This window comes from Salmo salar, chromosome 05 (genome assembly GCF_965601325.2).
Source record: "Salmo salar chromosome 05, fSalSal1, whole genome shotgun sequence".
Classification (NCBI taxonomy): Eukaryota; Metazoa; Chordata; class Actinopteri; order Salmoniformes; family Salmonidae; genus Salmo; species Salmo salar.
In genome coordinates this window covers 32871518-32989491 of record NC_138295.1, presented here as the reverse complement: position 1 = coordinate 32989491, position 117974 = coordinate 32871518, and the positions used below count along the sequence as shown (strand labels likewise).

The 117974-nt window shown below is 43.2% G+C and overlaps 7 protein-coding genes and 1 pseudogene across 12 annotated transcripts in view; 2 read left to right on the top strand and 6 right to left on the bottom strand.

Moving 5' to 3' along the window:
• The first annotated feature begins 27569 nt into the window (after nt 1–27569).
• Nucleotides 27570–61306, top strand: slc43a1a (solute carrier family 43 member 1a). Of its 2 annotated transcripts, none has more exons than XM_014199546.3 (15): nt 27570–27908; nt 32625–32780; nt 39410–39608; nt 41867–41922; nt 43318–43394; nt 49598–49690; nt 49868–50001; nt 51818–51933; nt 52034–52180; nt 55524–55556; nt 57688–57823; nt 57915–58044; nt 58153–58226; nt 58300–58423; nt 58532–61306. In XM_014199546.3, exons 2-15 carry the CDS (start codon nt 32627–32629, stop codon nt 58721–58723), a joined length of 1665 nt encoding a protein of 554 aa, XP_014055021.2. In that variant the 5' UTR covers nt 27570–27908; nt 32625–32626; the 3' UTR covers nt 58724–61306. The 2 variants fall into 2 exon arrangements, with proteins under 2 accessions (XP_014055021.2, XP_014055020.2); XM_014199545.3 differs by having other exon boundaries at nt 27571–27908; nt 32620–32780.
• Nucleotides 61307–61571: 265 nt separating this feature from the next.
• Nucleotides 61572–68388, bottom strand: med19a (mediator complex subunit 19a). The gene is made up of 6 exons (XM_014199544.3): nt 68026–68388; nt 67222–67344; nt 66699–66832; nt 65988–66084; nt 65825–65919; nt 61572–65672 (listed from the first exon to the last, which is right to left on the bottom strand). Exons 1-6 carry the CDS (start codon nt 68243–68245, stop codon nt 65607–65609), a joined length of 735 nt encoding a protein of 244 aa, XP_014055019.1. The 5' UTR covers nt 68246–68388; the 3' UTR covers nt 61572–65606.
• Nucleotides 68389–68533: 145 nt separating this feature from the next.
• pmf1 (polyamine modulated factor 1) lies at nt 68534–70043 on the bottom strand. The gene is given in 5 exon segments (NM_001146599.2): nt 68534–68765; nt 68913–69108; nt 69307–69407; nt 69544–69649; nt 69756–70043. Coding segments are annotated over 5 exon segments (714 nt in total). The 5' UTR covers nt 69989–70043; the 3' UTR covers nt 68534–68687.
• A 74-nt stretch (nt 70044–70117) lies between these two features.
• On the top strand, nt 70118–76879 carry LOC106604663 (thioredoxin-related transmembrane protein 2-B). Its single transcript, XM_014199542.3, has 8 exons — nt 70118–70414; nt 70531–70591; nt 70947–71060; nt 72014–72090; nt 72396–72502; nt 72665–72730; nt 72935–73064; nt 73192–76879. The coding sequence occupies exons 1-8, from the start codon at nt 70226–70228 to the stop codon at nt 73360–73362; spliced, it is 915 nt and encodes a 304-aa protein (XP_014055017.3). The 5' UTR covers nt 70118–70225; the 3' UTR covers nt 73363–76879.
• A 44-nt stretch (nt 76880–76923) lies between these two features.
• On the bottom strand, nt 76924–94379 carry LOC106604662 (palmitoyltransferase ZDHHC5-B). Of its 3 annotated transcripts, none has more exons than XM_014199538.3 (12): nt 94018–94379; nt 85065–86533; nt 84858–84979; nt 84625–84782; nt 84079–84251; nt 83888–83990; nt 83698–83789; nt 83354–83486; nt 83155–83263; nt 82953–83059; nt 79755–80713; nt 76924–79268 (listed from the first exon to the last, which is right to left on the bottom strand). In XM_014199538.3, exons 2-12 carry the CDS (start codon nt 85211–85213, stop codon nt 79163–79165), a joined length of 2211 nt encoding a protein of 736 aa, XP_014055013.1. In that variant the 5' UTR covers nt 85214–86533; nt 94018–94379; the 3' UTR covers nt 76924–79162. The 3 variants fall into 3 exon arrangements, with proteins under 3 accessions (XP_014055013.1, XP_014055015.1, XP_014055014.1); XM_014199540.3 differs by having other exon boundaries at nt 94023–94379; XM_014199539.3 differs by lacking the exon at nt 94018–94379 and adding an exon at nt 86712–87272.
• A 3845-nt stretch (nt 94380–98224) lies between these two features.
• On the bottom strand, nt 98225–104042 carry LOC106604661 (polyribonucleotide 5'-hydroxyl-kinase Clp1). 2 transcript variants are annotated; one of them, XM_014199537.3, is made up of 6 exons: nt 103959–104042; nt 102056–102321; nt 101813–101920; nt 101556–101675; nt 101183–101320; nt 98225–99343 (listed from the first exon to the last, which is right to left on the bottom strand). In XM_014199537.3, exons 2-6 carry the CDS (start codon nt 102317–102319, stop codon nt 98648–98650), a joined length of 1326 nt encoding a protein of 441 aa, XP_014055012.1. In that variant the 5' UTR covers nt 102320–102321; nt 103959–104042; the 3' UTR covers nt 98225–98647. The 2 variants fall into 2 exon arrangements, with proteins under 2 accessions (XP_014055012.1, XP_014055011.1); XM_014199536.3 differs by having other exon boundaries at nt 103664–104008.
• Nucleotides 104043–104074: 32 nt separating this feature from the next.
• Nucleotides 104075–105932, bottom strand: LOC145879504 (selenoprotein H-like; annotated as a pseudogene). The gene is made up of 5 exons (XR_014392302.1): nt 105828–105932; nt 105567–105705; nt 105160–105302; nt 104850–104969; nt 104075–104637 (listed from the first exon to the last, which is right to left on the bottom strand). The product of XR_014392302.1 is annotated as a selenoprotein H-like (transcript).
• An 8746-nt stretch (nt 105933–114678) lies between these two features.
• Nucleotides 114679–117974, bottom strand: part of LOC106604660 (reticulon-4 receptor-like 2) — a 5710-nt gene continuing 2414 nt past the window's right edge. The window contains exons 3-4 of the mRNA XM_014199534.3: nt 117771–117974; nt 114679–117622 (exon numbers count right to left, since the gene is read on the bottom strand). The exon at nt 117771–117974 is cut by the window's right edge and continues 30 nt beyond it. Of these exons, the coding sequence (XP_014055009.1) occupies nt 116744–117622; nt 117771–117974 (1083 nt within the window). The 3' untranslated portion in view covers nt 114679–116743. The remainder of the gene's footprint in view (nt 117623–117770) is intronic.

The window sequence follows — 117974 nt, the reverse complement described above, 5'->3', positions numbered from 1 at the left end:
GCTGCCACATGCCCATAAGTTTGACACCTGTAACAATGTAATGTATTCAGCATAAGAGCTTGTGCAGGATAACATACAGTATAGCCTAACATCACTTGGCCAAGGAGACACAGCAAAACAGTGACTTACATGTCGCCACTCACACCACTCTGCGTCGCACCAAACAACGAGCGTCACAAACACCGGGACTTTTCCCCTTCAGTTGGTCAACATGCACATTTACCACAAGCCCCAGTAATCTTGAGCAAAACCACTCACAGCTCTTGTCCCCATTCATTTAACACAGAGCACCTGCTCCCTCTGACCAGAAAAACCACAAACCATTATCACCAGCCCACTACTTCTTCTTCTTCTTCTTCTTCTTCTTCTTCTTCTTACCCTCACCGATTCCACAGCCCCCAACTCTGTTTTCACCCACAAATTGCTCAGACAAGAGTCCGTACAAATACATGTAGAAGGATGCCAATTAAATACAATGATGGTGGTTGATGAAGCAATTTAATTCAGCTGAGTAAGGCGGGCTTGTGGCTAATGAAGATTGGATGCAGGTGGCTGTATAAGCATGTATGGAGTTCCTGCTCCGACCACGTTCCAATATATAGGTCTGTGCCCCTATATGGAGATCCTGCACTAAGGCTGTGTTCCAATACTGAAACAAGCCCATATATGGAAGTTCCTGTTGTGGGTTCAGTGTGTCGTCTAAAGATGAAGCTCTCCTGCTGAAACTGCTTTATTAACTACATGACCTAGAGAGAGAGACACATACACATACTTGTCAAGAGCAATATCACAGACATATTATTTCTCGCTTACACAAAACTATTTCAAGGAACCGTGAAAACAAAGCAAATATTTTCCCAGTGTAACAGTGGAAATACATACAGGGCATATCTTTTAATGGTCCATTCAAAACCCAAAGATGATACGATGCTGTTTCTTCATTTCGTGGCGCTGTCTGAGTTTCTTTTCCGAGTTTCTCTTTCTTTATTCCCTTTTGGGTTTTGCAACATAAACACATTTAGATAGGACTAGACCAAAACAAACTCAATCCCAAATATGTGTCTGTCTGCCCAGTGAGAAATGGACAGGCCTGGACTTTGGTATTGTAATGAGAAGTTATTCTGGTTAAAAACAGTGTGTAATAATGGCTAGTTGGTGTTCAAAGGAAGTGATGATCTGTGACAGTGTTGATTCCTCAACAAAGGTTTTAGGAGGTTGAAATAATGAGTGATTTGCGCAGTGACCAAACATGATTGGCACTGGTTTCTTTTCACGTTTGTGGACCGAACGTGCAGTTTGAAGAATAGGACACAACAAAAATGTAATTGACGTCAATAACGTTAATTAGAGGCACAAACACAATCACTTGATTTTTCCTCCACTGTTGGTTTACAGTAAGATCCTATTGGCTGAAGCACTTACAGTAACTAAGACTTATAACACATTCATAAATAATTTCTCTTTTGACTATGTTTCTCTATCAATGACAGAATCAGGGTGACAGAGAGCTATAGATCATTCTCAGTGAGTGTCCACTTGTCACTGGTCTTTACATTAAGAATCTCCTCTCTCTCCCTGACTCATACGTGGTAACCCCTTAGAAGTCAAAGGCCAAGGTTCAACCAATCACAGCCTTCTGAACCACAGACATGAGGTCATACAGGCGAGTTGAGGAGAGACAGAGAGAGAAGCACTAGAACATTGTAGGAAGGAGATGTTTGGAAGGGATGGAAAGGAGAATGTTGACCGTGAAACAGAGAAGGATGAGAAAATGACAAATAAAAAAAGCGGACGGGACTTAAGAGGGAAGACAGAGGCTGAGTTTGGAGAGGACACAGGAAAGAGAGAGAACCGAGCAAGCACATTTGGTTCCTCGGAAGTTGTGGGAACATACGTTTTGGGTTTCCCATTGGTTCTGGGAACAGAGCCATCATTTTCCTGACTGGTAAAACGGAACTAATATTAACCACTTCAGTTAAGACAGGCATACTGTAAGACAGGTGAAAATAATTATCTCAGAAAAAAACTACCAGCCTACCTGTCAAGAGATGAGTCCCAACTAAACCGTGCATATACGACCTGTTGACATGTTGAGGGTTGACGTTTGTCTGAGTCTTGCCGTTAGATAATTCCAGTGACACCGTGTCGGATTCCAGGCAGCATTAATATTTCGACATGCTCACAGACCTTATCAAACAGCTAAATTATTTGTTCTCTCTGTTATCATTTCAGCAAACTAGCTAGCTATGTGAATTGCAGCCGCAAATCCGCCATATAAATAGAAAGAATATAATCTTGGCTAAAATGGAAAGCCTAACTATTAAAAACATTTCCAATATCAAACCAGTCGGAGAACATTCCTAGAACATCACCAGAATTAAAATGAAATGTAAATATGTTAAAACGTTTAGGAAACATTCTGTTAAAGTAATGAAATACCACAAAAATAATGTTTTTTTGTCAAGTTCCTTAAATATGCTGAGAATGTTCTAAAGCCGAGTAATTGTCCTGCACCATTCCCAGAAAGTTGTGGGATGGTTGCATGCAAATTAACCATAGGACAACCACGCTCTCACCAAGCTCTAAGAAACAAATGGTTCTAAGAATGTTATGTGCTAGCTGGGAAAGTCCTATCCATGTTTAGCTAGGGGCACTATTTTCTCTCACAAACTGCTTTTTCCTAAAATTAACCTGGCATTGAAGTTTTATGAAAGCATGCTTTAAAACTCACTGCATTATCTTATCACGCAGCTCTACCCTGCTAAGCAGCCTGGTTTCATAAACTAGATATAACATAGTAAATGTAAATCCGGGATGCTCAAATTAGTATGACATGTTACAGTGTGGTATGGTTACATAAGACAGATGGTTACTTAAGGCAAGAACGAAAGTAGGGAGGGTGGGCGTATAAGGGGAAAGTCTAGCAACACAACGTTTGCGAGTTCAAATTTAATCACGGACAACTTTAGCATTTTAGCTAATTAACAACTTTTCAACTATGTACTACTTTTTAGCTCCTTTGCGACTACTTAGCATGTTAGCTAACCCTTCCCCTAACCTTAACCTTAAACCTTTTAGATAAACCTTCTCTTAACTCTAACCATAACCCTTTTAGCTAACCCTTCCCCTAACCCTTTAACCAAATTCGTAACATATAATACGAAATGGGTGATGGACATCCACAAATTAACACATACCATATAACGTAACATATCATACTGAATGGAGTGTCACAGATTACGTACAGAATGATACGAAATGCTCTGAGACCAGGTTGCGCTAAGCACTGCCTAAGCCTCTTCACCCTCACCCACCTCCATTTGTTATCAACTCTAATTTCCCTCTTCCTCTCTCTTCCTTCATCTCTGCCCCACATTTCCTTCACCCTTTTTCACTTTCCTCGCTGGCTTTCCCTCTCCCTTCCCCGCTCCCCCTTCTCTCTTCCCCATCCCACTTTAATTGACTTGTTTGCTGTCCCTCCTCTCTATCTCTCCCCTCCTACCTCTCTCATTCCTTACCCTCTTCATGCTCCCTTTCTCTAACGCATTTCGCTCTCACCCCGTTTCCCTCCCCCTCTCTCCCCATCTCCCCCTCCTCCCTTCTTCCCCTGTATGATTTACTCAGTCTGCTTGGAGCCACTCATTACCCACCTCACATGGGTTCATCTTAGCCATAAAAGGCAGAAACCGAACAAGAGCAGTTTAGAGGACAACACTTAAGGCCAGAGACAACACCCTCTCCACCCTTCTTTTACTTTTCCATCCCTCCACCAACTCCCCCTTTTGTTTTGTCTTTCACTCTCATCCCTCTGTCCACAGTTAATGTTACGTTAAGCCTTCCTATATTCTCTTACTATATGCTCTCTCCCTCACTCTCTCTCTCTCTCTCTCTCTCTCTTTTCTGCTGTCTTTCTTTTTATCCCAGGCTCATCCATCATCTGCTGTTGCTGGGGTTAACCGGCTGTCAGGTAATTATCTCATATTTATGCAAATATTCGTGTCCCATATTTCTTCCCTAAACCCATCTAAAGCCTGTTCTCAGGGGTTGATGTCATAATTCAACCCAGAGTAAGAGTTATGGATGGCCCACAGGCACAGCGGCAGTACTTCATGTTCTCATCTTTGAGAGTAGTAATGATTCAGGAAGAGTCATGAAGGGAGTGTGTTGAATGTAGTAATTGAGGATCTTTGGCTACTGAGCAGTTGCTAACTTAAGACAGAGGTCATGGTTAGACCTATATATTCAGCTGTTTCCCCAAATGGTGAGTTGGAACATACAGGTTGTGACAAAAAAAAAAACTTGTCTGACAAAGTTCTAAGAACCACTATTCTGTATGATCCTCTGCTTCCTCCCAGTGGCCACAGTGGTCACAGCAGGCACATATCGCTCCTCTGTGTACTGTGCAGTATACTAGATGCTGTAGGGTCGACTCATTTCTCCACCTGCGTGTAGTTTACAGTTAGTTAATAGGAAATTTGACATGTTTTTTTTCTTCCATGATGGAATCAAGGATGAGGTGAGTTTAGCGAGGTATCCTGCTCCTCTCTGACAACTCAGAGCCTCTCCACATGATGGAAATTAAGACCACATTTTGTGTGTGTGTGTGTGTGTGGATTGCTGTCTGGACCTTATTAAGTAGAAAACAGATTTAACAATGATAATGATGTCTAATAGGAAGGAATTTCCCTAACTTTGTCAAACTGCAGCTGCATCACAGAACTGGTTTAAGCAGGGTTGGGGTCAACTAGAAACACACACACAAACTATGATTTTTTGTGAACATAGGAAAGAGACTTGCTGATGGAGCAGCCAAAGATGGTGGATAAATTAAGATAGTTCACTCAGGCTGTTTACCATTGACAAAAAAAAGTAAGTTCCGGTCTACTTAAGTGGGTGTGTCCCATAGACACCAATTCAATAGCAGCTGGGTCTGATCTACTTAGTTCATTGACTTTTATTGAACCAGAAAAAAAATGCAAGTGGGGTGTCTCACTACCTCTTCCGTCTCTTAAGCAGCTAAGGTTGCGTTTAGACAGGCAGCCCAATTCTGATATTTTTTCACTAATTGGTCTTTTGCCCAATCAGATCAGCTCTGAACAATATCTGATGTGATTGGTCAAAAGACCAATTAGTGAAAAAAATATCAGAATTGGCTTCCTGTGTAAACCACTGAGGTATAATAAGAACTGGAGCCAGATGTCCGCCCGTTGTTTGCAAGGTAATCTACTCACGTTCCCATACGCCGATTCATGGACTGTCTATATCCAGGTTGCATCCGGTTTATACAGACCAACATCACCTGTGCACTAGAACATCACATTTTTATATCTTTGGCTGTAAGTGATCTGCCTCAGCGACAATTATTTGAATAATCTAATGGGTGTTTTGTGCACAAAGGTGATGATTAAAGTGTCTTCATGACCTGCCTGACCGAATACAGAACAAGACCTCTGACTTCTCACCTGTGGAGCTAAGACAGCTTGAGCTATGGTTGCCTTTAACCACAGATCTAGGATCAGATTACCCTAATGATTATTGTAACCCCCCCTCTGTAATTCACATTAAGACCACAAGATTTCTCCAAATTATTTTCCCAACACTTTCCCTTGCTGCCAATGCTCTTGCTCAACAAAAAAATGGTCTCTGTGTCGTCACAACATTCAGAGATATTTAAACAAAATGATTTGTAGTAAAAGTTGTAGATGTATTCCAATGAAGTTAGATCTATAATTGTTTTTAAAATATACAAGTAGGAAAGCCTTACGATAAATAATCCATTTGTTTAAATTAAAATATTTAGATATTTTTTGAGTAAAGTAGTAATATGCTGGATGAGTGTGTTTGGGGAAACCCCCTATTAGGCCCATGGGGGATAGTTACCCCTTTATGGTTATGAATGTGTTTCTACCTGTCATTTAGACAATGACTAGCCCAGTTAGCGCTAGTTTATGCTAACCTGCTTGCTAGCAACTTCACTAGCAGTAAATGCTAGCCAGCTAGCTAGTTAGCATAAGCTGCTAGGAGTGCTAGCTTGCAACATTACTACCAGATCGTCTGAGTTAAAAAATGTTACCCCGGTACATAAAAAAACCTGCCTCTTTTCTAAAAACAACATTTCATGAAATAACTACAAAAGTGTGGACTGTAGACATTTATTTCCTTTTATAGTGTATTTGACTAAGCATTACCTTCATCCACATACTAATATTTTCCCAAACGTTGCTTTTTTGTGTCAGCAATTAGACATTGTTCTTAGGGGGGCCTAGTTTCCCCCCTAGTACCCTAACACTTCAAGCCTCCAGTTAAAATGCTTTATAACTTGTTATAAGCATGTGTCACAGGTATTTGTATTTACTCTACAGGTGTGACTAATGCCTCTTGATTACTGTGCACGCTTCAGCCCACATTGTCCTAATTTAGTGCTTTTTAATTGATTGAGTAAAATAATTGTCTCCCTGTTTTTCCCTGCCCCTTTATAACCGTAGTTAAATTTGTTTTGCGGCCACGCAGGAGCTCTTTTGGAAGCTTTATGAGAAGTATTATTTGATGGAATGATGATGAAAGTTGTGTAACGCTTTCCCTCCACTGAAACCTGCTTTGGTTTTATTTAACTGCTTCCTGTTTTGTTTTGTCCTCCATTTTTGTTTGCAAAGCTAAAGCCAGCTTTCTTTATGGAAGATGACATTTGGAGAGAAATAAATGAACATCTGAACCCTTACCTGCCTCTGACTTTCATGTATTACCACTTAAATATCCTGTGTGACCTATCTTATTAGTTATTCAGACCTCTCTTTGGTTTGGTGCTAACCTAGGGTGGTGTAGTCGGATCTATGGTACTGAACTGAGTTTAGTCACAGCCCCTCTCCACCAGGGTGTGACATACACTATATATACAAAAGGATGTGGATACCCCTTCAAATTAGTGGATTCGGCTATTTCAGCCACACCTGTTGCTGACAGGTGTGGAAGAACTTGACTGACTTGCACTGACCTCAACCCCATCGAACACCGTTGGGATGAATTGGAATGCCGTCTGCGAGCCAGGTCTGATCACCGAACATCAGCGCCCGCCCTCACTAATGCTCTTGTGGCTAAATGGAAGCAAGTTCAACAGCAATGTTCCAGCATCTAAAGCCTTCCCAGAAGAGTGGAAGCTGTTATAGCAGCGAAGGGGGGGACCAACTCCATATTAATGCCCATGATTTTGGAATGAGATATTCGACGATCAGGTGTCCACATACTTTTGGTCATGTAGTGTATGTGTAAGGTAGGGGATTTGACAATAGATATATTTATTTGGGTCCTCAGGACTAAACTAAATTCCACATAACTGAATTGCAGAGCAGCTTATACACTGCAAGACAATAAGAACACCAAAATGATTAAAAGGAGAAACGCATTGAAAAAAACATGTGAATGTGGGCATCTACCCTATCTAGTGTCCATTTTAAAAGCCTAACTAATGATGGAAGTGAGCTCTGCTAACCTGTTTGATTTGCTTGTCACCATGAAATTTGACTTTGAAAAAAAATAAACTGTCTGAGCAGAAAATCAAAACAAATTGTATTGTTCACATGCGCTGAATACAACAGTTGTAGACCTTACCATGAAATGCTTACTTACAAGCCCTTAACCAACAATGCAGTTCAAGAAATAGAGTTAAAGAGCCTTTTGAACCTAGACTTGGCACTCCATTACCGCCTGCCGTGCGGTAGCAGAGAGAACAGTCTATGATTTGGGCAGGGTTGGGTAGGTTACTTTCAAAATGTAATCCGTTACAGTTACTAGTTACCTGTCCAAAATTGTAATCGTTAACGTAAGTTTTGGATTACCCAAACTCAGTAACGTAATCTGATTACATTCCATTACTTTTAGATTACTTTCCCTTTAAGAGGCATTAGAAGAAGACAAATGTATGTTACCAATTGAACAACATCTATTGCAGGATAAATCAATGTTAAAGTTTACATATCTGGCCATATATGGATGTTACATTTTACTTTATGGGTTGGTTATGTAGGCTTCATAGAACCCATCACTTTCTACTACACATAATAATATGATTAAATTATACAGTTGAAGTCGGAAGTTTACATACACCTTAGCCAAATACATTTCAACTCCGTTTTTCACAATTCCTGACATTTAATCCTAGTAAAAATTCCCTGTCTTAGGTCAGTTAGGATCACCACTATATTTTAAGAATGTGAAATGTCAGAATAATAGTAGAGAGAATGATTTATTTCAGCTTTTATTTCTTTCATCACATTCTCAGTGGGTCATAAGTTTACATACACTCAATTAGTATTTCGTTGCATTGCCTGTAAATTGTTTAACTTCGGTCAAACGTTTCGGGTAGCCTTCCACAAGCTTCCCACAATATGTTGGGTGAATTTTGGCTCATACCTCCTGACAGAGCTGGTGTAACTGAGTCAGGTTTGTAGACAACCTTGCTCGCACACGCTTTTTCAGTTCTGCCCACAAATGTTCTATATGATTGAGGTCAATATTTCCACATAATCTTCCTACCTCATGATGCCATCTATTCTGTGAAGTGCACCAGTCCCTCCTGCAACAAAGCACCCCCACAACATGATGCTGCCACCTACATGCTTCACGGTTGGGATGGTATTCTTCAGTTTGCAAACCTCCCCCTTTTTCCTCCAAACATAACGATGGTCATTACGGCCAAACAGTTCTATTTTTGTTTCTTCAGACCAGAGGACATTTCTCCAAAAAGTACGATCTTTGTCCCCATGTGCAGCTGCAAACCTTAGTCTGGCTTTTTTATGGCGGTTTTGGAGCAGTGTCTTCTTCCTTGCTGAGGGGCCATTCAGGTTATGTCAATATAGGACTCGTTTTACTGTGGATATAGATACTTTTGTACCTGTTTCCTCCAGCATCTTCACTTGGTCCTTTGCTGTTGTTCTGGGATTGATTTGCACTTCTCGCACCAAAGTACGTTCATCTCTAGGAGACAGAACGTGTCTCCTTCCTGAGCGGTATGACGGCTACGTGGTCCCATGGTGCTTATACCTGCATACTATTGTTTGTACAGATGAACGTGATACCTTCAGGCATTTGGAAATTGCTCCCAAGGATGAACCAGACTTGTGGAGGTCTACAATTTTTTTTCTGAGGTCTTGGCTGATTTATTTTGATTTTCCCATGATGTCAAGCAAAGAGGCATTGAGTTTGAAGATAGGCCTTGAAATACATCCACAGGTACACCTCCAATTGACTCAAATTATGTCAATTAGCGTATCAGAAGCTTCTAAAGCCATGACATCATTTTATGGAATTTTCCAAGCTGTTTAAAGGCACAGTCAATTTACTGTATGTAAACTTCTGACCCACTGGATTGTGTTACAGTGAATTATATGTGAAATAATCTGTCTGTAAACAATTCTTGGAAAAATGACTTGTGTCATGCACAAAGTAGATGTCCTAACCGACATGCCAAAACTATAGATTGTTCACAAGAAATTTGTGGAGTGGTTGAAAAATGAGTTTTAATGACTCCAACCTAAGTGTATGTGAACTTCCAACTTCAACTGTATCTTTACATTAAAAACCAAAGTCTATCAGAATTCCAGGCATTCCAATAAATGTTATACTCCTTGATTTTCAAGAATAGGATTTATGGAAGTATAGATTAGCCAAATTGTTTTACCTGAGCATGACCCCAAAACTAAGGACATATTAGCCAGTCCTACTCTGTTGTTTACGGTTTTGTTGTCATGGAGGACTGATTGGGCTCATTGATTCGAGTTGAAGGGCAAATCCACAGATGAAACAATAACAAAATGGCCGCCCCTCTGTTTTGGGTAAAAAACTGAAGGATAGGTCTGGAGAAATGTAACCACTCTCAGATGAATAGACAGAGCTATGGATGCAAGGACTGACCATCCATGATATCAAAAGTATTGTTTTAATCATGTTATGAGGGTAAACCGTGTTTGTTTACAAACATTGGAGAAAAACAAGATTATATTTTGGGTTCTCATGGAGTGTGACTGTTGAACTAAACTCATGAGGAATTTATAAATTATATTCTTCAAGAAATGGATGTAGCAACTACAGACTGCGCCTTTAAGTCTGTCATAAGTGTACAAGTTTGAGCATGTGTCCATTAGGCCTATGGATTTGTATTTATCAGGATGAATTAGATTGAGCAATAAAAGCCCCACTGTTATTCCATAGGCTTGGATCCGCACTATGCAGCTGTTGCAAGAGCGCATTTTTCACCTGCTGTCCACTGGTTTCAAAAACAATGATTGATAGGCAGCTTAAACTTCTTGAAATCAACCGTTATTGGGTTCAAATACACATTTAAATTTGTTAACTGGGATCCACAACAACCACAACCCGTAAGGCGCAAATAGCTAAATGAGAGAGCAGCAGTGTGATTCGCATCAATGCGCTATGCAGATACAAATAATAAAAAACAGCAGTCGCACCATTGGAAGACATAGCTTGGACTGTAGCCTTCAAAATCCCATTCCTGCTCTTTTCCCGCGATTCATCAAACACATTTAGTGTGTCTGACTTGTGGTCAGACTCGCTCAAGTGGAACAAATTTAAATGTGTGCCTTTGTGTCAAAGATTACATGTAATCCGTTACTCCCCAACCCCGGATTCCTGACAACGCCTAGTATATTGAGATTGCGTCACCTGTGGATCTGTTGGGGCGGGATGCGAACTGGAGTGGGTGTAGGGTTTCGGGAATGATGGTGTTGATGTGAGCCATGACCAGCCTTTCAACGCACTTCATGGCTACCGACGTGAGTGCTACTGGGAGTAGTCGTTTAATCAAATCAAATGTTATTTGTTACATGCACCGAATACAACCTTAGCGTGAAATGCTTACTGACAAGCCATTAACCAACAATGCAGTTCAAGAAATAGAATTAAGAAAATATTTGCTAAGGTAAAAAAATGAAAGAAAAAAATGAAGTTACATAACAATAACGGGGCTATATACAGGGAGCAGTACCGAGTCAATGTGCGGGGGCACAGGTTAGTCGAGGTAATTTGTAAATTTACTATGCATAGGTAATAAACAGCGAGTAGCAGCAGTGTAAAAACAAAGGGGCGTCAATGTAAATAGTCCGGGTGGCCACTTGATTAATTGTTCAGCAGTCTTATATTTTTATTTTATTTCACCTTTATTTAACCAGGTAGGCCAGTTGAGAAGATAAAGCAAAGCAGTGCGACAAAAACAACAACACAGAGTTACACATAAACAAACGTACTGTCAATGACAATAGAAAAATATGATTACAGTGTGTGCAAATGTAGACAAGTAGGGAGGTAAGGCAACAAATAGGCCATGGAGGCGAAATAATTACAATTTAGCATTAACACTGGAGTGATAGATGCTTATGGCTTGGAGGTAGAAGCTGTTAAGGACCCTTTTGGACCTAGACTTGGTACTCCGGTACCGCTTGCCGTGCAGTAGCAAAGAGAACAGCCTATGACTTTGGTGACTGGAGTCTTCGACAAGTTTTTGGGCCTTCCTCTGACACCGCCTAGTATATAGGTCCTGGATGTCAGGAAGCTTGGCCCCAGTGATGTACTGGGAGGTACGCATTACCCTCTGTAGCGCCTTACGGTCAGATGCCGAGCAGTTGCCATACCAGGCGGTGATGCAACCAGTCTGGACGCTCTCGATGGTGCAGCTGTAGACCTTTTTGAGGATCTGGGGACCCATGACAAATCTTTTCAGTCTCTTAACCTCTCTGGGCTAGGTGGCACCAAATCGTCCCACCTACGTAACAGCCAGTGCAATCCCGTGGCGCGTTATTCAAAAACCTTAGAAATGCAAAACCTTTAATTTTTCAAACATATGACTATTTTACACCATTTTAAAGATAAGACTCTCGTTAATCTAACCACACTGTCCGATTTCAAAAAGGCTTTACAACGAAAGCAAAACATTAGATTATGTCAGCAGAGTACCCAGCCAGAAATAATCAGACACCCATTTTTCAAGATAGCATATAATGTCACATAAACCCAAACCACAGCTAAATGTAGCACTAACCTTTGATGATCTTCATCAGATGACAACCCTAGGACATTATGTTATACAATACATGCATGTTTTGTTCAATCAAGTTCATATTTATATCAAAAACCAGCTTTTTACATTAGCATGTGACTAGCATGTGACTAGCATTCCCACCGAACACTGCCGGTGAATTTACTAAATTACTCACGATAAACGTTCACAAAAAGCATAACAATTATTTTAAGAATTATAGATACAGAACTCCTCTATGCACTCGATATGTCCGATTTTAAAATAGCTTTTCGGTGAAAGCACATTTTGCAATATTCTCAGTAGATAGCCCGGAATCACAGGGCTAGCTATTTAGACACCCAGCAAGTTTAGCACTCATCAAAGTCAGATTTACTATAAGAAAAATGTTATTACCTTTGCTGTCTTCGTCAGAATGCACTCCCAGGACTTCTACTTCAATAACAAATGTTGGTTTGGTCCAAAATAATCCATCGTTATATCCAAACAGCGGCATTTGTTCGTGCGTTCAAGACACTGTCCGAAAGGGTAAATAAGGGTTACGAGCATGGAGCAAATCGTGACCAAAAAATTCTTAATATTCCATTACCGTACTTCGAAGCATGTCAACCGCTGTTTAAAATCCATTTTTATGCCATTTTTCTCGTAAAAAAGCGATAATATTCCGACCGGGAATCTGCATTTATGTAAACAGACGAAAAAAAATAAAGCATTCGGTCGACTCGGGCACGCGCCTAAGCCCACAGTACTCTGAGCGGCCACTTGCCAAACGCAATAAAGTGTTTCAGCCAGAGCCTGCCTCGATATCCTTCAGCTTTTTCCCGGTCTCTGAGAGCCTATGGGAGCCGTAGGAAGTGTCACGTTAGAGCAAAGATCCTAAATCTTCAATAAAAACAGCATACTCACAGACACCATTCAAACAGTTTTAGAAACTTTAGGGTGTTTTCTATCCAAAGCCAATAATTATATGCATATTCTAGTTACTGGGCAGGAGTAGTAACCAGATTAAATCGGGTACGTTTTTTATCCGGCTGTGTCAATACTGCCCCCTAGCCCTAAAAGGCTAAGGGGGAAAGGTTGTGTCGTGCCCTCTTCCCATCTGTCTTGGTGTTTTTGGACCACGATAGTTCATCGGTGATGTGGACACCAAGGAACTTGAAACTCTCAACCCACTCCACTTCAGCCCCGTCAAAGGCCTGTTTGGCCCTCCTTTCCTATAGTCCACGGTCAGATCCTTTGTCTTGCTTACATTGAGGGAGAAGTTGTTGTCCAGGCACCACACTGCCAGGTTTCTGACTTCCTCATAGTTGTCTGTGATTAGGCCAATCACTGTTGTGTCGTCAGTTAACTTAATGATGGTGATGGAGTTGTGCTTGGCCATGCAGTCGTGGGTAAACAGGGAGTACAGGAGGGGACTAAGCACGCACCCCTGAGGGGGCCCATTGTTGACGATCAGCATGGCAGATGTGTTGTTGCCTACCCTTACCACTTGAGGGCGGCCCGTCAGGAAGTCCAGGATCCAGTTGCAGATGGAGGTTTTTAGTTCCAGGGTCCTTAGCTTAGTGATGAGCTTTGTGGGTACTGTGGTGTTGAACGCTGAGCTGTAGTCAATTAATAGCATTCTCACATAGGTGTACCTTTTGTCCAGATGGGAAAGGGCAGTGTGGAGTGCGATTGAGATTGCATTATCTGTGGATCTGTTGGGGCGGTATGCAAATTGGAGTGGGTCTAGGGTTTCTGACATGATGGTGTTGATGTGAGCCATGACCAGCCTTTCAAAGCACTTCATGGCTACCGACGTGAATGCTACAGTGCGGTAAACATTTCGGCAGATTACCTTTGCTTTCTTGGGCACAGGGACTATGGTGGTCTGTATTACAGGTTGAAAATATCAGTGGACACTTGCCAGTTGGTCCACACATGCTTTGAGTATACGTCCTGGAAAATCTGTCTGGCCCCGCAGCTTTGTGAATGCTGACCTGTTTAAAGGTCTTGCTCACATCGGCTACGGAGAGCGTAATCACACAGTCGTCCGGAACAGCTGGTGCTCTCATGCATGCTTCAGTGTTGCTTGCCTCGAAGCGAGTATAAAAGGCATTTAGCTCATCTGGTATGCTGGCGTCACTGGGCAGCTCGCGGCTGGGTTTCCCTTTGCAGTCCATAATAGTTTTCAAGCCCTGGCACATCCGACGAGCATCAGAGCCGGTGTTGACTGAGACAATGACTTATGGCAGGTGACTTTTGCTTTCTTGGGCACAGGGACAATGGTGGTCTCCTTGAAACATGTAGGTATTACAGACTCGGTCAGGGAGAGGTTGAACATGTCAGTGAAGACACTTGGCAGTTGGTCCACGTATGCTCTGAGTACACGTCCTGGTAATCTTTCTGGCCCTGGCTGGGTTTGCCTTTGTAGTCCATAATAGTTAGCAAGCCCTGCCACATCTGGCGAGTGTCAGAGCCGGTGTAGTACGATTCAATCTCAGTCCTGAATTGATGCTTTGCTTGTTTGATGGTTCATCCGAGGGCATAGGGAGATTTCTTAAAAGCATCCAGATTAGTGTCCCACTTCATGAAATCATCAGCTCTAGCCTTTAGCTCAGTGCGGATGTTGCCTGTAATCCATGGCTTCTGGTTGGGATATGTACGTACGGTCACCGTGGGGACAACCTCATTGATGCACTTATTGAGGAAGCCGGTGACTGAGGTGGTATACTGGATGAATTGGATGAATCCCAGAACATATTCCAGTCTGTGCTAGCAAAACAGTCCTGTAGCGAGTCACTGGTACTTCCTGCTTTAGTTTTTGCCTGTAAGCAGGAATCAGGAGAATAGAATTATGGTCAGATTTGCCAAATGGAGGGCGAGGGAGAGCTTTGTATGTGTCTCTGTTGTGTTGAGTAAAGGTGGTCTGGAGGTTTTTTTCCTCTCATTGCACATGTGACTGATTAGGCCTACATGAATTGTTTTTTACTGACAAATTGACCATTTTTGTTGCCTGAAAAGTCGGAACACCTGAAATGGGCAAAAACTGTCCGTCGGAAAACAGGATGGTCACCCTAACACAAACATGTGTATTACCATTAACTTCAAATAAGCCTATCGGTAGCCAGTGATATACAGGTAAAAAAAAAAGATGTAGGTAAACTCTGATTGATGGTCCCAGTGAAAAAAAGTATGCTTCCAATACTTTCAATGCATTTTTCTGAAAACGTTGGGTAAACAGCGTTTACTTGCGTTTACCCTCCGCTAGTCCTGCACCACTGCCGGTAGCTACCCTCGGCCAAGGCAATTTTAAACACATGAAGACCCGCAGAATAGGTAGCTGGTCCCATGTCACAAGTCGTGCAAACCGAAGGCAGCGGCACGCTGCTAAGCGGATGGAAGGGACTGGGAAAGGTTCGGAGCAGATTGACATAAGGAATAGCTTCGATGCACTGATGCCTGATCTACCTGCGCCTTCATTGCTGGAACTGCCTGTGTCTGCGACGGTGGTGCTAACTCCAACTACGCTGACTCCAGCAGTAGCTTTGTCGTAGAGTTCAGCTCCTTTACCTCTCTTTGGATCTGATGGGGCTCTGCCTGCTGTGGGAGGTCTGGACCCTTCTCCGGCCATTGTATTGGGCAGTTCAATGGTGAGAAATGTCTTGTTGTGCTATCCAGGAGCATGAGTACAGGACATCAATATGCTGCTCCCAAACATTTTAAACCAGCATCAGGAAATTGAGTCTATCATAGTTCATGTGGGATTTAATGACATTATGAAGGGCAGCTCAGAAAAGCTGAAGATGGATTTTAAAGAACTGATTGGGTCACTACTATTGACACCAACAAATGCCCCATAATATATGGCCCTGTGCCCTCCCGAAATCATGACATTGAATGGTTCAGCAGACTTTTAGCCCTCCATAACTGGCTACGAGACTATGGCAGCTCTATGGGTGTAACATTTATTGACAATTTTGATACCTTCTGGAAACAAAGCTCATATTATAAGGAGGATGGGATCCACCCAAATCTTTTGGGTTCCTGGATCCTTTCACAGCATTATAAGACTGCGTTAAGACAATGACTTATCAATGACCCAAGCCCAGCTCATTTAATCCCTACCATTGTGTCGCTGAGTTGTTATGATGCTTCTGCAAAAGTACATTATCCCAGGGGTGCTGGAAGACACAATGTAAGTAATCTAATTTATACCCCTCTTACTGCCCTGAATGCCTCTGCTGATCCTACAGCTGTTGTATTCAATAAAAATGTGCCTATGAACCAGATTTATACTGTTAGCATTGAGGCGGTGTGCCCTAGCAGGAAGTCCACTGTGTGCAGCTCACCCTGCACTAACATAAATAACAACCTGAGCATGTGTACCTCTGCTAAGCTTCCCAGTAAAGCAATAAAAACAATCAAGCATTAGAGAAAGTGCTATAAATGGCCTACATTAAGATATGTAGCTTAAGAAACAAGGTTCATGAAATAAATAATTTGCTAGTAACAGATGGCATTCATATTCTGACTATCTCTGAAAATCACTTAGATTATACCTTTGATGATACAGTGGTTTCAATACATGGTTAAAAGATCTACAGAAAATACAGAAATGCCAAAGGTGGAGGTGTGGCCGTCTATATTCAGAACCACATTCCTGTAAAGTTTAGAGATTATCTCATGTTAAGTACTGTTGAAAGAATATGGCTTAAGGGTTTATCTGCCTTACCTAAAGTCCATTCTGGTGGGAAGCTGCTATAGACCACCAAATGCTAACAGTCAGTATCTGGGTAACATGTGAAATGCTTGATAATGTATGTGATACCAACAGAGAGGTATATTTTCTGGGTGATTTAAGTATTGACTGGCTTTCATCAGATTGCCCACTCAAGATAAATCTTTAAACTGTAACTAGTGCCTGCAAATGGGTTCAGGTTATCAGCCAACCTACCAGGGTAATTACAAACACTACATGAATGAAATCATCAACATGTACTGATCACATCTTTACAAATGCTGTAGAAATTAGCTTGGAAGCAGTATCCAAATCCATCGGATGTATTGATCACAATATAGTAACCATCTCCAAAGGCTGGGCCTAATGTAGTGTTTAAGAGGTCATACAAGACATTTTGTAGTGATTCATATGTTGTTGATGTAAAGAACATGTGTTGGTCCATGGTGTGTAATCAACCAGACGCTGCACTTGACACATTTATGAAATTGCTTATCCCAGTTACTTATAAGCATGCACCCATTAAGAAAATGACTGTAAAAACTGTTAAATCCCCACGGATTGATGAGGAATTGAAAAATTATATGGTTGAGAGGAAGGACGCAAAATAAATGGCAAATAAGCATGCTTATGCTTTATAATGCACATTGCTGTCTAGCTGTAGGCATAGCTGCAGGAAGTATCTGAATAAAAAAGGTAAACTCTGAAAAAAATCTGAATAAAAAAATCATATATAATACTATTATTTAATTTTGGGGAAAAGCGTTACTAGTCCATTATTAGTGGAGCTCAGATGAAGCCGCCACATATAAATCAATTGTTTAAACTATGAAAGAGAGGTGGAGGTGTTCGTTTTATTGGAAGCTTTTATTTTCCTATTTACCACTGTAAAACATATTTACCACTGCATTTAAAAAAAATAGGATAATTGTTAATTTACCGTTAGACATAGGTAATGGTTGTCAAAGTTTGACTTTTGTTGCATTTTAAGGGGAGCTAACTTCTCATTCAGGGGAGCTGAGCTCCCCCAGGCTCACCCATAATTCGCACCATGTTTGCAGATATAGTATATACACTGACAGAGATAATATATAAATAAAACATCATAAATCAAAAGAAAGGAACCACTGGGTTAGACAACCGAATACCCATAAGAGAACATTTGGGGTAAACCATTTTCTTTGCAGTTGTAAGAACAGCAAGGAGGAACCTACAGTGAGTAAAAAGTCTGATTTTATTAATAAATTACTATTTTGTCACTTTCATGTATTCATTAAAATTAGAACAAGTATAAGAAACAATACAATGAACCTTTTCACAGAAGTTCCAATTATCATGACCATGGCCTGTGTATTCATTTGGCCTGTTTAGCATGGCTTTGCTCTGCTCTGCCCCCTTGTGGAACTCTTTTAGTGTTTCTTATCAGTCATAATTGTGATTTATTTTTTCAATGCAACACCATTTTTATTGCAGTATTAGCTATTATGCTATTTCATTGTAATATGGTTTTGTTGCTATATCCTGATATTGTATGCTAATTACTAATCATTTAAACCACACACACAAACACTACTGAACATGATTTAACATCATCACTGGAACTGGACAGCTGTTGTATGCTAGCAACATACTGTTGGAACATGCAGTCCTTTAGGGCTTTACTGGAGGAAGAAACAGCAAGAAATAACATTGGCCTGTATGTAATGGTTGTCTATTTTATTAAAGTATCGATAGGGGTTGAACAACAGAAACTAACATTTGTTTTACTACACCCCTAAAGGCAGCTCTCTCCCCACCCCTGAAAGGCGTAGTATCATTGCAGGTCACCTGTCAAGTCAGTCAGTCAGTCAGTCAGTCAGTAATTGCTGCAATAGAGCTTGAGCGTATGGTACTCCCCAAAGCATGGCGCAACACACAGGGGTGTGTCACAAGTACTTTGTCAACCTCCTCTGCTTCCTTCTCCTGGTGCTGGACAGGCAGACTTTGCAGTGCCTCCATGTGCGACTGCCTTGAGCCGCAGATTGAGGGACTTCGGAGGGGAAACGCTGAGCAGTGAGGCGTAGGGAATTGTCTACAGTAGGACGACCCCCAGTGGATGGACGCCGAGGGGTGAGGTGCTCCTCCGGCAGCTCTCTCATAAGGTTCTCTCTGTACGTTTGGTGGGTCATCACCTCACCTACGGTTGAGAGGGAGTGGAGAGGGTGATGAGGGAGTTGGTAGGTGGGTGAGATATTTTCAATATAATTGCATACTGGAACTGTATGTCAATAATTTGATTTTTTTATGTGTTCCGTAATCATCTCACTTGTTAGCTGGCGGTGAACTATGTGGCCATTGAGGACAGCAATGTGGATCAGATGGAAAAATATCTTCTTGGACCACTTGGTAGTTTTCCGAGAACATTTCACAAAGTTGTTTATCATGTCCGCCTTATCCACTGCCCCCATTTTGAGGTTATGGTCAAGCACGCAGTCTGGTTTGATCGTTCTCTCTCTCTCGTTAGGTGGTCCACCTTCCCTGTGGCCGACAAGGACATCTTGTTTGTCATGCCACTGTTGACTGTTCTGAATGCACCAATGTGTAAGTCGCTCTGGATAAGAGCGTCTGCTAAATGACTTAAATGTAAATGTAACTCCACTTCCCCCCTCTTCATATTCCTGTTTCCTGTTTTACTGGACTCTGCCACAGGCCCCTATGCTGTTGGAGAACAGATGCTGGAAGAGTGTGGGACTGCTGCACCAATCCTCAAAGACCCGGACACTCCAAGCCCCTCATAATGCTGGATGTCAGTGGTGGACCCTGTGTAGAGTATAATGTCCTGGACAAATCCTGTCTTCGTGTCACACATAACAAAGCACTTGACCCCTAACCTGTGCCTTTTGGAGGGAATATATTGATGGAAAGCCATCCTACCCTTCCATAACATCAGGGACTGACGAACTAACACAGCAGGTTAAGTGAATTAAAGTAGCAGGTTAGGAGAATAAGTTTAAGGTTAGGAAAAGGGTTAGGCTTAGCTATACTACTACAATTGGCAACAACAGTCCTGATGCGACCACTAGATAAAGCAGATTTTTGTGTGTAATATTTTATTATATTTTTCAAAATATTAACAAACACAGACAAAAGACAACAGACAGAGACACACACAAACATCAACGACATCACCCCTGCCCAGACCCACATGCTTCCACCGCCTTTTTCTCCAGCGCCTGCAAGACTATTCCACATGACCTCAAACTGCGCCACTCTGCACTTCTCTGTCGCCCACACACTTTCAATATTTGATTCTTCCTCCGGCCCCTTGATTTTCAGTTTTTAAGCAAAAGGTTTTTTTTGTTTTTTTTTATAATTGACGAGAATAGTACGGTCCAACCGATTGGAAATCTCACCATACCCGCGGTGTCTTGAAATATACAGATAGACGGATTAAAAGTATATTTATATTGTAAAACTTCTGACAGCCAACTTTCTAACTTTTGGACTATAGCACTCTCAGGAGGCATGAATAATTGAGTCACCACTGTTAGTTTTACACTTAAGACATATGTCTCTGCAATTGTGCTGCAGAATTTGTAAATTTGGACTGTATAATAAATATATACATTAGTTTATATTGGATAAAGTGTACGTTTTCGTTAACTGTAATTTTGTTAGTTATGTTCCAATAGTCCCTCCATCTTGTGCCAATATCAGTTATTGTTAGGTCTTGGTTCCAATAGTTTATATTTTTTGGATAGGCTTTCTTCAAGGTTTTGTATACCTTACCAATCATGTGAGCATAATTTTCTGACACAAATAAAATTCCCTCAACATTGCTCTGATGTCCAAAAGATTTCAGATTTAAATTTCGTGATATAAAACTTTTAAATTGCATGTTTTTGAAAATGTACAACATTGCTTTTAATTCTGTCAAGGAAATAATTGTATTTCCTATTACCAAGTCATTTACGGTTTCGATGCCTTTAGTTTTCCTTTTGGGACAATTTAGCAGTGAATTCTGAAAGCTATCCAGTAAATAGGGGGGATATTTAGAGAGTGATATTGGTTCTAGTAGAATCCGTTCTTCCATATTGGTATAGTGTTAACTATGACTTTGTTAATGTTCTTAGCTCCATTCTTTGAAAATAGACACGCGAAGAGATTCTGGGGATGAGCATGCGCATCTTCAATATGTATCCATGGTTCCTCTTTAGTGCATTTAACAATACGTCACAAGTAAAAGCCTTGGGAGTTGATACAATTCCAAGTCAGGAAGGTTCAAACTTCCCTGTAAAAGGGCCTATTTATTTTATTTGCCCATATAAAATCAGTTATGGTCGAGCATACTTTTTTAAATCATGTATTTGGTGGGGCAATTGGTATTATATATTTTTTGTGGTCCACTTAAAAGATTTGTGTAGACCATGAGTTCTTAATTGTTTTTATTTTATTGCCATTATTTCATTTTTTTCTACATTCATTTTATATCATGAGGCGCTATGCCTTTTTAGTGCTTCTCATCTCCAATCCTCTCCTAATGTACCAAAGGTCTGTGGATTGTGGATTATGTCATTGTAAATACATTGGAGAAAGACTGACACTTAACTACTGTGGTCAATTTGTAAAGTGTAGTGGCTGGTGGGGCTCTACTTGGGGAGAGTGGGTCCACAGAGAGACCGAAGTGAGAGAGAGGATGCACCACACCTACTTCAGGGAAGTGTCTGATGCCCTCCCAGCCACACGTCCCAATCCCTCGGATAGAATCCATCTCCACTCTCACCAATAACCACCATAGGATCTTAGCTATAATGACACACAGGGAATAATAATAACTTGACATCCTCTCCTAATTTCGCCAGAACTTTAATTCATTTTACAGCAGGTTTGCAAGTCACAAAAATAAATAAAATGACATTGTAGTATAGATAAATCCTTCCTTCACTCTTTCCCAAGCCAAGTTTGTCCCAACCTCCCATTCGATATTTTTATGAAAAAACATGAATAATTAAATTGAGGTCTTCGGTGGCCAAATATCTACACATTAATTATCAATATTATTTTCAGAAAAAAAATCACATGAATAATAAAAATCTCGAACCCGTTTATGCATCCCGGACCCACATATGTTGTATATGAACGAAGGAGAATGGATGAGTTAGTCGATGTATGGCTGGGTGTAAATGTGTCTGAGAAGAAGTTAGGGTGGCAAAAGATGGGAGGTTGGGACAAGCTTGGCATGCTGTAGTCTTCAAATCTGGCGCGCCTACAATATTGTTTGGCCCCCCAAAGACCCCCAAATGAATTGTGAATATTTTTTTCATAATAAAAATATCGGACCCGAGATGAAAAAACTCCCAAATCCAATGTCCCAAGAAGGAAGTTATCCTACCTAAATAATGCAAAAGTTACATTTTAATTTCATTCATGCGGAAAGAGAATGCAGGAGACAGTCAACTAATAAAGCAGGCAGCGGACCATTTTGTGGTGCTGAAACGTAAAGCTGCAACCACATCGCAATCAATAGGAGGTGAACAGCGCCTGGTGCTGAAAATATAGCTAAATAGTTATGCAAGTGTTGCACACCAACAGATGGAGAACACCTACACCAGTCGAGTAAATCATTTCAACAATACTTTTCATTTTTTTATTTGACTTTACAAACAACAGGAGGACTTAATTGGAGTCTATTTCTTCCTAGCCTAGGTCTACTGTATATAAAATATCAACTGGCTGAGCTAGGCTATAAGGCTTAACAGCATCTTTCATAATAAAAAAATATGTCCTGAGTCTATATTGCGTTCATAGAGGAAAATTATGACTCCCAGGTGTAAGTCGATCCAAACAATGTTAGCACATAAAATGCACGATTCTTTATTGTGCTTTATTCCTCTGAGCATGCCACCCAAAACTTACACAAGGACTCTGCACTCCTGAGCGCATCCTTGATTTGTCTCGATGTCTGGATTTCAATCAGCTCAGTTTGAACTGCGGCCTCATCCAGCGAGGGTATTGTTTTCTCAGCAAGGAGGGAGAACTCTCCACCTGGGCAACTGTGAGAGGATCACGTACAAACGCAATGATATCATTGGGCATGCTGTAGTCTTCAAATCTGGTGGAAAAATTGTCCCTCAGCTGCTTGATGAAATCTTCCATGCTGCGGCCTGGTCCCTCTGCCTGTCGTTTCTTCAGTGTGCTGAAGTGCAGTAGCCTTCCAGATGACACGTCCAAATCGAACAACTCAAGCTCCCCAGTAAAGGCCTTTAGTTTTTCCACCATTTCCACCACTGTTTTCCCTCTTTCTTGTAACTGGAGATTTAACCCGAATATGTCAGTAAAAAAAGCCGTGTGTGTAGATTGCAGCTAACGCTTTAGTATTTATGCGTCGGGCCTCTGGGGATGGAAGTACACTTTGAATGACGTCGGAGACTGAATTCTTTGCAAACAGCGACATTTGCATTGCAAATAAGCCACACTGGCTTGGCATTGGGAAAATATGGTAAGATGAACCCATATCTCTCTGTACATTCTTCCCTGAAACTTCGATTTTCATCATCCACCTTTCTTTTGATACTTTTTGAGAGCGACACTTGAATTGTTCTGAACGAATGTTGTCGTTAAAAAAGTACTGTAGCCTACAGGCTTACGTAGACATTTCCCCCCACCAATCAACGCACAGAAAGAAATAGACAAAAAAGTATAATTGGGAAACAATATTAGCACAATTTACGACAAGCGGGTCTTAGGTATCACTGTATGATAACTCTTTGTATTCGGGACATAAAGTTAGTTCATTTCTTTGCAACATTTTTTGCAGTTTTACTTTAGTGCCTTATTGCAAATAGGATGCATGTTTTGGAATATTTTAGTTCTGTACAGGCTTTCTTCTTTTCATTCAATTAGTTTAGTATTGTGGAGTAACTACAATGTTGTTGATCCTTCCTCAGTTTTCTTCTATCACAGCAATTTAACTCTGTAACTCGTTTAACCCTCCTGTTGTGTTCGTTTAAAAAATGACCACCCCATTATAGCTGATTATAAATCCATAATAATACATATATTATCACCACACAACCTTGTGTTCTGTTTCGTTGTGTTATTGAACATAGCCCTGTTTCTTTGTGTTCTTGAACATAGCCCTGTCTTTCATTTTTGTTCATTGATTTCACCTGCGTTAGTTACTCACCTGGTCTCATCAGCTCCTTTTTTATCTATCATACACAAAACCAGTGTCTTCCCTCAGGTAAGAACACCATAATAAAACCAGTGTCTTCCCTCAGGTAAGAACACCATAATAAAACCAGTGTCTTCCCTCAGGTAAGAACACCATAATAAAACCAGTGTCTTCCCTCAGGTAAGAACACCATAATAAAACCAGTGTCTTCCCTCAGGTAAGAACACCATAATAAAACCAGTGTCTTCCCTCAGGTAAGAACACCATAATAAAACCAGTGTCTTCCCTCAGGTAAGAACACCATAATAAAACCAGTGTCTTCCCTCAGGTAAGAACACCATAATAAAACCAGTGTCTTCCCTCAGGTAAGAACACCATAATAAAACCAGTGTCTTCCCTCAGGTAAGAACACCATAATAAAACCAGTGTCTTCCCTCAGGTAAGAACACCATAATAAAACCAGTGTCTTCCCTCAGGTAAGAACACCATAATAAAACCAGTGTCTTCCCTCAGGTAAGAACACCATAATAAAACCAGTGTCTTCCCTCAGGTAAGAACACCATAATAAAACCAGTGTCTTCCCTCAGGTAAGAACACCATAATAAAACCAGTGTCTTCCCTCAGGTAAGAACACCATAATAAAACCAGTGTCTTCCCTCAGGTAAGAACACCATAATAAAACCAGTGTCTTCCCTCAGGTAAGAACACCATAATAAAACCAGTGTCTTCCCTCAGGTAAGAACACCATAATAAAACCAGTGTCTTCCCTCAGGTAAGAACACCATAATAAAACCAGTGTCTTCCCTCAGGTAAGAACACCATAATAAAACCAGTGTCTTCCCTCAGGTAAGAACACCATACACATCATGGGGTGATGTAAGTTTCCTTCAACAATCAGTCTTCCAGATAGATGACATAGACACAGGAACCTTGGTGTAAAACTCTTTAGTAATAAAATGCAACTGCAGACAGAGTTTCACATACAGAATACCTCAGTAGTCTATAGTAAAGATCTGTGTGGCGAAACAGGAGACAATACTTGTGGGTGTAGACAACCTACCGTCAATCATACCGTTACATTGTTGCATTGGATTAGATACAAAGTATCAAAGATGAGAAAAACATGTCTAGAGTGTGGTTTCTCACTCTGCTATCTTGGCCTTGAGGCTGCGTGACTATCAGCAGGTGCAGACAATTCTCAGCCTGAGAACTAAAGCAGTACATCTCCATTTACCCAGTGCCTTCCCATCATTGCACATGCAAGTGTACAAAGGTCATCACATATATACAGTAATCATGGCATTGGTGTTGCCCCACACCCAACACCCAACACCCAGGGTAACCCCCAACACAGGCAGTGATGCAACCGGTCAGGATGCTCTCGATGGTGCAGCTGTAGAACTTTTTAAGGATCTGGGGACCCATGCCAAATCTTTTCAGTCTCCTGAGGGGGAAAAGCTGTTGTCGTGCCCTCTTCACGACTGTATTGGTGTGGTTGGACCATGATAGTTAGTTGGTGATGTGGACACCAAAGAACTCGAAACTCTCGACCCTCTCCACTACAGCCCTGTCGATGTTTCCACTGCTGTTGTGGTTAAAGCACAATAGCGATACCATGTTCCTCAAAAACAGATAGGCTTTAGCTCAGCTGTAGATCACAGCTGTAGAACAATCAGTTACTATAGTGCATGTAGGTGAGGACTTCCATGCTGTTGAAGAGACTTATAGAGCTCGTCAGCTTGTAGTCCTAAAAACCCGACATGAGTTACCGCTGGTTCATTCGGCCATTCCTATGGAGGAAATGAATGGGGAAAGAATTGGGGTTTGGGATAAACACAAAAAATAAAGTCTGAGGTTAAAACAGGCTAAGGATATCTTATACGTTTTGTTATATGAGATATCAGTCAGTTAACATGACCTTTATGAATTATGATTCCTTTATGCACTTTATGTTCCTATTTTGATTACATAAATGCTTCAAATTCACAAAAAGTGACATTAGCTGGTGTAGACTATTTCATGGAACCCGTTCATTTTCCCATAAGCTTTGGCCAGCAATGAGCCATGGCGGAGTGCCTACAAAAAGACACCATTACCGAAGATTTTTATAGCTAATCCAAGATAGACCACAACCTGTCGTTTCCAATGGGAGCAAATTAATCATAATGGGCTGATCAAGCACGAGTTAGCGAGGTCCTATTGGTGTGTTCTAGCATGTATTTGCATATTTCCACTAGGGAACGCCTACACTACAGATTCTAGTTTTGGGAACAGAAGAAAGCATTGAGATAAAATGTTTAATCGATGACAAAATTAGCCAAAATACATCTCTCTCCATTATCTCCCACTTCGGGTCACTGGGCTTCCTCTCATCAGCATATTTGCTGGTTAGTGGAAACACCAACCGGATGCTTCAATTTATATGTCCGGTTTAACTTCTGTCTCATTGTTCTAACTAGCTCATTACTATTGCTCTCTTTAAGTTTAGACATGCAATTGTTGCAATACCATTTCTGGCGTGGCAGGTGTCACCCAGGTCTCACGGACCGGTCCCGCACAAATCTACGCCATTTAATTGGAAGGGTACACAAAGAAATGTTGTTAGTGATGTTAGGATATATAAGTTATCCTGTATGAGCTTTTGTGCCGTATACGTTACGTTGTTACAGGTGTCAAGCTTATGGGCATGTGGCAGCAGTGTGTAGGAGGGAGGTTCCTAGGTGTGAGAAGTGTGCAGAAGGGCATGAGACAAAGGAATGTGGAGCATTGGGGAAAGTAGTGATATGTGTTAATTGTAGGGGTGTCCATGGGGCTGGGGATCAGAAATGTCCAGTGCGAGAGAGGCAGGTTGAGGTTTCCAGGATGAGAGTAGTGCAGAAGTCATATGCTGAGGCATTGAAGAAAGTAAGGAAGATGGGTCAAGGGGGAGGGATCCTAAGAGGAGTGGTGTGAGTAGTAGATCTGTACCAGTACAGAGGGATAGGCCAACAAGTGATATATTTGTTTCAGTAAGATTGGATCTTTAGCATTTATAGCAATGGTTATCAACTGTACTGCAGGGATGGAACATAAGTCGCAGAAAATTGAGGTTGTGGTGGCAGCTGCAGAGAGGTATTTGGGTGTGCAACATTTAGTTACAGGGTGTGTTGGTGGTGTCCCATCCTTTCAGGCTGTTGGCCTGAGGTAGGACTAAATAGATTTAAGTACTGGGATAGTGTGGTGTTTATCGTTTTTGTGAGTGTAGTGTTAGATGGTAGGGTATTTGTCGATGTATACATTTTTTTTCAAGCAACGTATAAGGGATTTATACTCCAGTCTACTAGGAGGCGGTAATGCAATATTTATTGGATGCCAACCGCCGTTAAACCTAATCGAAGTAGAACGAAGACTGTCGTGGCACATCAGTGGCAGTTGTTCAACATTGTAACATGACTCACAGATAGAGGTGAAAATATGTGAAACATAATGTCATAATGAAACGTATTGAACCCATGTCACCCATTCTAATATATGTATAGTTTTCTTATTTTAATTTTAGGGGGTTCATGTCAAGAGCTGAACATCGTCTTCCTCACTCACTTTTTCATCATTGCCACTTTCTAGTAGGCTAACCTACAGGTAGCGGGCACCCAACATTAGCCCTCGCTGGTAGAGAAAGCCATGCCCCCAAAAGGAAAAATGTGACCAAGTGACAAAGGGGGCGGATGGCTACGATTCTAGGAAGAAAAAAATACAGAGGGAGCGAATTACGAAGTCAAATTTGGAGGGGGGGAGAAAATGGAGAGAGAGGGAGTAGACGAAAAAAAGTGTACATTATGCGGTGCAAGTAACTACACGCGAAGATCACGGGGTAGGCTTGATATGAATTAGAGTCGTATTTTGCTTTAGGAGGGGAAGAGAAGACATCGAAATAGTAGAGAAGTGTTTCTACAGCTACAAGAAACGTTCTGTCAACGTTGTGTTATTTATTTTTCAAAAGAAAAACAGCTGAAGTAAGTCATATTTTGTTATTAGAAACTTCAACATATTTTCGTTGACTTTGTATCTAAAAACGACACTAAAAGCTAGCAAGTGCCAAATATACCCACAAAGGTAAGCACCAGATGACGAATGGATGGAGTTTTAGTTACTTTCAGAGATATATGTGCTTGTTAATGCGTTATTGCAATGATAATAATCGATTTGTTATGTTATATTTGCTTGTTGATCTATGTTTTGATGACAATAAATATGGCGGTTAATTAGGGCAGGACTACCTTTTAGTAGTGATGCTCAGTTTGCGATTGATTCGTTATTTTTGAATGACTCTTTTTACTGACACGAGTCATTATTTATTTTTCCGAGTGACTCGTTCATTTTCGTCGTTCGTTTGACCTGCTGGCGCTTTGGAATGTAAAACAATTCAAAATTCAACTGTAGAATTCACACGTATAAGGACAACGTGGTGCAAATCACACATCGTATAATGAAAATTCGAAGTCTGAGTTCACAGTAACGAGCGTAACGACTACGGAACGTTCACACGCGCCAACGACAGGCAGGTTTGAAAGAACAATAATATATTAATACATATATTATTACAGTCCCTGGTTCGAATCCAGGCTGTATCACATCCGGACGTGTTTAGGAGTCCCATAGGGCGGCGCGCAATTGGCCCAGCGTCGTTCAGGTTTGCCAGGGGTAGGCCGTCATTGCAAATAAGAATTTGGTCTTAAATGACTTGCCTAGTTAAATAAAGGTTAGATAATAAATAAAGGTCAGCAAGAGTGAACTTCCTTCCTAACAGTGGTGGAAAAAGTACACCATTTTCATACTTGAGTAAAAGTAGAGACACCTTCATTGAAAATGACTAAAGTAAAAGTGAAAGTCACCCAGTGAAATACTTCTTGAGTAAAAGTCTAAACGTATTTGGTTTTAAATATACTTAAGTAGCAAAAGCAAAAGTACACATCATTTCACATTCCTTATATTAAGCAAACCAGACTGCATGTTTTTCTTGTTTTTTAAATGTACTGATAGCCAGGGGCACACTCCAAAACTCAGACATCATTTACAAACTAAGCATTTGTGTTTAGTGAGTCTGCCAGATAAGAGGCAGAAGGGATGACCAGGGATGTTCTCTTGATAAGTGTGTGAATTGGAACATTTTCCTGTCCTCCTAAGCACTCAACATGTAACGAGTACTTTTGGGTGTCAGGGAAAATGTATGGAGTAAAAAGTACATTATTTTCTGTAGGAATGTATTGAAGTAAAAATTGTCAAAAATATAAATAGTAAAGTAAAGTACAGATACCCCCCAAAACGACTTAAGTAGTACTTTAAAGTATTTTTACTTTACGCCACTACTTCGTTTTTTTGAATGAAAACTGAAAGTAAAGTGTTTTCGCTGACATGTTGTCCAGCTTGTGGAGGTTGGTAAACCGAACTGGTCAAGGTCAGATTCAGAATCATCCCTTGGGTCAGAAGAGAGAGAGGAGGGAGAGAGCCAAATTGATTCACGTGATGAGTCACAATAATCAAATACATGGCCTCACTTGTTATAACTAAAGAGAATTCGTTTTAAAAATGCTCTGTAATAATATCCATTTCATAACGCTTTGTAATAGGCTACCTGTCACGTCCTGACCAGTATAAGAGGTTATTTGTTATTGTAGTTTGGTCAGGACGTGGCAGGGGTGTGTTTGTTTAGGGTGTTTCGGGGTTTACTACCACACATTTTCAAACCTCTTACCTACACAGCCTTGTCCAGAGCTGAGTAAATATCAAGTAGAAGTTAGTTACAGCATTGCATCATTCAGCTGTATCCTAGCTAGGATAGGGTTGTGCAGTAGTCTGCAATATAGGTACTGCAGGAAATAAAATTGGTTTGTGTTTCTCCCTTTCTCACTCTTTCTTCCACACACACAAACAGTACACACTGTAATTTGATAGGGGACGCCAGTTGTTTGTTAACCTAAAATGAGCTGTTTCTTTGTGTTCCTACTTGTTTGCAAGCCTCAGCTCCCAGGACTGTGCTAGTCGATTAATCATTCAGTTGAGTGTTAACCGGTCTTTCAGTCAAGTGTTGAATTAATTTGTTGAATGGTGAAGTTAAATCAAAGGCAAGAGGATAGAATTTAGACGTTTTATTTTTGAGTAGTGCACCATCAAGAAAATGTCTGCATTTCCTACACCACGACAGTCACCCTTCTCCTCTTTCTAACGACTAACGACCCACTCAAGACCAGGGGGAAGGAAGGAGTGATAACAGCATGTGGGGGGGGGGGGGGGGGGAGAGGTGGGAAATCTTGTGAGGTGAGAGATAGGCAGAGGATGGAAAGTAAGAGACAGACTTGTATAACTCAGTTTGCACACCACGTGACATGTTTCTATCATTTCTCATGCACATGCTACCACTAGCGCACAGAGGTTACTTCAGGCACACACGGAGATACATCTCGTTCTTATCTTATATAGCACAGAGATCAGCTTTTCCAGGCCTTTTGTCTGTAGTCCTACCTGTATGTGTGGAGGGGATTCTCTGGAAGTCCAATTCATGTGACAGTGCTGTAGATACTAGGACTAGGTCCTATACTTAGCTGATACATACCATCAATCAATCACATTTATTTATAAAGCCCTTTTTACATCAGCCGATGTCACAAAGTGCTGTACAGAAACCCAGCCTAAAACCCCAAACAGCAAGCAATGCAGATGTAGATGCACGGTGGGCTAGGAAAAACTCCCTAGAAAGGTCAGAACCTAGGAAGAAACCTAGAGAGGAACCAGGCTCTGAGGGGTGGCCAGTCCTCTTCTGGCTGTGCCGGGTGGAGATTATAACAGAACATGGCCAAGATGTTTAAACGTTCATAGATTACCTTCAGGGTCAGATAATAACAATCACAGTGGTTGTAGAGGGTGCAACAGGTCAGCACCTCAGGAGTAAATGTCATATGGCTTTTCATAGCCGATCATTCAGAGTTAGAGACAGCAGGTCCAGGACAAGGTAGCACATCCAGTGAACAGGTCAGGGTTCCATAGCCGCAGGCAAAACAGTTGAAACTGGAGCAGCAGCAGCACGGCCAGGTGAACTGGGGACAGCAAGGAGTCATCAGGCCAGGTAGTCCTGAGGCATGGTCCTAGGGCTCAGGTCCTCCGAGAGAGAGAGAGAGCGAGCGAGAAAGAGAGAGAGAGAGAGAATTAGAAGGAGCATACTTAAATTCACAAAGGACACCGGATGAGACAGGAGAAATACTCCAGATATAACAGACTGACTCTAGCCCCCCGACACATAAATTAATACTGGAGGTTGAGACAGGAGGGGTCGGGAGACACTGTGGCCCTGTCCGACGATACCCCCGGACAGGGCCAAACAGGCAGGATATAACCCCAGCCACTTTGCCAAAGCACAGCCCCCACACCACTAGAGGGATATCAACAGACCACCAACCTGCTACCCAATTTAAAGGCAATGCTACCAAATACTAATTGAGTGTATGTAAACTTCTGAACCACTGGGAATGTGATGAAAGAAATAAAAGGTGAAATAAATATTTCTCTCTACTATTATTCTGACATTTCACATTCTTACAATAAAGTGGTGATCCTAACTGACAGGGAATTTTTACTAGGATTAAATGTCAGGAATTGTGAAAAACTAAGTTCAAATGTATTTGGCTAAGGTGTATGTAAACTTCTGACTTCAACTGTATGTACGGCAGGACCATTGTTGTTTGTGGAGTGTTATTGTCGCTGCCAGTCAATGTCTAATATTCCCTCGGAATCACAGATAGAACACATTTACAGACATAAGTTGCTAAGTGCCTGTAAAGATGTTACTCATTGTTGAGAGGGTTAAGGGAGCCGTGTGTGTGATTGTGTGTCCAGCATGGGGTGTCAGTTACAAGAGAAATCCCCCTCTTCAGATACTTTCTTGGCACAAAGGAGTGCGCTGGACTATGCCTAATCCCATTACACACAGTCACATACACTCCCTCTCTTTCTCCCCCCGACACACACCCTTTTCTCTCTCTCAGCCATCTCTCAATAAAACACTCTCTGTCCTTCAGACACACATGCCCAGACTACACAGTCACAGACAGGACCCCGTCATAAAGTTTGTTGAATGGATTTCCTGTTCATGCCTGTCTACCCCCCCACCCCCACTTAGGCTAACTCAAGTCCACTGACACAGACACCACCCCTCACTCTTTTTTTCCCCACTTCCCCCTCTTTCACTGCACTGTCGTTTTCTCTCTCAGCTGCTCGCTTAGTCCTTTTTTTTACAAGTTTGTTAAGGCGATCATGACCGGGCAGAAGGCTATTTGATATTGGCTGTTGGTCATGTCAGAGACTGAGGTCACCTGTCTTCTGTTGTGTGTGTGTGGTAGAGGCAGACTGGTATCTCCTCCTGGTTTGAACTAAAACTGCTATTTATTCAGAAAAAGGACCAGGGGGTTTGGTGGGTGATGTTCCATGACCTAGTTTGGTCAGAGCTGTTCTGTTTTTTGAACTCTTTCTGATTCCAGAGAGGTGATTCACTGGATCCTAGCCAGTGTCCCCTTGTCAAAGTGACATGCTGGCCTATAGCTGGAAATGTGTAGTCTAATACTGTACTGTTGGCTGTAACATCTACATGTATTGATTAAACTCTCTCTCTCCCTCTCTCCACTTTTCTATTTTCTCACACACTCTCTCTCTCTCTCTGCATTCTTTCTCTGTCAGAGCAGCAATGGTGCCCTCTCTCCTCCAGGCCTATAGTAGGCGCTGGTGGATAGCTGTGACGGCGGTGTTGGAGAACCTGCTGTGTTCTGCCGTGCTGCTGGGATGGGGCTCCCTCCTCCTCATGCTGAAGGGCGAGGGCTTCTACTCACACCTCTGCTCAGGTAGGATACACACCAGGGTTTCCATTAGCCGGTAATAGCCGGCTTTTGGCCGATTAAAAAAATTAATTGCAGCCAGCCAATTGTCTGGGGAAAAAATCCCATTGAGAAATAATGCATTTTAGCCTATTAATTGATTCAGATACCAGTGGGTGTAGCGCAAGAGCTGCTGATACAGCTTAAACAAGATGTTTGTTGCTGCTGGAGGGAAACATGCGCTTTAATAAGCCCAATCATTGCGCAACGATTCTAAAGGCAATCACATGTATAAAAAAAATATTAAAAAACGATGGCCACGATTAAAAAGAACTACCATTTCTTAACTTGTTATGGATAGGGGGCAGTATTTTCACAGCCGGATAAAAAAACGTACCCGATTTAATCTGATTATTACTCCTGCCCAGAAACTAGAATATGCATATAATTATTAGCTTTGGATAGAAAACACTCCAAAGTTTCTAAAACTGTTTGAATGGTGTCTGTGAGTATAACAGAACTCATTTGGCAGACCAAAACCTGAGAAGATTTCATGCAGGAAGTGGCCTGTCTGACAAGGTGTCGTTCTTCTTGCCTCTGTTTATTGAAGACAGAGGATCTCTGCTATAACGTGACACTTCCTACGGCTCCCATAGGCTCTCAGAAGGCGGCAAAAAGCTGAATCGTGGCTTTGCAGGCTCTGGTTGAAACAAAGTAGCGCGTTTGGGTAGTGGCTGGTTACAGTACTGTGAGACTCAGGCGCGTGCCCGCGTCGACCGAATGCTTTGTTTTCTTTCCTCTGTTTACCTAAACGCAGATTCCCGGTCGGAATATTATCGCTTTTTTACGAGAAAAATGGCATAAAAATGGATTTTAAACAGCGGTTGACATGCTTCGAAGTACGGTAATGGAATATTTAGAAATCTTTTGTCACGAATTGCGCCATGCTCGTGACCCTTATTTACACTTCGGATAGTTCTTGAACGCACGAACAAAACGCCGCTATTTGGATATAACAATGGATTATTTTGGACCAAACCAACATTTGTTATTGAAGTAGCAGTCCTGGGAGTTCATTCTGACGAAGACAACAAAGGTAATCAAACTTTTGTAATAGTAAATCGGAGTTAGGTCAGGGCTAAACTTGGTCGGTGTCTAAATGGCTAGCCGTGATGGCTGGGCTATCTACTGAGAATATTGCAAAATGTGCTTTCACCGAAAAGCTATTTTAAAATCGGACATATCGAGTGCATAGAGGAGTTCTGTATCTATAATTCTTAAAATAATTGTTATGTTTTTTGTGAACGTTTATCGTGAGTAATTTAGTAAATTCACCGGATGTTTGCGGGGGGTATGCTAGTTCTCAACGTCACATGCTAATGTAAAAAAGCTGGTTTTTGATATAAATATGAACTTGATTGAACAAAACATGCATGCATTGTATAACATAATGTCCTAGGGTTGTCATCTGATGAAGATCATCAAAGGTTAGTGCTGCATTTAGCTGTGGTTTTGTTTTTTGTGACATTATATGCTAGCTTGAAAAATGGGTGTCTGATTATTTCTGGCTGGGTACTCTGCTGACATAATCTAATGTTTTGCTTTCGCTGTAAGGCCTTTTTGAAATCGGACAGTGTGGTTAGATTAACGAGAGTCTTGTCTTTAAAATGCTGTAAAATAGTCATATGTTTGAAAAATTGAAGTTTTCGGATTTTAGAGGAGTTTGTATTTCGCGCCACGCCCATCATTGGATATTGGAGCAGGTGTTCCGCTAGCGGAACGTCTAGATGTAAGAGGTTAACTGGTAATTGAAGCGTGCTTCCCATTCGCCATTCAAGTGCATAGGCAACTAGGCAGGCTTCACTGTGTTACACACCACTTTGCAATGAGCTACAGGCAGTATGTATTTAGAAAACATAAAGTTAATTGTTTGAAACCTGAACGTTTTACTACATATTATGAGGCATGTCTTACCTTGCTTCAAAGTAGCCTAGCCAAACTCCAACCAAACTGTGCAAGAGCAATTATTTTATAGACTTAGTGGCCGGGGACTTTAATGCAGGGAAACTAAAATCCGTTTAACCTAATTTCTACCAGCATGTTAAATGTGCAACCAGAGGGAAAAAAACTCGACCACCTTTACTCCACACACAGAAAGAATACTAAGCTCTCCCTCACCCTCCATTTGGCAAATCTGACCATAATTCTATCCTCCTGATTCCTGCTTACAAACAAAAACTAAAGCAGTAAGTGCCAGTGACTCGGTCAATAAAAAAGTGGTCAGATGAAGCAGATGCTAAGCTACAGGACTGTTTTGCTAGCACAGACTGGAATTTGTTCCGGGATTCTTACGATTGCACTGAGTACACCACATCAGTCACTGGCTTCATCAGTAAGTGCATCGATGACGTCGTCCCCACAGTGACTGTACGTACATACCCCAACCAGAAGCCATGGATTACAGGCAACATCCGCACTGAGCTAAAGGGTAGAGCTGCCGGACTCTAACCCGGAAGCTTATAAGAAATCCTGCTATGCCCACAGGCAAGCTATCAAACAGGCAAAGTGTCACAGGACTAAGATCGAATCATACTACACCAGCTCCGACACTCATCGGATGTGGCAGGGCTTGCAAACTATTACAGACTAAAAAGGGAAGCACAGCCGCGAGCTGCCCAGTGACACGAGCCTGCCAGACAAGCTAAATTACTTCTATGCTCGCTTCGAGGCAAGTAACACTGAAACATGCAGGAGAACATCAGCTGTTCCGAACGACTGTGTGATTACACTCCGTAGCCGATGTGAGTAAGACCTTTAAACAGGTCAACATTCACAAGGCAGCAGGGCCAGACGGATTACCAGGACGTGTACTCCGAGCATGCACTGACCAACTGGCAAGTGTCTTCACTGACATTTTCAACCTCTACCTGTCTGAGTCTGTAATACCAACATGTTTCAAGCAGACCACCATAGTCCCTGTGCCCAAGAACATTAAAGTAACCTGCCTAAATGACTTCCGACCCGTAGCACTCACGTATGTAGCCATGAAGTGCTTTGAAAGGCTGGTCAACACCATTATCCCAGAAACTCTAGGCCTAGACACACTCCAATTTGCATACCGCCCCAACAGATCCACAGATGATGCAATCTCTGCTGCACTCCACACTGCCCTTTCCCACCTGTACAAAAAGGAACACCTATGTGAGAATGCAATTCATTGACTATAGCTCAGCGTTCAACACCATAGTGCCCTCAAAGCTCTTCACTAAGCTAAGGACTCTGGGACTAAACACTTCCTCTGCAACTGTATCCTGGACTTCCTGATGGGCCGCCCCCAGGTGGTAAGGGTAGATAACAACACATCCACCACGCTGATCCTCAACACGGGGGCCCCTCAGGGGTGCGTGCTCAGTCCCCTCCTGTACTTCCTGTTCACTCATGACTGCATGGCCAGGCACGACTCCAACATCATCATTAAGTTTGCTGATGACACAACAGTGGTAAGCCTGATCACGGACAACGATGAGACGGCCTAAAGGGAGGAGGTCAGAGACCTGGCCGTGTGGTGCCAGGACAACAACTTCTCCCTCAACATGATCAAGACAAAGAAGATGATTGTGGACTACAGGAAAGGAGGACCAAACACACCCCCATTCTCATCAACGGGGTTGTAGTGGAGCAGGTTGAGAGATTCAAGTGCCTTGGTGCCCACATCACCAACAAACTATCATGGTTCAAGCACACCAAGACAGTCGTGAAGAGGGCACGACAAAACCTATTCCCCCTCAGGAGACTGAAAAGATTTGGCATGGGTCCTCAGATGCTCAAAAAGTTCTACAGCTGCACCATCGAGAGCATCCTGACCGGTTGCATCACTGCCTGGTATGGCAACTGCTCGGCCTCCGACCGCAAGGCACTACAGAGGCTAGTGCGTACGGCCGAGTACATCACTGGGGCCAAGCTTCCTGCCATCCAGGACCTCTATACCAGGCGGTGTCAGAGGAAGGCCCTAAAATTGTCAGACTCCAGCCACCCTAGTCATAGACTGTTCTCTCTGCCACTACATGGTACGTGGTACCAGAGCGCCAAGTCTAGGTCCAAAAGGCTTCTCAACAGCTTCGACCCCCAAGCCATAAGACTCCTGAACAGCTAATCAAATGGCACCCAGACTGTTTGCACTGCCCCCCCCCCCCCTCTTTTACGCTGCTGCTATTCTCTGTTTATTATCTATGCATAGTCACTTTAACTCTACCTACATGTACACATTACCTTAATTACCTCAACTAACCTGTGACCACGCACATTGACTCTGTACCGTCTTTTTAAGAAGCTAATAATCCTCTGTGGCCAAATCATTCTTTCTGATCTAGTAGCCTATTTTAAATGATTTATTTATGTATAGACAGGAGTAAGCTAATTAGGCTATATAATTTTGGCTATTGTGTTCAATTTACTTCCCATAGCCTTATGGAAGTGCCACCTATGTATTCTAACATCGGAGTTCGGTAAGAATGACAGATGCTGTTGCATCCGAGTTGCATGTTCTGTTAAGATAATTTACCATAAACTAAATGTGATTTCTGTCATTCTGAGAACCGTGGGTGGATGCCCTAATCAGGTTACGCAACCAATAGATACATTTCTTAAATGACAGGTAAATTAAAATGTTGCCAGTCAAATGTCCAGCGCCACATTTTCCTAACGGAAACCCAGATACACAAACACACACTATCAGAGGAGGAAGACTTACATACACAGAGGAGGAAGACTTACATACACAGAGGAGGAAGACTTACATACACAGAGGAGGAAGACTTACATACACAGAGGAGGAAGACTTACATACACAGAGGAGGAAGACTTACATACACAGAGGAGGAAGACATCCAGTGCATTCGAAAAGTATTCAGACCCCTTGACTTTTTCCACATTTTGTTAAGTTACAGCCTTATTCTAAAATTGCTAAAATAGTTTTTTCCCCTTATCAATCTATACGAAATACCCCATAATGGCAAAGCAAAAACAGGTTTTTAGAAATGTTTGCAAATGTACTGTCACGCCCTGACCTTAGAGATCCTTATCATTCTCTATGTTTGGTTAGGTCAGGGTGTGACTCGGGTGTTTTTTGTTTCTTTGTTTTTGGGCCGAGTGTGGTTCCCAATCAGAGGCAGCTGTCTATCGTTGTCTCTGATTGGGAATCATACTTAGGCAGCCTGTTTTCCACCTGAGTTTGTGGGATCTTGTTTTCTGTTTAGTATCTGTGCCTGACAGAACTGTAGGCTTTCGTTTTCGCCTTTTGTATTTTGTTTAAGTGTTTTTTTGAATAAAAGTATCATGAACACTTTCCACGCTGCGCTTCGGTCCACTCTTCCTATCACCAACGAGAGCCGTTACATGTATTACAAATAAAAAACGGAAATATCACATTTACATAAGTATTCAGGCCCTTTACTCAGTACTTTGTTGAAGCACCTTTGGCAGTGATTACAGCCTCAAGTCTTCTTGGGTAGATGCTACAAGCTTGGCACACCTGTATTTGGGGGGTTTCTCCCATTCTTCTCTGTATATCCTCTCAAGCTCTGTCAGGTTGGACAGATATTTGGGTTCAAGTGGCTGGGCCACTCAAGGACATTCAGAGGCTTGTCCCAAAGCCACACCTGCGTTGTCTTGGCTGTGTGCTTAGGGTTGTTGTGCTGTTGGAAGGTGAACCTTCGGCCAAGTCTGAGGTCCTGAGCGCTCTGGAGAAGGTTTTCATCAAGGATCTCTCTGCACTTTGCTCTGTTCACCTTTCCCTCGATCCTGTCTCCTAGTCTCCATGTCCTTGCCGCTGAAGCAGCATGATGCTGCCACCACCATGCTTCACCGTAGGGATGGTGCCAGGTTTCCTCCAGACTTGACGCTTGGCATTCAGGCCAAAGAATTCAATCTTGGTTTCATCAAACCAGAGAATCTTGTTTCTCATGGTCTGAGAGTCTTTAGGTGCCTTTTTGCAAACTCCAAGCGGGCTGTCATGTACCTTTTACTGACGAGTGGCTTCCGTCTGGTCACTCTACCATAAAGGCCTGATTGGTGGAGAGCTGCAGAGATGGTTGTCCTTCTGGAATGTCTAATCAATTGAATTTACCACAGATGAACTCCAATCAATTTGTAGAAACATCTCAAGGATGATCAATGGAAACAGGATGCACCTGAGCTCAATTTCAAGTCTCATAGCAAAGGGTCTGAATACTTATGTAAGTTTTTTTTATTTTTATCTACACACAATACCCCATAATGACAAAGTGAAAACAGTTTTTTTGAATTTTTTGCACATGTATTAATGAGAGGAAGAAAAAATGTATCCATTTTAGAATAAGGCTGTAACGTAACAAAATGTGGAAAAAGTCAAGGGGTCTGAATATTTTCTGAATGCACGCCACAGGAGGTTGGTGGCACCTCAATTGGGGAGGACGGGCTCGTGGTAATGGCTGGAGCGGAATGGTATCAAATACATCAAACACATGGTTTGATGCCGCTCCATTCCAGACATTATTATGAGCCGTCCTCCCCTCAGCAGCCTCCACTAATGCATGCTGTTCCTCATGCACGCACACACACTCTTCCTCAGCATAAACTGCTATCAGGGATGAGCGGTAACCTTTCCATCTCTCCCATAGAGAACGACACGATGGCCCACTTGCTGGCGATGGGCAACCTGACTTCCTGGGAGAGTGGTGTCTGGGTGAGCTGTGTGGACCAGGAGGAGATGCTCAACCTGGGCTTCACCATCGGCTCCTTCCTCCTCAGCGCTGCCACCCTGCCCCTGGGCATCCTCATGGACAAGTACGGCCCGCGCCCACTACGCCTCCTCGGCAGGTAATTAATTATATAACATTATAAACTGAATGGTTCGAGCCCTGAATGCTGATTGGCTGACAGCCGTGGTATATCAGACCGAATATCACGGGTATGACAAAACACTTTGTTTTCCTGCTCTAATTACGTTGGTAGCCAGTTTATAATAGCAATAAGGCACCTCGGGGGTTTGTGGTATATCACCAATATACCATGGCTAACGCTGTATCCAGGTACTCCACGTTGCGTTGTTGCCTATGAACAGCCCTTAGCCGTGGTATATTGGCCATATACCACACCCCTTTGTGCCTCATTGGTTAATTAACTAGTGGTTAGTACCAATAGCGATAATTCAATATGATATCGATATCATTTGATATTCATATGAGCAAGGCATATCGGGATATCCGTTTATCCTTGGTGTTAACGTACACTATTCTGTAAATGAGTATATGTTACTGTTGGGGCGGCGGAGGTCTCCGGAGGCCTGAACTACCCAACCAGTTTACTGTTGGGGCGGCGGAGGTCTCCGGAGGCCTGAACTACCCAACCAGTTTGAATACAATGGGAAGCCCGTTGATGGCCCATCAGCAGGCAGTTAAGTATGCTAAAATAAAAAGTAAAATGTCTTGAGGTTAGAGAAGCTGGCCAGTAACCAGAGGGTTGCCGGCTCGAACCCCGAGTTGCCTGCGGCGAAATCTGCAGGGAGTGAGCCGGCAGCCGGAGGGTTACCGGGTTCAATATCTTGTATACTATCTAACGCTGTTGTGCTCTTGAGCAAGGCACTATACCCCTAAGTGCTCCAGGGCCGCTGCTTGGCAATAAAGCAAGCATTGTATGGTATTGTTCGTGCAAGCACAAGAGCCTTTCACAGGCTCTCAATTTAGCATACTTACTGCCTGCTGATGAGCCATCAACAGACGAGCCATCAACATTGTATTCAAACTGTTTGGGGAGGTAAGGCCCCTGGAACATTCACACCTGGCCCAATGGGCAATCAGCAAGCAGTTGTCAGATCTTTGCGAAGCCATGAATGTTATTCATTCAAACCGAGATTTTCCATATCAGTGGCCATCATGAATATTAACGATTGTCGAAACTAGTCATATAGCTCTAACTGAATAGTTTTTCCCAGCAAAGTACTTTCGCTGTATCGACATTTTCACATTTATATTTTAGTCATTTAGCAGATGCTCTTATCCATAGGAACAGGAGCAATTATGGTTAAGTGCCTTGTTCAAGGGCACATCGACTGATTTTTCACCTAGTGAGCACAGGGATTCAAACCAGCAACCTTTTGGTTACTGGCTCAATACTCTTAACCGCTAGGCAGTCCCCCAAAAAAATTGGAATGGGAAATAGTGGTAAAGGCCAAAAAGTTAATGTCAGACTGCTTAAAGGCAGAGGAAGTCAGATTATGCCAGATCACACACCCAGGGTGGGTGGAGGGGCATTTAGTATTTTGTGTCTCCTCAGTGAACATGGGTGGAGCTGTGTGTGGGTTTGTCTTTGTGTGTGTTTGTGTGTTTAAGGGAGTGGTTCTCAACTGATTTTGCCTTGGGACCCAAATTGAACGAGGTTGTCTCAGTAGCGATCCAATATTCGCATTGCAATTTCTTTGGCCAAAAAGCAATCTGGAAAACTATTTTCAATGCTTTATTGATATTTAATGTACCAATTATATGACAAGGGAACAACAGTCCCACCTTTTTCATTGTCAATAATTCAATTTTTCTCATATTCTTGATGAAGAATGTTAAGCTCACTAAAATCAACAAAATCTGCTAAATAGCGCTGCTAATAACAGTATATTGAAAATACTGTGATTGAAATATAGGTTCATTATCATTTCTACACACTTTATACCTGGTTTGAGTCATTTAAATTCAGACTGGAGTATTCGCCACCCATTCAAAACCTCCCACCAGTTGAGAATCGCTGGTTTAAAGTACACATGTCAATGTGTTGGCGTATGTGTGTGTTTTAGGTGTACCATAGTGGAGGTATGAGTAATGAGGAATGTGTGACAGGCAAAAGAGGTGTGTGAATGCTGTAATGACAGACACACTGCTCGAGGAGAACCTCTGCCTCGTTGGAATCTCTTCCGGCAAAAAAGGGAGAGAAAAAAGCAAATAGAGAGAGAGAGAGATTTGACTAGTACACCTCTCTCATCTCCCTCCTTGTCTTGAAATGTACCGTTGTTATTTGCTAATGAATGTATAATAATGTATTTTTTAGGTCTGGATGTCCATCTAAAAATGAAACTTCCTTTTTTGCAGTTTTTGTTTTGGTCTCTCTTGTGCCATGATGTCAATATCAGCGTACGATCCTCATCGTAAGTGACAGACATTATCCTCAACACAGGCACGCACAAACACACACACACACGCACGCACGCACACACACACACGCACGCACGCACGCACGCACGCACGCACGCACGCACGCACGCACGCACGCACGCACACACACACACACACACACACACACACACACACACACACACACACACACACACACACACACACACACACACACACACGCTGTCACTTGTCGATACCTGTAGACCAGGAGTCTCCAACAGGTCGATCACTAGCTACCAGTCAGTCACAGCCCACCTATGAGTAGCTCGCCAATCAATTCTGAAAGTACATGCATTTATTTTCATGAGTTCCATCGCAAACCGTCATAAACATAAAGCTCCCAGCTACTATCCAATCAAAGCAATAATGACATTATCCCACCCCCGGTTAGCCACAATATCTGCCAATGAATTTCCGCCAATATTGCCCCTGTCTGTCTGTTTGGTGTGTAGCCAGTTAGTGATGCTAATGATAACCATCTTGTGGGTAGACAGAAAGACATTCCCCCAAAACATTTTCAATTAAAGGGAAAATCTACTCAAAAATGATATTTTGGTATTTTTTCATTAGTCCACTGTTGATACTGTCCCAAAATGTTTTCCATGTCAGCAGTCAAGTTTTCAACATACTGGATTTTCAAGAAGCAAAGTGTCACCGGGGTGAACTTTCCCTTTAAATGTTAACAGAAAAATTGTCTAACCTGACAGAACTACATTATTTGTATCAATTGAGTGGCGATTTGTTTGCAAACTCTGCCATGACGTGCTGCAGCATTAGGCCTAACAGGAGAAACATCGCTAGACCGACACATTCCTCTGTTGCTAGATGCGCAATGAGGAATTACACAAAATAAATTCAATTTGTTCGTTTTTTTCCCAGACCTCACAAATAGTCTTCTGATGTGATTTAAGCATGAGCATGGAAAATAAAACCGAGAACTGAATTCAGGAAAATATAAAACATTGTTTATTAACCATTATTTTACCAAGTATATTAACAGAAAACACATCTCTTGTACACCAAGGACCCAGGGAAGAGTAGCAGGGTAGAGGAGAAGAGAAGAACTTGCCTATGTGAAAGCTATAAAAAAATGTGTAGCTTGCGACATGTTAGATTTTGTTAAAGTAGCTCTCATGCTAGAATAGTTTGGAGACCCCTGCTGTGGACTATACACTTATTCATACACCTAGTCAACAGTGTTTAAATAAATAATCGACTTCAAAACTATATGTTGGTATTTGTTTCATTATTCCACATTAGCCCCAAAATGTTTTGCATGTCAGCAATCAAGTTTTCAAGATGTGGACTAATGAAAAAATACCAAAATATTATTCCTTTACCTCCTCTATCTCCTTTTCTCTCTCCAGGGCTCTCTGCTCTCATCTTTCTGGCCCTCTCCTTTAACGGCTTCGGAGGAATCTGCTTGACCTTCACCTCCCTCACGGTGAGACACACACACACACACACACACACACACACACACACACACACACAAACACACAAACACACACACACACACACACACACACACACACACACACACACACACACACACACACACACACACACACACACACACACACACACACACACACACACACACACACACACACACACACACACAAACCTCTCCAGTCCCTCTGGTCTAAGTTTGTCCCACACACCAGTCAATATTTGCTCTATTCAAGTCGTTGATAAACAGCAAATACTCACATCTGTTTACCTCGGATCAAAAAATCAGCAAACACTGTTGTCCTTGAAGACCTTGATTACTGGATGTTGGCTTCCCATATCACTGAAAAACCAATATCATTCAGTTTTGTCCTGTTTGTATGATGAGCCAACAAGGTGTTTTTGCGGCACAGAGGAATTTCCCAGTATTGATTGAGTAATATGGGGTGGTTAGCGTCATAGACCTGAGAGGACAGAGTGTTGTTTCTGGAAGGTAGTTGTTTGTGTGTGTGTGATGTGGTGTGCGCACGTCATATGATATGAGGTACCTTGCCTGTGTTAGTCTGGGGCCACCTGTGTGTGTGTTATAATTACTGTACAGTAGGCCTGTGTTACCATACACTACCATTGAAATGTTTGGGGTCACTTAGAAATGTCCTTGTTTTTGAAAGAAAAGCACATTTTTTTGACCAGTGAAATAACATCAAATTGATCAGTAATACAGTGTAGACATTGTTAATGTTGTAAATGACTATTCCAGCTGGAAACGGCTGATTTTTTATGGAATATCTACATAGGCGTACAGAGGCCCATTATCAGCAACCATCATTCCTGTGTTCCAATGGCACGTTGTGTTACTAATCCTAGTTTATAATTTTGAAAGGCTAATTGATCATTAGAAAACCCTTTTGCAATTATGTTAGCACAGCTGAAAACTGTTGTTCTGATTAAAGAAGCAATAAAACTGACCATCTTTAGACTAGTTGAGTATCTGGAGCATCAGCATTTGTGGGTTCGATTACAGGCTTAAAATGGCCAGAAACAAAGAACTTTCTTCTGAAACTCGTCAGTCTATTGTTGTTCTGAAAAATGAAGGCTATTCCATGTGAGAAATTGCCAAGAAACAGACGATCTCGTACAACGCTGTGTACTACTCCCTTCATAGAACAGCGCAAACTGTCTCTAAACAGAATAGAAAGAGGAGTGGGAGGCCCCGGTGCACAACTGAGCAAGAGGACAAGCACATTAGAGTGTCTAGTTTGAGAAACAGATGCCTCACAAGTCCTCAACTGCCAGCTTCATTAAATAGTACCAGCAAAACACCAGTCTCAACGTCAACAGTGAAGAGGCGACTCCGGGATGCTGGCCTTCTAGGCAGAGTTGCAAAGAAAAAGCCATATCTCAGACTGGCCAATAAAAATAAAAGATTAAGATGGGCAAAAGAACACAGACACTAGACAGATGAAGATTGGAAAAAAGTGTTATGGACAGACGAATATAAGTTTGAGGTGTTCGGATCACAAAGAAGAACATTCGTGAGATGCAGAGAAAATGAAAAGATGCTGGACGCCATCTGTCAAGCATGGTGGAGGCAATGTGATGGTCTGGGGGTGCTTCGGTGGTGGTAAAGTGGGAGATTTGTACAGGGTACCAGGGATCTTGAAGAAGGAAGGCTATCACTCCATTTTGCAATGCCATGCCATACCCTGTGGATGACGCTTAATTGGAGCCAATTTCCTCCTACAACAGGACAATGACCCAAAGCACAGCTCCAAACTATGCAATAACTATTTAGGGAAGAAGCAGTCAGCTGGTATTCTGTCTATAATGGAGTGGCCAGCACAGTCACCAGATCTCAACCTTATTGAGCAGTTGTGGGAGCAGCTTGACCGTATGGTACATAAGAAGTGCCCATCAAGCCAATCCAACTTGTGGGAGGTGCTTCAGGAAGCATGTGGTGAAATCTCTTCAGATTACCTCAACAAATTAACAACTAGAATGCCAAAGGTATGCAAGGCTGTAATTGCTGCAAATGTCGGATTCTTTGACGAAAGCAAAGTTGGAAGGACACAATTATTTAAATTAAAAGTAATTATTTATATCCATGTCAACGTCTTGACTATATTTCCTGTTCATTTTGCAACTCATTTCATGTATGTTTTCATGGACAACAAGGACATTTCTAAGTGACCGCAAACGTTTGAACGGTAGTGTATGTTAGTCACCAACAGGTTTTGAGGGAGGGTAGCTTTTAGTGTTTATGGATGTGAAATTGTTTATGTGGTGTGTGTGTGTGTGTGACTATTTTGGCGCCTGAGTTGCACATGCCTCTTCCCAGATGGAAATTGTTCCACTTGTGCCTCCACCAATCACAAGTCCTGACTTGTCACACACCCACCTTTACCGAAAACACACAAGGGCACACTCTACCCTCTCTCTACCCCCCCCCCCCCCCCTTCCTCCCTCTCCCCCTTTCCACAGTTCTTATCTTACTCTCTCTATTCTAGCTGATATTAGTCAGCTGGAAAAATCCAAAAACAAACACGGAACTGCCTCTATCCCCATGTGTGTGTCCTCACACAGAAACACTAGGGAACACATAGACAAAAGACCACAACACAGACTGAGAGAGGTCTAGTCAGGTACTATTGACCTCAGGCAATCCTGTAACCCCTGACCTTTCTCCTGGCTTTAGACGACAGACCAGTTAAGCAACCTCTCTTCGTGTAGCTATATTTACTGTAACACTCAGTCCAAAACATTCACACACCCATTCAATCACGCTCACAAACGAATACCTGCTGCATGCTGGCACACACACACCAAACGACAGTTTGTCCTTTCTCTTGCTGTTGTACTCACAACCCTAGTGCCTCCCACATAGTTTGGCACAAACTCTAATAAACCCAGGGAGAATGCACACACACACACACACACACACACACACACACACACACACACACACACACACACACACACACACACACACACACACACACACACACACACACACACACACACACACACTGTTCGGCATGAGGAGTTGTGTCCTGCTGCCACCCCACCCCTTCTTCTCAGTGGCATGGCTTTCCACACACACACACCACACACACACACACACACACACACACACACACACACACACACACACACACACACACACACACACACACACACACACACACACTGTTCGGCATGAGGAGTTGTGTCCTGCTGCCACCCCACCCCTTCTTCTCAGTGGCATGGCTTTCCACACACACACACCACACACACACACACACACACACACACACACACACACACACACACACACACACACACACACACACACACACACACACACACACCACACACACAAACACTATCAATCTTTATTGACATTCACTCCTCTCCATTTATCTCTCTGACCCCGGTCTATGATGAGTCTGTTCCCCAACTGGGCTGGGCTGGACCAGCGTGGACCGGGTTTCATAAGGGTGTTGTTAGAACTTATGTCAGCACTGGGGCACAAGGTCTGGGGCACAAGGACACACGCAGACATAGACAGCCCTTCTATTTGAGTGGTTGTAGTGGCAACACTGCCCATGTTGTTGTGGTTGTAATGTTTTCGTCCTGATGAGGGAGGTCACTTCAGTTTGGTTTGTTGAACAAACTCTCCATTCTAACCTGATGCCATTGTTTTTCTAGTCGAGCCCAGGGGATTGCCATTCAACATATAACGCTTAGCTCTGTTTTATTGTGAACTTTACAGACGAAACCTACATTGGATTCAGACCACATATTCTCAGCATCATGGCTAGATAGATATCATGTCATGCGGCTTGATTTAGGACATTCAATTTATTTAAAGACATTCAATTTATTTAGGGACATTCAATTTATTTAGGGACATTAGATTTATTTAGGGAGATTCGATTGTAAAGGTACATTGCTTGCTTGTAAAGTTTCACTTTTCTATTTCAAATGCAGACACCTTGTTCTACCAACCTCCGTCAGAGTTTTGGTTGACAGATAGTGTAGATGTTAAAGGGGTCATATTGAGTTATGGTTAACCCTACACACTTATTCTTTTTTTATAGGGTGAAATTGAAATGTTTATTACAGAATAAATATGAAAAGCGTATGCCGTTCGGATGCCAAGCAGTTGCCATACCAGGCGGTTGCATCACTGCCTGGTTTGGCAACTGCTCGGCATCCGACTGCAAGGCGCTACAGAGGGTAGTGTGTACAGCCCAGTACATCACTGGGGCCAAGCTTCCTGCCATCCAGGACCTATATACCAGGCAGTGTCAGAGGAAGGTCCTAAAAATGTAACAGTTAATCAAATGGCTACCCGGATTATTTGCATTGCACCCCCCCCCCCCCCTGTTTTTTTTACGCTGCTGCTACTCGCTGTTTATTATCTCATAGTCATTTTATCCATACTTACATGTACATATTACCTCGACTAACCTGTAGCCCCACACATTGACTCGGTACCAGTACCCCCTGTATATTTTATTCTAAAATGGATTTAAAAAATACAGTTGAAGTCGGAAGTTTACATACACTTAGAACTCATTTTTCAACCACTCCACAAATGTCTTGTTAACAAACTATAGTTTTGGCAAGTTGGTTAGGACATCTACTTTGTGCATGACACAAGTAATTTTTCCAACAATTGTTTACAGAAATTGTATTAAAATTAAAAACAGAAATACCTTATTTACTTAAGTATTCAAACCCTTTGCTATGAGACTCGAAATTCTCCTTCTTTAGGGACCCTAACATCGACTCAAGTACACGTTTTGTCTCTCTCACTCCATCTTTCTCCCCCCCTCTCTTTCTTTGTTTCTCTCAGACACATTTGCTTTGTCACTCGTCAGTCGTCACACACTTTTCACAGCTTTTCGATCTATCCTAGAATGTATTTTCATATCCGTGTAACATTTCCAGTAATTCCCATGTACCTGACAGTAAAACCTGCTGGGTCATCCCTCTCTCCTAAACTCACATGTTTCCACTGACCCTGGCTGGCCAAAAAGGGAAGTCACATGTGCTTGAAGGACATGCGTTAAATGTGTGCTTTCTAGGCTCCTGTCAGAGAAACGGTGGGAATATTGCCTCCTGCACACACACACACACACACACACAGAAGCCAAGACGTCTCACTGTGCTGTACAGTTACAGGCAAACGTCAAGACTGGTATTTAACACGGCTATACTAACTTTACTTTGACATTTGTAAGAGATACAATCTTCTCTGTGTTTTTTTTTAGCACATGACCCCTCTCACTAGCATTCCCAAAATCCGCCAGAGATCATCCTGGTATATCTGAAGCATTACACGTTGTCTGCAACGCCAGGATGTGAAATATTTGCCTTCTAGGAACCCATCAATGAGGACGGGTGTTTCAGGTGTCTTTTACGAGTCCAGCGTCATGTCGGAACACGGCCAGGAACAGTTTTACCACGTGCTCGCCAGCAGTGGAGGCTGCTGAGGGCAAGACGGCTCCTAATAATGGCCAGAGTGGAGCGAATGGAATGGCATCAAACACGTGGAAACCATTTGTTTGATGTACACTACCGGTCAAAAGTTTTAGAACACCTACTCATTCAAGTGTTTTTCTTCATTTTTACTATTTTCTACATTGTAGAATAATAGTGAAGACATCAAAACTATGAGATAACACATATGATTCCATAGAATGTACATATAATTCCAGAGAATGTACAGAGCATTGTCGTCAATCACATGGCTGATGGATGGGTGACTATTAGAGAATGTCTGTGCTGAGAATGGCCCAGCTCATGAACAGTACTCTTAATGAATATCATTGGGTCTCAAAAAAATATGTAATAATGCTTCAATCCTTCTGCCTCTATGAAATGTCTATTAATAACTTTATAAAACTTTATTAAATGATCAGAAGTATTTTCAGTATGATAATACTTCCTCTGCCAAAGTGGTTCTGTAGATACTGTACTGTAGTAAACCTGTGTTGGGCTTATATTTTACTCAATACCTTTGTGCTCTCTGCTGGTGAGCTTGCATTAATGCACTCAGTCAAGACTTTCCTAATGCAGTGTGTCTGTTCTCCGATTGTATCAATATGTATTGATTGTGGTCAAATTATCAATGTTTGAGACTGTTCATGAATGTATCCCTCTCTCTTTCTTTCTCATCCCCTGTTCCCCACCCCTTTCTCCCTCCAGATACCCAACATGTTTGGCAGTCGGACCTCCACCATCATGTCTCTGATGATTGGCTCCTACGCCTCTTCTGCCGTCACCTTCCCGGGAGTCAAGGTAAACATGATGATGTCGTCAGAGATGGACACACATTTGTTACTGTTGCCTCGTGTCACTCATACAAATAGAGTACATGTTCAGCCTTCATATGTTATGTGAAGAAGTCAATGAGGTGTCCGAAGTAAGTTATACTTTTCTCTACTAATAACACCCCATGTTCTGTCCCTCTCTAAGCTGATCTATGATGCAGGCATGTCGTTCCGGGTGATTATGTGGGTGTGGTCGGGTCTAGCGGGCTTCGTCTTCCTCAACTGTTTCTTCAACTGGCCAATAGAGTCCTTGCCCACGCCGGACGAGGTCGACTACATGTCAGTACAACACTGAAATAACATTACTACGTCATAGCACGGATTTAAAAAATAATGGCTATTGTAATATTTTTATCATAACACTTCCACGATGCTAGAACAATATAGATACAGGTGAAGTCGGAAGTTTACATTCACCTTAGCCAAATACATTCAAACTCAGTTTTTCACAATTCCTGACATTTAAACCTAGTAAAAATTCCCTGTCTTAGGTCAGTTAGGATCACCACTTTATTTTAAGAATGTGAAATGTCAGAATAATAGTAGAATGATTTATTTCAGCTTTTATTTCTTTCATCACATTCCCAGTGGGTCAGAAGTTTACATACATTCAATTAGTATTTGGTAGCATTGCCTTTAAATTGGTTAACTTGGGTCAAACGTTTCGGGTAGCCTTCCACAAGCTTCCCACAATAAGTTGGGTGAATTTTGGCCCATTCCTCCTGACAGAGCTGGTGTAACTGAGTCAGGTTTGTAGGCCTCCTTGCTCGCACACGCTTTTTCAGTTCTGCCCACACATTTTCTATAGGATTGAGGTCAGGGCTTTGTGATGGCCACTCAAATACCTTGACTTTGTTGTCCTTAAGCCATTTTGCTACAACTTTGGAAGTATGCTTGGGGTCATTGTCCATTTGGAAGAAACATTTGTTACCAAGCTTTAACTTCCTGACTGATGTCTTGAGATGTTGCTTCAATATATCCACATAATTTTCATACCTCATGATGCCATCTATTTTGTGAAGTCCCTCCTGCAGCAAAGCACCCCCACAACATGATGCTGCCACCCCTGTGCTTCACGGTTGGGATGGTGTTCTTCGGCTTGCAAGCCTCCCCCTTTTTCCTCCAAACATAACGATGGTCATTATGGCCAAACAGTTCTATTTTTGTTTCCTCAGACCAGAGGACATTTCTCCAAAAAGTATGATCTCTGTCCCCATGTGCAGTTGCAAACCGTAGACTGGCTTGTTTATGGCAGTTTTGGAGCAGTGGCTTCTTCCTTGCTGAGCGACCTTTCAGGTTATGTCGATTATAGGACTCGTTTTACTGTGGATATAGATAGTTTTGTACCTGTTTCCTCCAGCATCTTCACTGTTGTTCTGGGATTTATTTGCACTTTTTGCACCAAAGTACGTTAATCTCTACGAGACAGAACGCGTCTCCTTCCTGAGCGGTATGACGGCTGCGTGGTCCCATGGTGTTTATACTTGCGTACTATTGTTTGTACAGATGAACGTGGTACCTTCAGGCGTTTGGAAATTGCTCCTAAGGATGAACCAGACTTGTGAAGGTCTACAATTTTATTCTGAGGTCTTGGCTGATTTCTTTTGATTTTCCCATGATGTCAAGCAAAGAGGCACTGAGTTTGAAGGTAGGCCGTGAAATACATCCACAGGTACACCTCCAATTGACTCAAATTATGTCAATTAGCCTATCAGAAGCATCTAAAGGCATGACATAATTTTCTGGAATTTTCCACGCTGTTTAAAGGCTACAGTCAACTTAGTGTATGTAAACTTCTGACCCACTGGAATTGTGATACAGTGAATTATAAGTTAAATAATCTGTCTGTAAACAATTTTTGGAAAATGTACTTGTGTCATGGACAAAGTAGATGTCCTAACCGACTTGCCAAACCTATAGTTTGCTAACAAGACATTTGTGGAGTGGTTGAAAAACAAGTTTTAATGACTACAACCTAAGTGTATGTAAACTTCCGACTTCAACTGTATGTGAAAACATGATCATGTTACCATACTTTAATCCAACATAAGAATAACCGAAGCAAATAAACAACTTTCTTTCTTTTCCTCCTCAGTAAGAAGTTAGCGTTGACTGATGTGTCTGGAGACCATAAGGGGGTGGGGGAGAGTTTGAGTCAGAAGAATGGAGACCTGAAACACTCCACTGAGAAACTCCCAGCCATAACACAGAGTGAGTCAAGAACACACACCTGAAAACAGAACACTGCTCTTGCTCACAAACACATCCCATATACGCATATTAACTGTCTGCCCAACTCTCTCTCTCTCAGACACCATCCCATTCCGTAGGTCCGTGTTCTCGCCCATCTTCCTGTGGAGTCTGGTTACCATGGGGATGACCCAGCTCAGGATCATTTTCTATATGGGTGCCATGAACAAGATGCTGGAATTCCTTGTCACCCATGGCAACCCTTACTGTGAGTAACAAACTAACCACACCAACTGACAAACCAGACTGTGACAGTCAACTGACAAACCAGACCGTGACAGTCAACTGACAAACCAGACTGTGACAGTCAACTGACAAACCAGACCGTGACAGTCAACTGACAAACCAGACCCTGACAGTCAACTGACAAACCAAACTAACTGACAGTCAACTGACAAACCAGGACGGGACAGTCAACTGACAAATCAGGACGTGACAGTCAACTGACAAACCAGACCGTGACAGTCAACTGACAAACCAGACCGTGACAGTCAACTGACAAACCAGACCCTGACAGTCAACTGACAAACCAAACTAACTGACAGTCAACTGACAAACCAGACCGTGACAGTCAACTGACAAACCAGGACGTGACAGTCAACTGACAAACCAGGACGTGACAGTCAACTGACAAACCAGGACGTGACAGTCAACTGACAAACCAGGACGTGACAGTCAACTGACAAACCAGGACGTGACAGTCAACTGACAAACCAGACCGTGACAGTCAACTGACAAACCAAACCCTGACAGTCAACTGACAAACCAGACCCTGACAGTCAACTGACAAACCAGACCCTGACAGTCAACTGACAAACCAAACTAACTGACAGTCAACTGACAAACCAGACCGTGACAGTCAACTGACAAACCAGACCGTGACAGTCAACTGACAAACCAGACGTGACAGTCAACTGACAAACTAAACTAACTGACAGTCAACTGACAAACCGGACCCTGACAGTCAACTGACAAACCAAACTAACTGACAGTCAACTGACAAACCAGGACGGGACAGTCAACTGACGAATCAGGACGTGACAGTCAACTGACAAACCAGACCGTGACAATCAACTGACAAACCAGACCGTGACAGTCAACTGACAAACCAGACCCTGACAGTCAACTGACAAACCAGACCCTGACAGTCAACTGACAAACCAAACTAACTGACAGTCAACTGACAAACCAGACCGTGACAGTCAACTGACAAACCAGGACGTGACAGTCAACTGACAAACCAGGACGTGACAGTCAACTGACAAACCAGGACGTGACAGTCAACTGACAAACCAAACGAACTGACAGTCAACTGACAAACCAGACCGTGACAGTCAACTGACAAACCAGGACGTGACAGTCAACTGACAAACCAGACCGTGTCAGTCAACTGACAAACCAGGACCTGACAGTCAACTGACAAACCAAACTAACTGACAGTCAACTGACAAACCAGACCGTGATGGTCAACTGACAAACCAGACCGTGTAAGTCAACTGACAAACCAGACCCTGACAGTCAACTGACAAACCAGACCCTGACAGTCAACTGACAAACCAAACTAACTGACAGTCAACTGACAAACCAGACCGTGACAGTCAACTGACAAACCAGGACGTGACAGTCAACTGACAAACCAGGACGTGACAGTCAACTGACAAACCAGGACGTGACAGTCAACTGACAAACCAGACCGTGTCAGTCAACTGACAAACCAGGACGTGACAGTCAACTGACAAACCAAACTAACTGACAGTCAACTGACAAACCAGACCGGGATGGTCAACTGACAAACCAGACCGTGTAAGTCAACTGACAAACCAGACCCTGACAGTCAACTGACAAACCAGACCCTGACAGTCAACTGACAAACCAAACGAACTGACAGTCAACTGACAAACCAGACCGTGACAGTCAACTGACAAACCAGGACGTGACAGTCAACTGACAAACCAGGACGTGACAGTCAACTGACAAACCAGGACGTGACAGTCAACTGACAAACCAGGACGTGACAGTCAACTGACAAACCAGACCGTGACAGTCAACTGACAAACCAGACCCTGACAGTCAACTGACAAACCAGACCCTGACAGTCAACTGACAAACCAAACTAACTGACAGTCAACTGACAAACCAAGACGGGACAGTCAACTGACAAATCAGGACGTGACAGTCAACTGACAAACCAGACCGTGACAGTCAACTGACAAACCAGACCGTGACAGTCAACTGACAAACCAGACCCTGACAGTCAACTGACAAACCAGACCCTGACAGTCAACTGACAAACCAAACTAACTGACAGTCAACTGACAAACCAGACCGTGACAGTCAACTGACAAACCAGACCGTGACAGTCAACTGACAAACCAGGACGTGACAGTCAACTGACAAACCAAACTAACTGACAGTCAACTGACAAACCAGACCCTGACAGTCAACTGACAAACCAAACTAACTGACAGTCAACTGACAAACCAGGACGGGACAGTCAACTGACAAATCAGGACGTGACAGTCAACTGACAAACCAGACCGTGACAATCAACTGACAAACCAGACCGTGACAGTCAACTGACAAACCAGACCCTGACAGTCAACTGACAAACCAGACCCTGACAGTCAACTGACAAACCAAATTAACTGACAGTCAACTGACAAACCAGACCGTGACAGTCAACTTACAAACCAGGACGTGACAGTCAACTGACAAACCAGGACGTGACAGTCAACTGACAAACCAGGACGTGACAGTCAACTGACAAACCAGGACGTGACAGTCAACTGACAAACCAGGACGTGACAGTCAACTGACAAACCAGACCGTGACAGTCAACTGACAAACCAGACCCTGACAGTCAACTGACAAACCAAACTAACTGACAGTCAACTGACAAACCAGACCGTGACAGTCAACTGACAAACCAGGACGTGACAGTCAACTGACAAACCAGGACGTGACAGTCAACTGACAAACCAGGACGTGACAGTCAACTGACAAACCAGGACGTGACAGTCAACTGACAAGCCAGGACGTGACAGTCAACTGACAAACCAGGACGTGACAGTCAACTGACAAACCAGACCGTGACAGTCAACTGACAAACCAAACTAACTGACAGTCAACTGACAAACCAGACCGTGACAGTCAACTGACAAACCAGACCGTGACAGTCAACTGACAAACCAGGACGTGACAGTCAACTGACAAACCAAACGAACTGACAGTCAACTGACAAACCAGACCTTGACAGTCAACTGACAAACCAGGACGTGACAGTCAACTGACAAACCAGACCGTGTCAGTCAACTGACAAACCAGGACCTGACAGTCAACTGACAAACCAAACTAACTGACAGTCAACTGACAAACCAGACCGTGATGGTCAACTGACAAACCAGACCGTGTAAGTCAACTGACAAACCAAACTAACTGACAGTCAACTGACAAACCAGACCGTGACAGTCAACTGACAAACCAACACACTATCATGATTCCCTCCATGTAAATGTGTTCTAATAAAGTTGTCCTGTCCTTTCTTTCCTTAGCTTCTGTTTTGATCGTCGAGGCAGAGGAGAAAGGTGAGATGTCTCCTGGTGAAAGAAGCGCGTTTCCTTGTCGTGTGTGTGTGTGTGTGTGTGGAGGTGTGTGTGTGTGTGTGTGTGTGTGTGTGTGTGTGTGTGTGTGTGTGTGTGTGTGATGATCATCCCATGTCCTCCATCACTTGATCTAAAGATATTATGAATAACCAGACACTGACAATGATTTATGGTGAATGAGAATCAATTCAAACACAAAAAGAAAGACGCCCAGGGTCCCTGCTCATCTGCGTGAATGTGCCTTAGGCATGCTGCAAGGAGGCATGAGGACTGCAGATGTGGCCAGGGCAATAAATTGCAATGTCCGTACGGCCTAAGACAGCACTACAGGGAGACAGAACAGATAGCTGATTGTCCTCGCGGTGGCAGACCACGTGTAACAACACCTGCACAGGATCGGTACAGCCGAACATCACACCTGCAGGACAGGTACTGGATGGCAACAACTGCCCGAGTTACACCAGGAACGCACAATCCCTCCATCAGTGCTCAGACTGTCCGCAATAGGCTGAGAGAGGCTGGACTGAGGGCTTGTTGGCCTGTTGTAAGGCAGGTCCTCACCAGACATCACCGGCAACATCGTCGCCTATGGGCACAAACCCACCGTCGCTGGACCAGACAGGACTGGCAAAAAGTGCTCTTCACTGACGAGTCGAGGTTTTGTCTCACCAGGGGTGATGGTCAGATTAGCGTTTATCGTCGACGGAATGAGCGTTACACCGAGGCCTGTACTCTGGAGTGGGATCGATTTGGAGGTGGAGGGTCCGTCATGGTCTGGGGCGGTGTGTCACAGCATCATCGGACTGAGCTTGTTGTCATGGCAAACTCAACGCTGTGCGTTACAGGGAAGACATCCTCCTCCCTCATGTGGTATCCTTCCTGCAGGCTCATCCTGACATGACCCTCCAGCATGACAATGCCACCAGCCATACTGCTCGTTCTGTGCGTAATTTCCTGCAAGACAGGAACGTCAGTGTTCTGCCATGACCAGCAAAGAGCCCGGATCTCAATCCCATTAAGCACATCTGGGACCTGTTGGATTGTAGGGTGAGGGCTAGGGCCATCCCCCCCCCCAGAAATGTCTGGGAACTTGCAGGTGCCTTGGTGGAAGAGTGGAATAACATCTCACAGCAATAACTGGCAAATCTGGTGCAGTCCATGATGAGTAGATGCACTGCAGTACTTAACGCAGCTGGTGGCCACAGCAGAAATGACTTACTTTTGATTTTGACCACCCCTTTGTTCAGGGACACATTATTCAATTTCTGTTAGTCACGTCTGTGGAACTTGTTCAGTTTGTCTCAGTTGTTGAATCTTGTTATGTTCATACAATATTTACACATGTTAAGTTTACTGAAAATGAACGCAGTTAACAGTGAGATGACGTTTCTTTTTTTGCTGAGTTTATATCCTAAGGAGTTTGAGTTTGGAGTGTCGGCAATTGGTTTGGCGCCGAAACCTATTGTTGAGCGTCTCCCGGTAAAATTGTTCTCTTTCTTATCGTGTATGTAACAATCAGAAGTTACCTCTGTAATGTGATCGTGTTTAGCAAGTGAAACATTAAGGTGAATCTTCAAAAATGTAAATGGTTACCTTGTTTCCCTCTGATTAAAGAGGGTTCTGTTCATTTCCTGCCAATGGGTTGCGTTCCAGCGCAAGGTTTTTCATTGACAGTAATGTAGTAGTATCTTATCCGTTAAAATTAGAGTATTTATGCTCAGGCAATGATAGAACCTTTATTGATGTGTCTGCTTAAGGTTATTCATGTTTATCATCTGAGGATGTGCATATTGAAATTCAAGTATCCTAATGTGAAACTGGTTCTCATTGGCTGTTGCATTTTGAGCATTTGTATTTAAGCACCTGCCACTTCCTTGTTTGTCGAACAGGACAGGGAACAGGTTGGCATGCTGCTGGGTTTTGTTTAAAGTTTTGATCCAGTTTTTTTTCTTTCTGTTAATACTTGTACGCCGGCTATTATTATCTTCACTTGCAAATGAAAAGCCTAACTCTGGGCAAGAACAATCAGTTCTGACTTGTTCCCTCAGTGTAAAATCATACTGCTGGATCTTTCTCACAGGGTGTCTCAATGTGTGTTCCCTTCTCTCTCCAGTGAGTTTCTACTCGTCCATCTTCGGCACCCTGCAGCTGCTCTGTCTGGTCACCTGTCCTCTGATTGGCTACATTATGGACTGGAGGATGAAGGAGTGTGTGGACGAGACGAAAAAAGACACAGAGACGGAGAAGAGGTGTGAGAAAGAGAGAGGAGGGGGAAGCTGAATGGAAGTAAGAGGTGGGGTAGATGTCTTATCTCATTGTCCCCTGTCCAATCCCACTCAGACCAGCAGACGGGCTGACAAGAGACAAAAAGATCCAGAAAATCACTAATGCCATGAGAGCCTTCATCTTCACCAATCTGCTACTGCTGGTGTTCGGAGTGTGCTGTCTGATAGACAACCTGCGACTCCAGGTACACACACACGTTTTCCTCGTTCATTCGTTACCAAACACACACAAATGCACATACTACCCCACATCCAAATGTCAACACACTCCTTCCCTCTCCCTCTCTCTGTAGATCCTAACCTTCATCCTCCACACCATTGTCAGAGGGTTCATCCACTCCTGTTGTGGAGGCCTGTATGCTGCTGTGTAAGTACTCAACTTCGTCATCATCTTTACATACAGAAATTGACTTGAGAAATAATTGCCCATTCTCTCTCAGATACCCCTCTAACCACTTTGGAACTCTGATTGGGCTGCAGTCGATGATCAGTGCTGTGATCGCCCTGCTGCAGCAGCCCCTCTTCATCGTCATGGTGGGATCCCTGCACGGAGATCCCTACTGGGTGAGAGAGACACACACACACTCAGTTTTCCAGTGCAGTTACCCATACTGTACAAGACTTTGTAACCCCTCACTTGTCTAACTTCCCATATCTCTGTCCCCGCATCAGATCAACCTGGGCATGATCCTCTTCTCATTGGCTGGCTTCTTGTTGCCTGGATACCTTTTCTATCATCGCAGACACCTGATCCAGGAGAAGGAGGCTCAGGACAATAATGCCACCGGCCAGGAGAGAGAGGCTCTCAACCACTCAGCGACCAACGGCCTCAAACACCATAGCAATGGTCACAGCATCCAGTAAGCGTAGGAAGTGGTTCTGGAGCAATGCTAAGGATTTTGGGAACTGTAGGATTATTTGTATCATGTTCATGGTATCTACCAAATCACTAACCACAATATGGTCAAGTAAATTTGATTTTTTTGCATTGTTAGCATTATTGCTGTTGCTGTTGTTGTTGCCTCATGGCTTTATTCAGTCGGTGTCGTGGAAGTTCAACGCTTAAGCCCAAATGAAACTTTAAAGGCAATGTTCCCACGTTGGCGGAGACGGCATTCACGGTAAACGCTGCGTATGTCGGCTCAATCGGAAATGACCACGACTTTTCTATCGCTTCAGCGATGCAGATTGAATAGAGCCCTAAGCCACAGAACTTCCAACCACGATCCACTAACATGTCAGGACTTGAAGTCAAATACTAGTCAATGGAGTTGCTTGAATTGGAATATCTTGATAAGTTATGATCTTTGTTGTTGTTGATGATTTATTTGCTGTGTGGCTAGTCCCAAGACTTCTATGGTACTTGAAAGACCCTTCAGTGGCATGTTTCTCCTTTAATATTTCTCAGTCCATGTTGACAAAGAACACCAAAGAACGATATTCAGATATGAATTGTGCAGCTTCTACTGAAACAGAACAATGATAGTGTGTCAAATATGCTGTGTCACAGACAAAGGATGTATTAAAATGACATGTAAGAAAATGTGAATAGCATAGTTATAAGGTTGTACTATGAGGCTTGGGTGAAATCAGACACCCAGCCAGGAAGAATGCTACAATTAGTTATACCAAATATTATGCCATTGCTTTTTGTATTGCAATCATATTTTTCTCCGAACATTTATCGCATAAACCAACATGCATACAGATACACGAACACACGCGTGTGCATGTGCTGGCTCTTGCGCTCACTCTCTTTCACAGACAGACAGACTGACTGACGAGACACTAACTACCTCTTCTATTCCCTAACCGGCTCTCTACAACCGAGACCCATTTGTGTGCCTGCGTGAGTGTACCGTGTTTGTAGATTTGTCTTTTCATTGGTCAATTTATCACTCATTAGCCATGTAATATGTAGATGTTTTATTTTTGGTATGATCATTTTATTTTTCAAACAATATAAACATATACAGACAAAAGACAACGCCTAGATTGTTTAAAGATTAACGAAGTGGAGTCATATCGTTCATTCTCCACTGAACTCTCATTTCAAGATTTTGTTTTAAAACATGAAAACAGTGTGACACTTCACATCCAAAGCTGAGACTGATTTTGAAAAGTAGACAGATGCAATGGTAATGTGTCAAATACTTTTACAGCTTTGTGACCAGGAATTAACTTGTGTGTAAAACGATATGTATTTACTATATATATATATATATATACCTAAATATGTATTAACTGTCTGTACCTTTCATATGCAGACGTGTTAAAAAGGGGATTGTGTTATTATTAGCCGACGTTTTCATTGTAATGCCATAATTATAAATGCTATTCTGATTATGTATGCTTTTGCTGTATTCTCTACCCGGTTAGAGATCATGTATACACAGTGTACAAAACATTAAGAACACTTTCCACGACAGTGTCCAGGTGAAAGCTATGATGTCACCTGTTAAATCCACTTCAGTCAGTGTAGATGACGGGGAGGAGACGGGTTAAAGAAGTATTTTGGTGCCTTGAGACAATTGAGAATTTGTACCATTCAGAGGGTGAATGGGCAAGGCAAAATATTTAAGTGCCTTTGAACGGGGTATGGTAGTAGATGCCAGGCTCACCGGTTTGTGTCTAGAAGTGCAACACTGCTGGGTTTTTCACGCTCAACAGTTTCCAGTGTGAATCAAGAATGGTCCACCACCCAAAGGACATTCAACCAACTTAACACAATTGTGGGAAGCATTGAAGTCAACAATGGGCCAGTATCCCTGTGGAACGCTTGCGACACCTTGTAGAGTCCATGCCCCGACGAATTGAGCCTGTTCTGAGGGCAGTGCAACTCAATATAAGGAATGTGTTCCCAATGTTTTGTAAACTCCGTGTAAGTAGGGCCAAGGATTCTTTCTCATGCAAATACTTCTGGTGTAATGCTCCACTCCCCATACAGATGTGTAACACAACACTGTCTTTAATGTTAAAAGGCAATTTCTCAATATAGTCTGAGGCATTTGTATTATGCATCTGTTAATGTGAATCATTACCATATAGTGACGAAGGGGGGATTGAAATATGTTGTTTTTGTACCGGCCATAGAATTGAATGTAAAACCAGAGACAGACAGTAACAAACTTCACCTGGGAAACCAACGCCATGTCGAGGGTGGCTACAACATAGAAGAAGGATGTGTGAGCCGTTCTACTTCTATGGGCTGCAAAGCCATATGAAATATATCTATATATTTTTTTTAAGTGTACAGCACTTTTCCTCAGGGGCATGTAGCTGATATGTCATAACGATGAACTGTATTGTATCCCCTCCCGATCACGCTCCTTTTACAGCTTTGTTGTGTCAGACGTGAAATGCTATTTTTTTCTGTCATCTCTCATCTGGGGACTAAAGCCAGCTTTTAGTCTCATCAAATAAATAAACAAATATGTAGGAAACTGTCCTGTGACTGTGTGTGCCCTTTGATATTCCTGACAATCTAACAAATGAGTACTTGGCAGAATATTCGTATATAAATTAAAATGTTGAATTGGTGTTTTCAGATTGCAAACACATGCCGCTGCATTTTCCTGACCACGACTTCGCTAGTCACACTTTAGCTGGATGAGAGACCACATGCCCAGGATTGAATCAGCATGTCACTCAAGGCAACCTTTCAGGCATAGGGGAGAAGCCCATACAACAGAAAGAACAGCAACGCAGCATGGACAATAATAACCAAAGTTTATTGGAATATAATTTGTAGTCAGAGAATATCCCAACCAAATGAAAAAGGGACACTCATCATATACAGTGCCTTTGGAAAGTATTCAGTCCCCTTGAGTTTTTCCACATTAAGTTGCGTTACAGCCTTATTCTAAAATGGATGAAATAAAATAAAAAATTCCTCAGCAATCTACACACAATACCCCATAATGACAACGTGAAAACAGGTTTTTAGAAATGTTTGCAAATGTATTAAAATTAAAAATAAATACCTTATGCAAGTAAGTATTCAGACCCTATGCTATGATATTCAAAATTGAGCTCAGGTGCATCCTGTTTCCATTGATCATCCATGAGATGTTGATACAACTTGGAGTCCACCTGTGGTAAATTCAATTGATTGGACATGATTTGGAAAGGTACACACCTGTCTAGATAAAAGGTCCCACAGTTGACAGTGCACGTCAGAGCAAAAACCAAGCCATGTGACCTAATGAATTGTCCGTAGAGCTCCGAGACAGGATTGTGTTGAGGCACAGATCTGGTGAAGGGTACCAAAATATGTCTGCATCATTGAAGGTCCCCAAGAACACAGTGGCCTCCATCATTCTTAATAAATGGAAGAAGTTTGGAACCACCAACACAACCTAGAGCTGGCTGCTTGCCAAACTGAGCAATCGTGGGGAGAAGGGCCTTGGTCAGGGAGGTGACCAAGAACCTGATGGTCACTCTGACAGAGCTCTAGAGTTCCTCTGTGGAGATGGGAGAACCTTCCAGAAGGACAACCATCTCTGCAGCACTCCACCAATCAGGCCATTATGGTAGAGTGACCAGATGGAAGCCACTCCTCAGTAAAAGGCACATGACAGCCCGCTTGGTGTTTGTCAAAAGGCAACTAAAGGCGACTCAGACCATGAAAAACAAGATTCTCTGGTCTGATGAAACCACAATTCAACTCTTTGGCCTGAATGCCAAGCGTCACCTCTGGAGGAAACTTGGCACCATCCCTACGGTGAAGCATGGTGGCAGCATCATGCTGTGGGGTTGTTTTTCAGCGGCAGGGACTGGGAGACTATTCAGAATCGAGGCAAAGATGAACGGAGCAAAGTACAGAGAGATCCTTGATGAAAACCTGCTCCACATCGCTCAGGTACTCAGACTGGAGGCAAATGTTCACCTTCCAACAGGACAACGACCCTAAGCACACAGGCAAGACAACGCAGGAGTGGCATCGGTCCAAATCTCTGAATGTCCTTGAGTGGCCCAGCCAGAGCCTGGACTTGAACCCGATCGAACATCTCTGGAGAGACCTGGAAAATCGCTGTGCAGCAAAGCCCCCCATCCAACCTGACAGAGCTTGAGAGGATCTGCAGAGAAGAATGGGAGAAACTCCCCAAATACAGGGATGCCAAGCTTGTAGCGTCATACCCAAGAATAAACAATTCTGTAATCGCTGCCAAAAGTGCTTTAACAAAGTATTGAGTAAAGTATCTGAATACTTATGTAAATGTAATATTTCCATTCTTTATTTTGTATACAGTAATCAAATGTATTTATAAAGCCCTTTTTACATCAGCAGATGTCACAAAGTGCTATATAGAAACCCAGCCTAAATCCCCAAACAGCAAACAATGCAGATGTAGAAGCACAGTTGCTAGGAAAAACTCCCTAGAAAAGGCAGGAACCTAGGAAGAAACCTAGAGAGGAACCAGGCTCTGAGACGTGGCAAGTCCTCTTCTAGCTGTGCCGGGTGGAGATTATAAGTACATGGCCATTTGAGGCCAGATTGTTCTTCAAGATGTTCAAACGTTCATAAATGACCAGCAGGGCCAGATAATAATCACAACGGTTGCAGAGGGTGCAACAGGTCAGTACCTCATGAGTAAATGTCAGTTGGCTTTTCATAGCCGAGCATTCAGAGGTCGAGACAGCAGGTGCGGTAGAGTCGAAAAGAGCAGGTTCCCAACAAGGTAGCACGTCCGGTGAACATGTCAGGATTCCCTAGCCGCAGGCAGAATCATTTAAACTGGAGCAACAGCACAACCAGGTGGACTGGAGACAGCCAGTACAAGTCAAAAGTTTGGACACAGCTACTTATTCAAGGGTTTTTTCTTTATTTTTACTATTTTCTACATTGTATAATAATAGTGAAGACATCAAAACTATTAAATAACACATATGGAATCATGTAGTAACCAAAAAAAGTGTTAAATCAAAATATATTTTATATTTGAGATCCTTCAAAGTAGCCACCCTTTGCCTTGATGACAGCTTTGCCCACTCTTGGCATTCTCTCAACCAGCTTCATGAGGTAGTCACCTGGAATGCATTTCAATTAACAGGTGTGCCTTGTTTAAAGTTAATTTGTGGAATTTCTATCCTTCTTATTAATGCGTTTGAGCCAATCAGTTGTGTTGTGACAAGGTACGGGTGGTGTACAGAAGATAGGGCTATTTGGTAAAAGACAAAGTCCATATTATGGCAAGAACAGTTCAAATAAGCAAAAAGAAACGACAGTCCATCATTACTTTAAGACATGAAGGTCAGTGAATCAGGAACATTTCAAGAACCCTGAAGGTTTCTTCAAGTGCAGTCTCAAAAACCATCAAACGCTATGATGAAACTGGTTCTCATGAGGACCGCCACAGGAATGGAAGACCCAGAGTCACCTCTGCTGCAGAAGATAAGTTCATTAGAGTTACCAGTCTCAGAAATTGCAGCCCAAATAAATGCTTCACAGAGTTCAAGTAACAGACATATCACAACATCAACTATTCAGAGGAGACTGTGTGAATCAGGCCTTTATGGTCAAATTCCTGAAAGAAACCACTACTAAAGGACACCAATAAGAAGAGACTTGCTTGGGCCAAGAAACACAAACAATGGACATTAGACCAGTGATAATCTATCCTTCAGTCTGATGAGTCCAAATTTGAGATTTTTGGTTCTAACCGCCGTGTCTTTGTGAGACGCAGTAGGTGAACAAATGATCTACGCATGTGTGGTTCCCACGTGAAGCATGAAGGTGGTGGTGTGATGGTGCTTTTCTGGTGACACTGTCTGTGATATATTTACAATTCAAGGCACACTTAACCAGCATGGCTACCACAGCATTCTGCAGCTATACGCCATCCCATCTAGTTTACGCTTAGTGGGACTATCATTTCTTTTTCAACAGGACAATGGCCCAAAACACATCTCCAGGCTGTGTAAGGGCTATTTGACCAAGAAGGAAAGTGATGGTGTGTTGCATCAGATGACCTGGCCTCCACAATCACCTGACCTCAACTCAATTGAGATGGTTTGGGATGAGTTGGACCGCAGAGTGAAGGAAAAGCAGCCAACTAGTGCTCAACATATGCGTTAACTCCTTCAAGACTGTTGGAAAAGCATTCCAGGTGGAGCTGGTTGAGAGAATGCCAAGAGTGTGCAAATCTGTCAAGGCAAAGGGTGGCTACTTTGAAAAATATCAAATACAAAATGTAGTAACACTTTTTTGGTTACTACATGATTCACGTGTTATTTCATAGTTTTGATGTCTGCCATTATTCTACAATGTAGAAAACAGTAAAAATAAAGAAAAACTCTTGTATGAGTAGGTGTCCAAACTTTTGACTGGTACTGTAAATTATCAAAAATGTCTAAAAACCTGTTTTTGCTTTGTCATTATGGGTTATTGTGTGGATTGATGAGAGAAAAAAACTATTGAATCAATTTTAGAATAAGACTAACAAAATGTGGAAAAGGTCAAGGGTTTGAATACTTTCCGAAGGCACTGTACTCAATCAGAACATCACAGTGGCCTTCTGTCTGTCATACTGTAACAACATTACTCTACCATGCTCACATCCAATGTGCCACCCACACACTTGACCTTTCTCACAAACTCACATACTGTACAAACAGACATTTGCGTTTCCCTCTCTCACACATGCATAATCTCTCGTATCTGCATACATTCTCACAAACAGTTCCTGATTCTCTTCAAACACACTCACACGCTGCTCCTCACACACACACACGGTGTCTGTCTGGTCTATCGGAGGCTGTTGCTGTTGGGCTGAGAGCCAGCCAAGCCAGGGTGGTCCGGACTGTGGCGGTTCTGCAAGAAGAGGCACAAACACTATAGAAAAAGTCCCAACCCATAGCCATTGGCTTCATCTTTAAATCAATCACCTCCCTCCTAACCCCTAGGCCTCCTATATCCAAACGACAGTGAAAGAGGTGGATAGTGGGTCAGGACAGTAGTCTCACCTTCTTCTTTTTCTTGTCCTTCTTTTTCTTCTTGCGATCGGGGTCGTCATCCCTCTTTTTCTTCTTCTTCTTGGGGTCAGAGTCTGAGGGGGTTTCTGTAAAAACACAAGGAAGGGTTTCAAAGGATGTGGGATGGTGGTGTGTGTGTGTGCGTGTGTGTTACCTTGCGGTATGGGATCTTGTGGTCGGTGGTGTTTGTGCTTGTTTTTGCTCTTCTTCTTTGGGGGCTGGATGTGCATCAGTCTGTACTGCTCTGGTAGCTGGAACACAAACACAGAGAGTTTATACCATCTTCACATCTTCGTTAGCAGTATAGAAATTATACGGCCAAATGTTGATTAATAAAGTTCCCTAGAATGTGTGAGCAGTGTTGGGTTGGTTACTTTCTAAACATAATCCGTTCCAGTTACATGCACAAATTTGTAATCAGTAATGTAACTTTTAGATTACCTAAACTCAGTAACGTAATCAGATGACTTTGTTACTTTTGGAATACTTTCCCCTTAAGAAGTATTAGAAGACAAAAAGGATCCATCAAACGCATTTCGTGTTTCACCATAGTGGTATCTGACTTGTGCCCAGACTCACTCAGGTGGAACAAACTTAAACCTGTGTCTTTTTTCAATGCTGAATTGAATCTCTCTGAGAAAACAGAAAGGTGTTCATTTATTTTTTTCGCAAACATCCATCTGAATTTAAAAGTAGTCCAAGAAGTAATCTAGTTTTTCAAAAGTATCTATAATATATATATTTTTTAATTAGTCTGGTAATGTAACAGATTACCTGTAATCAGTTACTCTCTGTGTGTGTGTGTGTGTGTGTGTGTGTGTGTGTGTGTGTGTGTGTGTGTGTGTGTGTGTGTGTGTGTTTTTACAGGTCCAGTGTGCAGTCTGAAGCCGGTGAGGCTGGCTCCGGTCAGAGGGCTGAAGGAGTTGCCACACACTGGAGGCTTCTCTATCAGAGAGCGCAACGAACTGCCATCCTGGGTGCCAGGACAGTCTATCATACCTAGAGAAAAACAAAAAGATATTTTCACAGACTGGATAGGTGCAGTGAAATGGAAGTCAGCTATAGTAGTACAGTGTCCCTTGAGCAAATTAGGGTTAAGTGACATGTTCAAGGGGACATGGGCAGATTTTTCACCATGTCTCCTCGGGTATTTGAACCAGTGACCTTTCAGTTACTGGCCCAATGCTCTAACCACTAGGCTACCTGCTGCACAGAAGAGAAGTGAAAATGGAGACATTGATTACACAGAGACAGAGGAGAAATGGAGAAGAGGCAAGTGTGTGAGGTATGGGGATACTCAGTGTGATGGGTCCACAGAAATCACTGACATGCACAGACAAAAACACACACAAAGTAAACAGCGCAACTGTGCTGAGTGTGTAGTTCACCTGGTAACTCTGGCAGGAAGTTGCTGAGCTTCTCCTTAACCTTCTTGCCACAGAACTTGTTGTAGGCGTGTTCCAGGTTGTAATGGGTGATTAGGTTGGTGTTGCCCGTCAGCTCATTGCCCACTGTGGGGCAAACACAAAGGATAAGACACTGTCAATACAGTAACAAGATCCATACAGACGTCAATGTCCCATTCAACGGTCCAGAGTGAGTAACTTGTTATGGCTAATGTAGGAACTAGGAAGTGCACTTACAAATTGATAAAGCAAAGATAAACACTATCTGCTAGAGAAATTAGATTACATTCCATACTGACCACAGCACACACTTGGGCTAGGCCTACAGAATGTACCATAAATTAATATACTACCCACTGGGCTACTAGTCAGTAGCCAGTTAGCTCTAGAGCAGGGTTCCCCAAACTCGGTCCTGGGTCCCCCCTTGGGTGCACGTTTTAGTTTTTGCTCTAGCACTACACAGCTGATTCAAATAATTAAAGCTTGATGATGAGTTGGTTATTTGAATCAGCTGTGTAGTGCTAGGGCAAAAACTAAAACGTGCACCCAAGGGGGGGACCCAGGACCGAGTTTGGGGAACCCTGCTCTAGAGAACCCAACGGAGTAAACTCAGTTTACAGCCTGCCCCCCTTTACAGGTCATTCGTCTATTGAATGGACTAGTAACCAGCTACCACACATGTTAGTTAATATTAGAAAATAACAGAAGGAGCTAGCAAATAATAATATTCCACTCAAGTATGAATAAACATATTACGTACTGCCTACACTGAAATGTTAACTTTACCTGGTAGCTCTCGCAGTAAATAAAAAGGTTCGTTCATTGCTCCCGGCTTCCGTAGAGCAGGCCCCTCATCCCCGTGCTGAGGTGGCATCTGAGCCGCCATCGTGACTTGATTTGGCGGCAGAGGAGGTGGTGGCTTTCCCGGTCCGAATCCCAAAGACGATGATCCGGGAGGTCCCTGAGCTTCATTTTGCCCATACAGATTTGAAAACATTTCCGTCATGTCTATTGCGAGTATCTAATATATATATTTAAAAAATACATCGATTTCCTCCCCTATACTTTTAGTTTTGTACACATTGAGCCACGATTGTCTGACAACTTGTCTCGACTTCTTTGTGGCATATTCGGCGTAGTACCGTAATACCAGCAATATATTTGCCGGTTAAATTGTATTGACAATGGCCCCGATATGAAAGTGTTCGTTTCAAAAGTGAATATTGTATACTTCAATGATGTACTGTTGCTACTAAATGAAAGCAAATGTGTTTGTGTTGCGTTTTTTTATTTTGAGTTTATTTAATAACAAAAAGCGCAAGGCAGACATTGGAATAAAATAACTGTTATACTCGTTACAAAAATGCACAGTTTACACATGTCAGGGTTAGAGTTATGATTCAAATTGGTCAAATCCATTCTGCTTTAGAACAGGTCATTCCTCAGGGTTAAACATCAAAGGTTGCAGGAGGGCAGAGGGAGGAAGAGAGCGCTTGGAACTCCGCAAAAGCTGTCTGTGCAGGTGCCTAGAGATGCAGGAAGAAAGAAAGAAACAGTCAAAACACAATATTGCTAAACCAAAGCCAAAACTGACACTGACTCATTCCATTAACAGGCCAGAGGACCTGTGCAGCTCTGTGTCCCCCAATGCAGTGACTCTTCATCTTGCTCACCTTCCACTCGTCCACAGCTGTTGCGATGCGCTGTTCGGTCTGAGCGATGCCCTCCCTGCCTGCCTGCACCCTCTGAGCCAGCACAGCGTTCTCTCGCAGAATCTTCTTCAGCTCCCTCCGCAGGTACGCCTCCTGCTTCAGGTAGTATGGTGTCACAAAACTACACAGGTCCTGCTCAGGCACTCCACTGGGACGCCTGGGGGACATGAAGAGGAGTAGGGTGAACAGAAGTGGCCCTGGACACTGATCTAAGGTCAGATTTTACACATACATTTTACACATAAATGGATGTAATGGCATACAGGGCAATCCAAGATGGAGGAAGACACTAGGCACAGCAGCATAGAGACAAACAAAGAGGCCAACATCCTCTTTGATGGTGACAGTGACTAACCATGCAGGGTCTTGGCTGTTCTTAGCAGCTTCTTCTAGCTTGTTCAGCTCATCCAGTTTGCACTGTAGCTCCCCCTCTTCGATCAGTTTATTGATGTCATCCTGTATAAGTGCCACACACACACACACACACACACACACACACACACACACACACACACACACACACACACACACACACAGAGTCAAAAGTCTAACATTCCCTCATATGAAGTGTACTTAAGGGATGGTGACCAACCTGTATAGTCCTCTGTAGGTCTTCTATGAACTGCTTGTGGATGTTCTCTGTCACCTGTGGGTTCTTCTTGTAGAACGGATGGAACGTGTGGGCAAATCTGTGAAAACTGACGACAGGTTCAGACAGATTTAGCTGTCTAGTTTCCCCAAGGGTGCAACATTGTTCAGCTCAACGTAATATATAGCCAAATGTATCACTCACACACTACTTACTTTGCATCGGATATAAACTTCTGTAGGCTCTTCTCCATTACTTTGTTGAACAGCAATAGCCTGTTCCTCCGGGGTTCGGCTCCGTCTGACCGGCGAGAATCATTTCCATGACCCGACGACTGAGACGAAACATCTCCTGTAGCATTACTAGACTGATCCTCCACGTTATCGCCTGAACTTTTAGCACCTTTGTGACGAATTTCCTCCTGAGTTGTTTCACCAGCTTCTTCCATGTTTTAACTTTTTTTGTTTTGTTTTACGGTACCCGCCAAAGCGCTAGAAACCTGCAAGAAACGCCCGTCTACGGAACGCCAACATGTACAAAAAGTTGCTTTGTCATTGTACGCATGCGCAGACAGGTGTTCTATGTTACGTTCATTCACGTTGAGCAATCTTTGGTTGTGCTTTTGCTACTGTCACTTTGCTCAAACTCCTTTCTTTCTATTCTCTATGTTGCATGCTGCGCGAACATGGGGCTGATCACCGGAGTTATTGCTTTCTTTTACCACTTACCTCAAATATACAAATGGCTCTTCAAGCCTTATTACATATTGTCTACATTGATGTCCACTGCATTCCTCATACTTAGGAAGTGTCCGGGACTTTGCGAAAACCTGAACACTGAACGGGAGGACCGGAACCCATGCGACTTTGACTGGGTCAGTATCAGGGCAGCGTTGCAGCGCTGTTTCGCTAAATCTTTTGGGTTGTGGTGTTACTGTAAATATTTATTTTACAATACTTTGTATGTAATATTGTGGGGCCTGTCTTACAGAGAGAAGTGGAGATTCTTATGTTTCTCGGTGCGATTGTCATGATGAAGAACAGGAGAGCCAGTAAGTTCTGAATGAATGACACAGGTTTGGCCAGGTGGCAGGTGTGAGCCCACTGTTGTCACTGAAAATCTCTCATGTGTTTACAGTATAAACAGTAAACATCAGAACACACACATGCACCGGCAACTTGCCCTACAAACCCTCACATACTATAAACCAGTTAAGGACATGTTGATCTGCTGAGGATGGGTTTGCTCTTGACAATCTGTTTGTTTTGTAAACATGAGAATACAGTTGATTGTAACGGCACTGTTTATTTCGTTCACTCGTTATTGCCCTCTCTACTCCTCCCCCTTATCTCCCCCCCACCCCCTCTCTCTCTGTCATGAACCCTAACCTTTCTCCTATTCTCCAGTCACCATAGAGCAGCATGCAGGGAACCTGTTTATGTTCAGTAAGGTGGCCAACGTCATCCTCTTCTTCAGGCTGGACATCAGACTGGGCATCCTCTACTTCCTACTGTGTATTGGTGAGCTGACATACTGTCATACTACCCTTAATGTCACTGCTATCAGTTATTCTGCATTATAACTAGTGGCCAGAGGAAGTTGTTGGACTCCTTGTTAAGACAAGACAATGCATGCTTCAGGGTTTCAGTTGGACTTTGACTTTGTTAGTCGAAACCAACTAGTCTGTCTATGCCCTGTGAGTGATCTTGGCAGCATAGGTTAGGAGTTAGAGCTAATACCAAGTATACTGAACAAAAATATAAATGTGACATGAAACAATATCAGTCAATTTAAATCAATTCATTAGGCCCTAATCTCTGGATTTCACATGACTGGACAGGGGTGCAGCTATGGGTGGGTCTTGGAGGGCATAGGCTCATCCACTTGGCAGCCAGGCCCACCCACTAGGGAGCCAAGTCCAGCCAATCAGAATGTGTTTTTCTCACAAGGCCCACCCATGGTTACACGTGGTCTGCGGTTGTGAGGCCGGTTGGAAGTACTACCAATTCTCTAAAGAGACATTGGAGGCAGCTTATAGAGAAATTAACATTACATTATCTGGCAACAGCTCTGGTGGAAAATCCTGCAGTCAGCATGCCAATTGCATACTCCCTCAAAACTTGAGACATCTGTGGTATTGTGTTGTGTGACAAAACTGCACATTTTTAAGTGACCTTTTATTGTCCCTAGTATAAGATGCACCTGTGTAATGATCATGCTGTTTAATCAGCTTGTTGATATGCCACACCTGTCAGGTGGATGGATTATATTGGCAAAGGAGAAATGCTCACTAACAGCAGTGTAAACAAATTTGTGCAAAACATTTGAGAGAAATAAGCTTTTTGTGCGTATGGAAAATGATTTCCGCTCATGAAACATGTTTACCTTACATATTGCGTTTATATTTGTATTCAGTGTATCTAATCTACAGTATCATATACAAAAAATGTTGCTGTTTCCTATCCTATCCCAGCATTCGTCATGACCTGCAAACCACCACTCTACATGGGCCCAGAGTACATCAAGTACTTCAGTGAAAAGACCATAGATGTAAGTGTGGTAATCCAAGCATTGAGACGTGACAGCAGTGAGTGTGAAGATTAGACAACATACTGCAGACTGTTGATCCTAGTTAGCTGACTGTCATTACAGTATTACTGACTGTAAGTGAGCATGAGATGTTATTTACAGCAGTTTAAATGTTACTAATCCATGTTCTACTGCTCTAGTAGCCCTGCCTGCCAGGCTAATGATGGTACTTTTAGTAGCAGAAGACACCCACCTGGGAACCAGACTACTAATCCAGTGATCTATTTAGGTAATCTAATGTAATCTGGTCTAATCCCATTGGACAGGAGGAGTTGAATCATGATAGTTGCGTGACGTGGATCGTTGAGTTCTATGCTAACTGGGCTCCTGAGTGTCAGTCCTTCGCCCCCGTCTTTGCTGACCTCTCCCTCAAGTTAGTATTCTTCCTGTCTCACTTATTTGCTTCCTCCCTCTCCATCTCCTCTTGTCTGTGTACATTTAACCCCTCCTCTATTTTTATCCCAGTGAAACACACGTCTCTAATGTTGCTGTGTTAACTAAACATGGCTATCTCCTGTTCTCCTCGGTTTTTCAGGTATAACTGTACTGGACTGCGGTTTGGGAAGATAGATGCTGGCCGGTACGGAGAGGTGGTTCAGAGGTAAGACTTTCCCTTATTGACATTGGAAGTGTCTCTGACAAACTATATTTTCACGGGAATGCTTCATTACATTTTTGGATTTAGATTCTAAGACCCTAGACTGCATGTCAGTCTGTCTAAATTTAAGACAATAAGGAACTGCTTATTTCCATAGCCTGATTTTTTTTTCTGTCGTGTGCTGACTGAATATGTATTTTTCTACAGGTACAAGGTTAGCACCTCCCCTCTGGCCAAGCAGCTCCCTTCATTGGTGCTTTTCCAGTCAGGGCGGGAGGTCATGAGACGTCCAATGGTGGACAATAAGTTTCGAGCTGTGTCCTGGACTTTCAGCGAGGTGTGTGTTGTGGGGAATCATCGGTCTGTGTGCGGGCTTGTGTGTGTGTGTGTGTGCGTGACTTGATGAAGTGTGGAAATGGCTTTAGGTCCCCACTCACATAACCGTGTGCCTCATTCTCATCTAGGAAAACATCATACGTGAGTTCAACCTGAACGAGCTCTTCGAGGCATCTAAGAAGATAAAGAAGGGTCGCGGTGTGAAAGGAGAGGACCAGAACTCCTCACTACCAGACGAGGGCAGCGAAGAGCGCCAACCTGAACCAGACACCCCAGCAGAGAGCAAGAAAGACCAGTAGTGACGAAGGGACAACAGGGACTGGATTGTTCTACTGCACACAGTTCACTGCTCGTCACACAATCGCTGTCAGTTATCACTGGTTGCATTACCAGACGACCAGGATTCAAGTTAATTCATGAGCTTGGGCTTGTGGAAAAGCTGCTGCACGCAAACCAAAAGGGACCGAATGAGCTACACTACATGACCAAAAGTATGTGGACACCCACTCGTTGAAAAATCTCATTCCAAAGTCATGGGCATTAAAATTGGAGTTGGTCCCCACTTTGCTGCTATCAAATCAAATGTTATTTGTCACATGCACCGAATACAACAGGTGTAGACCTTGCAGTGAAATGCTTACTTTACAAGCCCTTAACCAACAAGAAGTTAAGAAAAACGTTAAGTAAAAAAATAAATAACATAATTAAAACAGCAGCAGTAAAATAACAATAGCAATAGCGAGGCTATATACAGGGGGTACCAGTACAGAGTCAATGTGTGGGGGCACTGGTTAGTCGAGGTAATATGTACAGTGGCAAGAAAAAGTATGTGAACCCTTTGGAATTATCTGGACTTCTGCATAAATTGGTCATAACATTTGATCTGATCTTCATCTAAGTCACAACAATAGACAAACACAGTCTCTGCGGTAGCAGCAGGGACAGTCTATGACTAGGGCTATAACAGCCTCCACTATTCTGCGTAGGCTTTCCACTAGATGTTGGAACGTTGCTGCAAGCAGTTCCTTCCATTCAGCCACAAGAGCATTAGTGAGGTCGGGCACTGACGTTGGGCGATTAGGCCTGGTTCGCAGTCGGCGTTCCAATTCATCCCAAAGGTGTTCGATGGGGTTGAAGTAGGGCTGGGTGATATGGCCTAAAAGTAACATCTCGATTTTTTTCAGAGGTTTGGACGATTCACGATATATATATAATATATATCTCGAGTTCTTGTTTTTCTCTAAACAAATTAAAAAAGGTCAAGACATGAATTTTCTTTATTAAAATAAATATACAAGGCCCCAAGGCCTATTTGTGCAAAACAAATGAACACACCAACACATCTATTCTATTGTTTAGGAATGTTTGACCACTAGCTGTTTGTGTGTATATATATATATATATATGTGTGTGTGTGTGTGTGTATATATATATATATATGTGTGTGTGTGTGTATATATATATATATGTGTGTGTGTGTGTATATATATATATATATATGTGTGTGTGTGTGTGTGTGTGTGTATATATATATATATATATGTGTGTGTGTGTGTATATATATATATATATGTGTGTGTGTGTGTGTATATATATATATATATGTGTGTGTGTGTATATATATATATATATGTGTGTGTGTGTGTGTGTATATATATATGTGTGTGTGTGTGTATATATATATATATGTATGTGTGTGTGTGTGTGTGTGTGTGTGTATATATATATATATATGTGTGTGTGTGTGTGTGTATATATATATATATATGTGTGTGTGTGTGTGTGTGTATATATATATATATATATGTGTGTGTGTGTGTGTATATATATATATGTGTGTGTGTGTGTGTATATATATATATATATGTGTGTGTGTGTATATATATATATATATATATGTGTGTGTGTATATATATGTGTGTGTGTGTGTGTGTATATATATATGTGTGTGTGTGTATATATATATATATATGTGTGTGTGTGTGTGTGTGTGTGTATATATATATATGTGTGTGTGTGTATATATATATATATATAATGATTTTGACTGAACATTTATTAATTTAGTTAATTTGTTATAATTAAAACAGCCTGTGGTTATTTGCTATTGGATTGGCAAAATGACACAACTACTAACACATTAGCCTACAGCTGGCCTGAACATAACTTTTTTGAATGCACTTTAATTATATAATGTCACACTTACCGATGGCGAGGTGAAGCCTGTGCCCAAAGCACTGCAGGCGGGTCCAGTTGTTCAAGCGCAATGCTTTTAGCATGTTGCTCCCGCTGTCAGTTGTTATGCACACGTGTCGGGCTTCGCACATCTTCCACGATGCCAGAGAGTCTTTGAAACCCTGGGCTATTCTTCACCCGTATGATCATCGGGGCAGTAAGACGTTTACCCCGCTACACTTCTCTGGGTGGTTACAATTTGTGAAAGGTTGTGATTGGTGGATAACCTCTGTGCACGTGTTGTCACGCAATTGGGACATGATTTGACATTGGGCTGACAGAGAAGAGACAGTGAGATGCTGCGTTTGTAAAACGTTACAACATTATAACAGAACCTCGATTCTTGTAATACAGGCCTTTTCCATATCGGGCTAAAACATAAACTCGAATATATCGAAGAAACTCCATATATTGCCCAGCCCTAGGTTGAAGTCAGGGCTCTGTGCAGGCCAGTCAAGTTCTTCCACACTGATCTCAACAAACCATTCCTGTATGGAAGTCACTTTGTGCACAGGGGCATTGTCATGCTGAAACAGGAAAGGGGCTTCCCCAAACTGTTGCCATTAAGGACAGAATCATCTAGAATGTATGCTGTAGTGTTAAGATTTCCCTTCACTGGAACTAAGGGGCCTAGCCCGAACCATGAAAAACAGCCCCAGACCATTATTCCTCCTCCACCAAACTTTACAGTTGGCAGTATGCATTCGGGCAGGTAGCGTTCTCCTGGCATCCCCAAACCCTGGTTCGTCCGTCTGACTGCCAGATGGTGAAACGTGATTTACAACTCCAGAGAACGCATTTCCACTGCTCCAGAGTCCAATTGCGCATGGTGATCTTAGGCTTGTGTGCAGCTGCTTGGCCATGGAAACCCATTTATGAAGTTCCCAACGAACAGTTCTTGTGCTGACATTGCTTCCAGAGAAAGTTTGGAACTCGGTAGTGAGTGGAGTGTTGTACCCGAGGACAAACGATTTTTACATGCTTCAGCACTCACCAGTCCCGTTCTGTGGACTTGTGTGGCCTACCACTTGGCGGCTGAGCCGTTGTTGCTCCTAGAAGCTTCCACTTCACAATATCAGCGCTTACAATTGACCGGGGCAGCTCTAGTAGGGCAGAAATTCAACCAACTGACTTGTTGGAAAGGTGGCATCCTATGACGGTGCTACAGTAAAAGCCACTGAGCTCTTCAGTAAGGCCATTCTAGTGCCAATGTTTGTCTACGGAGATTGCATGGTTGTGTGCTCAATTTTAAACACCGCTCAGCAACGGGTGTGACTGAACTAGCCAAATCCACAAATTTGAACGGGTGTTCACATACTTTTGTATATATAGTGTATCTAAACGGAAACATCTAACCGTCCCAATTATCGATGCCTTAAATTATTGAAGTGAAAATGCCTTACACTGCCGTCTCACTCATTCATCCATAACAGTTTTACTGTGGTGAGTTTGTTTACTTGTTGTTCCCCCCCATGTTCTGATGCCTTTTGGGTCACATTTCAACACCAAAGTATGGAGTCAAACTGACAGTTGGTATAATCTGTTCTGCCAAAAGTGAAATAAAACTTTTATCCTGCCAGACCCCCGCCATACTCTCGGCTGATTTTTGATTGAAGACAGACACGTTTTTCCATCAGGGCAACCTTTTAATCTGAGAAGACATCTTTAAAAACCTCCTCGTAAGGCCATTTTGGAACTGTCTTTTTCATATTCATCATTGAAGTAATTTGGGACTCTCTTTCCATTCAGCACAGCTTACAACAATAGTATTCTAATTTACTCATGTATATTCACTTATTCACCACCAAAGTAACAGTCAGACTTTCTCCAGTCCTGTATGTCTGACTTTTTGTGCCATTATGATGCTTAACTATTGTCATCATACATATCAACCAGGTGTGCATTTGGCAAGGATATTCTCACACACACACACACACACACACACCACACACACACACACTGACTGCCCATGCTGCTGTTTGATTGGTTGGTTGGTGGGATAGTCTACTTTGTGTGCTTCAGAACACAACATGTGCTACATTCAGCTAGCTTTGACATTCCAACTCTAACTTTGGATTAAACACAACACCACCTCTCACCCACACACTCCTGCCACACCTCTGTGTTTCTGACCATGCCTTCCTAAACCTATTTGTGGCCAATATGTTAATTGTACCATAAAGAGATTCAAAATAAAGAAATCAAGAGGCCAGTATATATCTATAAAACAAACTAAAATATAACATTCTTAACTGGCTGTAATCATAAGCAATACTGTAAAAAACAAAATGCTTAGTTTTACTACAAATGGTCTCAAGGCAAAAAAACAATCAAAACAGTCCTCAATTTCAACCCCCCCCCCCCCCCCCCCCCAGACACATCATACATATTTCTATTAACAATCAGACATTACTACAGAATATCTATATTTATACCATATTATCTTGGAAAATAAAACCACCCCCCCAGAATTTGATTTCTTGGAATTGTACAAGTACATTAGAATCTAAGGACAAGGCACTATGACAGGGATGTGGGCTCTGGGTTATAAATGACCCTTCTGAGAACAGATCTAGGATCATCTTAACATCCCCTAGTCCTAAACTTAACCATTAGGGTCAAAAAGCCCCATTGTGTAGGGGCAACGTCATCCAACTCCAGAACGTAGAGATCGGTTTGGAATTGTGTTAAGAGCGCAAAAGGTTTCCCTGTGTGGTCAAATAAATAAGCCCCTCCCACCCTAAACCCATTTGGCTAGACATCTTTATAAGGTTTTTCTAGCATTCGATTGACAGAAAACATTGCGAACATCAAAAGGACAATCATTTAAAGCTACAGAGAATTTGAATAAAGTAGCAATAAAAAAACATTGAGTGTACATTCCACAAAGAGGCTTGTGCTGTATTTATGATTCAGAATTTCAATTTTCTTTGTGGCTTTCAACATCCTCAGTGATGTCACTTCAGCTGTCCGTTAGAGAGGATCATCACTTTGGATGAATATTCCATCGAGATCTATGACAGGCTGAAGCAGCCATCAATCAAAACAAGCGACCAGTCGAACTCACTCACATTAATAGTTTGTCACAAAGCAAAATAAACTATAATCTTCATCATCTGACCCAATAACTCTTAAAATATTTTTTTAGACATTTATATAAAACAATTAAAAAAACCAAAGCTTTATTTAGAAAACTTAAATGAAATTGTAGTGGTTGAGGCATCATCTCTGCACAGTCTTTGAATAATCACTGCAGACTAATTAATTAATGACTACTGTGGAGTGGGGATCCATTGTGATTGATCCATCCATATGATGGACCAGGAAGTCTTGAACCACAGAGTGCCACGATTGGTCACCAGTCCGTATGCTCCATACTGATTGGTTAAAAAGCCTTACATCCTTCCAGGATTATATTTTATTGCATAAATTCTCCATGTGTTAATGTACCAAAACAAATCATATTTTTATATAAGTGTTATAGAGAGAGTTTAGTACCCAGCAGTCATAATAGCATTCATGTTATACAGTCTATGGCTCACAGAGAGGCCGAGGTAAGGTTGTCCCATTCCAACACTGATCAACATTGAGTTCCACTTCAGTTGCCATTCTATCCAATATGAAAGATTGGCAGATAAAGATGGCCAGTGGCACTATAAGGATAGGAAGGTCATTGAAATACCAGTGAGCCAACACACTTCTATTCCACTATCCGACTCCATATTGACCAAGAGGAGAGGACAGTCCATTCATTGTGTGGGTGCATTTTAGTGAACATCCATCATGCCCTCAGAGTAAGAAAATTGGAATCTGTCCAGTGGAACAATCTTCTTTCTATCATTGGCCGGGGCGGACGTCTGTCACTCAAACCGATATCTCATAGGTTGTCCCTCCGACGCCAGTCACCTTTTTCACCCCACCCCCTGGTTTAGATGTACTGTGATTGGCCAAGCCTGGGCGAGAGGTGGATCTGATTGGATAGTCGGCGGGAAGGGGGGGGGGGGGTAAGGATGCAGATGGGGTGACAGAGGGAGTGAGAGAGAAGAGGTGAGTAGATCTGATTCAAAAATAGACTGTAATACCACACTTATGTTAAGGTTACAAGAGTAGAAGGCTCATTGGGGTGGAGGAAAAGGGCACAGAACAGACAGGAGTGAGAAAACAGTAGCATGCTAAACTGGTCATGCTAACAAACACAATCACTTCGGTTTCACACATACTTGCCTCTATATGAAGTAGACAAAATTCTAAAACACAGATATACATCCCACTACAGTTATACCCGAGCATAGATCTTATACACATTAAAAACACACTCCAGCAGAAACACTTACTGATATCAAGAGGAGGAAAAGACTCACACAGATCAGGGAGGAAGAGGAGGGTTCACATAGATCAATCAGGGAGGAAGAGGAGTACGAAGAGTACCAGGCTTGCGGCTCAGATCTCTACTCACTGTGGAGCCTGGATCCCTCTGATTCCGCCCCCTCCCGACAAACCACCTCCTCCCATTGGCCGAGCCTTGTGCTGGAGCCCCGCCTCTCGGGTGTAGGAGAGAGACTGCCCCAGGGAGGGGCCTCGGGGCGGGGGGGACACAGGGGGGTCAGGGGAACAGGCACGGGGGGAGGACGGGGAGGGCTGTTCAGAGACGGGAGGAAGGGGGCGAGAGGAGGAGGCACGGAGGTGTGGGTGTCTGGTGTCCTGGTGAAGGAGGTGCGGTGTCTCAGAGTGGGCAGCGTGTGGGGGAGGAGTCGGCAGGGCTGGACTGATGGCGCGAAGGTACGCCCTGTGGGGGGAGGAGAAAGAGGCAGAGCCCTGGAGCAGCTGGCCCTCTCTCTGCTGGGCCATCTGTGCAGAGAGGAAGGGCGAGGTGTACCCCTGCAGGGGCGCATCCCCGACCCCGGGGGCCGGCAAGGAGAAGGTCGTCGCCGGGGGAAACGCTGCGGGGGTGTGGGGCTTCTGGGGGGACAGCTCATGAGCAGCCGATTCAAACTCTGGGCTCTCGGACGGCGTCAGCAGGCTGTCGTAGGACAGGCTGCCATTCCGAGGTGTCTGATTGGCCAGGCTCTTGTAGCTGGTGTCGGTGGTGCCCTCTGATTGGAGCGTGCCCAGAGTATTGTGGTGCGTGTGGGCAGAGCGCATGCTGGAGGAGAGGGAGCCACCGGTGGACAAGACAAGAGATGAGGGGTAGGAAGTGTATGACCGCCCCCCTAGGGAGTACCCGGAGATGCCCCCCGAGACGCCACCACCCGTCCCACTGGTTCCCCCGGGGCCCTCGCCCCTTTCCCCTCCCCCCCTACGCACCCCCACACTTATTATCGACCCCCCATCAAGGGTGCTGGGCTCAGACCGATAGCTGGGCTGGCAACTCCACTGGAGGGTGGAGGGAGAGTCCTGACTGTCCCCACGAATCATCTGGAGAAAGAGAGAGAGGGAGAGGTGGAGGTAATGATAGGAGAGAAGAATGAAGAGCGTGAAGGAGGATGGGAACATATGTTACAAAGGGATTACATTGAGGAGACATTCCTCAACAGAAGACAACATAGACATTTCTACAGATCACAGTTTCTACAGAGAGCCAGCAGGGGAGGATGAAGGTCTCCTGGGGCATCACATTACCAAGACCACTCACCTTGCAAAATAACATTAGAGCCACAAGAACAGAAAAAAAATACAGGCATTCTAGTAAATGCAGAGTCGGGGGGGGGGGGGGGGGAGTCACAAGCATACACCTTTTTACAGACATAAACGGACACACACACACACGACACTAACTGAGACTTACTGATCAACTGATGGCCACTGAGTGATCAATTCAGAGTAAAAACAAAAAAAGAGAGGGATGGAGTTAAACACAAAGGAAAGAAGAAAGGCTAGGAGCTCAGAGAGGGGTCTGCTAGTCCCACCTGGATTCCCTAGGCTTAATCCCACCTGGATTCCCTAGCCTTAGTCCCACCTGGATTCCCTAGCCTTAGTCCCACCTGGATTCCCTAGCCTTAATCCCACCTGGATTCCCTAGCCTTAGTCCCACCTGGATTCCCTAGCCTTAGTCCCACCTGGATTCCCTAGGCTTAATCCCACCTGGATTCCCTAGGCTTAATCCCACCTGGATTCCCTAGCCTTAGTCCCACCTGGATTCCCTAGCCTTAATCCCACCTGGATTCCCTAGCCTTAGTCCCACCTGGATTCCCTAGCCTTAGTCCCACCTGGATTCCCTAGCCTTAGTCCCACCTGGATTCCCTAGCCTTAGTCCCACCTGGATTCCCTAGCCTTAGTCCCACCTGGATTCCCTAGCCTTAGTCCCACCTGGATTCCCTAGGCTTAGTCCCACCTGGATTCCCTAGGCTTAGTCCCACCTGGATTCCCTAGGCTTAGTCCCACCTGGATTCCCTAGCCTTAATCCCACCTGGATTCCCTAGCCTTAATCCCACCTGGATTCCCTAGCCTTAATCCCACCTGGATGCCCTAGCCTTAGTCCCACCTGGATGCCCTAGCCTTAGTCCCACCTGGATGCCCTAGCCTTAGTCCCACCTGGATGCCCTAGGCTTAATCCCACCTGGATGCCCTAGGCTTAGTCCCACCTGGATGCCCTAGGCTTAATCCCACCTGGATGCCCTAGGCTTAGTCCCACCCAGCCTTCTAGCTGATCTATCAACTGATTTGACCCTGTGTTTAGGAGAAGATTATAAACTAAAGGAGTAGAGCCATGTCATCTCAGGGAATGGATCTCACGATGTCTGTCATCTCAAATGTTAAAGGCCTGGACTGCGTATGAAACGTGCGAGTATGTATACACTCCTCTCCATATGCATTTGGACAGGGTAGCTAAATTGGTACATTTGGCTCTGTACTCCCAGCATTTTGGATTTGAGAACAAATGGTTCATAAGAGGCGACAGTACAGAACTTTAATTTGAGGGTATTTTCATACATATCTTTTTGTCCATTTAGAAATTAATGTACTTCATATCATTTTAAGATGTCATAAGTAGCTGGACAAAACTCACTTATAGTGTATTAAAGTAGTCTTAAGTATATTTGGTCCCACATTCCTTACACACAGACCTCATCAAGCTAGTGACGCTACAAACTTGTTGGATGCATTTACAGCTTGTTTTGGTTGTGTTTCAGATTAGGTTTTGCATAATAGCAAGTGAATAGGCAATAAAGTGCTTTCATTTCTAAACGGTAAAACAGTTATGTATGAAAATACCCTCAAATAAAAAGGTGACATTTTGTACTGTCGCTTCATATTAAACATATTTATCGCAAATCCCAAAATGCTGGAGTACAGAGCCAAACTAAACGTTTTAGCTTCAGCGTCCAAATGCATACAGAGTAGGGCCAGGATCGCGATACTCGATAGTATCGTGGCAAGGAAACAAAACACAAAGCGGATTTAACTTCTTTAGGAAAACAGCCCTAATATTGGAAACAAACAACATTATGTTGTAATCCAGAGTCGCATGTATTTATTTTCCAAACTATAGCACACAATATTTTACATCCAGCAGGTTTTTAAAGGACCAAAAAGTTGTCGGCTTCGTGTTAACATTTTTGCTATGGAAAAAAACATTGCGATACTGGTATCGTCACAGCCCTAATATGGAGGGGAATGTATGCATGTGTATGTCTGTGTGTGCATGCGTGCGTACCTTGTTTGGGTGGGTCAGAGCTGTGTGGTTCATCTGTGGGCTGCTATAGGCCGGCCGGTACTTGTACATAGATGGAGTGGGCGGACCGTCAGACAGCAAGCTGCTCTCTGATTGGAGGGGGAAAAAAAACAACAGCGTTTAAAAACGACACGGCGCCGCCTGAGTGGGATACGGAGTGCCTGTGTGTGTGTTCACTGCTCACCCTCGGTGTCAGCGCGGGGCAGACCAGGGTAGCGGAGCTCCGGTTTGGGAGGAGGTGGAGGCTCTGCATCAGCTGACTGGCTCTCCATCTGCTCTAAACTGCTCTTAGACTGACAGGGACAGGAAGGGACTGTTCATACACACGAGAGACGGCTAAGAGTTTATTTTATGTGTGTGTGTGTGTGTGTGTGTGTGTGTACCCTGGTGCTGTGGCAGTCGTTCTGGATTCCGTTGTCCAGGACTTTGGCTTCTAGCTGGGCGGAGGAGAGAGGTGGGCGGAGGAAGGGAGGCTGCACCTCCGCTGTCTGTTTGCCCCGCCACCGCCCCACATACCTGACAGAGACAGCAAAACACACACGAATGACTTCCCTGAAACATACACCAACTTTATACTACAATACGCAGAAATATTATGATATAGATATTTAGTTAACCACCATAACACTTAGGCTATACTGAGTTCCTTACCCCTGAGGGTCTTGTTCAACCATAAGCTGCAACAGCAGAGGAAAAGAGGAGGCATGAAGGAGAGACGGTCGCTAACCTGGGAGCCTGAGCGCTACAGAGCACGTGTGAGATGTTCCTCAGACAGCCATTGGTGAAAGGGTTAACGCCGCCCCTAAACTTCCCTGTGACCTATAGAGAGAGAGAGAGAGAGATGGTCTATTTTTAGATAATGTCAGCCCTCTCAGAGGAAAACACACCAAGACCCACACCCAGATAGACAGACGTACCTGCTCGTTAGTGGTCCTACCCCGAGCTACCAGTACCATGTGGAAACCAGTAAGACCTGCTACTGGGATGAAGAAGAGGCCAGCAACACACATTGTAGCCATACTGGGAACACACAGTCAAGGACACCAACACCAGCGCAACAACTAGCGTGTGTGTGTGTGTGTGTGTGTGTGTGTGTCTATAAGGATACGTGACAGCAGAGTGAACCCTGTCCAGCTGGTGCTGGTGGTGGAGGACGTAGAGCAGGCCAAAGCCGAATACACCCATGATGTGGATCGTCAAGGACAAAAGGAACAGGAAGAAGTGACGGTAGTTCCTGCGCCCAATACAGTTGTTGACCCACGGGCAGTGGTGGTCAAAGTCCTGCCAGGTCACACACAGGTCAAAAAAGGGTCAATAGAGAGAAAAAAAATAAAATAATAATCAAATAACTTATGTTTCTCTGATATTTCTATTGTTGCCACGGACAACGTGTTATAACACAGTTGTCACTCGTTATACCACCTGTAGTGTGAGCTAGGTGGCGGTCTGTAGAAGTACAGGTCTGTGTGTGTGTGTGTTTACCTCCACACAGTTGTCACACACAGAGCAGTGTGAACAGCGGGGCGGTCTGTAGAAGTACAGGTCTGTGTGTGTGTGTGTGTGTTTACCTCCACACAGTTGTCACACACAGAGCAGTGTGAACAGCGGGGCGGTCTGTAGAAGTACAGGTCTGTGTGTGTGTGTGTGTGTTTACCTCCACACAGTTGTCACACACAGAGCAGTGTGAACAGCGGGGCGGTCTGTAGAAGCGGCAGCTGGAACACCACTTCATCCGGACCTGAATGCCCTTGATATCCACTGTCTTATAGAGCGGAGCGCGGAAATCATCCTCTTTATCCTCATCCTCTTCCGCTGTGAACGAACACACACACACACCTTACACACTTTCTTCACACCTAAGTCATTTATCTTTAACACTCTCCTTACCTCTGGGAAAGACCCCTGGGTCCATAAAGGTGGCCATGCAGAAGTTGGCGAGGGTGAAGAGGAAGACCACAGCGTTATAGATGGGAACGACGGAGGAGACATGCTCTGACAACCAAGGACACCTGGAGGGAGAGAGGGAAGAGAGATACAGAGATATAACATGGAATCTAATGTGTGTGTGTGTGTGTGTGTGTGTGTCTTACTCACGTGAAGCAGAAGAAGAGTGTGGTGGAGGCGACCAGGAAGGTGGTTGCCGCGGAGACGGGTACATAGCGACTGGGGTGGAACCGGCGGGGAGAAGAAGAGGCGGGGCCACCCACTTCTCCCCCTAGCCCCCCACTACTAAACCCCGGCATCAGAGGGAGAGAGAGGGGTAGAAGGGGTATATCTAAAGAGAAGGGTGGTGGAAGGGTCAGAGGGAACACCTCAGTGTCCGTATGGGATAAGGGAGCATGATGGTAGAAGGGAAGGATCTTAGGGACCAGCACTTGTAATATTACACAAAGCAGTCGTTTGGGAGAAACATCTTAGAGAAAGCTAGCCAGATATTTGCACTTCAGCCAATAAAACCACTTAAAAACTAAAATAATGATTTTATAGTAAAGTCTACACCTTTGTTTACATGTGTGTAGAACTTTGCAGGTATATATTAGACTATATAACTTTTACACAGCTTAAAAACTTTACATTAGGATACAAAAACAATTGCGACTTTTTGAAATATTTCCATATGGCTTCATGTAACCTTATTTGGTTCAACAATATAAATAAATCTCAACAGAATCTCTCCTGTGTAGTGCAACAAAGACCCACAAGGACACACACAACAAACTGCTTGAACAACCACTTTCTGACCTTGTGAGACAACAAACCAACCCTCCACAGGCATCGAACACTAACTTGCTATTACTCCCCGGCTATTACTCCCCGGCTATTACTCCCCGGCGCTTGAGTGTTAACAGTTGTCCATTTACAAATTCTTGTAAGGGAAATGTGGGGCAGAAATTAGGAGGTAGTAACAGGACATCCTATGAAACAGCAGAACAGGGTTCTCTAGCAGAGCAGTGACCATCGACTGAACGCTGGTCTTAGAAAAGGTGTATCTAGGCCCTGAAATGCGTGTTTGTGAGACAGAGAAAAGTGCGACAGAGAAAAGTGCGACAGAACGCTTGCAAAGGGGAGAGTTCAAGGCTCTATATCCTGCGGAGGCAGCAGCGGTTGAGACAAACAGGAATCTCAACTTTAAGCCAGTCTTAAAGCTGCCCAGCAAAAATGCAAGTCGACTTGCAGCTTTTTCAAACATTAAAACATGTACACAAAAGCTATTTAAAATGTTGTATTTCAGTACTGCGTCAATATGAAAGAACGCTGAGATCAGTCTTGTCGGGTCAACTGGACCAATTAGCTGTTTATCTAGCCGTTTTTCTCAGTCTTTGTGACAGCGCAGGTAAAATCAATTCATCCCAAACAGAGCCTAAAATCGGTGTCGCCATGGTTTCGCCGTAAACATGCATCTTTTCCCATGATCCCTTTGAAATGGAGCCACGCAGAAAGAAGAAAAAGCCACAAACAACTGCAGGTCCTCTTCTTTCTCTCCCTCTTTATTTCTTTGCACACACACTCAAGTCTTCTGTCACACACTGTCGCTGTCTAAGAGGGCAATCGGAGGGCACCCCCTGAAACAGAAAGAAATGAAGAGCATGTTACACAACTACTAGATTACATCCATAACATTAACCAACACCATTAGTAATTACACACACACAAACCTCACACCATCCCTAACACAAATGATGCAGCCATGAAAAACATAGTAGTGGTGCAAGGTATGACAATAACATGTTCTTTACATACTGTAGCTAGTTGTTGCAAGCCAGAGCAGAATTGTGCATGTCTAGGGAGTGCCAGGTTTTGTGTTGAAACCTGACCATTTCGTCAACTCTACTCCATTTTACAACACTGACTAACCAGGAAAAGGGTGTGTCTAAAAGCGTCTTTCTTCCTTACACACAAACACAAACTTTCTCTCACACTCTCTCTCTCTCACACACACACACACAGGTATTCATAACAGAGCCCTCCTATCCATACAGATCTCATGTAACACCTGAGGGAAAAGTCCTGTTCCATTATAACACTGAAAACAGATCTTAGGTAATAGACAGCAATAGTAATGGCGTGTTTTTGTTGGCCCTAACGGAGGCCAAAGCCTACAAAGCCTGGTAAACACAGGCTTAGGAGATCTTATACGTTTTGTTCTATGAGAATCTTCATCAGCTAACATCACTTTTTAACGAATTTTGATGCATAAAGCACAAAGGCTTCATAATTCATACATGTCATGTTAACTGATATTATTTAGGACTACAAAACTGGCTAGCTTATAGGCGCATTATGATACAATGATCAAACTTGGTAAACTAATACTATAGTAGATATCTTAAGGAACATTGAAAATTGGAGGCAGTCTGGGGAGCCTGTCAGTCAACCAGGGTGGCCATTTTAATAAAATGGCTACCATTCAGACCCCAGGAGATAAATCTCCTCTGTCAGTATTACGATGTCCTTTGGGTGATAAAACCTAAAGAGCATTCCAGAGCACGAGTTAATGTTTCTGTTCTATACCGTACCAGGGAGAGACGGTTCCAGTTTGGAGTTGGAGGGACAGACACTGGTCTCTATACAATGAAAACTGTTGACACAGCAGATAGTCTGCTATGTATTACAGGTATCTTTCATACAAATCTTAACCTTGTGACCCATTCTATATATCTGTTGTTCATGTAGGTTGAAAGGGGTGTATTTTGGCTATAAAAGACCCTTGTACTTTTGTCTCGGGGCTCTCAACGAATCATCTAAGCGTGATTGGTCGACCAGCCATCGCTATTGCAAAGCTCTCACTAATAAAGATTCAGTTTAAGTATAAATCTGACTTCTGTGATAAGTTTGTCTCTCCTCATTTGATAATACAGAAATTAACCACCATGTGTTGTTATTACTTATAATTGATTTAGTGTTTACACTCTTTACTTCAATACTTATATAGGCTACTGTATCAATCAATCCTTCACCCGTACTAGAGGTCGACCGATTAATCAGAATGGCTGATTAATTAGGGCCGATTTCAAGTTTTCATAACAATCGGAAATTGGTATTTTTGGACGCCGATTTTTGTATTTTTTTATCTTTATTTAACTAGGTAAGTCAGTTAAGAACACATTCTTATTTCCAATGACGGCCTAGGAACAGTGGGTTAACTGCCTTGTTCAGGGGCAGAACGACAGATTTTTACCTTGTCAGCTCGGAGATTCAATCTTGCAACCTTACGGTTAACTAGTCCAACGCTCTAACCACCTGCTTTACATTGCACTCCACAAGGAGCCTGCCTGTTACGCGAATGCAGTAAGAAGCCAAGGTAAGTTGCTAGCTAGCATTAAACTTATCTTATAAAAAACAATCAATCATAATCACTAGTTAACTACACATGGTTGATGATATTACTAGTTTATCTAGCCTGTCCTGCGTTGCATATAATAGGTACACGTTGCTCCAACCATAAACATCAATGCCTTTCTTAAAATCAATACACAAGTATATATTTTTAAACCTGCATATTTAGTTAATATTGCCTGCTAACATGAATTTCTTTTAACTAGGGAAAATGTGTCACTTCTCTTGCAAACAGAGTCAGGGTATATGCAGCAGTTTGGGCCGCCTGGCTCGTTGCGAACTGTGAAGACTATTTCTTCCTAACAAAGACAGCTGACTTCGCCAAACTGGGGATGAGTTAACAAAAGCGCATTTGCGAAAAAAGCACAATCGTTGCACGACTACCTAACCATAAACATCAATGCCTTTCTTAACATCAATACACAGAAGTATATATTTTTACACCTGCATATTTAGCTAAAAGAAATCCAGGTTAGCAGGCAATATTAACCAGGTGAAATTGTGTCATTTTGCGTTCATTGCACGCAGAGTCAGGGTATATGCAGCAGTTTGGGCCGCCTGGCTCGTTGCGAACTAATTTGCCAGACTTTTACGTAATTATGACATAACATTGAAGGTTGTGCAATGTAACAGGAATATTTAGACTTAGGGATGCCACCCGTTAGATAAAATACACAACGGTTCCGTATTTCGCTGAAAAAATAAACGTTTTGTTTTCGAGATGATAGTTTCCGGATTCGACCATATTAATGACCTAAGGCTCGTATTTCTGTGTGTTATTATGTTATAATTAAGTCTATGATTTGATAGAGCAGTCTGACTGAGCAGTGGTAGGCAGCAGCAGGCTCGTAAGCATTCATTCAAACAGCACTTTTGTGCGTTTTGCCAGCAGCTCATTGCGCTGTTTATGACTTCAAGCCTGTCAACTCCCAAGATTAGGCTGGTGTAACCGTTGTGAAATGGCTAGCTAGTTAGTGGGTGCACACTAATAGCGTTTCAAATGTCAGTCGCTCTGAGACTTGGAGTAGTTGTTCCCCTTGCTCTGCATGGGTAATGCTGCTTCGAGGGTGGCTGTTGTCGATGTGTTTCTGGTTCGAGCCCAGGTTGGAGCGAGGAGAGGGACGGAAGCTATACTGTTACACTGGCAATAATAAAGTGCCTATAAGAACATCCAATAGTCAAAGGTATATGAAATACAAATCGTATAGAGAGAAATAGTCCTATAATAACTACAACCTAAAACTTCTTACCTGGGAATATTGAAGACTCATGTTAAAAGGAACCACTAGCTTTCATATGCTCTCATGTTCTGAGCAAGGAACCTAAACGTTAGCTTTCTTACATGGCACATATTGCACATTTACTTTCTTCTCCAACACTTTGTTTTTGCATTATTTAAACCAAATTGAACATGTTTCATTATTTATTTGAGGTTAAATTGATCTTATTGATGTATTAAGTTAAAATAAGTGTTCATTCAGTATTGTTGTAATTGTCATTATTACCCCAAAAAATAATAAAAACAAACAAAAAAAATAATTAAAATATATATACACACGTCGGCCGATTAATCGGCATCGGCTATTTTGGTCCTCCAATAAATCGGCATCGGCGTTGAAAAATCATAAAATCGGTCGACCTCTAATCCGTACATGTCATCACACAGCATATGAGTCATTCATGATTTGAAATGCAATCAAGCATTTGTTATGAAATAAAGCGACCCTTGAATAATTAGCGTAAACAATAAGTAAACTGTTCCATTTCGGAAATTGCATTCACAAATGAATGTGACTGTTTAGTCTTTACTGTAATAAAGGCTTTACAAAAGTGCATAAGACTCTCTGGTAGGCTTATAATTTATTTAGTGTTGTTTACATTATTCCAAACAGTCAGAAAAATGACTTTGTAATCATGGCACACAGCACTTGCTCCTTTATCTCCAATATTTTCCATAACTAGTCAAATTTATTCCAAACATCCGACTTCCCCTTTAGCTCTTGAGCTAGTAAAACAGTAAACATTCCCCCTTTTCGGGTTTATTGGTCACGTCCTCTGCATCCATTTTACTGTCACGTTTTCAGAGTTTGTTATAACCAATTTATTGATGTGATTATGATATGTTATAGGTCAGTCACTATTGGTCACGTGCATGCAATGCATACATGTGTCACTTAAGGATCAGACCTTTTTTTTCAAATTTTCGGCAAAAATGAAATACCCAAATCGAACTGCCTGTAGCTCAGGACCTGAAGCAAGGATATGCAAATTCTTGATACCATTTGAAAGGGAACACTGAAGTTTGTGGAAATGTGAAATTAATGTAGGATAATATAACACATTAGATCTGGTAGATGTTTCATCTTTCAAATGCAAGAGAAAGGCCAAAATATAATATTGCAGTTTAGGCACAATTTAGATTTTGGCCACTAGACGGCAGCTGTGTATGTGCAAAGTTTCAAATTGATCCAGTGAAGCATTGCAATACTGCAGTATTTTGTATCAAGTCCACCCAAATGTGCCGAATTGGTAAATTGATACATTTAAGTAAATAACTATAGAGGACACACAAAAATGACATGGTAATACAAAATGTAAGTTTAAACACTCCCAGGAATGTCATACACGATGGATCATTAGCTTATACACTAACTTTCACACATCTAGATGGCCGGGCGGGGTGGGTGTGGAGCAAGAGACAGCAGGGGTTCAAACTGTAGAACCCAGTTCCTACATTTGAATATAAAAATAGATTTGATCAAACAAAACTATGCTACATTTTATCTCTGGGACCCTCAGGATGACAAATCAGAGCAAAGTTACTGAATGTAAGTACATTATTTACCTTCAGAGGTGAATGTATCAAACCAGTTGCCGTGATAAGTTTAGTTGTTGTGCACTCTCCACAAACAATAGCATGGTATTTCTTCACTGTAAATTGGACAGTGCAGTTAGATACACAGTGCACCTCCACTTTGTTACATTACAGCCTTATTCTAAAATGGATTAAATAAAAAAATCCTTAATCTGCACACCCCATAATAACGAAGCGAAAGAAGTTAGATTTTTTTTGCAAAATTATTAAAAATAAAAAACAGAAATACGTTAACATAAGTATTCAGACCCTTTGCTATGAGACTCGAAATTGAGCTCAGGTGCATCCTGTTTCCATTGGTCATCCTTGAGATGTTTATACAACTTGATTGGAGTCCACCTGTGGTAAATTCAATTGATTGGACCTGATTTGGAAAGGCACACACCTGTCTGGATAAGGTCCCACAGTTGACAGTGCATGTCAGAGCAAACCAAGCCATAAGGTTGAAGAAATTGTCCATAGAGCTCCGGGACAAGATTGTGAGGCTGCGCAGATCTGGGGAAGGGTACAAAAAAAATGTCTGCAGCATTAAAGGTCCCCAAGAACAAAGTGGCTGCCGTAATTCTTTAATGGAAGAAGTTTTGAACCATCAAGACTCTTCCTAGAGCTGGCCGCCCGGCCAAACTGAGAAATCGGGGGAGAAGGGCCTTGGTCAGGGAGGTGGCGAAGAACCTGATGGTCACTCTGACAGAGCTCCTCTGTGGAGATGGGAGAACCTTCGAGAAGGGCAACCATCTCTGCAGCACTCCACCAGTCAGGCCTTTACGGTAGTGGCCAGACGGAAGCCACTCCTCAGTAAAAGACACGACAGCCTGCTTGGAGTTTGCCAAAAGGCACCTAAAAGACTCTCAGACCATGAGAAAAAAAGATTCTTTGGTCTGATGAAACCAAGATTGAACTCTTTGCCCTGAATGTCAAGTGTCACGTCTGGAGAAAGCCTGGCACCATCCATACGGTGAAGCATGGTGGTGGCAGCATCATGCTGTGGGGATGTTTTTCAGCGGCAGGGACTGGGAGATTAGTCAGGATCGAGGGAAAGCTGAACGGAGCAAAGTACAGAGAGATCCTTGATGAAAACCTGCTCCAGAGTGCTCAGGACCTCAGACTGGAGGCAAATGTTCACCTTCCAACAGGACTACAACCCTATGCACCCAGCCAAGACAATGCAGGAGTTGCTTCGGGACAAGTTTCAATGTCCTTGAGTGGCCCAGCCAGAGCTCAGACTTGAACCCAATCGAAAATCCTGGAGAGACCTGAAAATAGCTGTGCAGCGACGCTCCCCGTCCAACCTGAGAGCTTGAGAGGGCCTGCAGAGAAGAATGGGAGAAACTCCCCAAATACAGGTGTGCCAAGCCTGTAACATCATACCCAAGTACACTCAAGGCTGTAATCGCTGCCAAAGGTGATTTATTCCTCGTGTCACTATTTCTATTACATCTCTAACTCTGCATTGTTGGAAAAGGACCTGTAAGTAAGCATTTCACTGTTAGTCTACACCTGTTGTTTACGAAGCAGGTGACAAATTAAATGCATTTGATTGGCTTGACGTGTTGCGAGGCATCACTGATTTACATAGGGTTCTGACCCCTCTTTAGCTCAATTCTGCCATGAAACTTCACCAGGAAGCCTGGGGAAGCTGGTTTGCAACGAGGCTAGGCTGTATGCACCAATTAATTATGGAGATATGGCCAAGTGAATCTAGTCCAATATGGCCACATTCAGCTGGTTGGCAGCCATAATAGAAATGGCTATCAGGGAGGTAATGGACAATATGTTATGGCACTATAGCCAAAAGTACTTATTTTGACATGCCCTAGCAGTTTGAAATCAAAGTCAACCATTCTTCCCCCCCCCCCCCACCCCACACGTAGTTGAATGATAGGCTTCCCAGACTGCCTCCAATCTTTAAAATGTTCCTTAAGGTATTTAGTATTTGTGTACCAAGTTCGCTAATTGTATCATAAAATTCACGATTGAGTATATTTTGTTCTTATGCGCTGGACTATATAATGGAACCTGAGCACCACAATGTTCAACAACCCAGCTAGTTAGCGAAAAACTCTACACCCCTATGACAGAGGTGCAAAGGTACATACCGATACAATCAACAACACCTGACACATACGGATTTTGTATTTCTATAATCTATTCAAAGTGAACACCGCCCATATTAGCACCAGAACAGCCCTAGCCTTCTCTACACAGACTGTCTGTATCTGTGAAAGAAAGGCTGCTGGAGGTTGATGAACGAGGGTATGTGCCCCACTCAATTAGCAGACGACTAATACTTTTTATGTAGCACACACAGTAAATCTCCCCTACTTCAATGGCAGTTAATCCTGAAATCTCCCCGTTCAGAGTACTCTGTCTCTACTCCAGTCAGTGTCATGCCATTGTCACGTTAGCTAGCAAGCCGTATTTTTCAGCATTGCCGTACACCTGACCATAATCACATTTCCAAACATACGGACTGTGAGTGACGTCGAGTCTGACAGACAGCACCTCTCTATCAAGTCTGTTCGATTACATGTTCCATCAATGTTAAACACAGCTAGCTGACGTTGGACTCAGCCGGGTATGCTAGGTAACTAGTTACCTAGGCTATCAAGATATTGTACTTGTGTCCAAACCTGCAAATGTGACAAGAGGCTAATAACGTATTGAGAGCCGTTGTGAAACTGCAAAAAATCCAATGCACTAACGTTAGCTAGCTAACGTTAGCCAAGGCAGGGTAAGTTTGTTTGATCACCGCTTGAGACAGTACAACTATAAACTGTCAGTTAAATGAGCTACTTAGATATTATTGGGAAAAGCAGTTCACCAAACAAGCCATACCTGACCTCCAGGGCTGATGTTTTCAAGTACTTAAGGGTTCGTTTCGGTCCCGAGGCTAGTTGGCTAATTGCTAGTATTCTAGGCCAATGTTGGAATCCCGGAACTGCCCTCGCTCCATTAATTTGGGACATTTGTCCAATCAGTGATTGAGATTAGCGTCATTCCCGGTGAGTCTGCGCTCCTTGTTCTATCTGTTGAGTCGGTGTGGCCTTGGGCGGGGATTACAGACATATTTTGAAAGCTTTCAACATGCCAGAGGTCGCTCGGGATAGTGGTCCCGTTATCTAAAGCAGGTTACAGCTTTGCAACAGAGGCACATCTTACAATAGTCTGTCTGAGTGCCAGGCTGTATAACTATCATTCCACTCCTGTCATTTGCGAAAGAGACTGGCCTTTCAACGTTTAATATATAGCTATGCATCCTGATTTCCGACGGATTTGCTCATTGGTTGTTGGAAATAACATTAATATTTTACATGGCAACATGTGGAGCCTAGAAAATAGAATTAGAATTATAAAGCCCCCCCCCCCAAAAAAAAAAATGTAGCCGTTAACCACACAAATTGTTGTATTTCGAGGCTTAAAATCAAAGTGAATACGTTTTGTGATTGGAATTGCAGTATGTCCCATAGGATGGCGCACAATTGACGCTGCGTCGTCCGGGTTAGGGGAGGGTTTGGCCGGGGTAGGCCGTCATTGTAAATACGAATTTGACTTGCCTATTTAAATAAAGGTGAAATAAAAAAATACATGTTACAAACACCTTTGACAACGATTACAGCTATGAGTCTCTAAAAGCTTTGCACCCCTCGATTGTACAATATTTGCACATTATTATTTTTTAAATTCTTCAAGCTTGGTCAGGTTGGTTGTTGATCATTGCTAGACAGCCATTTTCAACTATTGCCATAGTTTTCAAGCCAACTTAACTCAAAACTGTAATTAGACCACTCAGGAACATTCAATGGCGTCTTGGTTAGAATCTCCAGTGTTTATTTGGCCTTGTGTTTTAGGTTATTTGTCCTGCTGAAAGGTGAATTCATCTCCCAGTGTCAGGTGAAAAGCAAACTGAACCAGATTTTCCTCTAGGATGTTGACTGTGCTTAGCTCCATTCCGTTTAATTTTTATTGTGAAAAACTCCCCAGTCCTTAACGATTAAAAGCATACCCATAACATTATGCAGCCACGACTATGCTTGAAAATATGGAGAGTGGTACTCAGTAATATGTTTAGGGCAAATACAATACAACACTTTGTATTCAGGACAAAAAGTGAATTGCTTTGCCACATTCTTTTGCAGTATTACTTTAGTGCCTTGTTGTTAACAGGATGCATGTTTTGGAATATTTTTATTCTGTACAGGCTTCCTTCTTTTCACCCTGTCAATTAGGTTAGTATTGTGGAGTAACTACAATGTTCTTGATCCATCCTCAGTCTTCTCTTATCACAGCCATTCAAACTCAGTAACTGTTTTTAAGTCACAATTGGCCTCATGGTGAAATCCCTGAGTTTCGAAGGACACGTATCTTTGTAGGGACTGTCCAAAGTGAAATGAATAACTTCACCATGCTCCAACGGATATTCAATGTGTGCTTTTTTTATTTTTACCCATCTACCAATATGTGCATATCAAATTGTATTTGTCACATGCGCCGAATACAACAGGTGTAGACCTTACCGTGAAATGCTTACTTACAAGCCCTTAACCAAGAATGCAGTTCAATAAAATATTTACTTACGTGAGAAAAAAATGGGATCAAACCAAAAACACTTGCATAACAATAACGAAGCTATATACAAAGGGTACCGGTACCGAGTCAATGTGCAGGGGTACTTCTTTGCGAGGCATTGGAAAACCTCCATGGTCTTTGTGGTTGAATCTGTGTTTGAAATGCACTTCTGGACTGAGGGACTTTACAGATAATTGTATGTGTGGGGTACAGATATGAAGTAGTCATACATTTTTAAAATGTTAAACACTATTATTGCACACGGAGTGAGTCCATACAATGTATTACTTGTTAAGCACATTTTACTCCTGAACTTATTTAGGCTTGCCATAACAAAGAGGTTGATTATTGACTCAAGACATTTCATATTTTCATTTGTAATTAATTTGTAAACATTTCTAAAAACATAATTCCACTTTGACATTATGGGGCATTGTGTCTAGGCCAGTGACACAAAATCTCAATTTAATCCATTTTAAATTCAGGTTGTACACAATAAAATGTGGGGAAAAATCAAGGGGGTGTGAATACTTTCTGTAGGCACTGTATCAAACTTTTTATGAACTACTGAAAGATCCATTACTACCATGTTTTAATTACTGGTATTTAAATGGCAAACTGTCACACACGCAAAAAGAGGGACTGATCTCTTTCCTACTGAAGCAGTAGCTAGGGTGGGTGATACAAAGACCCAGTCTCTTCAAAAAAATTGGAGGCCCCTCACCAATGTTCCCTCTAAGCTGCGAGTGTGCAAGGGTACGCAGCTCCCCCCAGACTGCCAAGCAGAATAAATATAAGTTCCCACAGAGAACCTCACTCAACTTTCTGTGATGTTTCCCCTCTTACTTAACACTATCAACATTTCCCTTTACTGTGGGAGTTGTGATTGAATCAACGCATTATTAGCCACTTTCAATGCAATGTAACAAAACAAACTATGCAAGAGATTTTGTAGGCAGAACGCATCGGCGTAAGATTCTATTGAGATGCAAGTCTACACAGACAAGTGCAGCATAACCAATTAGAGCTGCAGTAGGCCTATTTGCAAATAGACCATTGCCATATATGGATCTGTGCCATTCACTTTGAACTGGACTGTGTTTACAGCATGAGCGGTTTCCTGAATAGATGCGCTTGTTTTGATATCAAAGCAAGAGCTGCATGTAGCCATCTGTGCATGTTTGTTCATATATTTAGCTAGTTAGTGAGTTATTAATCATTTGTAGTCAACAATGGGGGAGTGATTGCTTCCTACAAGAGCACAAAACGTGTATATTTCTAGACATCTTTGAAAAGCGGGTTGAATAAAGAGCAGTTGTCTGATTCTCTGTAATAATGGTCTGGGAATAATGCATATAAAGTTTTTTTGTTTGTTGTTGCATCAAACACAACATTTTCAGTCACCTCCTTTTCTGAAGGACAAGTGGATAAACAGGTTAATGTCAAGCCCTGCATGTTGTGTCATGGAATGTAGGCCTACATTGAATACCACACATTGGCTGCTACTGTAGGCTGAATGATAGAACAGCTATTTCCATGTCAAAATGTTATGAACACATTTTCTCTATTGTGTTTGATGGTTGGTCACTCTGGTAGGCCTACATTATGATCAAATAGCCACAGTAGTCTACTTGACCACTGTCTGAAACTAACTTAATGCGGGTACAGCCTGTGTTCACAGTAAACGTGCACTGGAAGTTGCACGTAATTTCCCCAATGTTCAATTTTGCAGTCAGCAGACCTGAAATTTGGTCAGTGCCAAAATACATTTGAGGGAACATTGCCCGTCACCCTTCAATGTTGTGATGCAAAATGTATTGTTCATAGATTAAAAAACGTCTTCCCCGACATTATTCATCACTATAAAACTGAATTATTTAATATAAAATATAATCGAGACAACTACTATAAATAATGGAAAACTATGAGAATGAATGAAAACCAGGTATAATCTTTATAGCAGATTTTGAGAAAGCATTTGATATAGTGATGTACATCTAGAATCTGTTAATAAGTGGCTGGATTTTTTTCCAACTTTGGAGAATCTCTCATAAAATGGGTAAAAGTCATGTACAACAATCCTTTATGTAAAACAATAAATAACGGTTACTTCGCTGAGAACTTTGAATTGTCAAGAGGCGTAAAACAACATTGCCCTCTGACACCACACCTATTTATTATGGTCATTGAATTGTTACCTTCAAAATCTAATGATTAAGGGCCTAAAAATGTAAGGGATTAGAGATAAAAGTATCAATGTACTCTGATGCTTTCTCAAACTTCATCCTTTAAGGGCCTCATTGAGGACCTGGATAATTTAATTAATGATAGAATATATTTGATTGAAGAAAGACCAGTCTTTGGAATATGGCACAGAGTACAAGGAGTGGAATGTTCGCTAAGAAGACTGGTACCCAGGTTCAATCTAAAACATTGCTGGAGTGAATGTACGTAGCTACACACCACAGAGGCAAAATAAGATGCAACAGGGGCACATTTTATTAAAATCACAATAAAAAACATTCATAACCAAACAAGTCTCGTGTGGAAAACAACTCGAGAGAACATTTAGAAAAACACTCACCAGTTTCTGTACATTGCAATTGATAAAAGTTGAATTGAAAAATATTTACAGACATTTTCCTCCTCCCGCTGCGCCATTCCGCTCCACAGACTCTAACCCCCTCTCGCCTCCATTATCCTCGCTCTCTGCCCAACACTTGTGCCGTCTTCTCTCTCTCATCAGTTGAGCGTGAAACCAAATATTGTCAGAACATATACTGCTCTGCTGCCCCAAACTCGGTGCCAATGAAATTAAACTCCTCTTGACGAAGCCATCAGGGATTTCAGCCATTCAGCATTTCTCTGTCTTCCCATTGCGTTTTCCCTCTCTCCTCCTCTATTTGAGGTCGATGAAGCGAATGTCCATGATGAGCAGTGTGTGTCTGGGGAGGGGTCTGGGGGCGGGCGAGAGCACGGTCATCACCTGTGCCTGTGTGTCCACGTTAGTCACCACAATGAACCCACACACCGGGCTCTCCAGCACACCCCTGCGCAACCCTCCAGCCCTCTCCTCCCCCTCATCGGCACAGCTTACGCTCAGCACGTGGTGTGTGAGGTCACGACCGGGCGTCACAGGAACTAGCTTCAGCTGGGTGTCATCCTGCGACATGCCAAGAGGCAGGCATGAGTCCGGGATGGAAGGCGCTCCGATCTTGTAGATGCGCACATCAGAAAAGCGCACGTCGAAAGCGTGAGGGAAGAACGAGACACTGCGAAAACCGTAGAAGTACTCCCGGATCTTCTCGTCCCGAGATACACGCCTGCAGTCTTTGGAGCGCTCCACGACCCCTCCGGATTTGGGTAGCAGCACGACTCGGACGAAGTGCGGTAGGTCCCGCTTCAACTCGTTGTAAAGCCTCTCCTGGTCCAGCACCAGAACCACATCCACCTGGAAGGCTGAGGCACAGTGGACCAGGGCCTGGTAGCCAGAACCCTTCACCCAGCCACAGGTGTTGATGATGCAGCCGCCCACACTGGCCTTCCTGTTTTCCTCACAGCGCAGGGAGAACACTTCGGCTAGACACGACGTCAACTAGGAGGGAGAGAGGGAGAGAAAGATGGAGAGAAAGTGAGGGGGAATGAGAGAAAGGTAGAAATGGGGAGGGGCGAGAGAGATTATACGCCAGTAAAAATGTCAACCACAAAGTTATGGATTAATAAACTCATCATAAAAAGAAACGTCTTCTCACTGTCACCTGCGTTTATTTTCAGAAAACTTAACGTGTAAATATTTGTATGAACATAACCAGATTCAACAACAGACATGAACTGAACAAGTTCCACAGACATGTGACTAACAGAAATTGAAAAATGTGTCCCTGAACAAAGGGGGGGTGTCAAAATAAAAAGTAAGTCAGTATCTGGTGTGGCCACCAGCTGCATTAAGTACTGCAGTGCATCTCCTCCTCATGGACTGAACCAGATTTGCCAGTTCTTGCTGTGAGCCGTTACCCCACTCTTCCACCAAGACACCTGCAAGTTCCCAGACATTTCTGGTGGGGAATGGCCCTAGCCCTCACCCTCCGATCTAACAGGTCCCAGATGTGCTCAATGGGATTGAGATCTGGGCTCTTGGTTGGCCATCGCAGAACACTGACATTCCTTTCTTGCAGGAAATCACACACAGAACGAGCAGTATGGCTGGTGGCATTGTCATGCTGGAGGGTCATGTCAGGATCAGCCTTTATTTATTTTACTAGAAAAGTCAGTTAAGAATAAATTCCTATTTTCAATGACGGCCTAGGAACAGTGGGTTAACTGCCTTGTTCAGGGGTAGAATGACAGATTTTTACCTTGTCAGCTCGGGGATTCGATCTTGCAACCTTTTGCTTAGAGTGTCCAACACTCTAACCACTAGGCTACCTGCCACCTCGAAGGGTACCACATGAGGGGGGAGGATGTCTTCCCTGTAACGCACAGCATTGAGATTGCCTGCAATGACAACAAGCTCAGTCCGATGATGCTGGGCACACCGCCCCAGACCATGACGGACCCTCCACCTCCAAATCGATCTCGCTCCAGAGTACAGGTCTCGGTGTAACACTCATTCCTTCTATGATAAACTTGAATCCGACCATCACCCCTGGTGAGACAAAACCACAACCCGTCAGTGAAGAACACTTTTTGCCAGTCCTGTCTGGTCCAGCGAAGGTGGGTTTGTGCCCATAGGCGACGATGTTGCCGGTGATGTCTGGTGAGGACCTGCCTTACAACAGGCCTACAAGCCCTCAGTCCAGCCTCTCTCAGCCTATTGCGGACAGTCTGAGCACTGATGGAGGGATTGTGTGTTCCTGGTGGAACTCGGGCAGTTGTTGTTGCCATCCTGTACCTGTTCCGCAGGTGTGATGTTCGGATGTACCGATCCTGTGCAGGTGTTGTTACACGTGGTCAGCCACCGCGAGGACGATCAGCTGTCCATCCTGTCTCCCTGTAGTGCTGTCTTATGCATCTCACAGTACGGACATTGCAATTTATTGCCCTGGCCACATCTGCAGTCCTAATGCCTCCTTGCAGCATGCCTAAGGCACATTCATGCAGATGAGCAGGGACCCTGGGCATCTTTCTTTTGTTTTTCAGAGTCAGTAGAAAGGCCTCTTTAGTGTCCTAAGTTTTCATAACTATGAGCTTAATTGCCTACCGTCTGTAAGCAGTTAGTGTCTTAACGACTGTTCCACAGGTGCATGTTCATTAATTGTTTATGGTTCATTGAACAAGCATGGGAAACAGTGTTTAAACCATTTACAATGAAGATCTGTGAAGTTATTTGGATTTTTACAAATTATCTTTGAAAGACAGGGTCCTGAAAAAGGTTTGTTTCTTTTTTTGATGAGTTTATAACTTCTATGGTTAGGGTATCTGTCTCATCTTTCACCTTGTTGTAGAGTTTGATGTTGGTTCCTGGAGTGGTGGAACCAAAGTGGTAGACCAGCGGAGCCTGTACGGAGTACCCCTCCTCCACGTCAGCCGGACGCTCAATACACAGCGCTGACATTGTGCCCGGGACTGACACCTGACAGGAATGCATCACAGTCATCAACATTACTAATCTTAGACACTGCCAGTCAATGCAATCACTATATGTAATGATCCTTATTAGCATAATGGCAGTGATAGTAGAGGCAACGGTAGCAAAGAGGCGATATACTATATCTACACCACCATCCAGACACAAAAGATTAATCTGCCTATATACTATTCTCTGTGCATAGTAGTTGGTGCTGATGTAGTTGCTTTGTTGGTCTCACCCCACTCTGGCCCACATCCAGCTCCACCAGTGTGGGCCTCCTGCCCAGCCTGACAGCGTAGCTCAGCAACAGCCTGCACACCGTCGACTTCCCCACATCTGTAGGCCCCACCACCATTACCTGGGGCACAACGTTGAAGCAACTTTTACACAAGAGAGCTTACAGTGTCTCTGACCAAGGTCCACTTCTCACATACACTGACCTAAGTCCACTTCACTCGGACCAAAATAGACACACACACACAGATGAACACTGACCCGTGGTCCCCTCTCGTTGTCTCTCTCCGCCTGTCGTCTCATCTGTTCCAGTGCAGTGTGTGCATTCAGGTAGAGCAGCATAGGTGTGTCCTTTGATATGTATGCCACCTGGGAGAGAGAGATTTACACATTTCTGTATATGTCACTCCTAGCAGTTACAGATAACAATAACAGATGCTTCAGCCAAACACATATCCCTCTCCATTACTCTCATCCATCTGTTACTCCTCTACAGCCTCTCACCTCTGTCTTCCCCGAGAGAGAAACACTACAGCCCTGCCAGGTGAACACAGCAATCTTGGAACCTGGTCCAAACGTGTACTTCTTGTTGCGGTTGAGCTCAGAGCCGAAGACCTCTGCCAATCCTGTGAGCAGCTCCAGATGCACCTTCTCCCCGGCCTCCACCTCAAACCGCAGCTCGGTCTCCTTCTCCAGGTCAAACCTCGTCCCCCCGCCGCCGGCCCCCACTCCCTCCTCACCAGTCTTCTCTGGGCCCTCAGTCACCATGGCTGTACGGAGACAAAGGTCAGATTTAGCCTGAACAACATTTAATACCTCACCGACATGTCTGTTTCATCTCTGCCATGTGATAAGCTCACCCTGGACAGGATTTATGTGACTGATTATTAGATGCTGCAATGTCAGATTTCAGTGGTGGTCTCTCATAAGTCATGACACAGGATATGAACATCCCTGGAATGACCTTTGATAGGACAAGCATAGGGCAGAGTGCTTTATTTACAAATACACTACATGACCAGTTGTATGTGGATACCTGCTTGTCAAACATCTCATTCCAAAATCATGGGCATTAATATGGAGTTAGTCCTGCCTTTGTTGCTATTACAGCCTCCACTCTTCTGGGAAGGCTCTCCATTAGATGTTGGAACATTGCTGTGGGGACTTGCTTCCATTCAGCCACAAAAGCATTAGTGAGGTCAGGCACTGAGGTTGGGCGCTTAGGTCTGGCTCGCAGTCGGCGTTCCAATTCATCCCAAAGGTGTTTGATGGGGTTGAGGTCAGGACTCTGTGCAGGCCAGTCAAGTTCTTTCACAACAACCTCTACAAACCATTTCTGTATGGACGTCACTTTGTGCATGGGGGCATTGTCATGCTAAAATAAGAAAGGGCCTTTCCCAAACTGTTTCCACAAAGTTGGAAGCACAGAATCGTCTAGAATGTCATTGTATGCTGTAGCGTTAACATTTATCTTCACTGGAACTAAGGGGCATAGCCCAAACCATGAAAAACAGCCCCAGACCAGTATTCCTCCTTCAAACTTTACAGTTGGCACTAAGCATTCGGGCAGGTAGCGTTCACCTGGCACCAGCCAAACCCAGAATCCGTTCACTGCCAGATAGTGAAGCGTGATTAATCACTCCGGAGAACACGTTTCCACTGCTCCAGAGTCCAATGGCAGCGAGCTTTAACCACCGCAGCCGAAGCTATGCATTGTGATCGTAGGCTTGTGTGCGGCTGCTCGGCCATGAAAAACCCATTTCATGACGCTCCCGATGAACAATTATTGTGCTGACGTTGCTTCCAAAGGCAGTTTGGAACTTGGTAGTGAGTGTTACAACTGAGGATTTGTACGTGCTACACGCGCCTGCACTGGGCGGTCCGTTCTGTGAGCTTGTGTGGCCTACTACTTCGCGGCTGAGCCGTTATTGCTCTTAAATGTTTCCACTTCAAATTAACAGCGCTTACAGTTGACCGGGGCAGCTCTCACAGGGCAGAAATTTGACTTACTGACTTGTTGGAAAGGTGGCATCCTATGATGTTATATAATGTAGAAGGCTCTGGTATAGGCCATGGCTGGAGGGCACTGCACAATCATTATTCAGCACTTACCATACATGTTGAGAAGCTACAAATGCGTTGATGAAGAGGGGTGTTTCCTTCTACCTTTTTATATTAACTTGAAAAGGCTAACGTTAGGTACAAACACCAATATCATGCGAAAAGTAAACAATACTCGCGTGCTCAGAGTTAGACAGATGCAGTTCAATTAGCTAGCTAATGTTAGCGTGTAGGCTAGCTATCTGACTGAATGCCTGGTTAGAATGGTACCGGCGATAACCTGCTGAATACTAATACCTATTTTGATATTCGTTTATGTGACCGCCTTACTACACGTGTTACTTACTTAGAAATGGGGTCGTTATAGTTCGTTCAAACTTTCCACCACGACAGACGATTGACACTAGTCGCACAAATATGACGTCATGTTTTTTTTTTAAAGAACCAATAAGTTAACCAATATTTTGATTTAAAATGTAGCGCATTTATTTTTGACAGGCACAAAACTTTATGCACATATTCCACACTTTTCTAAACAAAGAATGACACACAGAAGAAGAGTATAGAAACAAATAAGTGTTATTCTCCATAGAAAAAAATATTAAAAACACATGAGACTTAACATAGGAAATTGACCAGTGAATACTCAGCAACAGCAGCAGATAGTGTTATCCAGTGTTTCCCAAACAGTTAAAGAGTAAACCCCCAGGGTAAACAAGCCAGCTCAATGCGAGTGTATCAAGCCACTTTCTGTCACAGTGTGGTCATTATTATGGACAGATATTATTTTTGAAGGTGATACTCAGGGAATACACTGATAGTATACTGAAAATATTTTGTGAACCACCACTGTACAGTAACCTAATAGAGGGAATGTGTTGCACTTCAGAGCGATACCACTAGATGTCACCGTGTATCCAGGCCAGAGAAGCTTGACGCTTGGGTCATCAGAGGACAGACTGGGGAGCAACCCGTTGGTCAGTCCTCATCATTCTGCGTCCAGTTTCCAAAACCTAGAGGAACAGCTGGAAACCACAAGAATAAAAACTGTAGAAACTAAGATTATTGTTTACAAAAAATATTTGGGAAAGGTGGTCATACTCATAATAGTTGAGTTATGTAAAGCCATCTAACTATCAGTAGGCCATCATCGTAAATAAGAATTTGTTCTTAACTGACTTTCCTAGTTAAATAAAGGTTGAATAATATAAAAATCAGGGCAGTCCAAAATACAGACCTTCACTGGGTCTCTATTAATTTTTCAGTGCCTCCTCCAGGGCTGCAACCACAATGGCAGGCTCAGGGAACTTCAGTCTGGCAGGTGGGCCTAGCTTTATACCCGTCCAGAGGCACACCTCTACAGGAAGGAAAGAAGAATGCTTAGTACAAAATAAAGGACAACTTCTAGTTGCCTCTGTGTCATGCCAAAGAAACAATATGCTCTGTATTCCCAGACACCTAATCTGTACTTTAAATGACTATTTTGTGTCCAGGAAACAGGCCCCATGAGAGTAGAATTGTTCATAACATGACCTGGAGGAACACACCTTTCCCTCCATCCACAAGTGTGACCTCCAGGCTTTTCTTGCGGGGTTTCTGGGGGTTCAGAACCACGACGAGGTCTGGGCGGGCAGCCAAGAGGGCATCTCGCACCCCCTCAGCACACCGTCTGTACACGTATCAGCTCTTACTGCAGAATGACAGTCGCAACTCACTATTACAAGTTTTTATTTTCAGAGGCAATTTGTCTAAGACTTCTAAGTGGTCTGTTCCTTTCCTGTATATTGAGATTTTCCAGATGGTACCGATAGAAGATAGGCAATTGTTTGGTGATGGGAATAAGGTTATGTGAATATGGAACTCTGACTCAATGAATTGACCTAAATTGATGTGTGTGTGGCCCTAAAAGTGGTAATATTCTTTAGGGGGTGGCTGTGGATATTCCAGTACTCACCAGTGTTCAATGACCACCCTCTGGCCCTCTGTAGCAGTCTCCGTTTCCCCCTCCTCTCTTTTCCCCCGCTTTCGCTCGATGACCAAAGTCTCCTCCTCAGTCTCTGCCTTGTTGTTTGCCTTGCGCTTCGATCCTCGACCTGTCCAGAACAAATATAAGGTTAGTACTTTCGTAAAAGAATCACGGCACATCTATCATTAGGCTACTTCCTTACTACTGGTTTTGAGGGGAAATACTCAAATGGAAAAGCTGTCGCCCGACCTGTTTTAAAACGAGCCGCCATTGTTGATATTGATTCAGCTTGCGTAACATCAAACTTCGGCGAGCATGTTGCGCTTCTTTTGTAATGGACTATTCCAAAATTCAATCGAAGGGGTTTAACATTTTGGCCTATATTTCCCATTCATTGAAACGGGCGATCAACTTCAGATTTTCAGCCAATAAATGACTATTTACAGTGCATTCAGAAAGTATTCAGACCCCTTGACTTTTCAAAATTGTGCTACGTTACAGCCTTATTCTAAAATTGATTCAATATTTTTTTCCCCCTTATCAATCTATACATAATACCCCATAATGACAAAGCAGAAATATCTTATTTACATGAGTATTCAGACCCTTTGCTATGAGACTCGAAATTGAGCTCAGGTGCATCCTGTTTCCATTGATCATCCTTGAGCTGTTTCTACAACTTGACTGGAGTCCACCTGTGGTAAATTCATTTGATTGGACATGATTTGGAAAGGCACACACCTGTCTAGATAAGGTCCCACAGTTGACAGTGCATGTCAGATAAAAAACAAAACAAGCCATGAGGTAGAAGGATTGTGTCGAGGCACAGATCTGGGGAAGGGTACCAAAAATGTCTGCAGCATTGAAGGTCCAAGAACACAGTGTCCTCCATCGTTCTTAAATGTAATAAATTTGGAACAACCAAGACTCTTCCTAGAGCTGGCTGCCTGGCAAAACTGAGCAATCGGGGGAAAAGGGCCTTGGTCAGGGAGGTGACCAAGAACCTGTTGATCACTCTGACAGAGCTCCAGTTCCTCCGTGGAGATTGGAGAACCTTCCAGAAGGACAACCATCTCTGCAGCACTCCACCAGTCAGGCCTTTACAGTAGTGGCCAGACAGAAGCCACTCCTCAGTAAAAGACACATGACAGCCTGCTTGGAGTTTGCCTGAAGGACTCAGACCATGAGAAACAAGACTCTCTGGTCTTATGAAACCAAGATTGAACTCTATGGGCTGAATGCCAAGCGTCACGTCTGGACGAAACCTGGCACCATCCCTACGGTGAAGCATGGTGGTGGCTGCATCATGCTGTGGGGATGTTTTTCAGCGGCAGGGACTGGGAGACTAGCCAGGATCGAGGGAAAGATGAACAGAGTTAAGTACAGCGAAATCCTTGATGAAAACCTGCTCCAGAGCTCTCAGGATCTGACTGCGGTGAAGGTTCACCTTCCAACAGGACAACAACCCTAAGCACACAGCCAAGACAATGCAGGAGTGGCTTCAGGATTCTCTGAATGTTCTTGAGTGGCCCAGCCAGAGCTCGGACTTGAACCTGATCGAACATCTGTGGAGACCTTAAAATGGTTGTGCAGTGACAATCCCCATCCAACCTAACAGAGCTTGAGAGGATCTGCAGAGAAGAATGGGAGAAACTCCCCAAATACAGGTGTGCCAAGCTTGTAGCATCATACCATATATTTGTATAAATTTGCAAACATTTCTTAACCTGTTTTTTGCATTGTTGTGGGTAGATTAAGGGGTGGGACGATTTAATACATTTTAGAATAAAGCTGTAATGTGGAAAAAGGGGTCTGAATACTTTCTGAATGCACTGTAGGTGCCATCACACATGTAGGGCTTAAAATAGCAGTGCTAGAGAGACTGACAGGACATGCATCAAATAAATAATACAAATGCAGGGGTACATCTGGGACATAGGATTTACATTGGCATAAGATAGCATCCTAAATACAGAAGTGATGGAAACGTTTGTGTCCTCTTTTTGCTACATTTAGGGTTAACTTTAGTAAATATATATATCCCAGGAATAGCAGTTGTTAATCCCAAATTACTAGTTGCCTAGTTAAATAAAGGTTCAATTTAAAAAAAAATCCATTCACAGCCAGCCGGGCACTTGGAATGTGTCAGACTGAGTGCATATGTTACATAATACAAAAGATGCCATACTTTGCCAAGCCAAAACATGACACACTGAAGAAAATGTGTAGAAATAATTTTAATTCTTCATTGACAAACATAAAAGCAGATGAAAAATGTTAACGTTATTGAATAATACAAACAACCAGTGAATAGCAGCAATATTGTAAAAACGGGACTGTGAGAGACACCATTAGCGTAATTTCCGGACTATTAAGCGCACCTGAATATAAGCCGCACCCACTGAATTTAAATTTTGTATTTATTTTGAACATAAATAAGCCGCACATGTCTATAAGCCGCAGGTGCTTACCGGTACATTGAAACAAATGAACTTTACAGAGGCTTTAACGAAACACGGCTTGTAACAAAAATAAATAGGCTTTAACAAAACACGGCTTGTAACAAAAATAAATAGGTTTCAATGAAACACGGCTTGTAACAAAAATGTAAAAAATTTGCAGTAAGCTTTAGTTGTCTTTTTGCACTGAGTCAATTCCTCACGCTGCTGTTTCCAACGTCTTATCATCGACTCATTAAGACCAAGCTCCCGTGCAGCAGCTCTATTTCCTTTTCCAACAGCCAGATCAATCGCCTTCAACTTGAAAGCTGCATCATATGCATTTCTCCGTGTCTTTGCCATGATGAGGGTGACAAAATGACTACCGTAATCAGAATGATGGGAAGTTTGAGAGCGCTCGATTTAATCTAAACAGTAAACAAAAAAGATGTTTGACCTTAAACCGTTCGGCAATTTCATTGGTCTAATGAAAGCTTCATGCCGCTAAAAAACTGAGCACGTCACAGAATGTGTTTTTTTGGAGAAAAAGAAATTGAAAGAGGGAAAAATCCATACATTAGCCGCGTCATTGTTTAAGCCGCAAGGTTCAAACGTGGGAAAAAAGCTGCGGCTTATAGTCCGGAATTTACGGTAGATGTCACCAGGCCAGAGGAGCAACCACGTTAGTCAGTCCTCATCACTTTTATTTGACCTTTATTTAACTAGGCAAGTCAGTTAAGAACAAATTCTTATTTTCAATGACAGCCTAGGAACAGTGGGTTAACTGCCTTGTTCAGGGGCAGAACAACAGATTTGTACCAGCTCAGGGATTCGAACTTGCAACCTTTCAGTTACTAGTCCTCTAACCACTAGGCTACCCTGCCACCCCAATCATTCTGCATCCAGCTGCTACAAACCCTGGATGACTGGGTGCAAAGAACAAGAGGGAGAATTCACTATTTTAGCAAATCATTTTAATGGGATATTTCTTCCAATCAAATAAGTGGATTGCCTTAATTTAGTGTTTTTCTCTTGGTCTCACTGTTTACTCTCTCTAGTAGCCAAACTCTCTCAACCAGTTTGTTTATTTCAATGGCTTCCTTTCTATTACAGTTTGGGTCAATCTGATTTGAATTTAGTCATTTGAATTGGACATGGAAGGACAACCCACTGAGCTTACACTGGCTGAATCAACGTTGTTTCCATGTCATTTCAATGACATTTTGTTGAACCAATGTTGAATAGACGTCTGTGTCCAGTGGGAACTATTAAGATTGTGCCTATACATACTTCCATCAAATGTTTATTCAGTTTTCAGTGCCTTCTCCAGGGCAGGAACTACCACTTCAGGCTCAGGGAACTTCAGCTTGCGAGATGGGCCTTTCTTTATTCCCGACCACTGACATACCTCTGTAGGAAAGGGAATAACTAGACAACAGATGAGACCCAAGGAGAGAAAGTCACTTCCCATAGAGGTGTATCCCTGGAAGACACTACTCCCCTTTCTCTCCAGCATCACTTTAAAACTTTTACTCCGGGGCTTCTGGGGGTTCAGAACCACAGTGAGGTCTGGGCAGGCAGCCAGGAGGGCAACTCTGACCCCCTCGGCATTACGCCCGTAAACTCGTCAGCTTTTACTGCAGAAAGACAATAGAAAAGTGAGGTTTTACAGCTTATGCTTTTCTGCAGCAGAGATGTAGCTTATCCCTTTGCACTTTAAATTGTGTTAACTGGGTAAATGTTGTTAGATTACATTAAGCTATATGCATATGCCACATTATGCAATTTGACTGACTGGGTCCAATGAATTCATCTTTTGTCATCTTGTCACCCAAATACATTGGATCTTGTACCGGTGGGTTCAGTTCCAGTTCCCAGCAGTGTTGAATGACCACTCTCTGGCCCTCTGTGACAGTCTCCGGGTCGTCTTCCTCTTTCTTTACCCCTCTTCCCCTCCACTGCCATGGTCTCCTCCTCTGTCTCCACCTTGGTGCTGGCCTTGCACGTTGAACCCCAACCTGTCCAACAACAGGCAGTGGGGTTAGCTAGATGGTAGTGTAGCAGTTAGAGCGGTGGGCCAGTTACCGAAAGGAAGCTGGTTTGAATACCAGAGCTGACAAGGTGAAGAATCTGTCAACGTACCCCTAATTTGCTACAGGGGCGACGAAATACTATGGCTGACCCTGTAAAACAACACATTTCAATGCACCTATCTGGTGTGTGGGACAAAACATCCATTTACATTTTTTTTTATAGCTAGCTACTGTAAAAGTTAGCAAGCTAACCTGTCCTTACGTGTCATAATGTATTTCGGAGTTGTTTTGTGTCTCTACTTTAGTGTCTAGCAAGTTATCTTGTAATTCAGAGACACTTAACTAATTTCATCAGTGCGATTTCATGAATGATCTAGATTTTAAAATGTAAAATGTTTAAAAAAAATTAAAATCTTTTGATGTTGTAGGGTTACCTGCTTTTGCAAGGGACGTTACTGTTGATCTTGCGTAATGATCGAATTTAGGTACTTTTTGTGGGCATGGGAATGGGCTGTTCCATTGCGGGGTTGTTCATTTTGATGGCTGACAAAACCATTCCAGAAAGTGGGGTTGTGAACTTCGGCTAAGATTCATGGAGGTGCTTCTGTCACCTAAAATAGAAGTTGGCTGACACATCTGGGGAACAAAACTATCTTGGATTTGGCAAATATTTTAAATATCTATAAAGGAATATAAGTGCACAGATTGGCAACACAGGGGAGAGGATCAGGTCTGGGAAAAAAAAGATAGACATTAATCTCAAGTGGAGAGCATCCAAAACAAGAGGATGGCCTACAGAAACATGATAGAGAGATGGAGTGAACCATATGTGTGTGTTTGTGTCCTCTTTCTGCTAAATTGAGAGTAAATATGATATCACAGGAATAGCAGCCCAAATCCCAGAGCCAAACACGTTTCCATTCTTACTCAAACAAAGCGAGAGCGTCACTTCCATGAGTGCCAAAAAAGAAGGGACGCTCACAAAGAGCGAGGCGAGGTGAGCATGACTCATTTACAGTTACAGACCCAGATTCTGTCACAGTCACACATTCTTTCTATCTCTCTCAAACACACACACACACACACACACACACACACACACACACACACACACACACACACACACACACACACACACACACACACACTCTGTGTGTTCTCCTCAGATCCCAGTCTGTCTCAGCCGTCTGGGGGTCTGTATTTTTAGCTCTGAGATGAGCCGGAGAGGGGCATACAGACCCTCAAACAGATGTACCCTCTTCTCTTTCTCCATCCTTCGATACCCTCTTACCTCACAATGTGACGCAGGACCAGATGGAGCGAGCCCCTCCCACCGCCATCCTCCTTTGAGTATAGGCCTAGGACACACACAAAACACAAAAGCATGCTGCAAATAGAAACGCACAGAAAGAGGATCCAAAAGCTGTTCAATACCTAGGGACGGGGACACACCACCATACTATGCATGTGGGTATGTGTTTGTATTCTCATTTGCATGCCTACGTACAGTACATGTGTGCGTAAGAAATGCCAGTGATTATGATCCAGAAATACACTGAAGATCTTCACACTTCCCTCTCACCTCTTTCTCTCTTCCTCCCTTTCGTCATCATAGACCTGCACTATCTGAACTGAGACTGACTGTGTTGTTATCGCATATGATTTTGAATGTAGAGAGCATCATCCTCTCTATCCAAAGATGTGGTAGCCACTCACAGCATGTTCAGGCAGCCTCATGTGGGGTGGAAAAACCTCAGAATTTCTCTCTCTCTCGCTCGCTCGCTCGCTCGCTTTCTTTGGTTCCACTTGGTGATCTATCCGGAACTGATGGTCACTGACCTGACAGTTCATATTACCCTACTCTGATGTAGTAAATAGGTGGAAGTGGTCATAAGTAGATGTAATGGCTGGTCACCTGTGCTACAATAATGGATGTTGATCACATTCTTTTTAGCAGCGGGTGTCCTGATACTGCACTTAGTTCTTCATACTTCCATATTTCAAAGAATAGGAGATACAAATGCAGATAATGTGGTTACACTGCAGCAGATATATGGAGGGGTCAGGGCCTCACAGAGAACCATACAGCTTACCAACAATACCACCCAGTTGGAATTTAATGAATACATTTCAGCATCTCTGAACCTCATAACTGTCCTCTAAGCTCTCTGTATTTCTCTCTGGTCCCATTGACGTCATTGGGTGGCTGGGTTTGGGCTCGTTGAATAAGACACCCGTGTGAAGACACACGTCACCAAACAACGCCAACGACACGCCAACTCACAACAACAGACTCAGAGGGCCTAGCTGGGCAGCCAAGACAAACACTGCCATCTGGGAGAGAGAGGGAGCGAGCGAGAGACAGAGGGAGGGAGGAGGAGATACAAAAAGAAAGAGAGAGCGAGCGAGAGAGAAGAATGTGACAAGGATGAAGGATGAAATAAAGGCAGATTGACTGATAGTTTTAAAATGATTCGCAGTACCATAAAAAGACTGACAACTAGACAAAAGAGCAGAAGAAGAAAGATAAGAAAGAGAGAGAGAGAGCAACTGAATATGAGTAGGCACTCTGCGGCACATACGCATCAAAGTCTATTGCCTGCTAATGGTGTCTCTCTGTTCCTAGAGCAGAGTTAGTGCTAATGAGCTCCAAACAGACACATGCATGGACACATTATAAAAATATACCGATGATGAGATCATGACATGTTATAACACATCAATAAACATGTTATGAACTGTGCTCCCCTTTGTGGAACGAGTGCAGGTATGGAAAGAAAGAAAGAAAGAAAGAAAGAAAGAAAGAAAGAAAGAAAGAAAGAAAGAAAGAAAGAAAGAAAGAAAGAAAGAGAAGAAAGAAAGAAAGAAAGAGGGGGGTAATGAGAGAGGGAGGGGTCAGAGAAGACAACACACGTGTGATGGTGACTGATGTATAGTGAGACCAAATTGAGGGAGTGAGTTGTCATCCGAGAGAGGAAGGAGAGAAGTTGAGAGAGAAAGAGGGAGGGAAGGGTGAGAAGAAGCTGAGTTGTGATGAACTGTACCTGTATATATCCTGTAGAGAGGGAGACTTGGACGGAAAAAGAGAGTGAGATAGCTAGGAAACTAACATCTAAATTATTTGAACTCCTAATGCTAGACAAAAAGTTCTGTGTGCGTGTATACATGCGTGTACATGCGTGTTTGTGTGCGTGTTTGTTTGTCCATCTGTATCTGCATCATTCAAATGTCAATCTGTTGAAGGGGAGGATTCATTCTGGTGCTAAATGTCACTCTTTCACCCTATCCCATCACCCCTGACTCTGCCTGCCCTGACTCACGACCCCCCCTGCCCCAAGACAACCACATTTCCCAATGTATCATCATTTAGCTAGTAACAGAGCAAAGGAGGTGATCAAGACGTGAGAATGCAGTTCAAATCTCACACACACACACACACACACACACACACACACACACACACACACACACACACACACACACACCTCCAAACTCAATAAAAAGAGCTTGAGGGGTTTAAAAGGAGCAGATTAAGACTTTAAATGAGGCCATAATTAAGACTTTAAATGAGGCCATAATTAAGACTTTTGACCTGCTCAGTCTCAGCTAAAACCATCTGTCACGGAGTGAGCAACCAAATACGCAAATCTCTGTGAGACGTTTTGGAAATATATGTTACAATATCCAAAGACCAAAGAAAAGTGTCAGTGTCTATTTAAAATGTCTCTTCATCCTTCTATAACAATTTCACATTATCCCCATCTATTTTCATTTCTTTAAACTTATTGATGTCTTTCGTTTCTTCTTCTTTGTTCCCTATTTGACCACTTTAGATTCTACCCCTCTAGATCAGGGACGGGCATCTTTGATAGGGGTGGGGGCCACAAAAAATCTGAAATCATCATGAGGGGCTGCAGTGGCTAGTGGGTCTGCATACCCACATCCATACCCAAACAAGCAGTCAGCGCTGGCCATGGCCTTTTGGGGGCCCTAAGTGACATTTTGTTGCCCCCTCTCACCTTCCAAGCAAAACATTTTCTTGACTGCGGAGGAACATTTTTTAGAGTTCATTTCTTGCAATTCTACACATTTTGCCATGGGGTGTACAAAAAATATGCCAATTTTAAAGCAAGTTTGCTGCAAATATACACATTTTGCCATGGGGTGGAGAGATTTGCCATTTTAGAACTAAATTCATGCAATTATACTCATTTTTCCATGGGGCAGTGAGAAAAATTTGCAGCTTTATGGTTCATTTCCTGCAATTCTACTAATTTTGCTATGGAGTGGAGAGAAATCTTTGCAGTTTTGAATATATCTGAGTGTGAGCGACTAACAACATCAATTTCACCATGATTACTACAAGTTTAGATAGCTGACTAGACTAATTTACCAATCTTAACAATGTTAGCTGACATGGGTTAATTGAGTGAGTCAGTGACTGACAATAAACTGCTCATGCACAACCACATTTCCAAATAGCACCTTGTGTATTCTGCTATTATAACCCTCAACAGTAAAGACCCCGACTGACTTTCTATAGGAAGTTGGTCATTTGCCAATCCCTGCTCTAGACACTACACCTTGAAAGGGACCTGTAATGTAGCTAAGGCTGTAAGTGTGTGTTTCTGGTGTTTTATAATACAGTGGTGTTGTACTGTGTTTTCTCCTTAGCGATTGCCTTTTGGAGGAAAGCCAGAGAAAGAGAGACTCCCACACAGTTCCATTTTAGTAAAACCAAGAAAATGTTTATTCACAGCTTCCATTGAAAAGAATATGTGCAACATTATCACAGTTTCCTTCATATTCCATTCAACCACACGGTCAGGGGAGGAGAGGGAGTGGCACATGGGGAGTGACAAACAGAAATGCCCCGACACTCTCATCATTACCTGGTTGGGTTTGCATTTGATTTGACAGAGATGTACATTCAGCAATGCACCTGCTGCCGGGAGTGTGTGTGTGTGTGTGTGTGTGTGTGTGTGTGTGTGTGTGTGTGTGTGTGTGTGTGTGTGTGTTTAGATCTGGAATCAAACAGCTGTGTCTTCTGCTCCCAGTGGAATCATCTTAGAGTCAGACTTATTTAAATAGGACAGCTTGCTAACGAGAGGGATTGTTAAATGACTTTTAGCACGAGAGGCTACTGACAAACACACACACATTAAAGGGATGACTGGGGCACTCCTTATCTGGTGCTGACCCGCAGCAGGACACTGTCACTCCTTTGGACTGGATCAACCCAGCTGGACCCGGGCTTCAGTCACCATAATGGGCTATAGGTTCTTCCCAGTATACTGTCCTTCTGTGTGCATCTCACATTAACACAGAGAGACACACTGTGTGGGAACGAGGGGAATGACAGACTTAGAAACAAGAGGTAGAGACGGACTATTGAAGGGAAAGATTTCCATATATCTTTTCAAATCTCCTCTATCTTTACATACAGTACACTAATAAACATGATGGTGTTACTCATGGCAACAATCACCAATGGAAAAAGAGAAAGAGAAACTAGAAAACCTGGAGAATGTTGAAGCATGGGCTTCATACAATAAACTACACAGCAGTGTCATGTATGTAGCTATCTAGTGTCACAAGTGTATCACTACCTACAGAGTTAGTGTGAGATATTTACAGTGTGGTTTTTATTGATGGTGTTGACAAGCAAAATAGATTACATGTCAAATGTTGGGAGATGGAGAGAGACACCCTCGCTTTCACTCCCTTACTGGCACTCTGACCTGGCCGGGTGTCTTCTGTATGTCGTAACAACTCTTAATCCTATCACTCTCACACTCTCTCTCTTTTATCCTGTCTCTTGCTTGCCAGCATCCTTGAAAGTCTTGTCTTTTCGTTTCTGTCCTATCCCTGTTACATACACGCTCCCATCCTTTACTTCACATCTATCCACCTCTCCTTTACCATTGCAGTGACAGATGTCTCACTACAGTATTTTTCCATAAGTATTCTTGTCTTCCTACTATTCCCTCTATGAGATGAACTCCGTGTTCTCTGACTCCTGCTGCGGTAGCCCTGTAGGAGCAGCACTCTGGTGTCTCTGGTCTCTCAGGTGAAGGTTGAAAGGTCAGTGACAAAGATGAAGCCAAAGGAAAGTGTTGCTTTTGAAAATCTTTTCTTAGCAGGACTGGCGCGCAGTGGTTGACAATGGTGAGCGTTTGACGCCATACAAAATAGCCAGCGTCACAACGCCTGCGTTGTGACGCTGCGAATACAAACTAGTAGTTATGGTGATAAAATTCCTGAAAATGCCACCAGCTTACTGAGTGGTATGAATTGAATGCAGTGCTATGTTGTGGTACTAAACGTACGGATGTCTTGGTGTGTGGTGTGTTAGTGCGGTAGTAGCAGTAGTGATTGGAACTTTCGTAAGCTGGCCACACTATTGTGCTGTCATGGCGACAGAACCTGCTGCTGTGACGTCATCTCAGTGAAAAATGAGCTCAGCCCTATCAGCAGCAGCGGCGCCCTCCAACCAAATGGTGTCCTACACTGCATCTCACCTGTACTCCTGAGAGCAGCTCCCTACTGCCTGCCTGCCTGCTCCTGCATCAGTGTACCGCCCCCTGGGGGCCAGGGGGGAAACTGAAAGGAATCAAGATCCAGGTGTGCAGAGGAGAAAGAGAAAGGAGTTGGAGAAATAGAGTTGGAGAAAAAGAGAAGCTGACGGGGATGTTCAGCCAAAGAGAAGGTGGAGGCAGAGAGTTAGCACAGAAAGGGAGAGGAGAGGGATGAAAGACTGAGTGGGGGAGAAGGAGGAGGAGGAGGAGGGCAGGAGGACCGGGGTGTCGTAGCCGGGCGGACACTCAAGCTCGAAGCAGCGCACGGAGGCATCTTCGTTCCCGTAGTTGGCCCAGTACTCCTCCTGGTCCACCTTGGGCAGGTTCACCTCCTCCTCCGCAAGCTCGTACTTAGAGAAGAAGGAGGTGGAGGAAGGGTTGGAGGGCTGGTTGGGCTTGACAGGGGAGAAGGGGTGCGCCTTGACTGTTTCGGAGCTCTTCTGGAAGATTCCTTTGGACGAAGCCACAGGCTTGTGCTTGGAGAACCACCATCTTGTCTTGGTGCTGAAGGTGGTCGTGGTGGTGCCGGCCAGTGACCCAGGGTCGGGGAGGGGGCAAAGGGCAAAGTCCATCTCTCGGAGGAAGCGCAGGTCCTGTCCGCGGCGGGGGGAGGGGGAAGTGCACATCAGCTCGGAGGAGGAGATGCGAGCTGTACGGAACCACTCCCACAGGGGGCGGGCCTCACAGCCGCAGGACCAGGGGTTCCCATTGAGGCGGAGGAACTGGACTGCCACAGCATCTTTCATGGCCTGGCCCGGAAGCTCTGCCAGGGAGTTGTTGAACAGGTAGAGGATGGTCAGGCGGCCCAGGTCGCGGAAAGCACGGCGGTTCACTTGCCGGATTCGGTTGTCGTGGAGCAGGAGGCGGTCCAGGTTAACGAGGCCGCGGAACGCGTTCTCGGACAGCGTGCGAATGCGGTTGCCGTGCAGGAAGAGGTGGTTCAGGTTGACCAGGTCGGAGAAGAGGTCGTCCTGGATGAAGTGCAGCTGGTTCTCCTGTAAGGAGGAAGGACATTGTCAGTGTGTGTGTGTGTGTGTGTGTGTGTGTGTGTGTGTGTGTGTGTGTGTGTGTGTGTGTGTGTGTGGTGTGTGTGTGTGTGTGGGGATATGAGTATGTGTTTCATATGAGTATGTGTTTCCATACCTGCAGGTAGAGGAACTGCAGGCTGTAGAGCTTGAGGAAGAGGTCGTGGGGGAGAGCGGCCAGCTTGCAGCGATGCATGTGCAGGCTCTGCAGCTTCTCCAGTCCCCGGAACGCTCCACCCTCCAGTTGCCGTAGCGATGGGTTGTCACCAAGGTCCAGCTCTTCTAGAACCCTCAGGTTGCTGAAGGCACCAGCCTCAATCAA

Bases quoted from the DNA above. Each gene is read 5' to 3' on its own strand.
- LOC106604662 (XM_014199538.3), bottom strand. From the start codon at position 85,213: ATGCCGGGGTTTAGTAGTGGGGGGCTAGGGGGAGAAGTGGGTGGCCCC. The intron at 84,980-85,064 runs GTGAGTAAGACA...CTCTCCCTCCAG, and splicing joins ACACTCTTCTTCTGCTTCAC to GTGTCCTTGGTTGTCAGAGC. The intron at 83,487-83,697 runs GTTAGCGACCGT...TGTCTCTGTCAG, and splicing joins TGTAGCGCTCAGGCTCCCAG to GTATGTGGGGCGGTGGCGGG.
- slc43a1a (XM_014199546.3), top strand. From the start codon at position 32,627: ATGGTGCCCTCTCTCCTCCAGGCCTATAGTAGGCGCTGGTGGATAGCT. The intron at 52,181-55,523 runs GTGAGTAACAAA...TTCTTTCCTTAG, and splicing joins CACCCATGGCAACCCTTACT to CTTCTGTTTTGATCGTCGAG. The intron at 58,045-58,152 runs GTACACACACAC...CTCTCTCTGTAG, and splicing joins TAGACAACCTGCGACTCCAG to ATCCTAACCTTCATCCTCCA.
- LOC106604661 (XM_014199536.3), bottom strand. The intron at 101,321-101,555 runs GTGAGACCAACA...CATTCCTGTCAG, and splicing joins TGGATGTGGGCCAGAGTGGG to GTGTCAGTCCCGGGCACAAT. The intron at 99,344-101,182 runs GTGAAAGATGAG...TCTCCCTCCTAG, and splicing joins ACATCAAACTCTACAACAAG to TTGACGTCGTGTCTAGCCGA.
- LOC106604663 (XM_014199542.3), top strand. From the start codon at position 70,226: ATGGGGCTGATCACCGGAGTTATTGCTTTCTTTTACCACTTACCTCAA. The intron at 72,731-72,934 runs GTAAGACTTTCC...ATTTTTCTACAG, and splicing joins TACGGAGAGGTGGTTCAGAG to GTACAAGGTTAGCACCTCCC. The intron at 73,065-73,191 runs GTGTGTGTTGTG...ATTCTCATCTAG, and splicing joins TGTCCTGGACTTTCAGCGAG to GAAAACATCATACGTGAGTT.
- med19a (XM_014199544.3), bottom strand. From the start codon at position 68,245: ATGACGGAAATGTTTTCAAATCTGTATGGGCAAAATGAAGCTCAGGGA. The intron at 66,833-67,221 runs GTGAACTACACA...GTTTTTCTCTAG, and splicing joins CTTCCTGCCAGAGTTACCAG to GTATGATAGACTGTCCTGGC. The intron at 66,085-66,698 runs GTAAAAACACAC...TTTGTGTTCCAG, and splicing joins TCAGACTGCACACTGGACCT to CTACCAGAGCAGTACAGACT.